The following is a 144,179-nucleotide window of genomic DNA, read 5'->3' as shown; positions in this document are numbered from 1 at the left end:
TGCAAACCCCAAAGGGCATCCGAGAATATTCAAAGATCCCAAATGGAGTCGTAAATGCAGTCTTATGCCTGTCTCGCTTGTGGACAGCAACCTGATGATATCCAATAACTAAATCAATGTAAGAAAATTATTTTGCTCCTTGTAGTGTATCAAAGCTTTCATCTATCCTAGGCAGAGGAAATGCATCTAGCTTGGTCTTTGAGTTCAGCTGCCTGTAATCGACACAGCCTGAGATTGCCATCAGTTTTCCTAACTAGCACTATAGGTGAAGCATAACCAATAAATGCTTTCTTGGATCAGTCCTTTCTTAAGGAGCTTGGTGATATGTTCTCTGATTCTCTATACTGAGTGGGTGGGATATGCCTATAAGGCTGGGCCAACAGTCCATCATCCACCATGTCAATCACATGTTGCATTTTGTCGGTAAAACCGATGTCTTCATCCTTAAGTGCAAAAACATCAGAGTACTTCTTCAACAAATCACTCAGCTCTGCCTGCAGTTCAGGAGTACCACTAATGTGTAGCTTGTTGAGAACCTCTTTGGAGCTGTCCTCCAAGAACTGATTATCATTTGTGTTTACAGTGATCTCTCCAATATCAACTGAAATTCTCTGAAATCTCACCTCACATGACTCATTGGACTTCACACTCTTGACATGATACATAGTAACAAGTCTGGTTCTGGCAAGTAATCAAATATTTTCAGGGGAGAGATACACAACCTGTACAGGAAACAACAGTTTCTCTGAAGACACAAGAGAGGGAACAAAAATCAGACCACCAGGTAAGGGTATGTTCACTGGTTCTAACAGGAAGTCCCATGAACTATAATTTAACATACTTTTTACTCCCTTGACCATTACCATTGTGATTGATGAAGCAGGTGTGTACCATGTCTTTTCCAGCTACTCAGACTATGTTTCGCTTCTTTAAACTGCTGGCACTCTGCATCTGCTGAAATGCCTCCTTCCAATCAGACCTTAACTCTCTACCTAGGGTAGTATCAAACTCTGCATGAACCAGTTGTCTACATCTGCTAATAATGTTCATGCCAATGAGGGTTGGTACAGCAGAAGAGTTTTGTGAGCCTCTGACAAATAGAAAACCACATTCTGGTAGGGTAATTCCAAAAGTTTCAAACTCCAAATCAAGATGACCTAGGTAAGTTATGTCTAAATAATTGGCAGCTGTAATCTTCAGCCAACCTGCTGTGGACAGCATATTTTTGTCCTCCCCAGACAGGTGTTCTCTGAAGAAACTCTCAGAAATAGTACTGACTTGGAGACATGTGGCGCCATGTGGGGATCGGACATGTGGACGGCGAGCTCTGCGCGCTTTACTGGTTTTGATGCCTTTTGTGGCATAGACAGGCGGGGTTCAATGCACTCTGTTCCATGACTGTTCTGGGAGGACAGTGTGTCAGCTCCTCTGGTTCTGGAGACATTGGAGGACACTTGCGTGCTCGGGCTGACGCCCCTGAGCGGGCCACAGGCCTGGGAGTCGGTTTGGTCGGAGGGATGCGGGAGATGCGGCGGGGGATGTTGGGCATGTCGGCGGTGCTGGCGAGGGTCGTTACTGACTTGGGGGATCTTGCTGTGGTGCATCGATCGATCGCTGCCATGGAGAAGATGTTTGCTGGTGTGGTCATGGGAGTGGGGGATGTTGAGAGGCAGATCATTTGTCTGGGGTCATTGGGCAGAGAATTGTCTGCTGGTCCATTGGTGACCGGGGTGGATTTGGAGCGTGTCTGGGAGGGGTTGGAAGGTGTGGAGGGCCGTGGCTGGCGGAGTGGCATCCGTGTCGTGGGAGTCCCGGGGGAAGTGGAGCGACAGAGTGTGGTGGAGTTCCTGGATGGGCTCTTTCCAGGTCTGCTCGACATGGCGGGCCATGAACTGGAGATCGGGCGAGCTCCTGGGGTTCCGGCTCGGTGGTCCGCTGGGGGAGGCAGGCCCCAATCAGTTCTGGCCAAATTTCTGAGATCATCCAATAAAGATTTGTTACATGAGGCGAGGAATAGGGGAGGGCTTTGTTGGAGGAACCACGGCATTTTCTTGTTCCCAGACTTTGTGAACTGGACATGAGAGAAACATGATCGATTCAGGGAATGCAAGAGACTTTTACTTCAATGGAAGTTTGCTTTTGCACTGATATTCCCGGCCAGGTTAAGAATAGATGCTAAGGATGGCCGTAAAACATTCACATGCCCGCAGCAAGCGATGTCCTTCATAAAGTCAATGGAGTAAGTCATTTGCTTACACTCATGTTGCAGCTGAGTGGGCCGGCTCCCTGGGCATCTGCTTGACAGTTTGAGGAACCAGCACGTTTTTTTTTTTTGTTGTTGTTGTTTTTTGTGCTGGTGCTGCCTATTGGCTGGAGTTTATTTTGTGGAGTATTTCTGGCAAAGTCATTGGAGTGAGAGGGTCATTTGCTTGTACTCATGTTGTACCCGAGTGGACGGCTCACTGAACATTCGTTTGACTGTTTGAAGAATCTGCGCGTTCTTTTTGTGCTGGTTCTGCCTAATGGCTGGAGTTTATTTTATAGAATAACACACCTTCAGGACAGTTTTATGGATGAATCTACATGCTCTTTGTGTTTATTCTGCCGATTGGCTGGAGTTTGTTTTATAGATTATCTTTTGCTGTGCAATTCTGTCTCACAAAATGTGTATAGAAACACCGGACTTGAGCAATCCAATGGCAAGTTTGTCGCATACGTGTGCATGGACTGTGTGAGTATGGAGGGATGTACGCCAGTTGGCGCTGTCATGTGCAGGGTTAATGCACACGTTTTTCTTTTTTCTGTTTTTTTTTTTTAAGGGATGATCGGGGTTTGATTGTTGCACTAATGTTGGAATGTGGTCTTTATAATCTTGTCTTTGACGCACAATCTATGTTTTTTTTTTTATATGTCAAAATGTCAAATGTTAATATGAGTGTATTGTCTCTCTCCACATGGAATGTGAATGGCTTGGGGCTCCCCATAAAAAGAAGGAAGGTTATTTCTGTTCTGAAACGTAGGAAATAGGATATAGTGTTTCTTCAAGAAATGCACCTTTCTCCACAGGGAGCTGAAAATTTTGGAAAGATATGGGGTGGGCATTTTTTTATAGTGCTGGCTCGAGTAAGAGCAGGGGAGTCATCACACTGATAAGTAAACATCTACAATTCAAATGTCTCAATCTGAGTAAAGATAAATTAGGAAGAGTCATTATTGTTTTAGCTGAAATTCAGGGACAAAGTCTTATTTTGGCTAATATTTATGCACCTAAAGTCAATGATTAGGTATTTTTTATAGATCTTGAAGGGATGTTGCAAGCCACTGGCATCCCTCATGATATATGTTACGTCCCACTTTGAATGACTAGGGGTATTAGGGAACACAACATTAAAACTATAAAGTTAAAAATAAAATAAAGCAATGAATTAATAAAGGAGTGTTGGATCACCACTACTGGACATGTGTTGAAATGAAATAGAAGGAGACTGAAGAAAGTTAAAGTATTGTATTGAAATAATAAAGGTAAGTTGCCAATATTTAACAAATAAACAATCTTCAGCATTGAGGCGCTCTAACTAAGCTACGCTAGCTATATATACAGAAATACAGTACAGGTGGTAGCACTCGCTCCTTACCTAATGTGTCTACACAATCTCAAACTCTACGTGTTGTATGATGTATGTCATGTGACATACTAACCTATCCACTCCTCACTGGTCTGGTAAACTGCAGAAGGTCAGTTCTTGTGGACGGAGAGACAAAGTAACAAACAAACTAAATTAATATAAGTAAACAAAACATAGCGAGAGAACAATAGAAAAGTTTTAACATTCATTAAAGAACATGAATGAGATAAATCTCAAGTTATTAGCAAAAATATCAAAAGCAATCAAAGAGTGAGCACGAGCGGAATAAACAGCAGAACTCTCTCCTTTCGCTATTTCCGGGTCTTTATACGGTGGTGGCGTGATCTGACTGGTTCTTCGGGTAGTGACGTAAAGTTGAATGATGATGATAGACGTGATAATCAACCAATCGCAAGACCTGAGAGTTTTGACAGCAGAGAGAGAAAGTGGAGAAAAGATACAAACAAAACACTGCTCTCGGGTCGTAACAATATAATATTGGGAGGAGATTTTAATCTTTTGATGGACTCAGTCCTTGATCATAGTGAAGCAAAAGTGTGCAAGCCCCCTAGAACAACACTGATGATTCACAGGATGTGTAAAAATCTTGGTCTTACAGATATTTGGAGACTTTTGAACCCATCCGGTAGGGACTATACCTTTTTTCATCAGTCCATAAATTTACTCTAGAATAGATTTTATAGATATAAGTCCCTCATTTCATCTGTCATTGATTGCTCAGTCGGAATAATTTTAGTCTCAGATCATGCCCTGGTGTGTTTAGAGGTGTTGCCACATATGAAAAAAGGGAAATCATGTAGTTGGCACTTTAATGTATCCCTCTTGCAAAATCCTGAATTCCAACAACTGATAAAGGCTAAAAACAATGTCTATATGGAGACCAACTGGTCCTCAGTATCCTCTGTGGGCGTGGCTTGGGAGGCACTTAAGGCAGTTCTTATGGGCCGGATTATACAGTATCTGAAGTGCCGAATGTCGTCTAATGGCCTCAGAGAATTGACCTGATTGAAATACAGATATAATACTATTTTGTCACAGAAGGTGGAGTTTTGGCTATTCAGGGCAAGACAGTTGTACTTTGAGTCGGGGGACAAAGCAGGAAAACGTTTGGCTAGATATATAAAGCAGAGAGAGTTTTTTTCTACCATCCCCTCAGTGAAATCTGCTAGTGGTGAAATATTTACCTCGGCCACTGATATTAATAATGCTTTTATAGAATTCTATCTTGATCTTTATAGTTCCACATCTTCATCTACTGAAGAGGATATTAGAAACTGTGGAACCATTAGAACTTCCTAAACTGTCGGCTGAAAAGAAAATTCTCTTGATTCTGAGATAACCTTGGAGGAGCTTGGTGAGGTATTTAAGACCTTGCCTACAGGCAAGGCTCCGGGGCCAGACAGCTTTGCACTGAATTTTTTAGATCTTATGCTACAGAACTGGCTCCACTCTTGCTAGAAGTTTATATGGAATCATTAAAGAATGGAACACTTCCGCCAACCATGACACAAGCCCGGATCAGTCTGATTCTTAAAAAGGACAAAGATCTAAGTAAGTGTAAGAGTTATCGTCCAATTTCCCTGATCCAGCTAGACGTTAAAATATTGTCACAAATTTTGGCTAACCGATTAAGTTATGACATTTCTTATACATTTAGATCAGCTGGGGTTTATTCGGGGCCATAGCTCTTCTGATAACATTAGGCGTTTCATCAATATCATGTGGTCAGTGGTGAATGATCAGACTCCGGTCGCTGCCATCTCACTTGATGACAAAAAGGCATTTGATATGGTAGAATGGGATTATCTTTTTAAGATTTAAGGAGACTCCTCCTTTCTCGAGGAGTTGGATGTCCTGCTGTCCTCCTTTCCGGGGGTTGGTAAGCCACTTGTGATTCTTGGTGATTTCAACATACACCAAGACAAGCCCCAAGCCACTGAACTGAATGCTCTTCTGGCCTCATTTGACTTGGAAAGACTAAGCACCACAGCAACTCACAGATCAGGCAACCAGCTGGACCTCATTTTTACATGTAACTGTACCAACTCAAATATTCTTGTTACTCCTTTACATGTCTCTGATCACTACTTTGTTCATTTCAACATGACTCTCCCATCTACATTAAAACAAACTCCACCTTTGGTTTCCTTTCGCCGTAACCTCCGTTCTCTTTCACCCTCTCGCCTTTCCACTGCTGTCTCTACCTCTCTTCCCACACAAAATGTATTTTCCACCCTTGATGTAAACACTGCCACAGACACACTAAGCTCTACTTTAACAACCTGTCTAGACAACATCTGTCCTCTCTCCTCAAGGCCAGCACATACTACACCACCCAGCCCCTTGCTCTTTGACATCCTTTGTGAACATTGGACTAACCTCAGGACAGCTGAGAGGAGATGGCAGAAATCTAAAGATCCAGCAGATCTAGGTAAGTATCAGTCTCTGCCTGCAACTTTTCCAGATAACATTAAATCTGCAAAAACGTCCTACTACCAGAACAAGATCAACAACACTACAGACACTCGCAGCTTGTTTAGAACATTCAACACATTTCTCTGTCCTCCCACTCCACCGCCTGACACATCAGTGACAGCAGATGTCTTCTCCATATTTTTTACTAATAAGGTTACACTCATCAGCAATACATTCTCAGCACCTCACCATATCAAACACCCGTCTTCTGTATGTAACTCCTCTGTCTCTGTGTTCTCTCCTCTGACTGACACTGAGGTCTCTAAACTCCTCCTCTCCAACCACCACACCACCTGTTTCCTTGACCCCATTCCTTCTCACCTTCTCCAGGCCATCTCTCCATCCATCTTACCTGCACTCATTCTCATAATTAACACATCTCTACTTACAGGCACTTTTCCCACTACATTTAAGCAGGCTCGAGTAACCCCGCTGCTGAAGAAACCTGCACTTAACCCCACACAAATAGAACACTACAGACCAGTCTCTCTCATCCCATTCATGGCAAAAAAACACTTGAAAGGGCAGTTTTTAATCAATTCTAATCAAAACAAGCTGCTGGATGACAATCAGTCAGGCTTCAAAAGTGGACACTCTACCGAGACTGCCCTGCTGTCTGTCACTGAGTCACTGAGACAGGCGAAAGCTGAATCCAGATCATCCATCCTGATTCTACTGGACCTTTCTGCAGCCTTCATCAACCATCAGATCTTACTCTCCACCCTCTCTTCGCTGGGCATCACAGGAACTGTGCTTGACTGGTTTAATTCCTATCTCTCAGGCAGGTCCTTCAAGGAAGCCTGGAGTGGTGAGGTGTCCAAGTCACATCAGCTACTTACTGGGGTACCTCAGGGCTCAGTGCTTGGGCCACTTCTCTTCTTAATATACACAACATCACTGGGACCCATCATTCAGGCACATGGTTTCTCTTACCAGTGCTATGCTGATGACACGCAACTCTACTTGTCTTTCCAGCCCAACGACACCACAGTGACTGCTCGAATCTCTGCCTGCCTGGCAGACATCTCGGCCTGGATGAAGGAACACCACCTGCAACTTAACCCAGCCAAGACCGAACTCCTTGTCTTTCCAGCCAACCCTGCTGTTGAACACAACATCACTGTGCAGCTGGGTGCAACTACAGTAACACCTTCCAAACCGGTCAGAAATCTAGGGGTAACTATCGATAACAAACTACATTTCACAGACCACATCTCAAAGACCGCAAGATCATGTAGATTTACACTCCACAATATCAGGAAGATAAGACCCTTCCTCTCTGAACATGCCACGCAACTTCTTGTTCAGTCACTTGTCATAACTAGACTGGACTACTGTAATGCTCTCATTGCAGGACTCCCTGCATGTTCAATTAGACCCCTGCAAATGATCCAGAATGCAGCAGCACGTCTGGTCTTTAATCAACCAAAAATAGCGCATGTTACACCACTCCTTGTCTCTCTTCATTGGCTACCGGTTGATGCACCTATCAAGTTCAAGGCTCTGATACTGGCATACAAAACAGTCACTGGGTCTGCTCCAGCATACCTAAAATCATTTCTGCAGAGCTACGCACCCACTAGAAGCCTGTGGTTGGCTAAGGAACGTCGCCTTGTTGTACCAACACAAAGAGGCACCAAAACACTTTCCCGGACTTTCGACTTCATCATACCACATTGGTGGAATGACTTTCCCAACTCCATCCGTGACGCTGACTCACTTTCTGTCTTCAAAAAACGGCTAAAAACACATCTTTTCCATGAGCACTTAACCAGTCACAAAAAAAAAGAAAAATATTTTCCTTGTTGCACTTTAATCTGTTTTGAATGCTATTCTGATGCTAGTGAAACTTTGTAATATGGCACTTTTCGTACCAATTTAAGATGATTCGCTTATGTGTTCCTCTTTTGTAAGTCACTTTGGATAAAAGCGTCTGCCAAACGAATAAATGTAAATTTTGGAAATGTACAGGTTCAGGAATACTTTTATTGGATGGATTAAGTTACTTTATAGACATCCGGTAGCGGCGGTACAAAAAAATGGATTAATTTCAGATTATTTTCCTCTGGATAGGGGCACCCGGCAGGGTTGCCCTCTTTTCCCCTTATTGTTCTGTCTTGCCCTTGAAGCATTAGCAGCTGTGATAAGAAAGGATGATGATTTTCCAGGGGTGGTGGCGGGAGATGTGGCGCATAAACATTTGCTTTACACAGATGATATTTTATTATTATTCTCCTACCCCACTAGGTCTATGCCTTGCCTCCACAGAATTATTAATTCCTTTTCTAAGTTCTCAGGATACAGAGTAAATTGGTCTAAATCCGAAGCTTTGGCTCTGACAGCGTACTGCCTGGTAACGTCTTTTCAGCTGGGCATCTTCCAGTGGCCCAAACACGGCATTAAGTATTTGGGTATTTTATTCCCAGCAAATTTGTGTGATTTAATTCGAGTTAATTTTGTACCTTTAATAAAAAGGTTTTCGAGTGATGTGGGCAGGTGGGCTTCATTACATTTATCTATGATTGGGAAGGTTAATGTTATTAAAATGAATTGTATTAAAAAATTCAACTACCTGCTACAATCTCTCCCTATAGATGTCCCCCTCTCTTATTTCAAGCATTTTGATAGCATAGCGAAGTCCTTCATTTGGAATGGTAAATGTCCTAGATTACATTTCATAAAACTGCATAGACCGATTGACAAAGTGGGCTAGGCCTACCCAAGATTTTGTTTTATTATTATGCATTCGGTCTCAGACATTTGGCTCATTGGTCGCTTAAACCTGAGAGAGCCCCTCCCTGGTTTTGTATTGAACAAGAAGTTCTTGCCACCTTGGAATTTCACCATTGCAAAGCCTTTCTATCAAACTAACCAGAGAAGTTAAGTTACACCCCATTATCTCGCATTTGCACTTGGTATGACAAAAGTGTCCAGAGTGTTTAATTCTGACATTTATTTAAATGTAGCATCGAGCATATGGCTGAACCCAAAATTATGTATTAATAAGTCCCCTTTCTGCTGGACAGAGTGGATTGAGAGGGAGGTTAATATGTTCGGTGACATATATGAGAGTGGGATGCTGAGATCCTTTGAAAATATGGTTCAACATTTTGGGATTCCCAGGTCTCAGTTCTTTAGGTTTTTACAACTGCGCCACCTGCTATTTTTGGGAGTAACATACACTCCTCTAAAGCAGCAGATACTCTGGGAATGGTGATTACTGTTTTTGGAAAAGGTCATGAGGTATCAGTGTATACTCCCTGCTAATACAGAGTCTGGGGGATGGAGCTTTGGCTTCTCTCAAGACGTTAGGTGAGAAAGATCTAAACTTGATATTGGAGGAGGGAGTGTGGGCTAGGATTTTCAAAAACGTCAAGTCTACATCTAGAGATGCAAGGGTGCGACTTATGCAATTTAAGATTTCACATCGATTCTGTTGGACCCCCTCTAGATTGTATAGGCTTGGTCTGAAAGACACACCCACCTGCTGGCAATGCCAATCAGAAGATGGGGACACAACCCATGTTTTGTTGTGTGTTAAGATCCAAGAAGTTTGGTTGAGGATTCAGAGTTTTTTGTGTGACGTATTATGCACACATGCCCCAGACTTTGTATTAGGCGATGAGGTGGTCATTAATATAGAGGATAAATATATAAATAATTGGGTCCTAGCCAGTGTTATGATTGGCAGACAGATTGTTCTTAGGGGATGGAAGTCGGCTGGAGTGCCCTCATTTCAAGAGTGGTGCACAGGGATGGGGAGGGTGGTGGCATTCGAAGAAATGTCATGTAGAAGGCAAGGCAATTTAGATTAATTTAATAAAAAATGAGGCAGCCACTTGGCCTTCTTTTAGGGCTCTCGGGGAGGGGCTGTGTAAATGTGTGTGATGATAGATATATATATATATCTTTTATATCTTTTTTTTGTGTGTGTGTATATTCAAATGTGACCACAGGGATATTTGTTGAGGGTCAGGGCAAGAGGCCATTAGTCCACAAATCTTTAGATTAGTGAAAGGACATTTTCCCACAACATGCTGGAGTAGTTGGTCACGACAAGTATCAATACTGGCTGAGCCTATGGACTGCCCTAACACTGCCTGGCTCAAAGCAAGCGAGGGTACAAGTTTCCCTGCTGCGTTGATGATGTAGCATTCTCTGTGACAGTCTGTTTGCTTTTCTTCACCTCTTAGCTAAGTGTCCTACACCATTACACCAGAAAGGTTTTGGCTGACCATCATCTGTAAACCTTGGCTGCATCTTAGGCTTACAATGAGCCTCAGGTTCTGACTTAATACACTGCACAGTGAGTTTCTCGACAGCTTGTGTTAGCTCTCCTATAGATTTTCATTGTTCTGCTACAATTTTTAAAACTTCTTCAAGAGTAGCAGGGTTTTCTCAGGTATACCAACAGCAGTGCAGTGAGCTTCTGCAAATTTTGTGACACTAGATTTAGGAACTTCTAGAGACCACATAAGGGCTTAATCTCACACTTCAGTTAGTGCTGACTGTGGCTTGTCTCTCACAAGCTTACAAAGCTCCCTTCTAAGGCCTGTGTCCCTAATCTCCTCAATGAATTGATCTCATATTGCCAAATTCACCTTTGATATTGCATTTGATGACTGCTTCAGGATAGAACTCAAAATTTGGGACAAAGCATGAGAGTAAGCAAAAGCATCCTCGCCTTCCATTTGTTTACGGCTATAGAATGTTTGTAAAATCTGAGACACACTGCGCTTTTCTCAAAAACCTTCTCTCAGGTACACAAAGAGGTCACATGGTCACTTTGGTTCATTCCCCATCCGTAATCTGACCTCTTTTAAGGCTGCACCCTTTAAGATGGTGAGTACGTGCTCTACCTGGTCCTCTGTGGTCTGATTTCTAGCATGTAGTACCCTGTCTATTTTGTTTTTATTTTATTCTGACGGCCATTTTAAAAAAAAATAGTGGTCGATGGGGCTGTATATTTAAAAAAAAAAGTATAAAGAAAATACAAAAAAATGAAACACAGTACAATGAAATACGGTAGAGGCCAGTCCTTGCATGACCACAAAACGTGGTCAGACTCCACACATGCAATCAGTATGCATCCCAAAGAATTCTCAAACGATGAACAACACCGTGAGCTCTCTTGCGTCTCTAACACGAAAGAGTGCCAAAAAGTAGGTGTTGCAAAACTCCAGTTCTTAAAGGAGCCACGTCCAATTAATGACTGGAGTTAAATGTCATGAAATTTATCCACTTGTCTACATAAAATAAAAAATAAGATGCATGAAAGTAAATGATGACTGAGGCTAACATTCTTCTTCACACCTCCTTTTGTGTTTGATAAAAAAAAATGCATACAAGTTTGGAACAACATGAGGGTGAGTAAATTATGACTGAATTGTATTATTGGGTGAACTATCCCTTCAGTTGTTGGGTTTGGGTTAGTGATAGATTTAGGACTTTAGTTTTAGGATATTTATTTGACAGGAACACTTAAAAATTAAACTTCAGTTTTGTCAGATAAACACTATCTTAAAAGTTGATTGAACTATCTAATGAAGAAAAAGTTGAGATTACTTAAAACAATCAATACACTTTTATGTCATTTAAGTCAGAACAACTTTTTTTTAAAACAGTAGACACACACACAATGTCAAGTTTGGTGGTAAAGGTAGTACTTACAGGCTTTTGAGCATGCTCACTTTGATCAGTGATACTCAGTTCTGAGAAGGCCATTTGAGGCAGAATAATATCTTTAAGGATGTAATCCAGTAGTCATAAACATCTGTTAAAATCATGGAAAGGTCTTGAAAATTCATGGGTCAAAATCTGCAGGAACTTTGTAAGGCTAAGCACTGTGAACTTCATATTGTTGCATGTGCTACAGAGCATGCCCACTCCTGAAGCACTATGGCTAGTCAATACCCACAATCCTTTGTACTTGAATTCATTTAAATGTGTTTAGTCAAAGTGTGCCAACTGATGAGGATATGTAAATAATTAGTAAATAATCTGTTTTGAATTAATAGATTTTTAGCTCTATGTGTGTTTTAAATGATGTTTTGCATTTTTTTTTTTTTTTTTTAATTGTTTAAGTCACCATCAGGGTGATCAGTGTTCAATAAGTGTCTTCAGTTATTATTAAGTTAACCATGATTTTAAAAGTTTGATGTACATGTTGCCTGCATCACCTTTTAAGATGGACCAAATATCTGGTACCTGAGAGGTGCTGAAACATAATCTTATGCTGAAACGTTGATCTGCTTAATAAAGAATGTCTTTTCGCATTATTTTAAAGAATATAAAAAAATTATGGACAGCTGTACTTAAAAATGCAAGTATATTGAACTTAATTTATAAAATGTTTGAGTTTGCTGAACTTATTGTATTGAGTTCATGGAACTTAAAATCCTACTTTTTTTTTTTTTTTAAAGTTTACTCAACTTTAAAAAAGATTTACAGTGAATGTTGATCCTGGCACACAAGCTTACCAATCAGACAGTTCTACAAATGAAGTCGCAGCTACATATTAGTGTACAATAATCTTTGATATTTTAGTTTAACTTTGACTAGAGTGATGATCAGCAATGAAAATATCTTTGTTGACGTCTCACAACAAATGACACTTTGCTGATTCTGCGTTCTGTAGCATTTCCTCCTGTACAATCAATGTTTACGGTTCTTGTATATGTGCCTTGAAAACCTTCAAGTGGAAAATGTGTGTCATTGGTCTTGACTCATTGTTTTCCATTCACTCTTATTTAAGGTCTGTTTTGGAAAACATGTAGATCTAGTAAGCACATTCACATTTTCACTTTATGATAAGGTTGTATCTGTTTACATGCATATTGTTTATGTGTTGTGGCTATACTTTTGAAAAAGTGAGTATTTTAACATTCAAAAATTGGCCCCCATTCACTTCCATTGTAAGTGCCTCACTGGAACTTTATTTTTTAATTTTTTAATTTTTAATTTTTTTTTTTAAGAAAAGGAGGAACAAGTCAAAATAAATTGTTGTGGTAATCAACATTATGCCACAAATGCAGTCGATTGAGCTTAACTTGTATTGAACCCAGAATATTCCTTTGATAAATGCTGTATAAAATGATTGTTGTGTGTTAATGTATAGAACTACTGTATAACGTGTTACTTTAAATTCAATAATTTGAATATTTTAATTTAACACATTTTAATACAATTTTCACGTGAAAAAGTTTAGCTACTAATCTGCATTTCTGTTTGTTTGTTTGTTTGTTTGTTTGTTTTGTTTCAAATTCTCTCTCTTTTGGAAATGTTCATGTCTGTTCATTATGTAAATGTGCTTAAGTGTCCCATGTGGGTGGAAGATGGTGGTAAAGTACATGGAAGACAAACAATTAGACAATGAGGTGCTCACAGTCAGTTCTCATTCAACTGTGCTCATTTACATGCCACTTGCTGGAAGTCTCATAACCACACAACCTCTGTAGTACTTCCTCTGTTTGTGGGATTGTATCTAATGTAAATAGCTGTTCTCAGTCAGCTGAAGCTTTTTTATCTTCATATTATTTATTACATTTATTTTCAGCATAAGTGTGTCTAAAATGTCTTTAGATGTCAAGTTGGATTCATAAGAAATATGTTTTCATGTGTGAGGGAATTCAGAACTCTTGAGTGAGTTGCTGCAGGATGATGTAACGTTGATGACACAAATAAATGTGTTTGTAATGTTGATAACACAATTAAACCTTTAAGATTTTTACAGATACAAATGTCATCAAAGTTCTCAGCAAGATACATGAAATTTAACACTAACAAAAATTTAAAGGTGAAGTATGTAATATCTGCACCACTAGTGGCTTGGCCATAACCAGCTATGAGGTCGGTAAATGTTTCATATTCAAAAATACATTTTGATGCTATGTACAACTGAATAAAAAAAATAAGCAGTTGAAAACTCCTTTGAGTGTCTTCATGCATGTATAATTTAGTTTAGACAGTTGGCTGGATTCTTTAGTGTCCGCACGGCACTATGATGCTGCACAGCGCATTTTGCCGGGCAGCGCAGAGTGAAAGTGGGACCGGTCTCACTAATCTGACGAGCCTGCTCTGCGCTTGCATCCTGCTGTCCCGAGGTTAACACAATGCAAGTCGCGTGCGACCAATTTGAATTTGAGACAAAATCCTCTGTTGTAAACCCATATGATATGAGACACTTAAAGGCTCTGTGCTGATGCTAGTTGAAACAAGTTTAAACAGCTCGTCATAATAAACTACAGTGACGAGGTAAACAGGAAAACATTGTTCCATTCACAACGGTAATTACAGGCTTTTCATTCCACAAATCAGCACCCTTATAGAAATATACCTGACAGTTACTGTAGTAACATTAACTGTAGTAATAACTATGGTATTTTGCCAGAAATAGCGTATATATTTATAATAAATGTCAATATTATTAGCCTACAAACATTTTACATATTGTTGCCTATATTAAGGCAATAAAAGTTACTTTTATGGAGGTTGTTTTTATCATTTCTACATGTGTTTAGGATATTGTTTTTTCATTACAAATTCCATAGATTTCTTTTATTATTATTATTATTATTTTGTTATTTTTTTATAAATCATAATTACATCTAACCATTGTAATTATTTATTATTATTATTATTATTATTATTATTATTATTATTACCTGTGATTATCATGATCTTACTAATACCATAATTATACTCTGGATACTATGCACGAACAATGGTAAATTGTCATAAAGGCAACTACAAAGCAGAATTTAACAAAAAAAACAAAAAAAAATCCTGGACACTCATGAATTAAGGATGACGTTATGACTTTTTCTCCTTTTAAATATGTTTAGTTCTAATGAAACTGAAATGAAAAATGTTAATTAAAGGTAGCTACACTCAGTAACTTTTTGCTCATGTCATCTTGAACTTACAGTGATACCTAGTGGTGTGGATGCAGCATCATTCAAAATCAAAAGTTTTCAGTTACAGATGCCATTGTAGAAATTCACTATTCACATTCAACCATGATTAATTTTATCCAAGAGTGAAAGTGTGCAATAACAAGACAGTTCCTGAGATTAGGCGAGTAGTATTCAGCTGGTCAAGTGATTCTAAAATGGCAGCCCCCATGAGGGCGCCCCTGCCCCATGTAGAATAAAACAGCTTTTACAAGGTTACTGATATGACTGAGTCCTCATCTCATGTGAGTGTTCATGATTTCATACATATGTTTCAAAATTACAATTAATTTCTTTAGGAGTAAAACTTTTTTAAAGGGGAAAAAATTACTGAGTGCACCTTTAAATAATTAAGAGTCTGGCAAAAGGAAAAAAAACAGATTGTTTTGGATAATATTAATATGTAATGGAGTTAACATAGCCCTAGATAAATTAGTTGTTAATTAACATTTGCTGATTTTTCTGTTGATAATATCTCACGGCCCCGCCTTCAACGGCTCCGCCCCTCGAGCCTCTCAGGGCCCCACTTTCCATTGACTTACCAGGCCACGCCCCACGCCATGACAATATTCTGGTGCAGCGATAAGACCTCATATGGACCAATAAGGGCCTTCGTACACTGCCCTGAGTCAAAATAGCCCACCACCATTTCTCTTCCATGTTCTGGTGCCGAGTTATTGTGTTCTCTGTGCTTGCTAGGTCATTGCTAGATGGTTGCTAGTGTGTTATGGGCATGGCTTGTATAAGTAAACTTGCCTTGCTGCCCCAAATTAAAAGAAGCCACCCTCATGCCCTTATGATTTCTGTGCTGGAGATATGAGCCCTCTTCTCCGTTTTTAGTCTTAAGTCTATGGGCTTTATTCACCCTTTTTTTACCCGCAGGACGAACAGCATTGCTTTGACTGCATGAAATACTGGCTGAATATATGTGAAACTGCACAATACATTGCAAATAATGAGCAATTGAGAAGGGTGTTAAGATATTCAGTGGGCAGATAGAAATGCTTTTAGCTGTTGGCCTAAATGAGCAATAGAACAGAGGCAGAGCTGTAAATGGGAGGAACACGTAAAGCATATTCAAGTGCAGCAGAGAGGAAGTGGACTTGTGCTCACTACTATCCACACAGTTTAAGTGTACAAACTCGGCCTCCATTATATAAGCTCAGTGGGTATTTCTTTTTTTAATTATATTTATTTGGATGAAATTCTACTCCATGAAGTCTGGACGTCATTCTGCTAATTAACACATTTGGTTTAAGCTAGTGGGTTGATCTTAGAGATCTGAAGAGGCAATGCAACATTGTGTGCATTCTACCGAAAAAAAAAAGGAGAAGGAACTCAGAGTTCGCATCCTTTTGTAGGGGATTTCAGCTCATTTTAATTTTAAGAGGATGTTTGTGAAGGCATGCTTTCTTAAACGAAACTAAAGAAAAGGTATCGTCACAGTAGTAGCATCAACATGGTAGCATAATATACGTATGTTTTAATGTATGCAAATAATTTTGTCTTTAGGTTTGCTGTTTCATTTTGAAATATTTGCATTATGGTAAGGTTGATCCATTACTAACTTTTTGACCACAGTTTGAAAAGGATCAAGCTGAAGATCAAAGCTGCATGGGGTTGGGTGTCAAATGTGTCTAAAAAGGGGGTTCTTAAACTTTCTCGGCCCAGCACCCAAATATGACATTTTGTGTTTACCTGGGACCCATGCTTACAAAACCGTGCAATATGCTGTATTTGCTGTATCCATTACTGCTTTATTTTTGAGTAAAACAGATTCTATACAGAAATAATTATTCTTTCACATACTCCAAACACACACACAAAGAAAGAAATGTTTTTTATTTATTTATTATTCTTTTTTTTTTACTGAAATTAAACATTTGAACATGTATAAAAACATGCACACTCTCAAATTGTAGAAATTAAAGATAAAAATCTGTTAAAACTGATCAAATCTTTTACAACCAGTTTGAACCGGAAAGCATCATTTTACCATGGAAAAATACCATAGTTCCTAAAGTTATTGTTAATAACTTAATAACCATGAAAGACAGTCCCAGCCAGTGCAACAGCGTGGAAGAGTGGACTGAACAGACCACATATGCTCTGAGCAATTTCAGTTACTCTTACTAAGGAAAATATTGCACATTTATTAAAATATGTCAAGGCTTAAAATGTAGCACCCAATTTGGGTCAAAAGCCATAGCTTAAGGTCTAATATGAAAATATATTTTGGTAGAACTCAGCACATAAGTTGAACTGTTTGACTGCTCCCTTACAAAAAATCTTGAGTTCTGGTAAAATTGCCGCAAATTTGCATATAATTTTTTTCACATGCAAATGAGCTTGCAGTTCGGCACAGATGTTTGCCATAAGTTTGAACCTCTTCATTGGTATGGTGAACCTGAAGCAAACCTTTGGCAACAATGAAGTGTTTTCTGCAAAGCTCCTTTGCATGTAAAAATTTGCAGCAACTTTATATTTTTTGTAAGGGAGTGGTGGGTTATTTTTTGTGTCATTTTTTATTTCAGTGTTAAAAATGTGCCTATTATTTTTGAAAGATTATTCTGGGCATTTTTTCTGAATTCATGTTAACTAAATCTAGGTTTTAATTCCCTGCAAAGTCTAATGCAAACAAGTTTGCTCAAGATTGTATCACTCGTTTAGTCAGCTATCTGTCATGATCGCAGAATGTATGTGATTTGGCCTGTATTACAGAGTCAACTTTGTTTGTGCAGTATGAGAGTGAGTAAAACTTTGTTTACTTTCACCTGTAGGGAGCACCCTTATTTGCCACAGTTTTAGGAAGCTGACCAAATTCGCTAGGAGCCAAGTGGTACAGTCTCTGACTTCGTCCTCCTAGATGCCTTTCAAGCTCCTCCAGCGGCCCGCTGGTTGGATGCAGGTGCCCCTCATTCCGGTTGCCCCGCTCAGTCTGTTTTCAGTCACACCACCTTGCGTTTCAACCAGACTGATTCTACACCACGAAGGGGGAAAATTAATCCCGACCCCAGAGATGTAAGCGGCTCGAAGGCCCCATTAGCCAGGGAGCTGTACGCAACACGGAGCCCACCCCCATGTGTCGACAGGACTCCATCCCCACCACGAAGGGGAAGAAGTCGTCCTCATCGCTATAACGATCTGAGTGACTATGCTGTTTCGGATGACTCGGACGACCCACGGTCATACCAACACCAAGGCTTGCGCACTTGCAAGGGACACAGAGCGCTTAGACCCAAGTTGTCGAGATTCAAACATTAATGATTATCTCAGAGAAATTGAGCATTGCCTTGTTGACCTCATGCTTCATCACTTGAAAAACTCAAGCTCATATGGAAGACCACAGTGAGGAGTGTCCATGTGTCCATGGAAAAGTTACCGACTGGTACCAGAGACCGCTACTCAGCTCTGTGTAAAGCAGGAGAATTCACCCATATACAGACGAAGCCTCCGCTACCCTAGGCACTTTCGCCATCACGCAGAAGAGGCATGAGTCTTCACGCGAGTATTACAGATGCCTGAGAACCGCATACTTCCAAGGACGTAACGCACCAGGTCTGGAGGAGGAACAGGCTTTCAAGTCTCTCTTCCTTCACAACCTCCATGAGAGCGTGCGATATGATGTCACGATGCACTGCAGAATGGGCAGCCCTACCATGCAGGAAATCAGAAGGTATGCGCAACTGGCATGGGAGACACGCATGCACCCTGCTCGAGGGCAAGAAGGCGACACCAGAATCCTGGGTATCCAAGCCTCAGAAAATGCCAACCTAGCACTTGAAGGCAACGAGATGCCTCGCGTTAAGGTGAACATTAGAACAGGACCCCAGGGGCACCAACCACCTCGCCAGCAGGGTGAGCAACCTAACCAGGGGGATGGTGACCAGACACACCCTTAAGATCACGCTGGGCCAAAACAGCAAAAGGCTCACCGGCCGAAAGGAAAGGTATGGTTCGAATGGAAACCCAAACAAGAAGGTGAGTGGGAAGACAAGGTTTCAAACCCCCCCAGAGGACAAGGTTTGAGACAGGAAATGGAGGGTATAATCAGGATATGCCTGACGGAGGCAGTAACACAGCTTGACGTGCTCCGTTGTTCACCAGGGCCACCGAACTCCTCAAAGGACCCCCTGTCAGCATGACTAGACTATGTACCCCCTCCCGTTAATGCCAAAGTTTACATTGTAGGTTGGGAAAGGGGAACAGGGGAGGCCAAGTTGCTCTCCAAAACAGTCACTCCTAACACACCACAACCTCCTTTTCTGACCTTCTTGGACGATCTGGACTGTAAGGGCAACACCCGACACATATACACATCTGTGGTGGTAAGGGGGTGCATCAGCTCCCACACACTACTCAACACTGGTTCCGAAATAAATCTGATGGGTTCCAACACCTTCGCAGAGGTGGCTAGAGTAATGCTCTCCCTCGAAAAACCGTTACAGATCAAGACCTGCAATGTAAACATCACAAGCTACATGCAAGATAGGTCATCTATCACAAAACGGGCATGGACACGGGCGTGGGTTCAGGTTAACACACCGAGGCCACTTTGTCCAGAAAACAGCTCACCAGCTTCAGATGGACAAGTCGCCATCATCCAGGAGTCCAGAGGACCCCTACCAATGATCATTCCTCCTCCAGAGCCTGACCCTGGCTCTGATCCTTCTATGCTACCTGCAAGCCCACAGCCGCCATAGGTTGACAGTCAAAACTCATTTCATGACCACGAGTCTTTCCTTTGTTCACTGAAGAACATGAACTTAACCCTGTACAGCCCCCACATACTGGGAGGCATGCACATCAACGGTATAGCGACACCAGAAGCGCTTGTAGCGCTCTGGTCAGGAAAGACCGCTTAGAACCAGGACCTATACGACAACTTGTGTCGACACAGTCCTCCTCCATTCTTCACACGTGAAGTCACCATATCCTTTCGGCAGGGTCACCACAAAGTCTCCTCAAAATGATTGGGGCATGTGCCCTCTCCATATGGATTGGGAAAAGACAGGTCATTCCTTTTGTGAGTGTAGTCACTCAACTCCAAACCTTGTTGGTTCTTTGTGGGGGCGGACCTTCTGGTCAGACAAGGCACTCAGTTGGACACAGTCAACCAGGTTCTGTGGTCCCAAGCCCGGGCCAAAAGGCATTCTCTGACCATTCTGGCCAGACCATTCCCCAGGTGTGCCAGGTTGCTAGCGAGGTAGATATGACTATCCCTGTGTGAATAGTAGATGTTCCCATCTGCCTGGTGATCTCTAAATGACAGAAGATACTTGGCCCACAGGCAGTCTTCCAACCCTTGTCCCACTTCTGGGAACTCAATCTGACCTTCTGCAGCATGCCCCTGCTCGAGTTGAGTCACCGCTCAACCTACTTGTTGTTTCAGAACCTGACACATGTCCAGATTCAGGTGATGGCATGGCGACCGCTAGGGATGTTCTATGGATGCTCCTCGAAACGTTGTCTATTCAGAAATTCAAACTCCCCAGCCAAGTTCAGTGTCTTCCTCCATAAGGCCATGAGTGACACCGCTGCCCGCGGTAACCTCACCTATGTGGACGACATCTTCATAAGGAACCAGACCTTTGAGGAACACTTGACCGAGATCTGACATGTACTTAATGAACTCTCCACTGCCGGAGCCAAGCCTGCACTAACCAAGGGCCAGTGGTGCCACACCAAGATTGAGTGTGTGGGTCTAATGGTGAGCAAAGATGGCATTGAACACCAAGCTGGGAGAGTTCGGGCCATCCATGACATCAAAGCTCCGACAGGTTTGTCAGAACTCAGAAGCTTCCCAGGTGTCTGCAACTACTCCCAACAGTTCACTGAGGACTATGCAGAGATAGTCAGACCCCTTACCGTATGGTCTTTGGAACACTTCTGTAGCTACTTTGGGGGTCAGAAGACAGTCACTGAGACTTGTTACCAACCTGTCACCTTCCTGAACAACCAACGGCTGAGAGAGGGGTGGGTATCCAACAGCCACATTGCCACTTGGATGATGGCACTGCAAGGCTATGACACTGAGGTCAAGTACACCCAGAACCATAAAATGGCCAACACTGTAACTGCAAAGGGCAACTGAGCCCAGAATCCTTACTTGTCACCACTCCGCTGCTCCCATCAAATCATCGTTACTATGATGATAATACCTGCGCAGACTTCCCAAGGGTATACGTGGATGGCTTTTCACCAAGTCATTCTTGGGCAGCAGCCACTATTGTTTGTTTCAACCGCAACATCGATGAACCAAACAACTACCGACTGGGCAACGAGACAAGCCAGTACATGGAGATTACAGCAGAGCTCATCAGGCTCTAGCAAGCCGCCAAGTTGACTGTTGAAGTCGGAACTTTATCGTGTGCTTGGATTCAAGTCTTCATTGTTTACCTTTTGATTGTCAATGTTTTCCGGATGTCAACTTCCTAAGAGAACAATCCTATATTGAGACTGCTATATACTGTCTGGTTATTAGTCCCTCATTCCAGGGTGGTGCCCTGGCAATATTAATTCTTATTAATATTCTATTGATTTTGATAATTGATAGTTATCTTTGATGATTGTTGATTTGAAGGATTAATTGGCTAATGTTGATTCTAATCAATGTTCTATTGATTTTAATAATTATCTTTGATAATTATTAATTATTGCTAATAACCAAACCGAAATGAAGCCCCAACACAGCAATACCACTAGTGATACTTACCTTAGCAAGCAGTACTTTAATTAATGACTTTCTTTTGACTCCCAACCACAAATCCATTACGTTTTATTAAAGTGTCATAAAAAAAGAGAGCTGACATAACTGAATTTTTGGTTCCCTATGTCACTCACTCGACGTTGTGTCGATGTAGTGACACTAGGGGTCACTCTTGGGAGCCAGAGACACCTCTGGTCTTTGATAAAAGGCCAATGAAAATTGGCGAGTGGTATTTGCATGCCACTCCCCTGGACATACGGTATAAAAGGAGCTGGTATGCAACCACTCATTCAGATTTTCTCTTCGGAGCCGAATGGTCATGCTCACTGAGCTGAATTCTACTGTTCATTCACCTCTGCTGGATCTAATGGCGCATTTCAGCGGCTTCTCCCTCCTCTGCACTGGTGCACTGCAGAGAATGCCCCTGGGCACTTCGGCAGAAAGCAAAGAGAGTATATTTTCGGATAGAGCCTTTTCCTCTAAAAGAGTATATTTTCTCTAAAAGAGCGGCACACACGGAACGTCTTTTTAAAGACGTGTCTTTTTAAAGATGCCTTTCCGATTGTGTGTTATTCCTGGTTGCGGTCGTTATCTCAATTTCGGATGGTCATGATCGCTGTCTTTCGTGTCTGGGCGCAACCCACACGGAGGCAGCGTTTGGGGATGGTTCATGTTCTCATTGCGAGAACATGACCATGGCAATGTTGCGGCCACCCCAGCGGCTCCCCACCTCGGTCCTTCTACCTACGTGTATGAGGCCAGTGCGGCTAGCACTGGGGGCGATTTGGGGACCCCAATGGGATCGCCTCCACCGGGTATCCCCCTGGGGACCTTCCATTCCCCAGCACGCTCGTCTGCCCCAGTCGGGCTTCTGGATGAGTCCGCCGGCTCATCTCATGGTGAGTCTGGCTTCTTGTTCGGAGCCCGCGAAGATGATGAGCTCTCCAGTGCAGCGTCGGAGAGCAGGCTTGTCCAGCCGAACGCAGAAGCCTCAGCTGGGCTCACCCCTCGGGGATGATTGCCCAGTCACAGGCTGATGCTGAAATGATGGACATGCTTTCCTGGGCGGCCGCGAGCATCGGGTTAGAGTGGAACCCTCCGCTCTCCCCTGAACCCTCACGGCTTGATGATTGGTTCCTGGGCTCGCGGCGCTGCTCAAAGCAGCCACACCCCGCTCCAGTGCCTTTCTTCCCGGAAGTGGCGGGGCGGCCAGGGGCTATACGGTGATTCCCCCGGTGGATAAGGTGCTCGCGGTGCACCTATGTCTGCAGAGTGCCGCCACCTGGCGTGGACGCCCTAAGCTCCCATCCAAGCCCTGTAGGTTCACATCGTCCCTGATGGCTAAAGCCTACAGCGCTGCTGGACAAGCCGCCTCTGCCCTGCACGCCATGGCCTGCACCAGGTCCACCAAGCCAAGGCGTTGAAAGAACTGCACGAGGGTAGTTCCGCCCCAGATTTGATGCAGGAACTGCGCTCGGTGACCGACCTCGCTCTCCGAGCAACGAAGGTCACGGCACAGTCTCTCGGGTGGACGATGGCCACATTAGTGGTCCAGGAGCGCCACCTTTGGCTCAACCTGGTCGAGATGGGTGAGGCCGACAAGACACGGTTTCTTGCTGCCCCCATTTCCCAGGCTGGCCTATTCGGTGACACCGTCGAGGACTTTGCCCAGCAGTTCTCGGCGGTGAAACAGCAGACGGAGGCTATCCGGCACATCCTGCCCCGGCGCGGCTCAAGATCCCGCACCCTGTCTGCTCATCACCAAGGGCATCCCCCTGCGGTGACTGCACTGGCTCCGCCGCAGCCCGCCCCTTCGGCCCGGCACCAGCGTGGAGCCCACAGCAGGAAGCAGATGCCACCCGTCTCACAGTCGGACTGCTAAGAACCCACGGAGGTCGTCAAAGCGCTATTGAGACAGGCAACCCAGGGACGAAGAAACCCACTCACCTGGAGCTGGTAAGAAGACCACTCCATCCCCCGGTGGAGGGCCGGATGGAAAATCTTTTGTTGCCTTTTTGTTTGATTTCGCCACATGCCCAAGTGGCTGTGGTACCCAACAGTTCAGCAAAAGAGCGGTTTCCTTCCTCCCTGGGTCACATACCCGGTGTGCATGGTCGTCATCACGACTACCGTCCATGGGTTTTTCCTTGCAAGATTGGCGCTCCAGCGGTGGTCTTTCCACTGTGGCACACAGCCGCCCCCGATGTGGCAGTCTCCACGGGTTACGAGGACAGGCCTCTTCCTCCCCCGTCCCAGGCTGTTCTGGGGGTGGTCACAAGGAGCCAGGTAAGTGCTTCGATGTCCCTAGACTCAGCACGGCCACGACGTGGTGTGACACCTCGAGCTCCGCCCCGCCGCAAGGTACGTCCGAAGTTGTCCCCTTGGTCCCCCTTGTGCGGAACTTGGATGCATGGCTTGCGCTTTCCAATCCGTCGCGATGGCTGATCAGGACCATCTGACTCGGCTATGCAATTCAGTTCGCCAGATGCCCGCCCAGGTTCAGCGGTATTCACTTCACCTTGCGCGCGGAGATTGCTACCCTCCTACGGAAGGGTGCGATAGAACCTGTCCCTCCAGCCAAGATGAAGAAGGGGTTTTACAGCCCCTACTTCATCGTACTGAAAAAAGGCGGTGGGTTGCGGCCAATCTTGGACCTGCGAGTACTGAACCGGGCCTTACACAGACTCCCGTTCAAGATGCTGTTGCAAAAACGCATTCTGGCGAGCGTCCGGCATCAAGATTGGTTCGCGGCGGTAGACTGAAGGACACGTACTTCCACGTCTCGATCCTTCCTCGACACAGACCCTTCCTGCGGTTTGCATTCGAGGGTCAGGCGTATCAGTACAAAGTCCTTTCTTTCGGCCTGTCCCTGTCTCCTCACATCTTCACGAAGGTCGCAGAGGTTGCCCTTGCCCCATTAAGGGAGGTGGGCATTCGCATTCTCAACTATCTCGACGACTGGCTAATCCTAGCTCACAGGGACTTGGTGCTCTCACACCACAGCCGACTAGGGCTTTGGGTCAACTGGGAAAAGAGCAAGCTCCTCCCGGTTCAGAGCATCTCTTTTCTCGGTTTGGAGCTGGACTCAGTCTCTTTGACGGCACGCCTTACAAACGAGCGTGCCCAGTCGGTGCTGGCCTGTTTGAAGGTGTTCAGACAGAAAACAGCGGTTCCACTGAAACTTTTTCAGAGGCTCCTGGGGCATATGGCATCCTCGGCGGTAGCCACCCCGCTCGGGTTGATGCATATGAGACCGCTTCAGCACTGGCTTCAGACTTGAGTCCCGAGATGGGCATGGTGCCACGGGACACATCGCATGGTCATCACGCCGGTCTGTCACCATCTTTCCTTGGACCGACCTCTCGTTTCTACGGGCAGGTGTTCCCCTAAAACTGGTCTCCAGGCGCGTCGTGGTCACGATGGACACCTACAAAACAGGCTGGGGTGCTGATTGCAATGGGCATGCAGCCACTGGCCTGTGGATGGGCCCGCGACTACATTAGCATATCAACTGCCTCGAGTTGTTGGCAATTCTGCTCGCCCTGTGGGGGTTTCGGCCGTTGATCCAGGGAAAGCACGTGTTAGTTCGGACAGACAACACGGCAACGGTAGCATATGTCAACCGCCAAGGTGGTCTGCGCTCTCGTTGTATGTCACAACTCGCCCGCCGTCTCCTCCTCTGGAGTCAGCAGCACTTCAAGTCTCTGCGAGCCACTCACATGCTGGGCAACCTCAACACTACAGCGGACATGCTGTCACAGCAGGTTACCCTCAGGGGAGAGTGGAGACTCCACCCTCAGGTGGTCCAGCTGATTTGGAGTCAATTCGGACGGGCACAGGTGGACCTGTTCGCCTCCCAAGAATCCTCCCACTGACCGCTCTGGTACGCCCTCACTGTGGCTTCCCTCAGCATAGATGCGCTGGCACACAGCTGGCCCCCTGGCCTGCACAAATATGCATTTCCCCCAGTGAGCCTACTTGCACAGACCCTGTGCAAGGTCAGGGAGGACGAGGAGCAGGTCGTCCTGGTAGCACCCTACTGGCCCACCCAGACGTGGTTCTCGGACCTCACGCTCCTCGCGACAGCAAATTCCCCTGAGGAAGGACCTTCTTTCTCAGGGACGGGGCACCATCTGGCACCCACGACCAGACCTCTGGAATCTCCATGTCTGGCCCCTGGACGGGACGCGGAAGACCTAAGTGGTCCTGTGGTGGTAGACATGATCACACAGGCTAGGGCCCCCTCTATGAGGCACCTGTATGCCTTTAAGTGGCCTCTGTTCGCTAAGTGGTGTTCTTCCCGACGGGAAGACCCCCAGAGATGCGCATTCGGATCAGTGCTTTCCTTCCTGCAGGAGAGGTTGGAAGGGAGGCTGTCCCCTTCCACCTTGAAGGTGTACGTTGCCGCCATAGCAGCACACCATGACGCAGTTGACGGTAAGTCCTTAGGGAACCACGACCTGATCATCAGGTTCCTAAGAGGCGCCAGGAGGCTGAATCCCTCCAGACCATGCCTCGTTCCCTCATGGGACCTCTCTGTAGTTCTTCAGGGTCTACAGAGAGCCCCCTTTGAGCCTTTGCAGTCAGCCGAGCTTAAGACACTCTCCTTGAAGACTGCCCTCCTGACTGCACTCACTTCCATCAAGAGGGTAGGAGACCTGCAAGCATTCTCTGTCAGCAAAACATGCCTGGAGTTCAGTCCGGGTTACTCTCACGTGATCCTGAGACTCCGACCGGGCTATGTGCCCAAGGTTCCCACGACCCCTTTTAGGGACCAGGTGGTGAACCTGCAAGCGCTGCCCCAGGAGGAAGCAGACCCAGCCCTGTCGTTGCTGTGTCCGGTGCACGCTTTACGCATCTATTTGGATCACGCGCAGAGCTTTAGGATCTCTGAGCAGCTCTTTGTCTGCTTTGGTGCACAGCGGAAAGGAAGTGTTGTCTCCAAGCAGAGGATCGCCTACTGGCTCAATGACGCCATAACTATGGCATATCACGCCCAGGACATGCCGCCCCTGGTAGGGCTACGAGCCCATTCTACCAGGGGTGTAGCGGCTTCCTGGGCCCTGGCCAGGGGTGCCTCTCTAACAGACATTTGCAGAGCAGCAGGCTGGGCAACACCCAACACATTTGCAAGGTTCTACAACCTCCGGGTGGAACCGGTTTCGTCCCAGGTAGTGGCACGCAATACAGGCAGATAAGCCCGGGATAGCTGGCCGGGTGTATCGCTTGCACATAGCGCCTTCCACCTCCTTTTGAGCTGAAGACGTGTGCCATTAATTCCCAATAGTGTTCACAAGCTTTGTTCCCTGGTTGACTTCCTCCGAGCCCTGTGGCAGTCGAGTCTTCGGAGAGACTCACTGCCAGCCCAGTACACGTGCTAACTAAGAGTCCTGTTCTGGGGTAGGTGCTCTGCATGTGGCGGTTCCCTGTAAGGCTAACCCCATGCGATATATATCTTCCGCTAATTCATTTCCCTGTTGGCAAACTGCGTCTTCCTTGGGCAGAACCCCTCTGCCCCAGTCTCCATGTTTGTAGTAACTCCTCCCCCATTGGGTAGGATCTACCTTGAAGACACTCCACATGGTTGGAAAGACCATGTGACTTATTCTTCCACTTAAATACCCCCCCCCTTGGGCGAGGTGTGGTCTTCCCCTTGGGAGGGACACCCCCCCCAACTAGACCTGGCGGCCCAGTCGGATGATCCCCCTTCTTTTTTGGGAGTGGAAAAAGAGAAGGGGAAAAGAGGCCACGACTGGGTTAAACTGTCTCTATCTTTTGGGTAGTCGACTTGTCCCCAAAGGGCCATTTGACACTCATAACTATGTTGGGGGAGGTTACGTATCGACCTGGTGTGCTGGCCATGGGGCACACAGTAGTCTGCCCACCACACACCACCAGTTCACATAACACAGTTCAGCCAGTTTTGGCATTTTGTATAGGGACCCCTAGTGTCACTCCATCAACACAACGTCGAGTGAGTGACAGATAGGGAACGTCATGGTTACTTGTGTAACCTCCGTTCCCTGATGGGAACAGAGAACTACCCGCTGAAATGGCTGGACCTTATATCGGCTCCTCTGCATAAAACCTGAATGAGTGTTTGCATACCAGCTCCTTTTATACCCGTAAGTCCAGGGGAGTGGCATGCAAATACCACTCGCCAATTTTCATTGGCCTTTTATCAAAGACCAGAGGTGTCACAGGGCTCCCAAGAGTGACCCCTAGTGTCACTACATTGACACAACGTCTCACTCCCTCCATCAGGGAATGGAGGTTATACAAGTAACCATGACATTTTCATCACTCTACTCTGTTTTTTGGACAAGCCGTTGTGTTATCTAGTCCATTATCAGACACAGAGAAGAAGTGATAGAATCAACGCTCAGTCTAAACAACAAGCCTCCCCTCACACAGCTGCTTCATGTCTGCAGCCAATGAACGTTTGCTCCAGTCCGGTTATCTACTGTGTTTAGTGTAAAAGTCTGCGCTCATGTCTGTGAGTGTATTTGAAGTTGGGCCAGCCAGGCACCTCTGTTGTGTCTGCATGTATTTTTAACGATCTGCTGTAATGTGAGCTCATGCATGAGGCAGCGCAGTGATTGGATGGAAGCGTTCCTTCTCATGAATAATGTAGAGAAATGCTCTGAATCTACTGATGTACATTTGTACTGTCTTACCAATCATTACTCAGAGTTTTGCATTTACCTCATTTTGTGATGTTGCCTCAACTTTAATTTTTAAACTGGAAGAACGAAATGGCTCAATACAAGGAAAAAATAACAACTTTCCCCTTATTAATTAACATAATAAGTGCTATCATTGTTTTCAATTATGTGCAACATGTACATATCTGTTAACATTAAAAATAATAATAATAATAATAATTGTTCTAGGGTTTCATACATCAAAAAAACTATTTTCTCAATGGGTTCTCACTCCCAAGGCTTCAAATACTGCTTGTGTAAGAGCCCTGCCCATAACTATATAGATTTCAAAAGTGCTTTTAGTGTCTTTTTATAGGAAGTAAGGATTTCCTGTAGTTCAACTGGAAGAGCATGGTGATACTAATGCCAAGATCATGTGTTCAATTCACAGGAAACACACAAACTGATAAAATCATTGCACTGTAAGTAGTTTTGAAACAAAATGTAAGCCCACTGTTTTTAACGAGAGACCATTGGCATCAACAGATTAATGCGTAGTGCATCAGAATGTTTTCATAAAAACTATATTTTGGGGTATAAATTGAACAGTTTTTGATTATTGTTAAACCTTTTATTTACTGTAAACATTCTGCTCTGCTAAAGGGGGTATTTACACTTGGTCACTTTTTTCTGATCAGATAGAAAAGACCAAGTGTAAATGCCATCCCAGATGGATTCGAGACGGATATAATCCGGTCAATCAAACCACCTCTGGCTTTCAGACAAAACTTGGTCATGTGTAAAAGCAGAACTTTTTTGTTTATTTATTTGAAGCAGATTGCTGTTGAATCCGAAACTAAACACAGACAATAAGCGCAGCTGACGCACATGGACATCCAAACTTGCTGCAAATTCGGTATTCATTTATTTTCACATACAAATGAGCTTGCTTTTCGCCACAAATGTTTGCCAGACGTTTGCAGCTTTTTATTGGTATTGGTGAACCTGCAGCAAACCTTTGGTGACAATGAAGAGTTTGTCGCAAACTTATTTGCATTTTAAAATAATGATTGGCGAATTTGCAGCAGTTTGCGACAACTCCAGATTTTTGGGGGGAAAAATACACAGCTCGCACACACAGACACACACGTGCACTAGGTAAAGTCACTTGGAATCAAATAATAACTCTAAATTTTTTACATTTGCTGCCCGGCATTAGCATAATCACTGGAGTGAACTTTGATTTATTTTAATGTAGAGGAGGAAATTGAAGATCGGACTTATATTCCTTTGGTGGAGACATATTTACTGTATGTGGCCAAGTCTAAATGGAATTTGCTTATTCAATCAGATAGCAATCCGATCAGTAAAAAAGCATGAAGTGACCAAGTGTAAATACCCCCAGAGTGATCTGCTTTGTCCTGGTTTTCTTTTTTGTTGGCCAACTAAAACAGAACCCTGAGTGATGCTTCCAGTTTAACAGTAATGACAGGACATATCTTTGATGAAAATTGATATAGGTGAGGTTCATATTTTAGCTGGCCAAAAACACAAAAGTAATGCCACATGAACTTCTTCAGAAAATAACAGATTACCAGCACACATTAACCAGAGAAATGTTGCTGAGTTCAAAATGAAAATTAAACCTAAACGTATCATCTATCCTACTTATCCTACATCTATCTAATTAAATGGTGATCATCAAATAGAGATTTCTTTAGAAATATAAACATATAGAATTACAAGCTTGGACACATTTTAGCCAGCATTTTCTGGTTTTGGCAGACTTATAGAACTTATAGTTTTTATGAATATATGTAGAGGCGTAGATTTGAGCTTGAAGATTTCTTTTAGTCATACTCTACACTGTTCCTGGAGATTTCTAAAGGTCACACACTGTTCACAAGTCATACATGGTTCAAGGATATTTCAAGGAATCATACACTGTTACACTGCAACAAACACTGTCACACGTTTGTTAGACTAGTAGTCTTTCAGACTACGTAATTTCATGTTAAAGGATGTGGAAAGTCCCAAGTCCTCAAATCCCAAGAACAGGACTTCACTCTGGCCAATCAGTTTGTCCGTACAGCAACCAAGAGGAAGTGACAAAGAGTGCACCAGTGTGGGCCCTTAGAGGAAATGACTTGCAGTGTGCATGATCCTAAGATCATAGGCCATCTCTGATTATCAGCTCTCTATCAGTTGTGCCTGAAGCCTAAACAGACTCGTTTAACTTCCGACCATATGCTTAGCATCAACCAGAGAACATGACAAACACCAGCCTTTATGAATGGCTCTTTCGATGAAAAAGAAGCGATCCTTTGCTCATTCACAACAGTTTTGTGCGAAGATGTGCTTTCAAGATCAAAATATCAAGTAAGTATGAGGGTTTCTTTACCTTGCTACCTTTATCTTGCTGGAACACCATCTGTTTGTCTACAACTACATTGATGAAAGAACCAAGTGGATTTTGTCACAAATTATTTTCTGTCAATTTCTTGACTTCTTGAGTATTTCACTAGTCCTTAAAATATAAAAATTGCAACATAAATCAAAGTGAAACTAGTTTCAGATTAACGGAAATATGTGTCCCACAACTTTGGGGGTCAAAATTGTGGGCTAGTGTCGGGATAGTTGCAGGAGTGTGAAAGCAGTTGCTTTTCTGAGGAAAGTGTCAATCTAAAGTCCAGTGTCTGACTGAAAATAACTTCTTTAATCGTTGGCTACAATGTAGCCATATAGGTAGAGTTTGGCTTCTCTGCTTGTGGGGTCAAAAATGTGTGGGGCTGGGTGCATCGTAAGAAAATGTGTGTTTACAGTGTTTACACTATCTTTTCAATGCACAAAGGTGGAATAAATGTTTACCCAGGAATCAAAATTGCAGAAAACAATGTATCACATCCTCGAAAGTTGGTAGATGTTGCTTGTATACTGCTGGTAGACAATAAAATGTGTAATATGATCACATGGGAAATCGAAATGCTGCATATGAATGTTCATTTACCCTGAGATATTACCTCATTCTGCTGAATTACTGACAAAGGGCATCTCCCATCAGACATTTTTGTATCAATTCAAACGTGTTCCCTGTGGTGCTAAGTGAAAGCAATCTCCAAGACATTGGTTCTAGTCCCATGAAAACCAGTAAATAAATGCCTTTGCTTAAACAATGGTGAGCGCGATTCGGAGGTTTAATTTTCGCTCTCAAATTATGTTTTCACTACATTGGCAGTTAGGTTTAGGGTTGGGATTTGGGTTAAGGGATAGAGTTAATAAAATATGCTTTCCTGTTGATTTTATTACATAATTTACTGTACAACTAAAAATACAACTCACCTCGGGTGCCACCCTGTGGACATTTCACCCTGAAAAGGGTCAACGGTACTTCCATCTTAGGTGCCTGGAAGCCGTGGTTTGAATATTGGGAAGCACAGTCCAAGTTTAGCATCAGAAATTTTGACTTCTTGTCGCTGAATTCACAGTGTGATCAGACTGACGTGTGCGAAGATTGTCATGACAACAGCTCAGTTTAATGTCAACATAAAATGGCATTTGCAATGCTAAGCCCTGGCACCCCTCCAACTCTCCTATGAGTGTAGCCTATTTAGTTGGATTTTCAAAATCTAAACACTTTAACTCATGTGACTTTGTGGCAGAATTTAATTTTAGCTCATTTCTGTACAAAAATAATGATTGTTTTCTAAAAAGTTTCCAAACCCTTCTCCTCTGTCTGCCATTGGTCAGAAAACAGACAATCCCACCCCAAACTCACGCTGTGTCGGACTGATTGGAATGTGCAAACAAACAGAGTATTTTTTGAAAGTGCCACAGAGACACAGTTGTCACACTTTTGTAGGGCTTTACTGGTTGTTTAGATCAGTGTTACTATCAGAAATAATTAATAATTATTTCATTAGTTATTAATTAATATTTAAATTAATTAATTGAATCTAACTCATTAAAACCTCATATGGGGCTCCAGTAAATGTAGTGCGCTACGTTTAGGAGCGGGTTTGGTTATTAGCAATAATTAATAATTATCAAATATAATTATTAATTATTAAAATCAATAGAACATTGATGAGAATCAATGTTAGCTTTTTTAATCCTTTAAATCAACAATTATCAAAGATAATCACCAATCATTAACATCTATGATACATTAATTAAAATTAACACTAGCTTATTGATCATTCAAATTCAACAATCATCAAAGATAATTATCAATTATCAAAAATCAATAGAATATTAATAAGGATTAACATTGATGGGGCACCACCCTGGAATCAGGGACTAATAACCAAATAGTATAACAGTCTCAATATTAGATTAGTTTTCTTAGGAAAATTGACATCTGAAGAATATCGATTTTCGGGAGAAAAAACAATGAATGAAGGCTTGAATCCGAGCACTGACATCCCGTCAGCATGACACAGGTGTATGCAAAACAAACCAAAACACTTCTCTTTGTAATATAACAAAGTTTATTTATGCAGTAATATCAATTAATAATTAATACAATGCAGTCAATAAACTTCCGACTTACAACTACAAACTAAACAGTGATATGAATAGATATGGAAACTAAAATAATCCTATAACACATAAGGTGTGTGTGTGAGAGTGTGTGTGAGAGTGTGTGTGTGTGTGTGTGTGTGTGTAAGGAGGGATGCGCACAAAATGGCGGACGTGACTCTCCTGGAGAGTATGTCACGCAAGACTTCCGGGCAGAGAATATGGCCGTGAATGTGGGTGGAGAGAAACCAGTCAATGGCGTCTACCAGTTACCGCGTGTATCCGCTTGTACGATAGCTTAGGGACAAAGCTAAGCTTTATCACGAAGCTATCTACTAGCCAAAAATGTGTCCGAGAATGTTTGTGAGGGATCGTGCGCGCGCGTGTGTGTGTGTGTGGTTAGTACGAGAGAGAGAGAGAATAAAGTGACGGCCCCAAAGCCGATTTCGCGATCGTGGGAGAGGAAGCAGCTGTTAGTTTATCACTCAGAGACGCGGTGGACGGCTCGTAAAACGTCTCACAGTCTTTGATTCTTTAATGGATAAACTCAGTTTGCCGGTCTCACCCGTGATGGCGGAAATGCACAACAGTCCAGTGTGGTTGGACCACAATACAGCAAATCACATTCGTGATAAATAATACCCTGAGTATTAATAATGAGTGGACATGGCGGTCCGTAAACTGTACAAGCAATAACATTGGTACACAAGTATAACACACTATAATATTCTATCTCTGCCCAGACATAAATCTCTTACTTGAATTGCATGAGGATGCAGAATGTGTGTTCATCTGTCCTTTAACTCAGACTTAGTTCCTCGAGGCTCAGGTGATGACGGGAGGCCGTTTCCTCGCTCTGTCGGCGGGCGGTACGGCTGCTGATTCTCGGCGGGCTGGCGGAGAAATCAGCGACGTTGTCTTGATTGAAGAGGGAAGTGAAAATCTTTTTCACTTCTGCAGGCAAACAGATGAAGATGAGGATTGCTCGGCGGTCTTCTTCGGATCTGTTAGAGTGTTCGGTTGAACACAGAGTAATCTCAACTCGTCCAGCGAGATGGAGATTGTATGGCCACAGTTTCAAGTTGGACGTTACTTCCTTGTGCCACAAGGCTGCACCTGAGAGCAGCGATGAGCTGCGTCTACACACGGTGAGCAAAGTTGCTGGAAGCAAATCCCGGAAGCATTTCAGAGGTATTTCTACTCCTGATGATGTCATGGTTGAGGTGCGTTCTGTCGTGTGCCTCATCCAATAGGAGTTGAGAGTTCGATCTTTTAGTGAGCAAGGCTTCATGGGATTTGTAGTCTGTTTTGGACTCCCTTTGTTTGATTTTGGCACAATTTTTATCAGTAAAATTTATGACTTGGTATGTGGGGGCCCGAGTTAGGTTTTACGACTGTGTTAGGCCTGCCTTTGTCTTCTATCTGAATACATGAGGCCCAACACTTTTCAAGGAATAAACAATTGGTGTACTTATAGTTGTCTCTGAATGTTAAGCTGAGATAGGGGAAGATATTTTAACTTTAAAAATATTGCACACTTCAGCTTTAAGAAAACAATCCTTTAGCAAGTGTTTTTCATCCAATGTGATTTACAGGGAGTTGAAGGGACAGCCCCTGCAGAGAAACCAATGGTTAAGTTCTGTACTCAGTGGCACAATATGGATATTACTCATCATCACACCTTTACCTCTAGACTCCCACCTCCTGAAAGAAAAAAAGGTGTTTACATGACCTTTTCAAACAGGATACACTTTTGTATACATTATAATATGGGGGCACATACCACTGAGTGTGAAACTATGATGCACTCACTAACCTGTGTGGGCAGATTTTTGAAAGGAACTTAATCTGTCATTGATGGATGTTGTTACATGTGTACATCATCACATGTTTTATTTAAAGCCTTGCTCAAGCTGCACTTACACGGACATCCGTTTTATAAGTGATATGCACATATTAGGAGACAGGAAATAGAGGAAGAAAGTGATACATACCAAGAATAATAACTGCAACTGCTGCCCACGGCCTCTTCTCTTACCTGTGGTTTATAACAGTTAACATAATAGGGAACTGTCATCTCAGTAAGACTGTGAACCTGAGATTACGAAATACAAAAAAATATGCTTTTATATGTTTTATAAAACGTATGTGTGGTTGATGCTTTTGAGCAACATTGTAGACTGCACACTGAGAGTTAATGTAAGATTTGTATCATGTAGCCAGATGTTTTGACTATCAGCATAAAGTCTAGTCAAATTTGCATCTTATTCTGGCCAAGAACCGTGCACTTGGACCACAAAATGTCACTTGTAAAGGCCCTGGTATACTTTGTTTTTCTGCATTCCAAATCAGATTGCACCTGATCGAACGCGTTGACTTTATATGTATACTCAAGAAAATACAAAGGCGTTTGACGCATGCACACTACGACTGCTTTGTGATACTCTTTTAGTACAGTCAACCGGAGGAGGTTGCACCAACTACTGTGCGATCAGCAACACAGACAACCAAAGTATAGCAACCAATACACCAAGTCAAAACCAGTTTTTGGGGTTTTTTATGTGGCTTTTAGGGGCGGTACATCTGAAATCATTGATGCTACAATAATAGACCAACACAGACACAACTAATTTGAATAACAGCACAGCAGTCTTAGTCCACGAATGGCTGTATGGAAAACACAGACAAATGAGAAATGTATGTAGACATTGTAATCAGAATTTCTGTTCTTCCAAAACTAATATGTAACAATTATTTCTGGAAATCAAGCAGAATATAAAGCTCTGCTTGTGTATATCTACATATAGTTTACCTGCTCAAACAAAACTCTAAGTATCTTTCGTAAATGCTGATGCCACTAACCTGGTAAATTTTGGCAAATCTATTGAAATCTAGTATGAATCTTGAGAAGGGCTCACTGTAGCAGCCTGGTACCTTTTTAAAAACGACTTTGTTTGCAGGTGTGAAAACCTGTGCACCCTAAGTTGTGGAACTTGCATAAAGCCAGCTACTGTAAGTAAATCAGAGCTTGTGATTCTGGCAAGTACTTTTCATTATGTGTGCAATATGGTTAGTGAATGGACTGTGGGCAGTTTGTGGGCATGCGTTGTGTAAGATGTACCTCAGACAACAACACATAAAACCCCTGAGCAATCAACAGACATTGTAGACACTGAACTGAAATTTCTGGAAAACAAAATGCTGAAAAATATACATGACAGCGCACCATGGTTTTAAAAACAGTGCCTAATTAGCAAAGTGCCATTGTCTTTTTACAATAAAAAGAGTCAAATGTCAGATATTTGAAATCACATGATGCTGGAGCAATGGGAGAAAGGTTAGGGAAAACTGTATATGGTAAAAGACAGATTATGGATAAACATATATGGAGACCTGCTTGACTACATATTGACTAAAGCTGGGATAGAGGGTGTGGGGTTCTGATATGTACACCAACATACTGTAATTTGTTAATAAGCTTTGCAATTATCAATTGAACAGTAATTTCATGCAGTGTCTGGTTGGTTGTTATCCAACATCTAATGTGGTTAATCCTTGTGAAGACTAGTTTTAACAGGTGTTTAAATGTGACATTTAGTTGCTTATAATATTTAAAACCTTGTTCTAGTTTTTACAGGGGGCTTCCACCTTGACTCATAATTAGAATTTTAGCAACCCGTTCATATCCCAGGTGGTCACTAGTTGTTATTATGACATCTTTTTTTACTAGCAACCCAGCAAATAAATTAATGTTTTGAAAATGCTTTCCAAATGATGCATAGTGGTTGTGGGAAAATGAAATGTTAATTTTTCACAATGCAAGTAGAGCAATATTTAAAGGTCAGCATAACATTGCTAAATATGTGAAAACGTCCTGAAATCTGAATTTGGCAACTTCTTTATCAGTTTGTACTCTCAGAATATATACAGTATATTCTTATATTCATAAATTGCACTAAGAACATTTTCTTCCAACATTGTGAGAACTTATATTAAATACTGAGAACACCACTGGGATGTTTCATTTACATTTTCGAAAAGTCAAGGCAAACTGGTTTTAGTGAAGCATGGAAATTTGCAAATGAGTTAGAAAGCTGTCAGATGGTTGGTCTGTAATATTATCACCACATAATTTTTTTGACTTTTATCAATTACAGTTGTCTTGTTGCTAAATAAGGCATTTAATTTAATAATTTTAAAGTGACCTGTGATAAAGTGTGATATAGTGTATACACATTATTTCATTTGTTAATCCTTGCTAATATGGATTTGTGCAGTGTGCTACTGTACATTATCTGTTAATGAAAGTAAAAAAGGTGAAGTTATGATAGAGTTAGATTTGATTGTGCAACTTTTAAAAATGGCAGAAGACATGAAAAAAATTAATGTTTACCAATTTATTGAATGGCTATTAGCTAACTCAACAACTGGTCAGTAATAGTGAATGATTGCAGCATTGGACGGTTTTCAAAAAGAAATGATTTTTGACAGGGTTATTTTGTCTGAAAATTGATTTATATTTACAGTTTTATTATCATTTTATTTGTCATCGTAGTAGTTCTCTTAGCCAATGCATAGTTTGAATAGTGACACGTAAAGACAAACTTCCCCAATATGGCATTGCCTCATAGTCTGATCACATATTTATTATTATACCTGCTTACACGTTAAGAGCAGGTCAGACCTTGGCCACCGTTGTCTGTGGATGGAAACATTAAAATGTCACAACCAATAAACTATCTTATGTGGAAATGCTGACACATGACTGTGGCATGATCATTACTGCTTTAGAAACTTTAACCACAGCATTTGCTTTCTAGAGTACACCGAGCAGTACATATTATGAGAAAATGTGGTCAATTTATAAGTGAAAATCTTTTAAATGAGTGGTTCTCGACTGGTGCGTCGTGACCCAACAATCAGATTGGAGGTTGCGAATTTGGCAAGTGCCATTTTTGTGTGAGTATTCATCAGAATAATTATTTCTTTATAGTTGACGTCAAAGGCTGTGCATCTAATACAATTCTACTGTATATTGGAGCAAATTCATGTGGTTATAATGGACAGGTTGCATGAAGTGTCTTCATCGTTGAAAACCATAATGTTAATATATTTCAATGTCTGACCAAGGACATTTTTGTTCACATTTCTATGCTGAACAGTTTTGGTATGCCACGTTGAATGTCCAGTGTAGAATATGGGTCCTGAAACAAAACCAGTTATAAAAGGACTGTTTTAAATTACAGTGGATGGCTGAAATATTTCCTATTCACTTGTTGACTTCCTCCACTTCAAGGCCTCCTACCATTTGTTAGCATCATGCCTTGCAGCATTGGATATTGCCTTATCCAGTTGAACTTCAAACAACAGAATCGGGAAGTGATTTAAGTATGGCTGGCATCTTCCTCACCCCACCATGCATTTACATGGTAGTTCCTATGCAGCATAACCAAACTGTGTCTGATACCGTCTTTGCTTATACTCTCTTGTAGATTTGCGATAAATACAGCATACCGTAGTTTAGATCAACCCATATGTTTGTTTGCAAAAGCAGTGCATTGGTAGGTCACTGTGACTAATGCTGTTGCTTTAAGTCTGTTTATGTAGGGAATGCGTTGCATGTCCAACACGCATAAGTAGTGTGAACAATAACAGTAAATGTCAAATCATGGGTATTCTGTTAAGAAATGTTTTGCCCCTACTTTATGCCTAAAGCTATTATTGCTTTTATAACAATGAAGCAAGTAAATTGGTTGAACAAACACAAAATCTAAACTAGAATATTTACATTATCTGAAAGGAAGGGTGGCTGCTAAGTGGATGCGAAGGTGTTTGGAGTGGTTTATAGTGGGTTGCTATGAGGTTTCTTGAGTGTTCTAGGTGGTTGCTAGGGAATTGCTAGGTAGTTGCTTACTGGTCCATGTCAAAAGAACCAACCTCCAACTCTCTGATATGCAGTTCCCATGTAAAATGTCCACAGAGAGGCAGAGTTAAATGTTTAAGGTTAATGCTCTATCAAGTTTTAAGCAACAAAAACTTCCTCCCATCCCTACCATAAACCTTAAAACTAAACCTAACCAATAGTGTCGTCATAAGCAAATGTGAGATAGAAAACTTAATTTTGTGGTGCTTCTATGATACTGTCGACTAACGTGCTCTTCAGGACTCGTCCTCCTTTCTTTTATATCGCAAGTGCAATGCTCTAACAGTTGAGCTACTGAGCAATTTGTGAGGTTTTGAACAAGCTTGTAAATGTAGCTGATTATGTAAAGCAAACATTGCCTTACAAGTCATGCATTGTAATAAAAGTGTTTAGAAGTCATAAGATAGCACTGTGTAAAGAACAGGGCGAAACATTTTTATGAACTGATAATCTGCAGTTTTACTCAAAATTGTTGTTGTAATGCCTCTAGTGTTCACTTTACCAGTTTCACCAGTCCTATTCAACCCACCCCGAGTGAGATTCGAACCAGCAATCCCCAGCGTGGAAGCTGAACGTGCTAACAAGGAGGCTATAAAGCCATGGTCGCTAATGCGTCTCTTAAGGCCAGGAGAGTGAGGTTTACACACTGCACAGCCATCACGTACCAGCTGGCTACCATTACACTCACCCGTCTAAACCTCACTCCCATCCGGGTCACAGCACCAGTGTCACTGGTCCAACAAGACTTGTCCCAAGCGGGATTTGAACCGGCGATCCCCAGCATGGGAGGCAGACGCACTAGCAAAGAGGCTAAAAAAGCCATATGGCCTCTAGCCTCGGTCGCTAGTGTGTCTCTTAAGGCCAGGGGAGTGAGGTTTACACACTGTACAGCCATCATGGACCAGCTGGCTACCGTTACACCAGGAAACTCCTGCGATACATATAACGAGCCATGTAAAAATAATTTTGCAAAATGTAATTTATTAACATGTTTAGATGTTTATTTTGAAACCATCTGTTGCAATGCTAATCTTTGTTTAAAAGGTTTATCATTAAGCATGATTACATGCAAGTTCTTACACCGATTATGCTTAATAAGCCGACAACATGTGTAGTCATGTAAACACATTTAATGGCATTGCTTTATCGGTGTAATATCAAAAACACTGTAAGAGTAAACCGATCGACACGGGTACATTTTTGTCCATTACACCGATTTCACATTACATGTAAACACCTTAACTGGCTTTCATTCCAGCTTATTCAATGTGCGCATGACTCTTCACGATTTGGCGTCTAAAACAGAGAATAACTCGATTATTTCAAATCTCATGTAAACATGGATTTCTTGCTTTGTCTGTTTTTTTTAAATAAGCTAATTTTTGCGAGTTATCAGCATATTGGTGTGCATGTAAATGGGCTCATTGACAACAGCTGGCAAAAGGAAAGGAAAATAATTGTATTCAGTTGCAGATTGCACACAACAAAATTCAGTCAACAAAGCACACAAACCCAATTTGACTGAACTGAGACCTGACGTCAAACATGGATGGAAAGATTGAGCAACTTAGATTTCTGCTTACAGTGATGTTGATAATCTATAAGGCTTTTTATAAACCTCATTACATCAACCTCAGAAATAAAAAATACAGGAAAGGCAGAACAAGTATGGGAAGACATGTCACTGCTAGAAACTAGCCACAATGCAGATAAAATGCTGCTTCTGGTTCTTTAATTTCCTTGAAGTCAAGTCTGTGTGGAGTACATTTTGCTGACTCAACAACACTGTGCCCCAATATGTCTACTTAACTCCTCAGGATAGCACCCTCTGTGCCACAAGCACGCTCACGGACTATAATTCTTCGGTTGCATATATTTAGATGGGATTTCCTTTGTCAAATTACCATCATAGATGTTGGATGCACTACTGTATGCCATTTTGTTTCACTTTTAGTTCGCAAATGTCTCTTGGGATATGTCTTATCTGCACTCCACCCAGGTTTAGAGTAATACGAAGGTAATCAGATAGACTTTTCCTCTTTTACCATCTAAAATTGCTGACTGGCACTTAGACATCAAGCATTATGTGCCAGAAGGGAAGAGCAAACTCAGCTGAAAACTTGCAGTAGACTCATCCACCCAGGAGGGGCTTCAACTTTCCAGAGGAAATGTGGAGTTTCCTGTCCTGGCTAGATTCAAGGGTTTTCTTGGAGGTTTGGAGATAGCTGTAAATGCTGTGGTGGGGAACAATATGTTCTCAAAGTTGTGGTGATCCCAAGTCTCTTCTACGTCTAGGAGTATGTTTATGGAGAGTAGAACAGTGCAGAACATTAGAAGATGTGTCAGCAATAGGTAAGCTTTCACACCAGGAAAGGAGGAGTGTTGTTTAGAATGGGGCATTCTTGTATGGAATTATGGGTGTGGGTGGGATATTGAGGAAGTCTGTGTGGAGTTGGGTTATTATTATCTTGGATGCAGTATGAAGAAATGCTGTTCATGATTACAAACTACTGTTTGATTATTGTATGTTGTGATATGCCAGAGAATTGACTTTACTAATATGCTGTGTGGAAATGGTGGAGGTACAGAAGGAATTTTGTTCTGGTTCCTGTTATTGCTCTTTGGATCACAGTTTAAAGGTTTTTCTTATTGTTTATTATTCCGTGTTTTGACATTATGTGGTTAAAGGGTTAGTTCACCCAAAAATGAAAATTCTCTCATCATTTACTCACCCACTCATGAAATCCCAGGTATGTATGACTTTCTGTCTTCAGCAGAACACATTTGAAGAAAAATATAAAAATATCTTAACTCAGTAGGTCCTTAAAATGCAAGTGGATGGTGATCCAACTTTTAAAGCTCCAAGAAGAACAGACAATCAGCATAAAAGTAATCCATACGACTCCAGCTGTTAATGTCTTCTAAAGTGACATGACCGCTTTTGGTGTGAAAAAGATCAATAATCAAGTACTTTTTAACTAAAAAGCATAGCTTCCGGTCAGCAGCGGTATGCATGCATGATGTAATCGCGTTGGCATGTTCTTGTGAATACCAAAGCACATGCGACACACCTGGAAGAGCAGCACTGTTTACAACTGAGTAGGAGGAACTTTGTTCAGATGATTCGTTGGTTTTGGTTTAGATTTGTATTTGTATCTGTTTCTTAACTCACAGTGGTGCGTTTGTGTGCTTATCCTGGGTTTCTCAACCGAGAGAAGACGAGAGACCACACAGCGCTCTCGTGAAGTTTACCAGATGCGATAGATTATAGTTAAAAAGTACTTAAATATTGATCTTTTTTCACACCAAAAGCAATCGTATCGCTTTAGAATACAGTAATTTAACCGCTTTTTGGGAGAACTATCCCTTTAATTGCACTTATCAAGGCAGTTCTGAGGTAAAATATCCAATGTGTGGCGCTAAATGCGAGTTAAACGGTCTCTCAAACAGATTAGGATTTTAAGGTTAATGCTCTAGCGAGTTTTAAATGAACAAAACCGACCTCCCTTATAAGTCATGTGCTATAGTAAAATGGTTTTGATGTCATATTGTGTGAGGAACAGGGCAAAAAGTGTTCATGAATTAATAATCATCCCTTTCACTCATGATTTGTGTGAAAGTGAATAAAAGTCATTGATATATTAACACCTCTAGTATTTATTTCACTAGGAAACTGATTTAATATGTACAACGAGCAATGTAAAAATCATTTGGCAAACATTTTGTTATAGTAATGTTATTATATGAGACAAGGTTGGCATTGTTTTTGCTACAGACATGAATGATACCTCACAATGTGGGGCTTGTTGAGGAGAGGTGTGCTATAACTTGTGCTATGGCTAAGCGATCTAGAACTTATACTTACAAAACAAAACAAAAAATATAAAACCATAGATGTGGCTCAGGTCCTGATCCACGTCAAGGAACCAGAATATCCTAAAAATTTGAAGGTGGACTCTTTTGACTTGGGCCAGTAGCCAACCACCCTCAACACCCTATCAATGGAAAAGCAACATGCTAACCACTCAAAAAAATCTTAGCATCCTAGCATCCTGGCGGCAAGTTTTACACATGGAAGCACCACTCTCTTTTTGTTCCTAAATGTGAAATTTAGCACATTAGCACTTTAATTCAAGAAGTACTTGTTTCATATAAGCAGCAAACTGTTTGGTATTTTCACATTAGCCAAAATGAGATATAATAATATATAGTTATATTAATTAAATCTTTCCTCTTGATTATAGAAACATGACTGATTCACCGGTCTCCTGGCCCATTCCCATGAGGGCTATTGGAGCTCAGAATCTGCTCACCATGCCAGGAGGAGTGACCATATCTGGATACCTGCATAAGAAAGGAGGCAGCCAGTTCAGCCTAATGAAATGTGAGTGTTGCATAGTGAGAGAGAAACTTCAAACTTACAGCACATTATCTCAGATAAAGAAAGAGAAGAATTAGCTCTCTTTTCTGGCTTAACATAATACTCCAGTATAAAAACAACTTAAAGGGGCACTCAGTCATTTTTTCCCCATTAAAAAAGTTTTACTCCTAAAGAAATGAATTGTAATTTTGAAACATATGTATAAAATCATGACCACTCACATGAGATGAGGACTCCAGTCAAATCAGTAACCTTATAAAAGCTGTTTTATTCTACATGGGGCAGGGGTGCCCTCATAGGGGCTGCCATTTTAAAATCACACGACCAGCTGAATACTACTCGCCTAATCTCAGGAACTGTCTTGTCATTGGACACTTTCACACTTGTATTAAATTAATCATGGCTGATAAGTGAATAGTGAATTTCTACAATGGCATCTGTCATTGAAAACTATTGATTTTGAATGATGCTGCTTCCACACCACTAGGTGACACTGTAAGTCCAAGATGACATGAGCAAAAAGTTACTGAGTGCACCTTTAAGCTAAAAAATAACATTGTCCAGCAGTTTGTAAAAACAAACAAAAAACACATTTACTGTACAGTAATGCACTTATAATGGAGGCCTATGGGGGTGGGAGGGTGGAGATTGTGGGTGGTTGGATGGTGCCTCGTGCCGCCCCCGGCAAGATGCTCCCTGGGTGGCTGCCCATGTCGCCCATGCCTAAATATGCCCCTGCCGAAAACACAGTGTGATCAGTCTAGTTAAACCATGGGAATTATGTTGATAACACACAATCAGTTCATCCATCTGAAAAAGTTACAATTTTACAGATCAAATAATCAACATTTTTGCTGCTGATGCACAGATGCTGCCAATAGAGCATAAGGCCCCATCCAGACTAATCCATTTTCATTTGAAAACATCATAATTTTCCAAAGTATGAGGTAATGGAGAGTGTTTTTGAAACGCTCTGTTTTAATGGAGGAAAACACACTCTAGTTTAGATAAGAAGTGTAAACGTAGCAAAATCAATGCATCTACAAATGAAAACTTATTAGTGTGGACGTGGCCTAACTAAGCTGTATTTTGCCCACAATATTCAAATGATAAACAAAAAGTACTACCATACTACCAATCTATGATTGGGGTTGTTTTATGTGGCTTGCAGAGATAAATGTTGACTGTCTTCTAATCCGACAGGGCCTCTTCGGTTCATTATAATCCACAAAGGCTGCATCTACTATTTCAAGAGCAGTACTTCTGCTGCGCCACAAGGTGCATTCTCACTCAGTGGCTATAACAGGTTGGTTATAAAACTGCATTTTCCAAGTCACCAAACTGTTGGTCACACTGTATATATCAGTTTCCTTTGCTGCTTCGACTGCATTTGCTCACGTTGTTTTAATGTGTCTGTGGTCATTTATATAGGTGGAATGTTTGAGTACACCACCTCTCTTCAACGTTTATGTTAAGTTCACCAGTGGCCATCTCTGCACGATCCTTGGCCACTTCCTGTCCACAGACAGTTGTGCATTCTTCAATGCGGCCTTTTTAGCTTGAGTTTCGATTCTGCAAAGAATTCGCTATTTCCTGTAAAGAGATGGTTCACTCAAAAAGAAAAGTTCCGTCATCATTTACAAACCTCATGTTGTTCTAAACCCACATGACTTTCTATAGGGAGAATGTTAGGGGCTGACAGTATCCGTCACCGTTCACTTTTGTAGGGCTTTACTGGTTGTTTAGATCAGTGTTACTATCAGAAATAATTAATAATTATTTCTTTAGTTATTAATTAATATTTAAATTAAATAATAGAATCTAACTCATTAAAACCTCATATGGGGCTCCAGTAAATGTAGTGCGCTACGTTTAGGAGCGGGTTTGGTTATTAGCAATAATTAATAATTATCAAAGATAATTATTAATTATTAAAATCAATAGAACATTGATTTGAATCAATGTTAGCTTTTTTTTTAATCCTTTAAATCAACAATTATCAAAGATAATCGCTAATTGTTAACATCGATGAAACATTGATTAAAATTAACAATAGCTTATTGATCATTCAAATTCAACAATCATCAAAGATAATTATCAATTATCAAAAATCAATAGAATATTAATAAGGATTAATATCGCTGGGGCACCACCCTGGAATCAGGGACTAATAACCAGATAGTATAACAGTCTCAATATTAGATTGTTCTCTTAGGAAAATCGACATCGATTTTTGAAGAAAAAAACAATGAAGGCTTGAATCCGAGCACTGACATCCCATCAGTATTTGACACAGGTGTATGCAAAACAAACCAAAACACTTCTCTTTAAAATATAACAGTTTATTTATGCAGTAATATCAATTAATAATTAATACAATGCAGTCAATAAACTTCCGACTTACAACTACAAGCTAAACAGTGACATGATTAGATATGGTAACCAAAATAATCTTATAACACATGAGGAAGGTGTATGTGTGTGTGTGCAAGGAGGGACGTGCACAAAATGGCGGACATGACTCTCGTGGAGAGTATGTCACGCGAGATTTCTGGCCAGAGAAAATGGCCGCGAATGTGGGTGGAGAGAAACCGGTCAATGGCGTCTGCCAGTTTACCGTGTGTATCCGCTTGTACGATAGCTTAGGGACAAAGCTGAGCTTTATCACGAAGTTATCTACTAGCCAAAAATGTGTGCGAGAATGTTTGTGAGGGGTCGCGTGTGTGGTTAGTACGAGAGAGAGAGAATTAAGTGACGGCACCAAAGCCGGTTTTTCAATCATGGGAGAGAAAACAGCTGTTAGTTTATCACTCAGAGACACGGTGGACGGCTCGTAAACCATCCCGCGGTCTTTGATTCTTTAATGGATAAACTCAGTGTGCCGGTCTCACCCGCGATGGCGGAAATACACAACAGTCCAATGTGGTTGGACTACAACACAGCAGATCTCATTCGTGATAACCGTACATTAAAGTAATCCCTTGAGTATTATTAGCAGCAATGAGCAGACACGGCAGTCCGTAAACTGTACAAGCGATAACCTTGATACACAAGAATAACACACTATCTCTGCCCAGACGGAAACCTCTTACTTGAATCGCATGAGGATGCAGTTAGAATGTGTGTTCATCCGTCATTTGACTCCGACTCGGTTCCTCGAGGCTCGGGTGATGACAGGAGGCCGTTTCCTCGCTCTGTCGGCGGGCGGTATGGCTGCTGATTCTCGGTGGGCTGGCGGAGAAATCAGCGACGTCGACTTGATTGAAGATGGAAGAGAAATCTTTTCTCTCTTCAACTCTGCAGGCAAACGGATGAAGATGCGGATTGCTCGGCGGTCTCCTTCGGATCTGTTAGAGTGTTCGGTGGAACACAGAGTAATCTCAACTCATCCTGCGAGATGGAGATTGTATGGCCACAGTTTAAAGTCGGACTTTACTTCCTTGTGCCACGAGGCTACACCCGAGAGCAGCGATAATCTGCGTCTACGCACGGCGAGCAAAGTTGCTGGAAGCAAATCCCGGAAGCATCTCAGAGTTATTTCTACTCCCGATGACGTCATGGTTGAGGGGCGTTCTGTTGTGTGCCTCATCCAATAGGATTTGAGAGTTCGATCCTTTAGTGAGCAAGGCTTCATGGGATTTGTAGTCTGTTTTGGACTCCCTTTGTTTGATTTTAGCGCGTTTTTATCAGTAAGATTTATGACGGAGTGTGTGGTCAGGCTTTTACGACTGTTAGGCCTGCCTTTGTCTTCTATCTGAATACATGAGGCCCAACACTTTCATTTTATGAAAAAAAAAAAAAAGCAGTTTTAGTGACTGATGACTTAGTCTGTCATTCCAGACATATTCTTTTGTGTTCCAGTGACAAAAGATTTGGAATAACATGAGAGTGAGTAAATTTTGGGGGGAACTATCCCTTTAAATATTCTGTTTAATGTGCTGCAGTATATTCCATAAAGTTAAAGCTATGGAAATTGTTAAGGGGCCTGGTGTAGTTCTCCGAGTTCCCTCCTGAGCAGGACCAATGTGCCATGGACAGAACGTGTAATTATTGTGTCATTTTCCTGCTGTGGTTGGGTATAAATAGCCCTCCAATTTAATACAGCAGAGCACAGAGACTATTCTTAGATTAGACAGACCTATACTGAGCAAATTACCCTTATTGAGACACTAGAGATACGGTTCATTTCTCTTAAAGAGATAGATCACCCAGAAATGAAAATTCTGTCATCATTTATTCCCCCAATATCATTCTTATAACTTTTTTCCATACAATGAAAGCAAATGCAATACAAATGACAAAAAAGCTCCATAAAAATACCATAAAAGTAGTCGATATGATATATGCATTTTATTCCAAGTCTACTGAAGGCATGTTATACTTTGTTTAGGGAACAGAGTTCCATAGAATGAAATTTAAGTTGTTATTAACTAAAAATCTTCCCCTCCACCGTAGCTGTCAAATGAGATTTACGATTGCACATATTCAAATTTGGAGTATCAACAGGTTTGATGTCAATTGCTGGGTTTCCATCCATGTATTTGTATGTGAATTTTGGAATATTAGGCAAAAAATGCTGAATGGAAAGAACAAGATGCAAATTAAATTTCCAAAATGTGCATAAGAAACTTATACGCTCTCTTGAGGTGGATAGATTTTTAATTAATAAGAAGACATGCACATAAACAACGATGGAAACACATTTACCGAATATATTACTATAATGTTTATTTAATTATGTAGGTGCGCATCAAAAAAGTAATGTGACTTTGCCTCAACAAGCCATGTGAATACACATACCAAGTGAAATTTTGCTCAGTTTGTTCTGAAATGCTGGACACTAAGCTTGTCATCAAAACAATTGCCCACTACCTCCTAGAACTGTCTGACATGCTTTCACTCCCATACATAAGGCAACCAAGTACCTCATTACATTTAATAAAAGAGCTGTTTCTGGAGCATTGCAGTCCCTGGTCACTGCCATCTCATTAAATGGAAAACATCAGTGTGAACATTCTTTAGAACATCTCCTTTTGTATTCCGTAGAAGAAAGAAAGCTAAACGGGTCTGAAATTACTTAAGGTTGAGTAAATGATGACAGAATTTTTACTTCGTAGTTTGTTTGTTTTTTAAGGACACTTTTCAAATAAGTACATTTATTTATTTATTTATTTGAGTAGGCTATCTTAACCACCCCAAGATCAGGGACTAAATTATAGCTATTAAAATGCTCAGTGTAAAAAAGTGTACTGTGTGTTCTTATAGGAACAGTTTCCACATACACATTTATTTATTTATTTGTTTGTTTGTTTATTTTATAAATGATTGTATTAATTGCCACCCATTCAGCTGACCAAAATGGTTTTATTTATTGTTAGAGTCTTACGGGCAGCAGAGGAGACCACATCTGGCAATGTTTTCCCTTTCAAGATTGTCCACTTCAGTAAGAGACACAGAACGTGGTATTTCTCAGCGGCGAGTGAGGATGAGAGAAAGGTGACATCTCGCTATAGGCAAATTTTAACAACTTTTTGATGACTGTGTTTTTATGAAAAATACAAATAAATTGCATTAACACATGAGAGTAAAATTTGAACCTGTTTTGTTTGATCTCTGACAGAAATGGATGCGAAACTTAAGAAAAGAAATAGACCATTATAATGGTAAAAGAAAATCTGACATTCCAAGGTAACACAACATCTGCCATTCTGTCAACTCACATAAAATGAATTGTTCAGTTTGTGATGTCAGCATGTTCAGCCATACTGAAAAAAAAACCCCACACATTTTCTTTTACTTTCATCTGTGCCTTTGTTTGCCACTAAAATGATCTACTTTAATACAATGTACTTTATGTAGGCCTGCATTAGTACATAATGTACTTAAACACAATATGGGTTTTACCTCTCTTCCATTTTTATCTTCTTTTTCTCTGGAATTTCACACATGACAGCTGTCACCACTTCCTTTTTCTTATAATAACTATTTTGTTAATGAAATTCTGCATCTGCCATTTTTAACTATGTGTCACTTTTCTCATGAATTGCCTGTGTATTTTATAGTAATGACTTAGATGACTACATTCCAATTGAAGAAACTCTGGAAATCAATGAAAGTGATAATGAAGATGAACCAGGTATGAAATGAGAGACAGGGATTTGAAAAGAAAAGTCTCCAACTGTGGGTTTAGACAGACAGCGTTCTCGTGTAACAATGTAACAAATTGTATAAAAATGTCTATATGCATACAGTATGTGTTTGTATAAAAGTATAACAAATATTATTTGATTTCAAAATATTTCATTTAACATTGTAACAAATTGCAATTTTAACCATTTTAACAATAGTATTTTTTTTAACAGTAATGTATTATATCACAGATTGTCTATTAAAATGTGCTTATGTAAAAGTATAACATGTTTTAAGTATATTTAATAATTTTATATAGATATTCCATATAAAAATTATAAATGGAATTCTTTAACGTTTAACTTAAAAATATTTAAATTAATTGAATTTAATAATGTAAAAATATGTTTATAGAAAAGTATAAAAATACTTTATAATTATATGACAAATTGTCTATTAAAATATGTTTATGTAAAATGTATTATATACAATTTTATTTAAACATTTATTACATGTTAAAAATTATAAATGAAATTCTTTAACTTTTAATTTAAAAAAAATTTATAATTTAATTTAGTTTAAAATTGTAACTAATTATATATGTCAATAAAATGTGTTAAAGTATAAAATTATTTATTTAACAATAATTGATTATTTACAAATTGTCTATTAAAATGTGCTTATGTAAAAGTTTTACATGTATTATATACAATTTTGTATTTATATTACATATAAAAATATAAATGAATTTCTTTAACTTTTAACGTTAATAATACAAATTTAAAATATTTAGTCTTTCATTTCATTTTCATTTCCATTTCAATTGTAACAAATATGTCTATAAAATGTTTATAGTAAAGTATAAAAAGTATTTTAACAATAATCAGTTATGTACAAATTGTCTATTAAAATGTGCTTATATATACTTTAGATACTGTCTATAAATACAGAAAGTATGTGAGCGTGCATGTGCGTGTGCGTGTGTGTGATAATTTAGTAAAAATAATTTAATTTAATTTAGATTATGAGGTGCAAGATGAAGACAGTAATGAAGAGGACGTAGAACACAATGGATCCTCAGAGTTACCTGGTAACTGCTTTTTTCTTTGCCATCTCTTTAATTAGATTTGTGATTGCTACATTTTGGTACAGTGTTTTCGCTGTATTCAGATTCTCCTCAATGAAGACCCACAGAGAGGAACGAATATTTTTCTTTGATGTTTTTTCCAGGTAGACTGCCAGTTCCACCTCCACCTTACCCACCACCCCCTGTCCCTGACCTGCCTAGATACAGCCGCCACATCAAGGGCCCGCTACCTCCACTTCCTCCTCCATTCAAAAAACCTTCTTCCTGCTCAACCAAAAACAATGGTCCTCCACCACTACCACCTGCCCCACATCTAAAGAAACCAGATATGCACCAGCCAACCAAAGGCCCCATGAGTCCAATGCCCCCTCCACCTCCACTGACCAGCACAAAACCTTCATTGGGCACCTTTTCCACAATGCCCATTTGCGAGAAGAAGCCCAATACATCTGTCATGGGGAATAATTTACTCATCATAGAGAACTTGCAGAAAGTGCTCTTGAATGCTGAAAATAAGCCACCCATTCCCAGTCACCACCTGGGGGGCAGGTCCACCCCAGATCACAGGACAGTTTCACCACACCTGTCAACTGCTTTGAGTCACGAACCTTCTGGCCAGATACTGAAGCCACCAGTACCAACCAAACCCAGAAGACCCTCACTCCAGTAAGTGTCTACATTCCCCTGTCATCAGGAACTTCCATGTCTGGTTTGAGTTTTATTCAGTCTAAAAGTAATGCAGATAACTATAACCAGGGGGAAATGTAATTGCTGAAAAGTTGCTCTTTTTTAGATAGGAGACTTCACAGATTTGCGACAAACTGAACACAGTTTGAGACATGCTGAGATCTCTTCTGAAACTTTAGAGTAGACACATGTAAGATTATTAGATGTTTTTAGGAGAAAAATCTGAGAAGCAGGAGACTCCATTTAGTCACATGGAGCAAAAGTCTCCATTTGCTCTCCATTTAAAGGTGTACTCACTCCTTTTCCCTCATTAAAAAGTTTTACTTCTAAAGAAATTAAAAATAATTTTGAAACATACGTATGTATAAAATCATGATGAAGACTCCAGTCATATTAGTAACTTATAAAAGCTATTTTATTCTACATGGAGAGGGTCCCCTCATGGGGGCTGCCATGTTATGATGACATGACCAGCTGAATACTGCTCGCTTAATCTCAGTAACCGCCCTGTAATTGTACACTTTCACTCAGGGATTAAATTAATTATGGCTCACTGTGAATCAAGGGCGTAGCCAGGAAATTACTTTTGGGTTGGCCTCAATAAAAATGGATGGGCCAAGTTTTCGCCCAGTTTTTTCACCCAAAACAACAGAGAAGCGGCACATTCAAACAGTTCATTAACACTTTCAGAAATCAGAATTTATGCATATTTTAGAAATATATATTTGTCAAAGATATATAAATGTCAAAGAATAATCTCTAATATTCAGGTGGGCCTGGGTCTAATTTGGGTAGGCCCAGGCCCAGCCCGGCCCACCCTTGGCTATGCCACTGCTGTGAATAGTGAATTGTGTATGTGCAATGGCATCAGTAACTGAAAACTATTGTGTTTGAATGATGCTGCATCTACACCACTAGGTGTCAGTGGAGGTCAAAAATGACATGCATTAAAAAATTACTGAGTGTCCCTTTAAAGAGATCTCATTTGTGATTTTTATACCAATTAGGAATTGAGGCAGTTGTGTTGCTCAAAAGTTGTGATATTCAATACATGTCCATTTGTATAAAGACAATTGGTTTTTCCATTTGTATTCTATGAGAGAAAACAATCCTGAACTTATCATGATCTTTGATTAAAATGCTCTGGATGAATTAGACTATAAAACCCACATTGCAAAAAAATATTTTCTTTATCAGACTTGTTTCCCAGTAAAACATCGAAACATCCTTTAAAATAAATAAATAAATAAATAAATATATAATAATAATAATAATAATAATAATAATAATAAAATACATGAATTTAAGAAGCGAAATTACACAAGATACAGTATTAAGTCTTGTTTTCAAATAAATTTTACAAAATTTGTTAATGCTTAAAACAAAAACAAACAAAAAAATAACTATTTGTTAATGGGTTAAGCAAATAAATTTGTTTTCCCTTTGAATTAAAACATTATAAAATGTAACATTTAACAAATTACCAAATAATATCAAATAAATTCTTAATATATAACAAATTGTCTATTAAAATATGTTTTTATAAAAGTATAAAAAATAACAATAAATCATATATTGTCTATTTAAATGTGTTTTGTATAAAAAATTATTAAAATAAAGAATAGAATAAAATATATTGTTTTTAGATTTATCTGAAAGCAAGACTTAATATCTTGTGTAATTTTGCTTCTCAATTCAATATATCTTGTTTTAGGGATGTTTAGATATTTTTACTGGAAAACATGGAAAAATATTACTAAAAATATGTATTATTATTATTATTTTTATTATTATTGTCATTATTATTATTACTTATGTATGTTATCATTTATTTTACTGTGTGTTTGTGAAAGAATAATAAATAAAATACATATAAATTAAAATGTATTATATATATATATATATATATTCCTGTTGCTTTTTATATGATTTTACCTCAGAACTCTTGCATATGTTAACTGTTGAGTAACAATAAGACTGTGGGAAATTATTTATACAAAATATCAATGCATTTCTTCTAAGAAGAGCATCACCAGATGGACAGAGTTTTCGCTCCTCTGTAGAAGAAAACCCTTTGAAGAAACGAGCGCAGGGGAGAAATAGCGAAGACTCAGATGATGACTATGAAAATGTAAGTTTACCTCATTTAAAAAGTGTCTGTCATTGCAATAGATACCAAAATATCAAATCCAAAGGCATTCATTTGAAAAACATTTCACAAACAGAAGTTAGATTTTAAATTATTAAAATAGATTTATGTTCAAAATGAAACCAAAATGTGGACACCATCATTGGAACATGTCCACAGTTAATGTGAACTGCACCTGTTCTAAGAAAAGCTCTAGCATCATTTGTTATCTGATATAATGACATTCAGATATGTTTAAGTGATGCTGACGCTGGTGGATGGTACATGTGCAGTTGGTCACCCTAACTTAGTTCTTTGAGAAGATGTTCACTTTCCATGAACTTTAAACTGTTGGTTGCAATGCTGCTGCAGTGGAGCACAACCATGGGTCGCTTGCATAAACATAGCCATTAATTTAAGACTGTGTCTAACAATTAGTTTGACTAGCTAAAGATGCCATAGAAAGCCTGTTGCATAAAAGCTCACAGTTATCTTTAGTAAGAGAGTCTAATTTGCACTGTGGGAAAAGTAAGACAATGAACAGCTTTTAAAAAATAAATGGCCAACAGTGGACGCTCAATACAGTTTCCATTCGCTGAATATATTTGCTTATTAGAGGACTACAGTGCTTCAAAATTGATTCCAATGAAAACATTTAGTGATTTTAACCCAAATAATAAAAAACACATGACATTTTGTTACCATCGTTGAAGTCAAAGTCTTCTACAAAGTTTCAACTCATGCCCCTTTCAGTCCTCAACTGAAGCCCCCACTGACTCAGCTAACAGTTATTTTCCATGGCAATATAGAATGTAAACAAAAGTTAGCCTAGGGGTGTGCTGTCTTACATTTCGGTCTTAAATTAGACTGATCTAAGTTTTTATGCAACTGACTGAAAAAAATGAAGACCGACATTTTAAACGACTAACTTGTAAGACTAGTCTAAAACAGTTTTATGCAACCGGCCCATGTTATGAGTCACTTCCTCATTGACACACTGGACCAAAATAGACTGTGTGGGATTGACATTTCTCAAACTAGCTAATGTTTTGCCATTACTACAGACATCATGATAAGTCATATTTAACTGCAAGGCAGGTCACCGGACATTAAAGCTAATTTTGTCATAATGTCATGCTGTCTACGATCTCAAGAATGCACGCAAACTGTAAGAGGATTACAAAAATAACAGGTTTCCCTTTTTTCATTTGTTTTCCATATCAGGTTCAATTGCCTCCCTCTGTCTTTGTGGACATGACAGAGACCAGTAGTGTTGAAAGGTAAATGTTCTAGATTTTGTTACTAGAATATGTTGTGAAATGCATTGTTTGTGAAGGGATTATTAGGGATAATATTTACAATAAAGAAAGTGAAGGTGTTAGCATGAGCATGTGGCATGATAAAGTTATTTTTTCTTTGTAGTACTCTTCTCAAGTGGAAAAGAGTTGTAATTACACTACATAATGTTTTGTATCAGTAGACTCTCCTCTCTAAGTGGTTCTCAACTGGTTTTGCATCAGGGCCCAGATTTTACATTGGACATCAAGTGGCAACCCAACACAATACCAAAATTCTGTAATGTCAAACATTGACATTTATTCAGATTACTATAGCTGCATAGGCCCAACAATATGCACAATAATTCACATGACATTTCCCATTCAGGCTGAATGGGAAAATGTACTTTTTTTGGTGTTTTAATACATTGTGGTCAACATTCTTTATCCTTGTTGCAGTATTTAATGTACAGTGAGTCTTATTTTCTTTTACCTTGCATGGTTTTGTTCATGGTTTTTGAGGATGAGGCCATGTCACGCAACCTGTCCATGTTGGCATCTGCCTAATTTGGCCCGCTTCTTCCAACTGATAGATTAATTTACACCAAACAACTGTAGAGTTTGACTGGACTCACAGCCTTTGACGTCAACAACAAAATATATCGGAAGTGTTTTCTCCCTTTTTTTAAAACTCAATAAACGTATTTATTTTGCCCAATTATATGGTTAGTTGCACGTTATTATTTGCATTTAGCATTGTTTTTCACCCTATCAGAAAAGACCTGCATCCCAATTTTGATTCAGATTAATTTATTAACCATTCTTCCACTCTCTGATCACAGATTATTTAAGGAGACATACTTCCCTCAGAATGGTCTCTACTGCATCCGAAAATCAGGAACTGGGAAGACATCCCAGGTACAGCCAAAACATCTTGACATATTAAGGGTGGATGCATAGTGGAACACTGTCATTTCTCCAAGTAGGATAGATTAACATCCTTTGATGTCCCTGGAGCAAAACTCTTGTGGACCATTCATAACCCTAAAATTAGATTGTTTACATTAGGAATTGTCAAATGTGGTGGGTGTGAACAGTATGTGTGTTTTGCATATAATCGCATTTCTCGTCTTTGACGCAGGTGCTGGTTGTTTGGGACACGGGTATAAACAAAGCCAGAAACTACAGGCTCTTTGAGGAGGTCAGTATAAGCCTATTTTGCTGGGACATACATTAAATGCACAACCTCTAAGACAAGTATCACTTTTACTATTGATCATACTTAGGGTTGGGAACCGAGTACCGTTTCTTGTTCACAACCACTTTAAAAATGGTAAAATACCGGAGCAGTATGATTTTCACGACTTGCGATTTTGTAATTTGTTCTAGAACATGCAATTTTCTGCCTATGTGGAGGATTGAACACCGCATTAAAATACACTGACAGTGTTTCCTGCAGTGCAGTTCAGCTGTAGTGCGGCCCCTTTACTGAATCTACGGCGCAAAACACAGTGCGTCCAGTCTGATTCTTGAACAAATGACTCTTACTGTATGATACGGTTCTGTTGAATCTACAGTGCAAAACATACAACCTGACCAGTGTAATCCAATTCGTGAATGAATGACTCTTATAATCTGGTTCTTTTGAATCTACAGTGCGACCATTGTAGTCTTATTCCCGAACAAATACTCTAAGAGCTAGTTCTTTTGAATCTACAGTGCAAAACATACAGCCTGACCAGTGTAATACGATTCCTGAATGAATGACTCTTATGATCTGGTACTTTTAAATCTACAGTGTGAACAGTGAAGTCAGATTCCCCAAACAATGACTCTCATGAGCCGGTTCTTTTGAATCTACAGCGCGAAAAATACAGTACGACCAGTGTAGTCAGATTCCCTAATGAATGACTCTAATGAGCCGGTTCTGATAAATCTATAGAGCGAAAAATACAGCGCAACCAGTGGAGTCTGATTCTCCAATGAATAAGCAGTAAATGTAGAAATAATTATTTCCAATATTTATTCCTCAAAAGTAAAAAATGAATCATGTTAATGGAATCACTACAGAAGTGGAATAGTTAAGAGGAATCAGAACTACGACGTTACAAACCTTATGATTCCCATACCTACTCATACTTAGTATCTGGAGAATCAAGTCACAAATTACTTACTTTTAGGCCTAGCTGTCATTACATATTAAGATGGGATATGAGAAAGTATTTTAATATTAAAAAGAATTACACAATTCATCTTTAAGTTTCTGTCCTGTCTTAGCATGCAATGAGGGAATGTTACAATGTTGACCAAGATGTCAGCACAGATCTTATCCTTTCTAATGTTTGTTTGTTTGTTTGTTTGTTTTTTGCCCTTTCTTTTTCACATGTAGGAGCAGAGGGTTTACCTGGAGACAGATATCACTTTCCCTTCTTTAGCCGCACTGGTAGAGCACTACTATATTCACCCACTGCCCAGCAGCACCAACTCTCTGCCCAACTACTCCCTGTGCTTAAATGTGCCTTATGGATACAACACACCCAGGTGACATCGGCCCCCTTACCTGTGCTGAAACCATGCACAAACTAAGCTTCGGTGCTTTGACCTACTTCAGACTGCTGCAGACAGCTCTCTCTGCTGGTCATAAAGACTTAACACATGCGAGTGGACCATGAATAAACTCAATGTATCACATGAGGACGAGTCACTGGTTTGTTACAACTACATACATATGGAAATCAGAGTGAGGTCATAACACATTGATTGAAAGTCTTATGAATATTCAGGAGCCTTCATGTTTTAGTTTGAGTTCAAACTACTTTTACTGCATTGAGTCAGTACACAGATGTGTACATACTGCAGACTGGGTGAATCTCATAAAACGTGTCAAGAACATGTCCAGGTCATATTTTACGACAAAATCAGAAGTAAGAAATATTCAATTAGATCGTTTTTTTTTTTCATGCAAAACATTTGGAGTGAAATATGACTCCAACATGATTCTGAGATATTCACCTGACTATATGGGAACTTGTTGTTGCATAACAGAGTTTGTCACAGGATTCAAAAGTACAGTATGTGATGGTTTTGTCAGTCATCTTTATAACATGTGATCTAAATAATAGGATCCACAGAACGCTACATCACTGAAAAATTGATTTTCTAATTGCATTGTTAATATTCTTATGGTTAAGGATTATTGTTTTTATTACCAACATAAAAAAGCCTCATGAATGTGACTGCAATATTTCAATCCTGTATATTGCTGATATTGTATAGAGTGTATTATATTGTATATTATACATAATTTAATAACTAGATGTCATGTCACTTTTCTACTTTCAACACTGTGCATGCCTGCGAGAGAAATTACAATCTTTCATAGCACATTGAAAATAAAATAAACTATTGTATAGCACTTAATAAGACTTCTGGTCATTTGTTATGAACATTTATTTCATTAATAAGAGTTTTTGGTTTTTTAGTGGTGCTTGCTAAGACTTGTTGAGAAGATGTGTGCTCTAGAGACCAGAATATTACAGATACTTGCAGTGGACTCTTTGACTTATAACCACTGAGCAAACACCCAAAAAACAGTAGCAACCACCAGCAATGCCTTAGCAACCACCCAGCACACCAAAGCATTGCACTATTTGCTTCTGCCAGGCCTTACAGCAATGGACAAAACAGCAGAAGATGCACACTGCTTGAAAATGAAGACAGAATTAAAAATAGCTCCACATTACATTTAACAACAAACTGCACAATACTATGCATCAAAGATTTCATAAATGCCTCTTTTACAGGTTATATGACTTATGTGACTGTTTTAAATATATGTAATTCTTTATTAATTCTAGCCTTTACATCCAGCAAGTAATTTTGGATTCAGCCGCAGCCTCTTTGCAACATAATACAGACTGTGACTGTATTAAAGTAAGGCTGTTAAAAAAATCATAATAATGGAAGATGATTCAAATTTAGTGTTAGATTTCTTCTGAAGCATGGGGACACTGAGCTGTGATTTCCTCTGGATAAGGATCAATATGCATGAAGAGTCTCAGAGTAAGTACTGATCTAGGAACAGATCCCCTTTGTTCATGTAATCCTATTTTAGTAGAAAAAAAAAACCCGGATCTTCGATCACAGTGACAATATCCACTAGAATAAATGACCAAGAATATTTTATAAGTCCATTTAAGAATGAAACAACCCAGTAGATTAACATCTCCAAATTATCTGTCAAATGTCTGTCTCAAAAGAACACAGTATTATGCAAAAAGATAATATTTATTAGACCAAATTAAAATTAAATATTGCAGGATGTGTGACAAATACTGATGCTTATGCACGAGCACTGTGTGTCACTAATGTAGATGCCAAACTAGCCACTATAGTATCTGCATTGCGAGGTGGCTGATGAGCACATTGTTTTCAATAAGAAACCTTTGGTGTCAACTGACTGACGTGAAGGGCATCATAATTTTATTGTTATTACAAATCCCACACTCATTTAAACAATTGAAACATCTTTGTTTCAAGAAGCGCTATGACAGGTTTGACGTCAGTTATGTCATCTGCCATTGGCTCTTTCAAATCTTGTTACCACATGTTCAAGTTCGGATGTATCTTTTGAAAGAGATGTGACTGCCTTTATGAAAGGGAAATATTTTCAGCAATTAAAACCTTTCTGTTCCTCACACAAACCTGTCGTATGATTTGGAATACCTTTATAGGCTTCTCTGTGTGTGTGTGTGTGTGTGTTTGTGTGTGTTTTTTGTTTTTTTAAAGGTGCAGTATGTAAGATTCAGAAACCCTTGTTATTAATGACACCTGTGGCCGTTAAGTGAACTGCAGCCAGCTACCTGTTGCTCATGCTCGTGCTCGTGCACACACTCCATTGGGACGCGAGCATCGACCAAAATAATGACGTAACGTACAAAGAGACTGAACGTGATTCACCGATATCATGCTGACAGATGAGGTAGCATAATTAAAATTACACAGTTATGATTGTTTTACTACAAACTTTGAGACTGTATATTATATATTTGACTCTCCAGTGCTGGAACAGGGCTAAAACAAAATGTGGATATAGGTCTGACCATGCGAGACTGTAGTTTGAAGTAATCACTTTTCTTTGCATGATACATTGACTGCATTTATATGATAGCCTATGTCGGCGTTAGCTAGCTAGCCAGCTTTATCAATAGCTGTTAGCTAAATTTGGTGGATGATGACAGTAGCTGTTTATAAAATAGACAGTACATTATAAATATGTTGACACAATTCAGTATTGTGATTCCATCACAAATGTCATTTTGATATATTGATGCGCTATTGTTTTATAATAATATGAATGTATATATTTCCTGTATAACCAAGTTACGTTACACTAATGAATGGGTCTTTTGCATTATCTTGAACATTGTCTAGCATTCATTTCATGTGTTATTGTAGTTTACCTTGCTGAATAATTACAGATTAACATTATATCAGTTACTGTGAATCAGCATACCTGACTTATAGTATAAAGAGAAGATCGTTGAAATTATTTGAAAGTTAGGAAGCAAGGTAGCTTGCAATTCATCAGTGTTTGCAGGCAAGATCAAGTTAGCTAAAATTACACAGATCAATCCTTATGGCACTATATTTCACATGCTTTGCAGTTATGTAAGCTTACCTGTCCAATAAGAAGAATGGCAATTCAGGGTCGGTTTTGATCCCCAAAACCGAACGAAGGTCCCTCCAGGAATCAAATGCCCTGCCGATGTTCACTCTAGTTTTCACTCGACAACGATCACGTTCCCGCTTAGCCAGACTGGATTCAGTAGATAAATGTTTTTTTTTTTTTTTTATGTTTGCTTACTCTGAGTTTATGTAAGAGTCGGTGTTGTGCTGGGAGCCGGACGTTTGCTGGATACCATCTCTAAGATAACGTTACCTAGTGTTGCAGTTTGTTGTTGCTGTTGAATAGTGGAAGAGAAGCACTGAAGCAAGGCTCTTGGAAGCGCACATAAAACTCACATCCTTTGGATTTTCCCAGCAAAAGCGACCCACTCCCTTCACATGAAAATCAGTCTACAGGCTTTAATAGGCAACCTAGGAAGTCCGGGAAGGGTTCATTTTTTAAGTTGCGTTACAAGCCGTTCACACATTGGCAAAAAAATGGCGAATATTACATGAAAATTGTTACATATTGCACCTTTAATTTATATATATATATATATATATATATATATATATATATATATATATATATATATATACATTATTGTAACTGTACATCTATTATATTGTTGAGAAGTGGTTAGGATTAGGTGTAGGAGTTAGGAAATGTAAAATATTGATATGAAAGTATAATTTAACTAGACTAATATATTTATAAATATATAATACGTACTGCGGTTAAACGTGATAATATACAAAGACTCCTTTATAAACTGCCTTGGGCTTACATGCCATATTGGTAAAAACACACTAGAGGCTAGCGATGGTAAGTCCGATTCGTTTCTGCGAACCGGTTCTTACGGACGGTTCATTTCAATGAACTGGTTCAAAAAACCGATTTACCAGTTCATTTACATCATCACGTAATGGCATCACTATATATAATGCTAATACGCCGGTTTCGTAGAGGCTGCTTTTGGCGCCTAAATAGAGACGCAACAAACGATATGTTATAAACTCTGCTTATTTCTTATCATCTGCTCATTTTTTTCTCTTGCATCTGCCTCTTGGTGTGTAGAAGACCGGCTAAACAACAGCTGATCGAATTTAAAATCAAACAAAAACAGACTGCCAATGCTACTTTCACATTACATACCTTTTTTACAAAACCCTGAACTCCTACAGTGGCCGTCACGGCAGAGTCCTCCACCTTGGCCACCTTGACCTCACTGCCCAACTCCCCAACCATCTTGACCTCGCTCAAATTATACAGGTTAGTGCACAGTAGGGATGTCAGATGGGATGAGCCCTAAATGTTTTACCATCTGATTTAGTTCTGTGGGAACAAGACACCGTTCACTGTCCTTATCAGCTGCTGGTACATAAGAAAAGCTGCTGGTGATGTCACAATTGCATTATTGTCGTATGGTGTACTGGCACGTACCGGTCCACTTCTATCACTGGTCAAAATTTCAGTCTTGGCGAGGTGTTAATGTGAACAAAGTTGGTTTGTATAATGCGCAGGAAAAACACAGGATGCATTAGATTCTGCAGTGTAAATGCAGCATTACAGACCTGCCACTGTCTGAGATGTTTTTACTAAGACAATGATATTCTCAAGAAAAAGAGAAAATGACACTCTGCCCTTGGCTGGATAACTTTAGAATCTTTAAGTGTTATATATTATTTACTTGAATTTACTGGAATACTTAATACTGTTGTTAGACACCTGCAAGACTTTAAGAACTATTTATTTTTGGCTTGTATATGTTTCTTTGTTCATATTTTATTAATTACTGTTTGTCTTGAATAATTGCTTGAGAACTTGAAGCAACGTTTACTTAAGAAATACTTGAAGGCCAGTGCCATTGAAAAAGAGTTGCGACACTGCCATAGACTTCTGTTGTAATCGGAGAATGCGTAAGTGACGTGTGTCGTGGGGCAACAGATAGTTCCAAACACTGAATAGTTCCAGCACTGAACCCATTCATTTCAGTGTTTCTCAAGCACACTTGCTGGTTAAGATGATGAAATGACTGCATTTGTTTGATTGTTTTTTTTTTTTTTTTTTTTTTTTTTTACATTTTAACGCATTAGCTGACCTCTCATGAATCTAGTCAATAGTGGTATTTTATGTAGCCAGCTTTAGTTAATGTTTATCGTAGATAATAGCCACTTAGATTCTAATTGCAGTTAGCTAACGTGAGCAGCACTTCACTAGCTTCCATAACGTGGTGTCAGTTGGCCTACATTTACCTCAAAATAATTGCAGTGTTTGGCATTCGTTTACATACAGAGTTTATCTTTGGTGATTAGATTTGTTACATTTAGCAACATTTAGTAGCAACACTTAGTAAACTGTACCTTATTAGTTCACCTAATTTCAATGAATGGTAGCTAGCTCAACTAGATAACATGGCTAGCTTGTATCTAGCAAGGTTGTTCCTTGGTTAATTCAGTCATTACACACATCATTTTTTAGACAGAGCATCAGTGACGGATAATAAGATCAGCTGCATAAGTGTTGATGATCATAGTAAAAAGAAAGTATAACTGCAGCTAGCTAATTACTTCACACATTTTTCTGTTGAAGAGCTGACATGTGAACCCATGGGAGACTGACTCTGATGACCGAGCAAGCCAGTTATCTACAAATGATCCAAATAGCAATAAGGTATGTAATTGTCAGAAACAGCTCTCTGTATCCTCCAAAATAATCATAGAGTTGAATCAACGCCTCTAAACAACAAAAATGGAACATTATAACCTTCATGAAGGTAAGATTTATTGCAGGACTGTTAGACTTTATTAGTTTTAGCTCGATGTACCTAATAATCTTGCAGCTGTATATATGCTTATAGGCTTCATAGAAATACCAAAATTGTATATTGTAAGAGCAGTGGAGTGCAAATACCATACCCCACCAACAATAATCCAGACAAGTTATCTTCGACATTTTTGCAAATATGTAAATAGTGTACAATTAATTTGAGCTACAGAGGCATTTACACATTTTTGCTTTCAGCTACTGGTCTTCACTTTGTGTGTGTGTGTGTGTGTGTGTGTGTGTGTGTGTGTGTGTGTGTGTGTGTGTGTGTGTGTCATTTGTTTGTTTTCAACAGGACGGCTTATACCTACTGAAGCTGAAGCCACGCTAGGTGGTGGTACCTTTGTAGAAGCAAAGGTCAGACCAAGCTCCTCCATGGCAACAAATATGGTGTTTAATGGGGGCCTGCTTGTTGTAGGCCTAGATGTTGCTTGGCTTTGCTAGTTCTTCTTTGCCTTTTTCATCTGGCTTTTACTTCCAAGATGCCCATCGTCGGATAGCACTTTTTTTCTTTCAGCCCAGATGTACTTTGCTGCAATTCTCAACCTCAGCCTGATGTATCTGTTGTTGTTGTTTTGTTTTTTTTGTACATCATGGCATGAGGGAAGCCTACTGTCCCAAAGCCTAGCCTCTCTCTCCAGCAAATCCATGGCATTTGGGAGCTCCTTGAAGGTGGCACTGGTTCTGGTTCTGAACAGCTCCTCAATTTGCCGGATTACATCGAAGGCCTCTTGCGACAGCCAACAAAGCACACCTGTCTTGAATTCCTTCCGCTTCAGTAAAATATTGTGCTCACCTTCAGGACTGTCATCATTGTGTATAATTGCACTTTGGCATTCATCACAAATGTTGGAATTTCCGATTACTTTATTCACAATGTAGCCCGTAAGATGGTAGAGAGCACAGGTCTTGTTGAATTGATAGAATTGTAGATGTTGCCATCATAATTCCTGCTTGCACAGGCTTCCAGCTACCCATTCATCCAATCTTAAGCCCATGGAAGAGTTGGATAATGTCCTGAAGGAACTTGATGGCCTTTTGTTACTCCTCCATCTTGTGCCTGCTCAATGCCATTACTGGGTGGTGAAAGGACATGATGTCAAACCAATGGTCCACCTGCTCCAGAAACCAAGCTGTTGTCTGGTAAGTGGGTGGGTCGTTGTTCCTGGTCCACCATGTATTTCAGACCTGCACTTGTTGCCTTGCTGAAGACATTCATCACAGGGCCCACCTTCATCTTGTCTAAATGCCTGGGCTGAAGGGTTTTATGCGATACATTTGGAGCAATTTTCAATGCCATCCCCTCTTGAAATTCCCCCAAATCTTTAAATGGACCAACTGAAACTTCTTTGGAAGAGAGGTTCTTCTTCTGTACCATATCTGGTGAAATCGTAAACATCTGTCCATGAACCAGGGCACTCTTCAAGTTCTTCACTAGATGTGGGACGTCTGGCATGAAGTATAGCCTCCTGTCTGGTCTTGCTGGATGTGGGACAGATGTTTCGTTGTGGTCCACTCCAAAGGCCTTCCATATTGCCCGATTAGGGCTGCCCAAGTCTAGGGTGACGTTAACCACACGAAGCCCTATGGAAGCTGCTTTGTCAATAATATCGAGGATGATTGACTTGTACTTTGCCCCATTAGTGGAATTGCCACTGTAGTAACTTATGTGCTCCCTGTTATCATAAAAACACACGCATGTGTTGCCGCCCCTGTGTGGCCAGGTAATGTCACATCCCCATAAAGCTTCGCTGTTCCCAGGTGTAGCTCCACGTTCGGTGTGATTGCCATCTCATCCAGAGTCAGCACACACTCCATCTCTGTCAGGCCATCTACCTTCTGCTTCAGCATGTTAAACACCTCCCCTAAAACTCCTGGCTACATCTTTTATATGCTGCAGTCTTCTTTGCAGGGTTCTGATGTCAGGGAGAGGAATCTCCATGTCCTGAAGCAGCCTGTAGCCTGTTGAGCCTGTGGCAAAACTGACTTTTATGACCTTTTTAACTGTTGTTTTGCCATCTCATGCCCCTCTTTCTCTTCCTACCAATTGCCCTTATTTGAACTTTAGAACAAATTGCAGCAAATTTCTTTTCCATGACTAAAATATTTTTTCCTTAGGACAGCATTCATTTTTCTCTGTCATTTTAGGGCTCCCTCTACCCTTCTTGTCTGATCTTTTTGTATTTCTAACTCCTCCCTCAGGTCTTTCGCACTGGCTCCTGGCTCACTTGACCCCTGCACACTGGTTCCTGGCTCACTGCCTCCTGGTATGTCCCTCTCAATCTCCTCACAGTCTTCACCTTCCTTGTCCTCTCTTCCCTCACTATTCCTCCTCTCAGTTTCTTCTCTTCCCTCACTTCCTCCCTTCCTCCCTCTATCACTGAAATGATGACATGGCATTGTTAGTGTTACAGGGAGGGTGAATAAGCTAGTCATTGAAATTAGAAATATATAAATAATGACTTCACATTATTCATACTGAAGTTCATTTTAGGACAGTATGTGTGGTCACTGGCCACTGCATGAACATGCACTGGAGGTTCTGTGGTACTTCTCACTGCAGGACCCTTCCTCCTCTTTGGCTCAGGGTGATGCACAAAAATGGTTGGAACAGCATCAGCCCTCAATTTCAGCTGGTCTTTTTTTGTTCTTGTCAATTGGCTTATGAGTTTAATTTCTACACAAATTCCAGATGTTACCCCATAATTGTCAATCACAATTTCATGACAGTAAAACATGTACATGACAGTAAAACACACTGAACATTGATCCACAAGTGAAATGCCCAAATGTGCTGTATAAACATAACTTACCATACACAGTTTTCTGACCATCATCTCTTGTGATGGTCAGGTTGTTTCTGTTGACTTGGGCCGACCATTTTTTTCTCCTGTCGCTATCGTTTGGGAAGCCACACATCCGGATCCCTTTCTCAGACCGATTGGTGCATCCAAATGCCGCACAGCCAACCATGGTAAGACATAGATCTATAAAAGTTTTATTTTTTTACATTATATTTATTGTTTTTTGGCATCAAAAGAACATAGTCATACATACAATAACATTTATAAACACTGCCCTCCCCAACCCCACCCTCAACACTGAACATTCAAGGGGAATAAATAAATAAAAAGAAATAAAATAATAACAATAATACATTATAGTAAGAGGTAAAGTATCTTTTATAGGCACTGTCGTTTTATCTATTTCACTCATTATTGTCAGCTTAATGGAGTATTTTCACAGTGTGGTTTTAGTAATTTAGTACTTAATAAAAGATCTGAATACATCTTCCAGTGACAGTGGTGTCTGCTTCTGGCAGTGAAATGCCCTCACCCAAAAATTCAAGTAACTGTAGCATTACTTGTGGTGTAGAGTTTGAATGTTTTTGCTATCATTGTATGTATAAGAATTTGACTCTGTGGTTCTTGCATGTGTGTCTGGAGATGTTTTGAGCAGTCACCATCCAGTGAAGTTTATTGAGCGCTCATGGCTTGGTGTCCAGATCTCCTTTTCTTCCTACTGTTGCAGTGAAAGAAAGAATGCAATGGCTATTTTGAACACTTTTATGCCTTTCCTGGCCTGCTTTCTGCCATCTTTCTCTCCCTGTAGGAAGTCGAATGAGTTTCTATGAAGACTGCCCATTCAAGGAAAAATGTAATATTTACTGAAAATTGCTGCAAATATAGCCGCTGATGCTGTCTGTCCTGCTTAAACCCATTCAAACACGTTGACAGCACAGATTTGTTTGGAACTATTGAGAGCTACATGAACCATGTGACCGTGTGGCAGCGAGTTCAAATAGTGTCGCAACTTTCTTTTTTAATTGTAGTCCTGAGATCACAGTTCAATGTTTTGATTAAAAATCTACCTTCATAGTTGATCCTTGCCTTAATGTATCCCAGTAGGTTTTTTTTGTGTCATCTTGTTTACCCAATAGCTATTATAAAAATATCATGATATTGTTGATGATTTTGTTGATGATACAACTAGACCCAGTCTCCAAATCTAATAAACCATGCATCGATAGAACTGTAATATAGACATATGACTTAGCAGCATGAGCTTTTAAATAAATCACAGTAAATACATATGTTGTCATGGAACGTGATGTTAGTGCAAAGGAGTGGCTAAGACATGCAGTTGAAATGGCTCAACAGGGTTCGATGAGGTCAGAGCTGTAGACTATGGTAGCAGGCTGGTGGACGAACATGTATGAAGCAGCCTGTTGCCAAAGGAGCTCCACTGTGTAATAACGCCTTGTAGAAGTGTTGGAATGTGTTGTTCTTGATGGCAGAGTAGGTAAATTGTTCAGCAGGGCTCTTTATTGTCTTCACTATCCCACTCCACGACTGCATAGTCATCTGAAAATGTCTGCTGCTGACTTGTGTTTAATGTTGGAGATTGCGGAGGGTGAGCAAAAATGGGCGAGTACAGTCCCTGGTGGAACTATTACTCACAATCTGCATGGAAACACATTTTGTAGCTGCCTATACCATGGCATGTAGGTCAATCTATAATCCAAGACACCAAGGGAGTGTTCACCTTATTTCCCCTTAATTTATTCCTCAATAAAAGCTGCTGAATGATGTTGAAGAAATTAAAAGAAGTCTCACAGACCACTTAATTTTCTCGATCAGTGAGAGTAAAAATGTTGGGGTGTTTCTTTGGTTATGGGCACTTTTGGTCCTGCGGACTTTTAGAACTACTCAAACACTTAAAATTGTTGTTGTTCTTCATCTGGAATGCTCGTTTAGTCATTTTAAAATTGCTTCTAATAGAAACCGGAACTGGAAAACAGTCCAGCGGCAATTTAGAATCATCGTTGCTCAACCCAGTGGTAAGCCAGGAAAACTGTGCAACTTGATCACACCGGACGTCAGCACGTTGTTTCGGAGAGTTACGGTACTCTAGGATCAGCCACATTATGCAGACTCATTGACAAACACCATCTCCAATCAGACATTTTTGCATTGGCTCCAATGCGTTTATCGTCCCCTGTGGCTTGACTGCAAGTGTATGCATCAGCAGTGTGGCAGACCTGGGTTCAGTAAAATTTTTCCTTCTTAACATACATTTTTTACTCCACTGATGGTTAGGTTAAGTGTTTGGGATGCATTCATCTTTACTGTGTTACAGCCTGTACAGCTGAAAACAACTCACTACACAACTCACTTTCTGCACCCCTCCATGGACGTTACACCCAGAAAATGGAGCTCATACGTGCTCATTCAACCAACAACACTTATTGCTTTGGCCACTGGGGGCAGTGTTTCACATTTCGGTAAGCACAGACTGATTTTAGCTAAATAAGTCAACCTACTGTTTCAATTTCACTGTGAGATCAGGCTGAACTGATAGCAGCTCAGACTAAATTGTTTACTGTAAATCCTCTAGTTGACAATTTTCTAAATTCACAGATATACAAATGTCACAGACCTGTATTATAATTTGATACATTGTTTACCAATATATGCATAAACATCAACAATACATATCAACATTAATTAGAGGAACAACAATCATTTTTTAAATAAAATGGCAGACTCTTTTGTCTTAAGGATAATTTTTTACAGCTAGCATTTTATGAATCCTAAATATGCACAATGAAATCACATTTGAACACTTTTTGCATAATTTGACAAAATTACTGCTTGATTGGAAATAAATGAACACAATAAAATTATTATGTTCAACTGTGATATTTACCTCGCTTTTTCTTTTATATACACACACACAGACCATGTCTCTCAAATGTTTTACTGTATCTCAAGCATGCTCTTCACTGACACAGCTGTATCCTCAGTAACCAAATACACTTACTTTTTTAATAAGTACTTTATTAGAGGCAAAACTGAAAGTGACAAGTCAAACATAGGGAATAAGCTGAAATCTTTTATTTTTAATATATAGTATATAAACCCTTGAGACATAAAAGTCCCCATATGAAGAACTTATGTTCTGATCTGACAATCAGACAAGCCCTATAATAGTTTTTATCAAATGGGACATCAGAGTTGTAGTTTGCATGTTCTATTGTGGGCTCTGACACCAAGTAGGCTGTCACTAAAAGTGCTGGCAACCTTTCTAGGTTCAGACTCAGGTTACATTTACATTTATTCATTTAGCAGAAGCGGCTGAAGCATTACACTGTGCTGTTCCAGAAACACAAAGGAGCATTCTGAAGAAAATGTAAGTGGTGCTTTGCCATCCAAAACTCTTTGCCCCAGTGGTGTTTTGGATGGTTGCTAGTGCGTAACTATGTGGTTGCTAAGGTGATCTGGGTAATTTCTTACTGGCCCAAGGCAAAAGAGCCCAACCCTGATATTCTTTTCTGTAAATAATACTTTGAAGAACTCAATGTAAGTCTATATTTTGTTACCCTTCATCAAAAGTCTTTGAAAGTCTGATTACTTTGAAATGTATTACAAACCTCACTTCAACAAGCTGTACAATTTTAAGGATCATTCATGTTCATAGATAAATTGGTGTGGGATGAGTTATGTGGCATAGTATAATTCTTAGGTTCAGAGGGAAATATAGGCAATAGTAATTAGCAAGCACTGCTTATAATAGTACAGAATGTTTATTTTCTTCAAATGGTTCTTCCCCATTCTCTAAATGATCTATAATAAACAGTTATATTGGAACTATATTGGAATAGAGCTTGTATGCTTGGCATAGGTCCAGCTCAATTTTTTGAAGGACATAAAATACATTTAGTGGCTTATTCACTTTATGTCTTGTATTTGCCATATATAGGTATGGCGTCTTTTTAACTTTTTTTTTTTATTTATTTTTTTAGGCCTAGCACCCCGTTACATATTGTATAAAAGGCCTATGATAACATGCCATATTAATGTATAATATGTTATGTATGTAGTATAATAATTGTTGTGACATTACGGAATCAAACACTTCGGTAACAATTTACATTACATTAAGGTTCCATGTGTTAACATTAGTTAACTACATTATTTAACAAACTATCAGTGCACAATACTTTTACAGCACTTATTTGCTTATTCATGTTGGTTAATAAATGTTAATTTCAACATATACTAATACATTTTAAAATAAAAAGTTTTATAAGTTAACATTAATTACGAACTAGCATGAACTCACAATTGTATTTTTTATAAACAAATATTAACCAAGATTAATAAATAGTTCACCCAAAAATTAAAATTCACTCATCGTTTACTCACCATCATGAAATCCCAGGTGTGTATGACTTTATTTCTTCACCAGAACACATCTGAAGAAAATTAGAAAAATATCTTAGCTCAGTAGGTCCTTAAAATGCAAGTGGATGGTGATTTCTCTTTTGAAGCTCCAAAAATCACAGACAGTCAGCATAAACCTCACCGATACGACTCCAGCAGTTAAGTTAATGTCTTCTAAAGTGACACGATCACTTTTGGTGCAAAAAAGATAAATATTTAAGTACTTTTTAACTCCAAATCATGCTTCCGGTGAGCAGCGGTACGCGTGTGACGTAATCGGATTGGCATTTGAAACACGCGAGAACTGACGCATGTGCATCATAGCTGGAAGAGCAGCGCTGTTTACAAGTGGGATGGAGGAACGCTGTGCAGTATTTTGGTTGGTTTTGGTTTAGATCTGTATTTATCTGTTTCTTTACTCACAATGGTGCGTTTGTGTGCTCATCCTGGATGTTTCAACCGAGAGGAGAACGTGAGATTAGGTCTGTATCATGGCAACAGTAATACGTCACACGAGACACCATGTGAACTCCACCCTCTCCTCAAGCTGATACTGAAATGTTGGATTATTGTTAAAAAGTACTTAAATACTGCTATTTTTTTATTTATTTTTTGCACCAGAAGACATTACTTTAACCGCTGGAGTCGTATCGTTGACATTTATGCTGACCGTCAAAAGAGAAATCACCATCCATTTGCATTTTAAGGACCTACTGAGCTGAGACATTTTTCTATTTTTCTTCAGATGTGTTCTGGTGAAGAAAGAAAGTCATACTGTGCCTGGGATATCATGAGGGTTAGTAAATAATGATAGAATGTACATTTTTGGGTGAATAATCCCTTAAACTTTGAAGTTAACTTAATATTGTGTTTTTGTTAACACAATTATCAGGGATTTTTTTTAAAATTAAGACCAAGAAAGGAAAAGTCATGGAAATTAAAAACAAAACACTCTAAAATACTATATAAATTGGTCTTTGTTAGAGTAATCTCTATGAAAAAAAAAAATTAAAATTAAAAAATAAAATCTTATTTTTTAAATATTTATTTATTTATGAAATCATTAGTTCTCCTGTAACCATGGAAAAGTCATTAAAATGCTTTGGGAACCCTGAATAGTTTCCATTACCCATTTCACTATTCAAAACCAAAGCATGGTTATGATTAATATTACATTTTTTTTTTTTTTTTAAGTAAAATTCTACTCTTAGTCACTGTTTTTTTGTTTGTTTGTTTGTTTTATCATAAGTGGGGTATAAGAGTTGTTCTAGGTAGTTTGACTCATATCAAAGACATCCCTCAATATATAGACTACTACTAATATAGACTACCGTTATAAAAGTTCCCAAACTCAACGACAGCACGATTACTGATTTGTTTACTATATATAGGCTCCTCATGTTTTCTGCAGCCTATAAGCAAAGAGAGTGCGCCAATACGTGCAAGATAGCTTTGGTGGTGGCTGTGGTAAAGAAAGGGTTAACAATGTGTAAATGACATGTTGAAGGAGAAAAGAAAACGCCTGTGTTCGGTAGTTGCGCGGTTATTTGCTGCAGGTTCACGTTATCATTAAATTAGGACATGGATTGCGCTTCTGCGACCGGTTTGCTTGCATGGCGAGACTGACCGGGGAACTGCCTAAATGAGATAAAAGCCAGTGTATCACGCTGCTTTCCGTTTGTCCCACGAAGACATATCGGCTGTGCTACAATATCAGGGACGAGGCCACAGACAGACGGCACAGCGTTCAGCTCTAGCGCGAAATGGTCACGTCTATGCTGGGGCTTCTCATTCTGCCAGTATGTCTTCAGTTGTGTGGATTTTCCCGCGGTGAGTGTTTAGAAGGATGGTGGTTGCCATGGGAAGATCCTATGGAACAATACCTTGTTCGTACAGCGTTTGTGGTTACAATGTTGCAGTTTTATTCCCAGAGGGCATTTAAATTCTTCGCAATAAATTGAGCTGCTTAGTTCATAAAATCCTTTGTGGTTGGCCAAAATATGAATTAAAATGTGGGCAAAATTTTTGTTCATTTCTTTCAGTAGAAATTGTATTTGATTGGATGGCTCACTGGTCGCTCATTTAAAATGCGTCTAAATGTATATAGGCCTGTGCAAATGGTATTGCAACAATACGCTCTACATCAAAATGTATGTTTATTTTTTTCTGATCGGTTTAAAAAAAAAAAAAAAAAAAAAACAACGTATGATTTCCGCCCAGGTTTTAGCCTACATATAATCAAAAGCGTTTTGAAAGCGTATATGAACATATGCACGCCGACGCCTGCGTGTATTTGATGGTCTAATAATATAGGCCGAATAAATTAAGACATGGCCTTTCCATTATTCATTCGGAATGCTTATTTAATGTCTTAGTCAGTGGAATACACGCTGCTTCACTTCGTAACGAAACGTGGCGTCTTTGGTTGCGTTGCGGTAACTGACAATAAACAGGTGAATCCGGTTAAAGCGCGTTTGAAACGCGTTTCAGCCTCTATACTGATGCGTTGGCCCACTTATTAGCTCAACGTTATACGCTTAGAGGTAGATCCTACATTTTAAAAGTTGCTTTTATCATTAGGTGTTATTTTCTGAGGCGAACAACACTGTAACTTACAAATAATGCATTTTAGGACCCGTTACAACGCGTTCTGGCGCGCAGAAACAGCTGGACGGAGCGTAACGGAACAGAATGTATGAGCCTCGAAACGCGTTTTTGAAGTTAAACTGAAAGTTGAACTGAAAACCCAGCGTAACAGCCAAAGGGGCTGTTCACACGCGCTGTTTTTCAGTTGTTTTCCTTTATAAACGCGCAATGCGTGTGTGTGTGTGTGTGTGCGTGTGTTTGTTTGTGTTTATAGGATAATCAGGGCTCCATACTGAAAAAAATGACTTGGAAGCCATTGGCAACTAAACTGAAACATTAAGGAGCCAAATGGCTATTTTTAGTCACCAAATCACATAATTGCTCGATTTAGATTGCTGTTCAGAAACCAGATAGAAAGCCAGAAAAGGAAGACAGCTGATAACCCATTAATTGGAGGTTTAATAAACAGAATATATTGTTGAGAAGATAGGTTTGCATTCCCTTTTGTCTCGGATGTTCACACCCCTTTCATAATTTATACAAATTTTTTTTATTTAGTACTGCCCTTCAGAATCTACATTACATATATTTACATATAGTCCACATATAGTAGTGTGTTGCCTTCTTGAGCATCAATGAATGTTTGCACCTTGTGTGAGAGTTGTGTACAAGTCCCTCAATTGTCCCAAGTGTCAAAAGCTCGATCTCATTATATATACAGTACCGGTCAAAAGTTTTGAAACACTTGACTGAAATGTTTCTCATGATCTTAAAAATGACTTGGAACAAATAATAAAGAAAAGCAGCCAATAAGTGCCCAGCATATAGATAGGAACTCCTTCAATACTGTTTAAAAAGCATCCCAGGGTGATACCTCAAAAAGTTGGTTGAGAAAATGTCAAGAGTACATGTCTGCAAATTCTAGGCAGAGGGTGACTACTTTGTAGTATACTAAAATATAACACAGTTTTGATTTATTTTGGATTTTGTTTAGTCACAACATAATTCCGATAGTTCCATTTATGTTATTCCATAGTTTTGATGACTTTATTATTATTCTAAAATGTGAAAAAATAATTATAATAATGAATGTTTCAAAACTTTTGACTGTGTGTGTGTGTGTATGTGTGTGTGTGTGTGTGTGTGTGTGTGTGTGTGTATATATATATATATATATATATATATATATATTACCTTAGCCTTTCTTTACGGATACCGAATGGCCCAGACACAGAGACTACAAGAGTGCAAATTGAAAGAAATTCCAGATGCAGTTTATTGTGCTACTCCAATCCCAATCAATAATTACCAGAAGAAAAACGTGGTATACAATACAGGACGTTTAATTATAAAGACTGAAATGCACTTGGGACTCTTATTTTGAAATGTCTGCACTCCCAGATGTGAATCTGACTCGAACTGATAATCTGAGTTCCTGAGTTCACCCTCAGTTCTTTTTGGGTGATTCATGAAAAAGACCCGGTTCAAAAGAGTCATTTGTTCACGACTCTCTCGCGCTGGGTTTGTTGTTGCGTGCAATGTTGCGACTAGCGAGCTCATCACAACAGAACAGGTGAAAAGCGGCATGAGACACACTGGTGGTGCACGCTCTAAAGATGGATTCAATAACTTAAGATGATATCTGACGAAACTGCATATGAACACACAACCCGACTGTCGCCAATAGCGACTAGATGTTAAATTGTCGCAATCAATTATTTTTGGTTGCATTTGCGACCATTTTAGTTGCAGTCTGGAGCCCTGCTAATATGGGGGGGTGGGTGTGTGTGTGTGTGTGTGTGTATATCACATCACCTATCAGCCACAACATTAAAACCACCTGTCTAATATTGTGTAGGTCCCCCTTGTGCCACCAAAACAGTGCCAACCCGCATCTCAGAATAGCATTCTGTGATGCTATTCTTCTCACCACAATTGTACAGGGCAGTTATCTGAGTTATTGTAGACTTTGTTAGTTCAAACCAGTCTGGTCGATCTCTGTTGACCTCTCTCATCAAGGCATTTCTGTCCACAGAACTGCCGCTCACTGGATGTTTTTTGTTTTTGGTACCATTCCGAGTATATTCTAGAGACCGTTGTGTGTAAAATCCCAGGAGATCAGCAGTTACTGAAATACTCAAACCAGCCCATCTGGCACCAAAAATAATGCCACTGTCCAAATCACTGAGATCACATTTTTTCCCCATTCTGATGGTTGATGTGAGCATTAACTGAAGCTCCTGACCCATATCTGCATGATTTTATGCACTGCTGCCACATGATTGGCTGATTAGATAATCGCATAAATGATTGTTGGTGCCAGACGGCCTGGTTGGTGTGTAAACACCATGGGACCACGCAGCTATCATACCGCTCAGGAAGGAGACGCATTCTGTCTCCTAGAGATGAACGTAGTTTGGTGTGAAGTGTAAATCAATCTCAGAAAAACAGCAAAGGACCTTGTGAAGATGCTGGAGGAAACAGGTAGACAAGTATCTGTATACACATATTATATCTATCGACATAACCTGAAAGGCTGCTCAGCAAGGAAGAAGCCACTGCTCCAAAACTGACATTAAAAAAGCCAGACTACAGTTTGCAAGTCTTTTCAGACATAATGACCATCATTAATTGCAAGCCGAAGAACACCATCCCAACCGTGAAGCATGGGGTTGGCAGCTTCATGTTGTGGGGGTGCTTTGCTGCAGGAGGGGCTGGTGCACTTCACAAAATAGATGGCATCATGAGAAAGGAAAATTGTGTGGATATATTGTAGCAACATCTCAAGACATTAACCAGGAAGTTAAAGCTCAGTCGCAAATGGGTCTTCCAAAATGGACAATGACCTCAAACATACCTCAAGTTGTGGCAAAATGGCTTAAGGACAACAAAGTCAAAGTATTGGAGTGGCCATCACAAAGCCCTGACCTCAATCCGATTCGTGGTCCGAACAGAAAAAGCGTGTGCGAGCAAGGAGGCCTACAAACCAACTACTAACAAAGTGTATGTAGACTTCTGACCCATTGGGGATGTGATGAAAGAAATAAAAGCTGAAATAAATAATTCTCCCTACTATTATTCTGACATTTCACATTCTTAAAATAGTGATCCTAACTGACCTAAGACAGGGAATGTTTTCTACAATTAAATGTCAGGAATTGTGAAAAACTGAGTTTAAATGTATTTGGCTAAGGTGTATGTAAACTTCTGACGTGTGTGTGTGTGTGTGTGTGTGTATATGTGTGTGTGTGTTTATATATATATATATATATATATATATATATATAAAACCTTGTTTATATAAGGACTGTTTTTGTGATCTGGGCCTTAGCCAGCTACCAGGTTGAGGTATTTGGAGAGGGGATAAAATCTTTCCGTGGCAGGGAGAGGTCCCACTCCACCTGTCACCGCTACAGGCAGCTCTCGCTAGACCTGCCACCGGCTATCATTCATGCGGTCACAGTCATAAGCGTCTCTCGCACGATCCATCACCATTAATATATACAGGTGCATCTCAATAAATTAGAATGTCGTGGAAAAGTTCATTTATTTCAGTAATTCAACTCAAATTGTGAAACTCGTGTATTAAATTCAGTGCACACAGACTGAAGTAGTTTAAGTCTTTGGTTCTTTTAATTGTGATGATTTTGGCTCACATTTAACAAAAACCCACCAATTCACTATCTCAAAAAATTAGAATATGGTGACATGCCAATCAGCTAATCAACTCAAAACACCTGCAAAGGTTTCCTGAGCCTTCAAAATGGTCTCTCAGTTTGGTTCACTAGGCTACACAATCATGGGGAAGACTGCTGATCTGACAGTTGTCCAGAAGACAATCATTGACACCCTTCACAAGGAGGGTAAGCCACAAACATTCATTGCCAAAGAAGCTGGCTGTTCACAGAGTGCTGTATCCAAGCATGTTAACAGAAAGTTGAGGGGAAGGAAAAAGTGTGGAAGAAAAAGATGCACAACCAACCGAGAGAACCGCAGCCTTATGATTGTCAAGCAAAATCGATTCAAGAATTTGGGTGAACTTCACAAGGAATGGACTGAGGCTGGGGTCAAGGCATCAAGAGCCACCACACACAGACGTGTCAAGGAATTTGGCTACAGTTGTCGTATTCCTCTTGTTAAGCCACTCCTGAACCACAGACAACATCAGAGGTGTCTTACCTGGGCTAAGGAGAAGAAGAACTGGACTGTTGCCCAGTGTTCCAAAGTCCTCTTTTCAGATGAGAGCAAATTTTGGATTTCATTTGGAAACCAAGGTCCTAGAGTCTGGAGGAAGGGTGGAGAAGCTCATAGCCCAAGTTGCTGGAAGTCCAGTGTTAAGTTTCCACAGTCTGTGATGATTTGGGGTGCAATGTCATCTGCTGGTGTTGGTCCATTGTGTTTTTTGAAAACCAAAGTCACTGCACCCGTTTACCAAGAAATTTTGGAGCACTTCAGGCTTCCTTCTGCTGACCAGCTTTTTAAAGATGCTGATTTCATTTTCCAGCAGGATTTGGCACCTGCCCACACTGCCAAAAGCACCAAAAGTTGGTTAAATGACCATGGTGTTGGTGTGCTTGACTGGCCAGCAAACTCACCAGACCTGAACCCCATAGAGAATCTATGGGGTGTTGTCAAGAGGAAAATGAGAAACAAGAGACCAAAAAATGCAGATGAGCTGAAGGCCACTGTCAAAGAAACCTGGGCTTCCATACCACCTCAGCAGTGCCACAAACTGATCACCTCCATGCCACGCCGAATTGAGGCAGTAATTAAAGCAAAAGGAGCCCCTACCAAGTATTGAGTACATATACAGTAAATGAACATACTTTCCAGAAGGCCAACAATTCACTAAAAATGTTTTTTTTTTTTATTGGTCTTATGATGTATTCTAATTTTTTGAGATAGTGAATTGGTGGGTTTTTGTTAAATGTGAGCCAAAATCATCACAAATTAAAAGAACCAAAGACTTAAACTACTTCAGTCTGTGTGCATTGAATTTATTTAATACACGAGTTTCACAATTTGAGTTGAATTACTGAAATAAATGAACTTTTCCACGACATTCTAATTTATTGAGATGCACCTGTATTCATAAACATTTGGATATGCACTGATCAGCCACAACATTAAAACCACTGACATGTGAAGTGAATAACAATGATTATCTTGTTACAGTGGCACCTGTCAAGGGGTGGGATATATTAGGCAGCAAGTGATCAGTCAGTTCTTGAATTTCATGTGTTGGAAGCATGAAAAATGGGCAAGCATAAGGATCTGAGTGACTTTGACAATGGCCAAATTGGAATGGCAATATGACTGGGTCAGATCATCTCCAAAACGTCAGGTCTTGTGGGGAGTTCCTGGTATGCAGTGGTTAGTACCTACCAAAAGTGGTCCAAGGAAGGATAATCGGTGAACAAGCTCATTGATGCGCATGGGGAGCGAAGGCTAGCCTGTCTTGTCTGATCTTACAGAAGAGGTACTGTAGCACAAATTGCTGAAAATTGCTGGCCTTGATTGAAAGGTGTCAGAACACACAGTGCATCGCAGTTTGCTCTGAATGGGGCTGCGTAGCTGCAGACCGGTCACAGTGCCCATGCTGACCCCTGTCCACCGCCCAAAAGCACATACAATGGGCACGTGAGCATCAGAACTGGTCCATGGAGCAATGGAAGAATGTGGCCTGCTCTGATAAATCACGTTTTCTTTTAGATCATGTGGACGGCCGGGTGCGTGTGTCGTTTACCTGGGGAAGAGATGGCAACAGGATGCACTATGGGAAGAAGGTAGGCCGGCGGAGGCAGTGTGATGCTCTGGGCAATGTTCTGCTGGAAAACCTTGGGCCCTGGCATTCATGTGAATGTTACTTTAACACATACCACCTACCTAAATATTGTTGCAGACTACGTACACCCCTTCATGGCAATAGTATTCCCTGATGGAAGTGGCTTCTTTCAGCAGGATAATGCATCCTGCCACACTGCAAAAGTTGTTCAGGAATGGTTTGAGGAACATGGAGTTCAAGATGTTGACTTGGCCTCAATTCCCAATCAGATCTGTCAGATTGAGTATCTATGGGATGTGCTGGACCAACAAGTCCTATCCATGGAGACCCCACCTCGCAACTTACAGGACTTAAAAGGATCTGCTGCTAACATCTTGGTGCCAGATACCACAGGACACCTTCAGAGGTCTTGTGGAGTCCATGCCTCGACGGGTCAGAGCTGTTTTGGCAGCAAGAGGGGGACCTACACAATATTAGGCAGGTGGTTTTAATGTTGTGGCTGATTGGTGTGTATATATGTATGGACAGTTTCATAATACTTCCAAATGTGCATTTTTATACTGTTTATACACTATATACAGTATATATGCACTTTACATGCACTTCTCTTGCCTCTACAATCCATATGTTTTATGCCTGCCCTGTATCACTGCAATATTTGCAGATGTGCAACTTGCACAACAGCACAACTAAGAGTAAGATGTGGGTACCACTTTCCCATATGTCTAGCTCACTGTAAATTACCCCTAATTGTACATGTTCTGTATTTATTGATTGTGTATATTGTTTTTCTTTGAAGAGTTCTATTGTTATTTGTACTAATACATGGGTCAGTTGGTCATGTATGTCATCTGTGCCAAGTGTTGGTCTTGTAAGATATGTCATATATTTGTAACTTTTGGTTCCGGAGACACTGCGTTACATTTCATCCCCTGCCAGGAGAGAAATAACCAGTCTCTCTTGCGGTCACAAGAATCCTTGCAAACTCAACCAATCTCTGCATTATTTGCGGTAGCTTGCAATTTATTATTATTTCCGCAGATTTTCTGCAAAAAAAAAAAACGTAAATCTGAGGGAATCCCATCGCTTTTTCAAACATGAACTTGCAAAACAAATGCTTGTAATGCCTGAAGCAGTCGCAACATCTAAGTGCACAAGTTGCCATTGTATCATCTCCATAGTAACAGTGTTAGCATCTCCGCCTCGTCTCCACATTTTGCGTTCACTATCAAAATCATTGTCTAAACTTTCGTGGGACCGCAGACAGCACACATAGGCTACATCACAGCTAGCATTTAATCTTTAGCATGAGTGCTGTGAATGAGACACAAACCCTGCATTTATACACAAACCCTAACATTTGCTTAAAATCCCCACTAGTTGTATAGTAAAATGTGATTAGAATTTGAAGAGCTTAATACAGTAGGATATGAATCTGAAAATGGCAATATATGCTGTACACTTTTATATTCTGAAAATGTTCAATAATGTTTTTTTACTGATATAAAAAGGTCACATATTGGAATAATGTCCAGATTTTGTTCTTATGGAAAGATATTGGTACTTTTAGTCACCAAAGTGGCATTCAGCTGATCACAATGTATAGTCAGGACATTAATAACGTGAAAAATTACTATTACAATTTGAAAAAAAAAATTTCAGAACTTCTTAAAACTAGAGTTCTTATCAAAAAATCCTCCATGTGCAACAGTGACACCTTTGCAGTTCCTTGGCATTCTAGCTGTCAGTTTGTCCAGATACTCGGGTAACATTTCACCCCACGCTTCCTGTAGCACTTGTCATAGATGTGGCTGTCTTGTCGGGCACTTCTCACGCACCTTAGTCTAGCTGATCCCACAAAAGCTCAATGGGGTTAAGATCCATAACACTCTTCAAATTATCTGTTGTCCAATGTCTGTTTCTTTTCCCACTCTAACATTTTCTTTTTGTTGTTTTTTAGTTTCAAAAGTGACTTTCTTTGCAATTCTTCCCATAAGGCCTGCACCCCTGAGTCTTCTCTTTACTGTTGTACATGAAACTGGTGTTGAGTGGATATAATTAAATTAAGCTGTCAGCTGAAGACACTGATGTACTTATCCTCTTGTTTAGTTGTACATCTGTCCTTCCACATCTCTTTCTGTCCTTGTTAGAGCCAGTTGTCCTTTGTCTTTGAAGACTGCAGTTTACACCTTTGTATGAAATCTTCAGTTTTTTGGCAGTGTCAAGCATTGTATAGCCTTCATTCCGCAAAACAATGATTGACTGACGAGTTTCTAGAAGAAAGCTGTTTCTTTTTTTTTTGTTGCCATTTTTGACCTAATATTGACCTTAAGACATGCTGGTCTATTGCATACTGTGGCAACTCAAAAACAAAGACAATGTTAAGCTTCATTTAATGAACCAAATAGCTTTCAACTGTGTTTGATATAATGGCAAGTGATTTTCTAGTAGCAAATTATCAATTTATCATTATTACTCAAGGATAAGGTGTTGGAGTGATGGCTGCTTAAAATGGGGCCTGTCCAGATTTGATAAAATGATTTTTTTCAAATTGTTATGGTGCTGTTATTTGCATCAGTAATGTCCTGACTATACTTTGATCAGCTGAATGCCACTTTGGTAAATTTAAAGTACCAATTTCAAACAACAAAATCTGTACATTATTCCAAACTTTTGGCTGCCAGTGTACATACAGTATATGAAACACATATTTCAAAATGACAAATTAACACTTTCATATGTAATTTTTTTTTTTAAACACTTGTGGTATTTAAATTGTACATGAATGCTCAAATATGTGAACTCTAATCGTATTTGTTTGTATGACCATGTATCAGATTTCAATTTCAGACAATGTAATAATTGCAACAGGCCTAATGAATCCTCATTTGTGTTTTTAGTTTACAGGTTTATTGCATATCTATTTTGAACTTGAAGCTGCATTGTCTGAGGCAGAAAAATTTAATACAAAAATAATTTCACCTAAATGTATGGTAGCTTATTTTTGTAATATTTGTTTTTCTTGCTAACTGCATATTCAGTTTTTGTGCAATAAAATATTTACATGTAATTGCATTTACAATGTAGTCAACACAATTACAGAGGTATATAATGAAGATTTGTGATTTTTCACTGCAAAACAACCCAAAAAAAATTCAGGGAAAAGTGCCACAAAATCCTGGTGGGACTGAATAACAATAAAATGACTGGCACTTGAACCTAAAGATACAAGCTGAGGCTCCTGAAGAGTAAATTATTAGTGGGGCAGAGAGAAAAGCCTATTTTTACACTTCAGCCCCACCCATTCCAGTGAAAAAGCTGTGTGTCCAAATCGAGAGGAAGACGCAAAGAGCAGTGACGCATTGTGAGGGAGACGCAACTAACAGTGACGCGTTGTGAGGGAGATGCAACTAACAGTGACGCATTGTGAGGGAGACGCAACTAACAGTGACTCAGCGAGAGGGAGACCCAACTAACTGTTACGCATCGAGAGGGAGATGCAAGGACAGGTGCCGCAAGGACAGGCGACTCATCGAGAGGGAGACGCAAGGACTGTCAAGTCGAGTGGGAGCTGCCTGTGGTGGTGGCAGGTCTCTGTGGTGGCTCTCCCTGCCACGGAAAGATGTTAGCCCTGCTGAGCATTTGGGTGGGGTGGGTGTGGCTTAGTGGTTAAATATCTGGTAACTGAATGGTTGCAGGTTCAAACCACAATGGAACTGATCCAGGATCTATCACCATTGTGCCCTTGAGCAAGGTAATAAACCTTAGATTATTCCAGGGGAGCTTTTATTGTAATTTAGATAAAAGCATCTGCTAAATGACTAATTAATAGTAATTAGTAGCATCCTGCTAAGGAGAAAGTGGCATTTTTATGTGGCATTAATAGTTATTGCAAATGCGTTCTCAAAAGAAAATGTACTGCTGATATAGAGTTTTGTTTTGAGGTCAGGTTGATCCATACCGTCCAGCAGTTCTTCGGATCGCAAGGTCCTGCTGCATCTCTCAACAATGTAAACGGAGAAGATATTCTGATGAATCAGAACTTTGGGAGCCCTGTGACGTGTTGGACTCACAAATATGAAAGAGTAAGGCTTTAGGGCCTTTGACAAGCTGTGAAACTGATGGTTTTGGCCAAAGCATCCACAGTTAATGTGTTCTGGCTGTTATAAACAGTATGCTACTGTTTCAAATTATGATTCTAATCTAATTTAGTGTCATATAGTATTATACAACTCTAAGAATAATAAAAGACTGGTCAAGTGTTCTAGTGCTTTTAGTGCAAGACTATGTACTCTATTGTCTTTGTGATTATAGAGTGGTCTGCATATCTTTTGGTGTGCCGCAAGAGCCTGAAATGGTTTGCCTTTTGAGTGAACTTGGTGAATATTGATGTTTTCTGTCTACTATTGTCCCTTTTCTCATATAACAATCTTGGGTTAGCCTAATGGTTGCCAAATTCCATGGTTAATCTGTCCTTTTTTATTAGATAAATGTATTTGTCTGGACTGCATTTTTGGGATGCATCAGTGCAATTTGATTGACATTGTTCTGAATAGTACGATATTAGTATCGTAGTATGCATACTGTGCAAAGGATGCCCACTTTCTGCATGCATGGTATGTCTGAATGATCCATTACATTTGGCAAAATGTGCAATATTTGTGCAATGTGTAGTATACTTCAAAGTGTGAAAGCAGAGCATAATGCACGCAATACTGTATATTATAATGCAATGCGCTCAACTTGACCTTCCAATATCCAGTTTAATAAATGAACTGGAAGTAATATCTGCCATGGTTTTGAACATCTTCCTTGACTCATCGTTAATTGATTGTACTGCCAAATTTGGAGACATTTTTACACAACATTTGCAGAAATGCAAAATTATGGTTATATTTCCATGATAACTGGACACCACTCGCTGAATTAAAGAAGCGATGTTATAGCATTATGTGACATGTAGCTACTATTTTAAATGTTCATTGCATATGTGTACTGTTTCACATACTAGTAAAAATAAATATTAGGCAGCATACAGTACTGTGCAGTACATAAACACACCTCAGAAATCCTACGCATGGAGTTACACAACTGTTTGAATATTCTCAAAATGCAGTCATGGTCGAGAAGCACAGCTGTCCATGAATACAGCTGTCCATGAACAGGCTTACAGTACAACAGACAGCCTCAATTGTATTCTAAAACTCTTAAGGCATATAGATATTGAACCCCATAGTTAATTTAAAGACATCTACCCTGCTCTGTGCTTTGTTTCTTTGTCAAGTCGGTTGGCTGGCTGAGTGGTATAACTTTAATTAGCATGGATAATGCTCATCTCTCAGCTGAGGACTAAACTTCTGTTGCTCTGATTAGACTGAACAGCAGGCAGGCTGCTGAGCGACTGACTTTGGGTAATGTGTCGCATGTCAAAGGTGAAGAGGGTACCATGAAGTGACCGCATTGTTTCAAAAGGACTGGCTGCATGATCTCTGATTCACAAGAAATGCAGGGCACCTTGTTCTCCAAGGGAGTTGAATTAGCTATTGTTAGAAATGTTCAGATGTTCTTATTAGGAATGAAAATACTGTTACTAGGGCTGTCAGTGGATATATATTTTTTTTTTAATCAAATGAAAAATGTTTCGGAAGGAAATTGGTCATTTAATTCACTAGTGGCATTCAACTGATCATAGTCAGGACATTACTGATGTAAAAAAACAGCACCACCACTATTTGAAAAAATCATTTTTGATCAAATCTAGACAGGCCCCATTTCCAGCAGCCATCACTCCAACACCTTATCCTTGAGTAATCATGCAAATTGCTAATTTGGTGCTAGAAACTCACTTGCCATTATATCAAACACAGTTGAAAGCTATTTGGTTCATTAAATGAAGCTTAACATTTGTCTTTGTTTTTTAGTTGCCACAGTATGCAATAGACTGGCATGTCTTAAGGTCAATATTAGGACAAAAATGGCAAAAAAGAAACGGCTTTCTCAAGAAACTCGTCAGTCAATCATTTTTTTGAGGAATGAAGGCTATGCAATGCTTGAAATTGCCAAAAAAACTGAAGATTTCATACAAAGGTGTACATTGCAGTCTTCAAAGACAAGGGACAACTGGCTCTAACAAGGACAAAGAGATGTGGAAGGCCAGATGTACAACTAAAAAAAGAGGATAGGTACATCGGAGTCTCTAGTTTGAGAAATAGATGCCTCATGTTCAAAATCTGTACATTATTCCAAACGTTTGGATGCCAGTGTATATTGTAAATACAATAATTCAGATAATTAAAATGCATTATATTATTGTGGCAGACGAGTAAAGTATAAGACAAAAAGTGGCTTTGGAAATCAATATATTATTTATTTCCATATTATTGAACATTAGCCTATCATTGGTCTCAAGGGCGTAGATTCCATGGGGGATGGGGGACCCCCCAATAATCAAAACAAGCAAGTAACCCCTCCCCTCCATTTATTTATACCATGATCGATGGATATTGGTCAAAATTATTTAAGTGTTTCACATATACAACTTGCCATCTAAACTCAAGATGTAAACTCGATGTTTTAATAAATGGTTAATAAAGTCCTGAAACAATGTTATACTGCTTAAATAGTAGATATTGGGATAAAAAAAAAAAAAGGGAGACCAGACTTATAGCTCTTTTTGAAGGAAAATGTTTTTTCTTAATATAATATGAATATTATAGTTTTTCTCTACTCTAAATATTTAATAAGCTTGAAAATGTTCATGTGTAGAGTAACTTGATCAATAATGAGGTCACATTTGTCAGTAAATCCGTTATTTCTAAATGAGGAAAACACATGGAAATTCATTGGTCAGAAAGGGTAGGAACACTGCTGTAATAAACCAGCTGAAAATGAATGTGATCACAAACTAAGGGTTGAATAAAAATAAACTGGACAAATCACTTTAATTTCAGGTCTGCTTGAATCAAATCTGAATTAATGCAGCATATCTGGTTAACTAATCAGTGATTTAAAAACACTGGATGAATTAACTTTTACCTGTAATATCTTCCTTTTATATTTCCCTTTTGTCATTATTGCCGTGATTGAGGAAACTAACTGGGCTGCCCTGTCACACACAGACCCAGTTAAACGCGAAAAGCATGCGTACGTGCGTATTCCCGCCGCCTGACCGCCTTCCAATGGCCGTATATTTCACGCCGCTAATGTAGAGCACGGCTCAAAGTGTAGATGAAGTTATTTGGCAGCTGCTTTTAGTGGTGGGTCACAGTATATTGTGCTCTGGGAGACCAAGTATCCGCAAGCCCAAAAACATGACTATATCCTATAAACAAGCCCCCCCCCCCCCCCCCAAAAGAAACGCAACCTGTGACTTCCCATATTTATGAGCGGTGCATCAATTTAATGCGTTAATAATAATAAAAATTAAAACAAATCGCACTGAATTAACAAGTTAAATCGACAGCCCTTTGCATTACTATTGTCATCAGTAACCATGTCACCCTGTAGCTCAAGACAGGTTGCCCACTGAAGCTAAGCAGGGTCGAGCCTGGTCAGTACTTGGATGGGAGACCTCCTGAGGAAAACTAAGGTTGCTACTGGAAGAGGTATTATGGAGGCCAGCAGGGGGTGCTCACCCTGCAGTCTGTAGGTCCAAATGGCCCCGTATAGTGACGGAGACACTATACTGTAAAAAAGCACCATCCTTTGAATGAGATGTTAAACTTAGGTCCTTACTCTCTATGTTCCTTATAAATCCCAGCGTACTTCTCGTAAAGAGTAGGGGTGTAACCCTGGTGTCCAGGCCAAATTACCCCAATTGGCCCTTCTCAAGCATGGCCTCCTAATAATCCCCATCCATTAATTGGCTCTATAACTCTACTCTCTCCTCTCCACCAATAGCTGGTGTGTGGTGAGCATACTGGCACACTATGGCTGCTGTTGCATCATCCAGGTGGATGCTACACACTGGTGGTGGTTGTGGAGAGTCCCCTGTTCACTGTGTAATGCGCTTTGAGTATAGTCAGAAAAAATGCTATATAAATGTAACATTCATTCATTCATATTGTTTGTACCCATTCCATTTATCCTTTGCAGGTAATAGTGTTGGGTAAGATATTCAAAAAGTACTTTTACAGAAGAGTTTGAATTCTTGCTCAACAAATTCAAAATGTCTGTATTTCCTTTTTGTTCATAGTTGCACAAGTCATACACTCAGCACCACAGGTTTTTCCCCCTTACAATGACTAAGGCGCCATATGCTCTTCAGCTGTTGCAGAAACAAAGATGTACATTTCAACATAATTCATGTTTTAAATTCTAAAAAATATACTAATTTAAAAATGTGTAACCTATGTAGGCCTACTCAATAGTAAAGTAACTGTAATTTTAACTGTAATCTGATTACTATATATTAAAAAGGAATTTATTCCTCTACTTTTCTTTACTAAAAAGTAACTACAGTAGATTACAGTAACAAATTAAACTTCTTAATCAGATTACACCTAACACTGGTTATAAACTGTGTAATTTGTCAACATTTAAAAGATGCAGCTTCAATCTGAAGTAACTGTAATTTCCTCATTGAAAATTCAATATATGCCCATCTTTAAATTTTGGAAAAACATATTTCTGTCAGTATGACAGTGTAATGATCTGTAGCTAGTGAGTTTGTCTAACTTTAAAATTATGTTTTTATTTTCATAGTTCTATTCTGTCACTGAATGATGGGTATTTTGTCAGTTCCAAAGTACCAAAGAGAACGTTATTTCTTTGTAATGGGTACTTAGATTAATCTCTGATAGAGATTATGTACTTTCTAACTGGATTATTTGAAATCTCAAAAGGGATAGTTCATTATTTACTCACCCTCATGCCATCCCAGATGTGTATGACCTTCTGCTGCAGAACACAAAGATATTTTGAAGAATATCTCCGCTCTGTTAGTCCATACAATGCAAGTAAATGGGTGCCAACATTTTTAAGCTCCAAAAAGCACATAAAGGCAGTATAAAAGTAATCCATACGACTCCAGTGGTTAAATCCATATCTTCAGAAGCGATATGATAGGTGTGGGTGAGAAAGTTAAATATTGAAGTCATTTTTTACAGTCACTCTCCACTTTTATTTATACATTTTTCTTTTGTTTTTGGTTATTTGCATTCTTTGTGCATATAGGCAGGGAGAAGAATTTATGGGAAATACGGTTTCTCACCCACACCCATCATATCGCTTTAGAAGATATGGATTTAACCACTAGAGTCTTATGGATTACTTTTTATGTTTTGGAGCTTGAAAAATTCTTCTAAAAATCTTCATTTGTGATCTGTAGAAGTCATACACATCTGGGATGTCATGAGGGGGGAGTAAATGAGAGAAATTTCATTTTTGGGTGAACTATTCCTTTAAGCATATTACCAGAGACCTTTCAAAAAAAAAAAAAAAAGTTAGGTTGTCAAGTGTTGGGCAGATACAATAGTTAAAAGTGTCTAATTTCTGTGCCACTAATAACACCAAATAGAATTGCAAGATTATTGACAATTTTTAAACAAAATACTTTTTTTACCCAGAACATTCCTATCAGCCATTATTTGATGCTGTGTCGAGCTGTTCAGGATGCTCCAACAAACAGTGGTTTGAATCTGGGGTTGAACCATCTCTTTGGACAACTAATGGAGACAAGTGGAATAGAGTTGAAATTCGAAAACCTAAAAAAAAGAAAAATGCCACAATTAAAAGGACCAAAAAGCAATATTGTGACACTGAACGATTGTGAGACTGATTGTTACTCTATTTGTACCTCACAGGTGCCTGGACAGAATGTGAGGTGTCTCAATTCCAGTGTGGGAATGGTCGATGTATTCCATCTGTGTGGCAGTGTGACGGAGACCAGGACTGCTCGGACGGGAGCGACGAAACGTCCTGCGGTGAGATTGTTTTCAGGAAGTTTGTGTGCAATGGTGTGTATGTGCTCAATGCGGTTGTTTAAAGAGCACCTATTATGTTTTTTCAAATATTACCTTTCATGTAGTGTGTTATATAGCTGTATGTGTATGTAAAAAAAAGTCTGCAAAGTTTCAAAAATCAAAGTGCACGACAAATGGAGTTATTGGCTCCCAATAGAAGGAACCAATTCTGAACACCCGTACTTACCTACGTAATTTGGTAACAAAAAAACCCACCTCTGGTCTTCATTGGCTGCTTGCGAACAGCTTTGACCCGCCCTCACACACTACACTAAGCGGTAGACCAATCACAACAGACTGGGACATCTGACCAATCAAAGCAGAGTAGGCTCTCTGAAAGGAGGAGTTTAGAATGAATCCTTTAGAAAGGATCATTGAACGAGTCATTTTTGACACTGGGGAAAAAAAGGTAATGCTGCAATTTTAAATTGAGCATATTTAAAAAGTGTTTTTTGACCTTGGATGCATGTGAATCTATTGTATGAGAACTTTAAAACAAAATTAGGCATTTAAAAACGTTTAAAAACCATAATAGGTGCTCTTTAAAGACAGTTCACCCCAAAATGAAAATTACTCGCCCTCCCATGTCCTTAAGAACCCATTTTGTTTTCAGTAAAACAGAATTTTCAAAAATATTCTGGATGTTCTTTGTCATAAAATAGTGAATGGCGACTGGGTGTGTGAAGCTCCAACATGACAAAAACAACTAACAAAAATCAGCTTATTAAAAAAAAAAAAAAAGACAAATGTAAGAAAACTACGTTTAAATAACATCATTGGACTTTTCTCTGCTTTTGATGTCAAAGTGTGGCATTCACCCAACATTTGCACACATTGGATAAGCCAGCAAGAATGCCAGTAGGACGTGACGCCTTGCGAGGCTTTGCTAGTTTTATTACTTTTTATGATATAAACTGGTGAGATTCTATACACTCTGTTCCATAACAGTCTGATTGAATTCAAAATCCTGGGGCTCTGGAGACATTAAAAGACACTTACGTGCTCAAGCTGACACCCCTGAAAAGGCCACGGGTCCAGGAATCGGAGAAGTGCGGGAAATGTGGCGAGAGATGTTGAACATGTCGGCAATGCTGACAAAGGTTGTTGCTGAATTGGAGGATCTTGCTGTGATACGTCAATTGATCACTGCCATGGAGGCGAAATTCACTGATATGGTTACAAGAGTGGGGGATGTCAAGAGGCGGCTCAATTATCTGGAGTCATCGGAGAGGGAATTATCTGCTAATCCGCTAGCAACCAAGGTGGATTTGGATTGTGTCTAGAAGAAGTTGGAGGAGAAATTCCTAGATGGGCTCTTTCCGAGTCTGCTCAACATAGCAGACCATAAGCTGGAAATCGAGCGAGCTCACAGGGATCTGGCTCAGAGATCCGCGGAGGGAGACAGGACCCGATCGATTCTGGACACATTTCTGAGATCACCCGATAAAGATCTTGTTACGCGAGGAGTAAAGGAAGGCTTTCTTGGAAGAACAACAGCATTTTCTTGTTCCCAGACTCGATGAGAGAAACGTGATCGATTCAAGGAATGCAAGAAACTTTTACATCAACAGAAGGTTGCTTTTGCACTGATATTCCCGGCCAAATTGAGAATAGATGATAAGGATGGCCGTAAAACATTTACATGCCCACAGCAAGTGATGTCCTTCATAAAGTCAATGGAGTGAGTCAGTCACCTTGTGGTACTCACGTTGCAGCCGAGTGGACCGGCTCACTGAACATTCACTTGATTGTTTAAAAATTCTGCGTGCCCTTTTTGTGCTGGTTCCGCCTAGCGGCTGGAGTTTATTTTGTAAAGCAACACACCTTCAGGACGGTTTTATGGATGAAGCTACACGCTCTTTGTGTTTATTCTGCCTATTGGCTGGATTTTGTTTTATAGATTATCTTTTGCTGTGTAATTCTGTCTCACATAATTTGTATAGAAATGCTGGACTTGAGCAATCTGATGGCACGGCTGTCACGGTGGTTCTCGTAGGTGTGCATGGACTGAGTTTGGAGGGATGGACGCCAGTTCCTGCTGTCGTGCGTGGGGTTAATGTGCACGTTTTTCTTTTTTCTGTTTCTGTTCTAGGGGATGTTCAGGGTTTGACTGTTGCACTAATGTTGGAATGTTGTCTTTATAATCCTGTTTTTGGCACAATTTTTTCTTACATGTCAATTTAAAATGTTAATGAGTGGATTGTCTCTCTCCATGTGGAATGTGAATGGGTTGGGGCACCCCATAAAAGAAGGAAGGTTATTTCTCTTCTTAAGTGTAAGAAATATGATAGCGTTTCTTCAAGAAACGCACCTTTCCCCGCAGGAAGCTGAAAAATTTGGAAAGATATGGGGTGGGCATTTTTTTTATTTATTTTTTTTATAGTGCTGGCTTGAGTAAGAGCAGAGGAGACATTACACTGATAAGTAAACATCTATAATTCAAATGTCTCAAACAGAGTAAAGATAAATTAGGAAGAGTCATTATTGTTTTAGCTGAAATTCAGGGACAAAGTCTTATTTTGGTGAATATTTATGCACCTAACGTTGATGATCAGGGCTTTTTTTAGATCTTGAAGGGATGTTGCAAGCTGCTGGCACCCTTCATGATATAATATTGGGAGGAGACTTCAATCTTTTGATGGACTCGGTCCTTGATCATAGTGAAGCAAAAGTGTGCAAGCCACCTAGTGCAACATTGATGCTTCACAGGATGTATAAAATCTTGGTCTTACAGATATTTGGAGACTTTTGAACCCATCTGGTGGGGACTATACATTTTTTTTCATCAGTCCACAAGATTTACTCAGGTTTTTTTTATTTTTTTTTTTATATACAAGTCCCTCATTTCATCTGTTGTTGATTGCTCAATTGGAAACATTTTAGTCTCAGATCATGCCCTGCTGTGTTTAGAGGTGTTGCCACATACGGAGAAAAATAAATCATATAGTTGGCGCTTTAATGTATACCTTTTGCAAAATCCTGAATTCCAACAAATGCTAAAGGCTGAAATCAGTGTCTATATGGAGACCAACTGGCCCTCAGTATCCTCTGTGGGGATGGCTTGGGAGGCACTTAAGGTGTTCTTAGGGGCCGGATTATACAGTACCAATAAATCCAAAGCACAAGAACTTGTGGAACTAGAAGGGAATATTAAAAGTACCAAGGCAAAGCTGAAGCGACAAATGTAGTCTAATGGCCTCCAGAGAATTGACCCGACTGAAATACAGATACAATACTATTTTGACGAGGGAGGAGGAGTTTTAGCTATTCAGGGAAGGATAGTCGTACTTTGAGTCGGGGGACAAAGCGGGGAAGTTTCTGGCTAGATATAAAACAGTGAATTTTTTTTCTACCATTCCCTCAGTGAAATCTACTAGTGGTGAAATATTTACCTTGGCCAATGACAGAATTCTTTAAAAGCATTATTAATCAGTTTCTTGAAATTTATAGTTCCACATCTTCATCTACTGAAGAGTTACTGTCCAATTTCCCTGATCCAGATAGACGTTAAAATATTGTCAAATTCTGGCTAACCGATTAAGCAAAGTTATGACATCTCTTATATAGATCAGGTGGGGTTTATTCTGGGCCGTAGCTCTTCTGATAACATTAGGCATTTCCTCAACATCAAGTGGTCAGTGGCGAATGATCAGACTCCGGTCACTGCCATCTCACTTGTCCTTCATTTGGTATGGTAAATGTCCCAGATTACACTTCATTAAGTTACAAAGGCTGATTGACAAAGGTGGGCTAGACCTACCCAAGATTTTGTTTTATTATGCATTCGGTCTCTGACATTTGGCTCATTGGTCACTTCCACCTGAGAGCCCCTCCCTAGTTTTGTATTGAACAAGAAGTTCTTACCCCTATTTCACCATTGCAAAGCCTATCAGAATTAACCGGAGTAGTTATGTTACACCATCTCACATTTGCATGCGGTATGGACAAAAGTGTCCAGAATGTTTAATTAAGACATTTATTTAAATGTTGCCTTGAGCATATGGCTGAACCCAAAATTATGTATTGGTAAGTCCCCTTTCTTCTGGACACAGTGGATAATGAGGGAGGTTAATACGCTCTGTGACCTATATGAGAGTGGAGTGTTGAGAGCCTTTGAAAATATGGTTCAGCATTTTGGGATTCCCATGTCTCAATTCTTTAGATATTTACAACTGCGCCACCTGCTCTGCACTATTTTTGGGAGCAGCATACACCCCCTAAAGCGGCAGACACACTGGGAGTGGTGATTACTGCCTTTGGAAAAGGTCAAGAGGCACCAGTGTATTACTCCCTGCTAATTCAGAGTCTAGGGGATGGAGCTTCAACTTTCAAGAGATTATGGGAGAAAGATTTAAACTTGGTATTGGAGGAAGGAGTGTGGGCTAAGATTAAAAAAAAAAGTCAAGTCTACATCTAGAGATGCAAGGGTGCGCCTTATGCAATTTAAGATTGTACATCGATTCTGTTGGACCTCCTCTAGATTGTATAGGCTTGGTCTTAAAGACACGTCCACCTGCTGGTGATGCCAATCAGAAGATGGGGACACAACCTATGTTTTTGGTGGTGTGTTAAGATCCAAGAATTTTGGTTGAGGGTTCAGAGATTTGTGTGTGATGTATTGGGAACTCAAATTTCATTTTGCCCCAGACTCTGCATTTTAGGTGATGGGGTGGTCATTAATGTTGGGGATAAATACATAAAAAATTGGGTCCTAGCCAGTGTTGTGATTGGCAGACAAATTATTCATAGGGGACGGAGGTCAGATGGAGCGCCCTCGTTTTGAGTGGCACACAGATATGGGCAGGGTGGCGGCATTTGAGGGAATGTCATATAGAAGGCTAGGTAGCATGGATGTATTTGATGATAAAAATGGGGCAACTATTTTGCATTTTTGGAGGGGTCTCGATGAGGGGCAGTGGAGGGAGATTTGTAGTTTTAAATGTGTGTGTGTGTGTGTGTGTATATATATATATATATATATATATATCATTTCTTGTTTCCTCTTGTCTGTTTAATTTTTATTTTTTATTTGTGTATGTGTGTATACTTTTCATTTAGTGTTAGACCACTGGATGTTTGTAGTGTGTGTGTGTGTGGGGGAGGGGGATATATAATTTGAATGTGTATGTTCTGTTACTTCAATCCTGTTTTGTGAATCAGTAAAATGTTAATATCAAAAAGAATGCCAGTAAGGGTGTTTACATAAAATGTGAAATCAGAGTAATGGGCAACAATCTGGACTCAAGATGGCGCCGAGTATGGCTGCTGCGTTGCGAGCTCCGACACAACATAGCAATGTTTTGTTTTTGTTCACAATTCTTATGTTTATTTAGTCTTGGATGTTGTCTGCCTTATTGTCTACGACAGACAAACACTTTTGGACATTGGTTCAGCGATCTCACACCGAAAACCGGACTTCACATTCCTCAATGCCGACCCGCTGTTTACAAACACGTAAGCGGAGCCCTTTGTCTGGGCAGCACGGCCGCGGAAACGCAGGAGGAAAAGGGGAAACAGAGCCGGCGTTCTCATCAGAGTAAGACGCCGAGCAAATCGACCCCCGCTACCCACTATTCTACTGGCAAATGTTCAGTCTCTGGATAACAAGCTCTGCGAGCTGAAAGCGTAGATCTCTTTCCAACGAGAGACGAGGGACTGCTGCATTATCTGCCTAACAGAAACTTGGATGTCTGCGGAGATTCCAGACTCAGCCATTGAACCCGCGGGGTTCTCCGTGCACCGAGCGGACAGAGCGAAAGACCTCTCAGGTAAAACTAGAGGAGGTGGTGTATGTTTTATGATCAACAAATCCTGGTGTGATCAGAGGAACGTACATTCTATCAATTCTTTCTGCTCTCCTGATCTGGAATTTCTTATGCTTCTGTGTCGACCATTCTGGCTACCGAGGGAATTCACAGCGGTCATTATCACTGCTGTGTACATCACCCCACAAGCCGACACAGACCGGGCACTCAAGGAACTGTGTGGGAGAATAAATGAGCAGGAAACCGCGCACCTTGAGGCCGCGTTCATTGAGACCGGGGACTTTAATAAAGCCAGTTTAAAATCAGTCGCACCAAAATATCACCAGCACATTAGTTTCAACACACGAGGGGACCGGGTTTTGGACCATTGCTACTCTCCGTTCCGGGATGGCTACAAATCCCTCCCCCGCCCATCATTTGGCAAATCGGACCACTCTTCCATTCTGCTTCTGCCCGCTTACAGGCAGAAATTGAAACAGGAAGCACCCACCCTCAGAACGATCCAGTGCTGGTCGGACCAATCAGACTCTACGCTACAGGACTGTTTTGATCACACGGACTGGGAGATGTTCCGGTCCGCCTCTGATGATGACATCGAGCTTTACGCTGATAGTGTAATGTGTTTCATCAGAACGTGCGTAGAGGAAGTGATTCCGACCAGGACAATTTGGATCTATCCGAATCGGAAACCATGGATCAATAGCGATGTTCGCGCGGCACTTAATGTGCGGACCTCCGCTTTTAATTCCGGGAACGCGGAGGAGCATAAACAAGCCAGTTATGCCCTCCGAAAATCAGAAAATCAGAACCGCAAAACACCAGTACAGGAGCAAGATTGAAGGACAGTTTAACACCACCAACTCTAGAAGCATGTGGCAGGGAATTAACATCATCACGGACTTTAAAGGGAATAAAAACTCCGCCATGAACACCGCTGCCTCTCTACCGGATGAGCTAAATACATTTTGTGCTCGTTTCGAGGGAAATAACACCACCCTCGCGGAGAGAGCTCTCGCGGCTGAAGCTACAGAGGTTAGTTCACTCTCAGTCTCTGTAGCGGATGTAACCCGATCCTTCCGACGGGTGAATATCCGCAAAGCCGCGGGCCCAGACGGCATTCCGGGCCGCGTCATCGGAGCGTGCGCGAACCAGCTGGCTGGTGTTTTTATGGATATTTTCAACCTTTCTCTCTCTTTGTCTGTAGTCCCCACATGCTTTAAAACATCCACCATTGTGCCTGTACCAAAACAATCAAAAATAACTTGTTTAAATGACTGGCGTCCTGTTGCTCTGACCCCCATCATCAGCAAATGTTTTGAGACTAATTAGAGATTACATCTGCTCTGTACTGCCACTCAATCTTGACCTGCTGCAGTTTGCTTACCGCAACAACCGCTCCACTGATGATGCCATTGCATCTACAATACACACTGCTCTCTCCCACCTGGAAAAAAAGAACACTTATGTGAGAATGCTGTTTGTAGACTACAGCTCAGCATTCAACACCATAGTGCCCTCCAAGCTAGATGAGAAACTCCGGGCTCTGGGCTTAAACAGCTCGCTGTGCAGCTGGATCCTGGACTTCCTGTCAAGCAGACGCCAGGTGGTTAGAATAGGCAGTAACATCTCATCACTAACCCTCAACACTGGAGCCCCGCAGAGCTGTGTTCTCAGCCCACTACTGTATTCCTTGTACACACATAACTGTGTGGCAACACATAGCTCCAATGCCATCATTGAGTTTGCTGATGACACGACAGTGGTAGGTCTGATCACTGACAATGATGAAACTGCCTACAGAGAGGAGGTGCACACCCTGACACACTGGTGTCAGGAGCACAACCTCTCCCTCAACGTCAGTAAGACAAAGGAGCTTGTGGTGGACTTCAGAAGAAAAGACAGAGAACACAGTCCCATCACCATCAATGGAGCACCAGTGGAGAGAGTCAGCAGCTTCAAGTTCCTGGGTGTCCACATCACTGAGGAACTCGCATGGTCCGTCCACACTGAAGCCGTCGTGAAGAAGGCTCATCAGTGCCTCTTCTTCCTGAGACGGCTGAGGAAGTTTGGAATGAACCGCCACATCCTCACACGGTTCTACACCTGCACTGTGGAGAGCATCCTGACTGGCTGTATCTCCGCCTGGTACGGCAATAGCACCGCCCACAACTGCAAAGCACTGCAAAGGGTGGTGCGAACTGCCAGACACATCATCGGAGGTGAGCTTCCCTCCCTCCAGGAAATATATACAAGGCGGTGTGTGAAAAAAGCTCGGAGGATCATCAGAGACTCCAGCCACCCGAGCCATGGGCTGTTCTCACTGCTACCATCAGGTAGGCGGTATCGCAGCATCAGGACCCGCACCAGCCGACTCCATGATAGCTTCTTCCGCCAAGCAATCAGACTTCTGAACTCGATCTCCCACGATCAAAATACATCAGCACTGCACTTTATTACCCTTACTCTTATATCTCACACCGGACTGTCATAAATTATATTATTATTATTATATTATGTTCTCTCAACAACTGACTATCAACCGACAGCCTGAATGTCAATACAGTACAATACTGTACAATATATACATATATATATATATATATATATATATATATACATATATATATATATATATATATATATATATATATATATATATAATCTCTTTTTATATATTTTAATTTTTATTGAATAATGTGTATCTATATAGTAAAAAAAAAAAAGAAAAAAAAGCGTATTGTATACTGTACAGTGTATGTTATTATTTGTATATTGTTGAGTGTAATTATGTGTATAACAGATGTTTAAATTGTGTTGGGTTAATTTGATGTTGTAAATTGGTATATGTCTCATCACTGTCACGACTGCTATGTTGATCGGAACTGCACCCAAGAATGTGTATATGGCTGTGTGACAAAGTGATTTGATTTGAAATCTACCTGTTGATCGGTTTGTTCATAATCTGTGTAAGAACTTGTATGTATACATGCTTAGTAATCATGTTTTCCTTAACTGAAGCTCTAAAATCAAGTAAAAACTTGTATGCTGTACCAAAAATGTTATGTTGACACCATTGCACCATTGATGCCAAAAGCTATTGGTTCTCAGTCTTTTGTGACCAAACATAATTGATGTCAAACCTCAATGCGTTTAACGGCACATATTTGATTTGAGAGCTGCAATGGGAGAGCAAGATTTTCAGTAAATTGCTTAAAGGAATAGTTCACCCAAAAATGATTGTTCTGTCATCATTTACTCCCCCTCATGCCATCCCAGATGTGTATAACTTTCTTTTCATCTGCCGAACACAGAGTTTTAGAAGAATATCTCAGCTCATTTGGTCCTCACAATGCAAGTGAATGGTGACCAGAGCTCAGAAGGTCTAAAAATCACAAAGACAGCATAAAAGTAATCCATACGACTTCATAAATCCATGCCTTCAGAAGTAATGTGATAGGTGTGGGTGAGAAACCGATCAATATTTAAGTCCTTTTTACTATAAATCTCCACCTTTGTCCAGCCCCAACGAGTAGGTGGCTGAATGTAAAAGTGAAAATGTAGATTCACCTTCTTCAATCACCTTCTTTCGTGAACACGCATGCGCATTAGTTATAAAAGCTGGGAAAAGTGTGTCTTTTAATGTTATCGGAGATAAAGAATCACAATTTATGATTCTATTATTATCAAATTTTATTGCTGATTTTTGAAATCTGTCCTTTGATTGTAATCTTGACATTCAAGTACATGGGAGCTACACTGGCATGACTGGAAATAGCTTCTCGCGAGCATTCCAAAGATGGCCGACAGTGGACTGACTTGCTAGAAAGACTGTTTAGACCCTCCTGACTGTTTCCTAGCATCGTTTTCCAAATTATGCGTAATGGAGAGCGTTTCCAAAACACTTTTTGTTGGAGGAAATCATTGTTTTAGAGTGAATGAAAGGTGCAAATTTACTGCAAGCAGTAGCTTCCCAAGAGCGTTCCAAAGATGGCCGACAGTGGACTGACTTGCTGTTTAGACCAGGGGTCGGCAAACGTTTTGACATGGAGTGCCATTTTTTTTATTTTCCTGGTCAATGGTTGTGCAGACACCCCCCATTTAATTGTTTATTTTTTCATTACAAATATTATATGCATAACAGTGAGTGAAAATTGTGCAAAACTCAATGATAATGATATAATTCCTGTACACAAACCTCTCATCAGGAAAATAAAGCCATCTGTGAGAATCTTGGCCTGAGGGGGCTTCCACCCAACTTCAGGACCTTTTTGAGCAAACTCATTGGGATTTATTTGCACAACAAAACATAGAAGACTACACATTTACTGTCCTGTCCTACCTACAGTTTTGCATTGATAATGTCACTGTTGAGAAACACCTTAGATGTTATCTGAACAACAAACCATGGATGACACGAGACATTAAGCTCCGGCTGAGAGGCTGTGACTTAGCCTTCAGGTCTGGTAATGATGAACTGTATAGTACAGCCAGGTACAACCTGAAGGGAGGCAAAAGCAGCCTACAGGCAGAACATTGAAGGACACTTCAGTAATGGAGACCCACGACAAGTATGGCAAGGTATCCAGCACCTCACAAACTATAAAGGCAGTAAAGACCCAATCACCACCAGCAACAGTGACTCGCTAGTGGAGGAATTAAACCACTTCTTTGCCCGATTTGAAGTCATGATGGATGAGACCGGGTCTGCACTGTGACCATCTACTGACAGTCTGGCACCTTCTGTCACCACAGCTGATGTCTGGAAAGTGCTCCATAGCGTCAATCCCAGGAAGGCCAACGGCCTGGATGGTATTCCGGGGAAGGCACTCGGAGATTGTGCGGATCAGCTGGTGGAGGTATTTTGCAACATCTTTAACCTCTCCTTGTCAACGTGCACTGTCCCCAATTGCCTCAAGTCTGCCACCATCATGCCTGTCCCAAAGACGACAGCTATCAGCAGCCTTAATGATTACAGACCTGTGGCTCTCACCTCCACTGTGATGAAGTGTTTTGAGAGGCTAGTTCTAAGACACATTAAATTGACACTTTCTCCTGCTCTGGATCAACACCAGTTTGCATATAGAGACAACAGGTCAACAGATGATGCCATCAACACAGCTCTTCACACTGCGATGAATCATTTGGAGCACCCGGGAACATCTGTGAGGATGCTGTTTGTGGACTTTAATTCTGCATTTAATTCAATCATCCCCAGCAGAATGGTAACCAAACTGCTCAAACTGGGTGTCAGTAACTTAAATGCATATGGATTAAGGATTTTGTAACAAACCAAACACAGACTGTCAGGCTGGGGACCCATTACCTCCCTCCACTCAGCACTGGAGCTCCACAAGGTTGAGTGCCGAGTCCTCTCCTCTACTCGCACTACATCCACGACTGTACACCAACCCATAGCACAAATACAATAAGTTTGCAGACGACACCACTATGGTGGGACTAATATTAAATGGGGATGAGTCTGCCTACAGGGAGGAGGTTGCTGAACTTTCAGAATGGTGCATCAATAACAACCTGGCTTTTAACACCTCCAAGACAAATGAGCTTGTTATTGATTTCAGAAAACAGGAGGAGGAACCTGCCCCTCTGTACATCGGGGGAGAAATTGTGGAGAGGGTGACCACCTTTAAATTTCTCGGCACACAAATCTCCCAGGACCTCGCATGGACTGTAAACACAACATCTCTGGTGAAGAAGGCACAGCAGCGGCTGTACTTCCTGAGGACACTGAGGAAACCCAATCTGTCCCAGCAGTTGCTTGTGAACTTTTACCACTGCTCTGTCGAAAGCATACCAATTTACGGCATCTTGGTGTGGTATACTGGTTGCACTGTGGCCGAGAATAAAGCTCTGCAGGGAGTCATCTTGGCACAGAAAATCACCGGCTCACAGTTGCCTTCACTTGAGGACATTTACAAAACCAGATGTTTATGTTGGGCCAGAAACATAATAAAGGACTCTTCTCACCCCAGCAACCACCTCTTCACTCTGCTGCTATCTGGAAGGCGCTATCGGTCTCTTAAGACACGCACCTCCAGACTCCTGAACAGTTTTTATCCGAGTGCCATCAAGTAATTGAACTAACTAATAAGGAGACTATACATTGTAAAAGTTACAGGGTTGTGCAATAATACTACTGCTTTTTATAGATTGACTATTTATATTTTTGTATATTTTTATGCCCTTTTGTCTTTATTTGTTGTATGTTTTCATGTGTGTACCACTGAGCAGCACTAAATGTTGTTGTACAATGACAGTAAAGGTATTCTAATCGTGATCCTGCATGTGAATTTTAACAGAGCATCTTAAGTGCTTTAATGAAAGAAAACCTGTCTTTTTATACAAAATGAGTTAACACAGTTTATGTCACAAAACTGCTTCTTTGATTTGCTGATCACGAAATTGTGTAAATTAAATATTTTTTGTCATTGTAATAAATGTAATCACTAGCACGCAAGCAAGAGGGGAGCAGGCCTCTCGTTTGACATTTTTCAAACCTGCATTCCAATCTACTTGATGCAATCCTTCATGATCACACTGTGTTTTCATCAGCTGAATGGGAGACTAAACACTAAAGTGTGATGAGACTCGTGCTGCATGTGCAAGCCATTTGCACATCACAAGCTGATCAACTATTTACCCTTTTCAGTGAATCGCACCTGCAAAATCCTAAAACTTTATTTCCAGGTTTAATTTATATTTTGAAAAGACTTGAAAAGATTTGAGTGACCATGGTTTAAGGAGGGTGTACCTGTATGCTGGATTGGAAATCTCAAGGGTTAATAGTGGTGTTTTCCTTATTACATCACGTGTTGTTCTGAAACAAAAAAAACACGAATATAGGCTGTCATCTGCGCAGCCTGACCGAAGCAAAGCGGGCACATGATTAACCGAAAGTGAAGCGCTGCCGGCTCGTGATGTGTGAATAACTTGCACACGCTGCATGAGTCTGTTGGGTATACTGTAGTCTCGTCACATTTAAACTTTTTGTTTTGCCTCCCATTCAGCTCATGAAAACACGCTTCGTGATCATAAGGAAGTATTCCATCAAGATGTAGATTGGAATGCAGGTGCAGAACTTCATATAAATAAAATATACTCCCCTCTCTGTTGCTGGCACGCCAGTGATTACCCCTCCGCATGCCATAGGTTGCCGACCCCTGGTTTAGATCATGACTGTGCGTTAAGCTTCAAAAACATCAGTTAGGATTTTCTTTTTTTTTTTCTTTTTTTTTTTTAAAGGCACATTTTGTTCCAGTCAAATGCAGTAACCATAAAACTTCTTGATATTTATGACTCAAAAATAAAATTACAAAAAATTTGAATTTATAGTCAAGTAATATCATAAATGTTATATTTTAAGTTGAAGTATTTATTCATGTGTATTGAAGGTGCAAGGAAAGTATTTTAATTTCTTTTTCTTGATGGTTACACAACATTTTTAGGTCATTAAATACTTTTTTTTTTTTTTTTTTGGTTTCCAGATATTTATGGAAGCATTTCTACAAACTTGACGTGTTCTCGGTTTTTATCACCTCTGACAACCTTTTTTGTCAATGACCCACCTACTGTATAGACTTATTTTTACGTCTCTGATACCACAGTGCGTTTATGCGTACATTAGTTAAAATACTCTAACTGTCTTGGGTCTTTTTAAACTCAAAATCAGCTATACGATAATGGGAAGATCAAAAAAATTTTATGTTGCATATTAAATGGGTAAGAAACATGAATGTCCAAATGAATGAATAACCAGATCTTTTATGTAGAATTTGAATATGAAAACAACAATATAAACAATCCATGACAATGCAAACAAAATAACACGAAATTAAATAAGACAAAATGCAAAGCAGTGAATGAGTGTATAAAATCTAATCTGTAGAACCCAGTATGAAACAGTTCAGCATTAGCAGTTGGTGGAGAGTGATTCAGTGAGTGTAATAGTCTTATCTGAGGTAGGTTGAAGTCTTGTAATGAAGTAGTCTTCCAAGTAGTAGATATCTTGTAGGGAACTTGAAGGCAATTTGCATATAGCTTGACAATAAGTCTTTACATATCATGCAAAGTCCTTCTACAAAACATACAAACAACCCATACTAAAACAATCCAAATACAATTCAATATGTGAGAAACAAACACTTCAAACCATAAACTCAGAACTTAGAAATATGAACAACAACAAAAAAAAAAAAAAACATACATTTCTTGAACAATGAAGGATTAAAAAAAAAAAAAAAATTCCTTACTTTCAGTTGAGCTTAAAACAGGCATTTCTCAACAAGGACTCAGGATTGTATGAGCACAGCTAGCAAGCCATGCTTCCATATAGCCACATGCTGTACTACCTTCTACAATAGCACCACTATTTATACAATGATTGAGGCATTCTAGCACCCCTGGTGGTGTGGGATAAAATTACATGCTAGCATCACAGCACAGTAATAGGCTTGTGACCGTTATATATATCCCCCCCCCCAATCTTCATTGGAAGACTTGTCTGTGGAAATGCTTTAAGTTTTGAACATGAGAAGTATCAACAAAGTCAGGGTTGTCACGAAATTAAATGGCATAGTTCACTGGACCCAAGCACTTACAAATTTTGGCAGGACCTTTCCATCTGGGAGACAGTTTAGCCATGAAACCATCGTCAGCCTTTCACAGGGTGAGTACAAACCCAGACATTATCTCCTTCTCAGAAGATCATCTGTTTTCTTATCAAGTCATAGTATAATTTCTGCTTTGCTTTAGCTTGTTCCACATTCTCTTTAACAAGCTGGATCATGTTTTCTTGTCTCTCTACAATGTCATATGTGGGACTGCTAGAAGTAGGTGGTTTAGGTAAGGCATATTTGAGAAACTCTTCTCACAGACAGTTAGATATGACTAGTTGTAGCTTCGGTCCTTTCCGACCATCTGGTCACTACGTAACTGGAAACCATTTTCAAGAACATAATGCACTCTGGAAGGATCAGGATTGGTTTGAGAAGTAGTCTTATTGCAGAACTCTTGAATCTCTGGATCGTTTTGTTGTGCTGTGGCAATATCAGACTTACAATAGGTAAGTTGAATGGTCTGCCCTCCAAATAAGGTCTCCATTTTTCAATGGCCCACACAACAGCGAGACGTTCTTTTTCTGACACTAAATACACTTCTTAAGATTCAGAGTGAGACCTGCTTGATGTAGACAGATGAAAACTTGGTTCAGGTGTTGTAAGTGTTCCTGCTCATCTTTTGAGTACACAACAATGTCGTCAATGTAAACGAAGCAACATTTACCTTTGATGTCTTGGAGTACATATTCCAAGAATCTTTGAAACTATGCAGCAGCATTCTTGAGACCGAAGGGAAGACAGAAATTCTAATTGGCCAGCAGAAGTTACAAGTGCAGTCTTTGGTATACTTTCAGGCTCCATTTCAACTTGCCAGTATATGCTCTTCTAGGGAACTGAATATCAAAGCTCCAAGCAAAGACTCTAATATATCTTGGATCTGGGGCATGGGGTAGCCATCAAAGTGTGTTTTTGTATTTAGACCACGATAGTCTACGCTCAGTCTTGAACCTCCTTTTTTAGGCACAATGACAACTGGTGAAGCCCATGGAGAAACTGAAGGACGAATACTGTTTTTGTTCAGCAGCTCTTGAATTTCTTTGTCAAACTCTTGTTTGTCTACTGACACTCTGTATACTCTTTTTCTGACAGGTCTGTGGTGATGATAGTGTCTAACTATTTTGGAAATGTCCAATTTCTGGAGTACAGACAGTCGGCCAATCTCTCATCAGATTCTCCAGTTGTGTTTTGAACTGATCTGTGCTGTCTGTTTTTAGGGTTAGTTGGTGGATGGATTGTAAGATTTTCTCTGGTACTTCTGGAGTAGATATGGCAAGGTAGAAGGGTAATAAAGGTCTGGAAGAAGATTTGGGAGACAAGAGTGGGAACATCTGATCGTGACCATCATCATCCCTGGATGGTAAGCTATATTGTGCATTCTTAAAATCCAAGACAATTCCTGAAGAAATCAAGAAATCCATACCCAGAATGATTGGAACAGTCAAATCTGAGTCTCAAAACATTCAGTGTCAACTTTGTATGTTTTTTACCTTGAATTTCACACTCCCAGTCAGATCTTCCTATTGCAGCTTGTATTTGCCCATTAGCCAACAGAAAAGTTTGTCCGTTACTTGATTTCCATTGCTCTCGTTGTTTAATCTGCTTCCAGCAGGACTCTTGGATCAAGGAAAGTGTGCTTCCTCTACTCACAATTGGCTTGGAAATACCTGTTATGGAGCAATATGGGCAATGTAATCATTTAAAGATCTTGTCTCATTGGTTGCTGGACAGACTGCATTACTCGGGTGTTAGCATGAGGTGGTTTAGGAACTGTATCTCTGCTAGGATGTGATTTCTTCTTTTGAGACTGAGTTGGTATTGTTCCAGTACCTTTTAGCTTCCCAATAATCGCTTTAAATTTGTGTGCCAATCCTCACCAGCTCACCAACATTTTGCACTGTTCCTCAAAGTAGACTGGCTAGTCGAGAGTTACAGATTACAATTTCTCAAAATTGCTTGCAGGATTTCTTTCTCTGGCATATCCTTTTTCCATCTTAGACAAAGGGCCCTATAGTGGAAAGCAAAGTCTCTAATGCTCTCTTGTGCACCTTGTTTCCTTTCTATCAGTCTTCAGTTTCATCCTTATAATCTTCACTCAAGAATGAATGTAAGAAGACTTCTTTAAACTGTCTTCATGTTTGGACATTTCTCTTCTCAACTACCCACCAGTCTTTTGAAGTATTCTCCAAAATGGAGGTAAGAGAAGCTAGTATTTCATAGTCAGAAAACGGTCAAATGGCTAGATACACTTCACATCGTTCAATGAATGCAACCGGATCATCATCTTCACTGGTACTAAAATTTGGAAACTCTAGTTTTACAGGTGGTTGGGATGGAATCGCTGTGGTATTTACAGAGGTAGGCAGAGGAGCTTGGCTTTGCTGAACATTGTAAGTTTTGTTTTGGACTTTGTACTGATGGAGGAATTAGTGAGCTTTGAAGTGAATGTATTGGGGTTGACATGAGGGGGATGATGGATTTGAACTTGTCAATCTGGATAACTTTTCGCTTTAAACAATCTACCATTGACTTGCCCAAGTCTTGAATGCTGAGTTCAAGTCTCGGTAGGTCAATCTTTCTTCCAATTTCCTACACTTATTCTCCACTTCTGTCTGAGACTGTCACTCACCCTTCTTAGCACAGTCTTCTAATCGTGTTTTCAGTGTTGTGATTTGCTCTGCTAGCTGCTCCACAAATTCCATAACAGAAGAATATAGGTTGTGTTCTGGTCTTTCATCAGGTTCAGGTGGTGGTGGAAAAGGAATGTCATCAAGATTTTCAGCCACACCTTCAGTCTCCTCAACTCCTTCATTTTCCTCTTCAGAATCAATATATAGTTTGCTTAATGTGTTGAGTTCTTGAATGGTTTCTCTTCTGGTTACAAAAGGTTCAATGGTAAAGTCAAGAATGGGTTCGCACTCATCCTCTGTCCTAATATGTTGGCTTGCCATATCTCAAACTGTTCAATAAACAATAAATGCAAAGGGTCCCTGTTTGGGCGCCAATCTATAACTGTCTCAGGTAATTTTAAACTCAAAATCAGATATACAATAAAGAAGGGAGGATTTAAAACATTTTATGTTGCATATTAAAAAGGTAAGAAACATGAATGCCCAAATGAATGAATTACCAGATCTTTTATGTAGAATTTGAATATGAAAATAAAAAACAATAAACAATCCATGACCATGCAAACAAAATAACATACATGAAAGTAAATAAGACAAAATGCGAAGCAGTGAATGTGTATAAAAATATGTAGAACCCAGTATGAAATGGTTCAGTGTTAGCAGTGGGTGGAAAGTGATTCAGTGAGTGTAATAGGCTTATCTGGGGTTGGCTGAAGTCTTGTAATGAAGTAGTGTTCCAAGTAGTAGATATCCACAAACAAATGTTAATCCTCTCAATCCAGATTACGCCAAGACTCAAAACCAAAGTTCATGACAATATGGAATTTCAGATATGAGAGTAGTAATAGAGGGGAACATGAAGGCAATTTGCATATAGCTTGACAATCCCTTGACAATAAAGGCTTAAACAAATCACGAAAAGTCCTTCTACAAAACTTACAAACAACCCATCCTAAATAAAAAATCCAAATACAATTCAATATGTGAGAAACAAACACTTCAAACCATAAACTCAGCAAAACTTTTGATTGTTAGAAATATCAACACACAAAACATAAATTTCTTGAACAATGAAAGATAAAACCATTCCTTACTTTCAGCTGAGCTTAATACAGGGATTTCTCAAAGACACATGATTGTGATTGAGCACAGCTAGCAAGCCGTGTTTCCATCGCAACATGCTGTACTACCTTCTTGCTGTTGTACGGCGGTTTGCAAACCCATTGGTGCATTACTGCCACCTATCTCCCATTGGGACCATCGACACTCTATTTACAAATAAAATACCTACACCACCCTATCTACCTTCACACCTAATTTCCCAACACTGTCGGGGCTGCAGCTTCAGCTGGCGCTGCGTGTTCAGCTCCTCCAGCTTCCACATGCAGTCCCTTAAAAAAATAAAAATCCTTTAAGCTTATATTCGATTAACTAGCCCAGAACTTTCCAGATATTTCATCACTATAGATCTTTTATTTACTACCTTCTACTGCAGCACCACTGATTATACAATGATTAAGGCACTCTAGCACCCCTAGTGGTGTGGAAAATTACATGCTGGCATCACAGCCCAGTAACAGGCTTGTGACTGTTATAACTCAAATGTTGCAAAAAAAAAAAAAAAAAAAAAAAAAAAAATTTGAAGCAATGGGAGTTTTCATGATTAGTTAATCGTGGCTGTCATAATTGAAATCTTGATTATTTATTAGTTTTTATTGTGCAGCCCTACTGTATTCTCTTTACCTCTTTTACTGTATTCCAGCAGTGCTTGTAAACAATTTCGAGAATGCAGAATAAACATCAGTTTGCACTACTCTGTCTCTGATTGCCATTCTGACCACAGGAGGCCTGCTCCTCTGAGTTTGCACTTGTGCTGTGAGTGGACATGAAGAAACTGCGAATGCATCTCAGATGGGAGGAAGCTGCTCTTAACTTCACATTTTAGGAATCAAAGGACCCCCATCTTATCCAGTGCTGAATAAAGCTAAATTTAGAGGCTTGGAGGCCAGTGCTGCTATTTTGACTAACTCGTTTAAATATTTCAGTGTGTTGACAGGCCACATGTGGACTCCATAGAGATTTGGAGAGGTTATTGCTTTTTTTCCTTTTAAGATCGTTGTCAAGATATGGGCAAAATTAGATGGCCTCTAGGGCAATGACTGATGTTATAGTACTGCAGCATTCAAGCTTTTATGGATTTCTGACCCATTCCACAGCAAAAACGATGCAATTTGCCAAAGCAAAGTGGTGTTAGTTAAACTTAAGGAATACTCCTTTTGTCTTTCACAGAAGAAAGGCCACATTTACATTTACCAATTTCCATTTAAAAACTCAGTTTTCAGTTTCCTAACATCATTGTTTTCCAAAGTATGTGGTAATGGAGAACATTTTTGAAACACTTCATTTTCGTTGGAGGAAAACACTGTTTTCGAGAGAATGAGAGGCGCAAATTTACAGATATCAAAGTGTTTTAAAACAAAAATATATAATTGTAGATGTGGCCTAAGTCTTAGGGTTTTGTAACAAGATGAGGGTGATTTAAATGATGACAATTCTCATTTAGGGGTGAGCTATTACTTTTAGGCTATGTCCACACATAAACACATGTCAGTTTGAAAATGTATGAATTTTGCCACATTTATGCCTCTCATCCACACTAGAGTGGTGTTTTCCTCCACCAAATACATAATTTCCAATATTCTCTTCATTACTGCATTTGTAAAATAGTGACATTAAGAAACTGAAAATGTTGTTAAAGGGATAGTTTACCCAAAAATGAAAATTCCCATATTATTAACTCACCCTCCTCCCATCGCAGATGTGACTTTCTTTTGCAGAACACAAATGCAGTTTTTTTGTTTGTTTTTGTTTCGTTTTTTAATGTCTCAGCTCTGTAGGTCCTCACTATTCAAGTGAATGGTGGCCAGCACTTTGAATCTCCAAAAATCCAAGTTCAATCAAAGTTGCCATGAAAGTAATCCATAAGACTCCAGTGGTTAAATCCATGTATTCTGAAGTGATATGATAGGTGTGGGTGAGAAACAGATAAATATTTAAGACCTTTTTTTTACTATAAATCTCTACTTTTAGTTTTTTTTTTTGGTTTTTTTTTTGGCCATTCGCATTCTTCGTGCATATCATCACCTACTGGTTGGGGCTGGTCAAAAGTGGAGGAAAAAAAAGGACTTAAATATTGATCACTTATCTCACTTATCATAGCACTTCTGAAGATATGGATTTAACCCCTGAAACAGGCCCGGATCTAGAAATGTAAAATTAGGGGAGCAATAACCTACGATGGAGGGGCGTTGAGCTTTTGGGGGTCCGGCTCTGCCTTGGAGTCACATGGACTACTTTTATTCTGCCTTTGTGATTTTTGAAGACTCAAAGTTCTGGCCACCATTCACCTGTATTATGAGAACCAACAGAGCTGAGATATTCTTAAAAATATATAGATGAAAGAAAGTTATACACACCTGGGATGGCATGAGGAAATGATGAAAGAAGTTCACCCAAAATGAATATATCTCTTTAAACGGATGAGTGTGCATGTGGCTTTTACTTTAAGAATATATAAATACTGCCTAAAATGGCTTCACATTGCATTGCATTGTTTGCTTCCTGAGTGATCAAAGTATGTGCCAAGTCTAAAATTTAAGATTTAAGCTCCCTTCAATCCATTTATAAATTCTTGCTTGCATGGATACCTAGCAGTCATTGGAAAGCATCTCAAGCGCTCTTGAAAACATATTTCTGTCTTTTGCTTGTCTTTGCTCCCCCTTTAGTATATGATTGCTCTCAAGCGCATTTTTTTTTTCCTGTATTGATGCATACGATTCCTATTAAAGCAGGAACTTGGAGTGGGACAATTCCAAAAAAGTTGGGACAGTATGGCAAATGCTAATAAAACAAAAAGGAGTAATTTGTCAATTGTAAATTCACTATGTGGTATATTGAAAGCACAATAACAACACATTATTTGATGCTTTCACATCAGATGATCATCACATCAGATGATTGCAACACCCTCCAAAAAAATTGGGACAGTGGAGTGTTTACCAGTGTAACATCATTTCTTCTAATAACACATATAAAGCATTTGGGCACTGAAGACACAAGTTAAAGTTTAGCAAGCAGAATTTTACCCCCATTCATCCATTTTGTAGGTCTTCAGCTGCGCAATTGTTCAGGGCCTTCTTTGCCATTTTTTGCGCTTCATAATGCACCACACATTGTCAATTGGAGACAGGTCAGGACTGCAGGCAGGCCAATCTAGCACCCACACTCTCTGCTCACACAGCCATGCACTTGTAATCCAGGCTCTCTCAAAGGCAGTTTCATGTAAACAAACAACATACAGTCAGTTAATTCTAAGGAACATTAGTATTTTTTTTTATTTATTTATTTTTATACTGACAATAGGTCAATGGTATATAAGGTGCCAATTTTCAGTAAATAAAAGGAAAAGGAACATTAGGCCAGCCTGCAGGGTCAGCTGGCATGGCACTTACTGGCTCTACAATACCAGGGTCTGCTCTTGTGCCTGCTTTAGCTAGCTATACATTACCAGGGTCTGCGCTGATGCTGCTGGTCTTTCTGATGAACTTGAAGGCAGATAAAAAAAAGATACTTCATTTAAAATGGCCTAACACAGTTGTCATTGACATGACATAGCCTATTCAGCAGAGCTTGCATGAAACAGGTATGTGATTATTACATTCTTTCTTACAAATCTCACGTCACCTTTTGATTTTGCTTGCTTTGAGTACTCCTGACACAAATCAAGAAATTACTTTAAATTTGTGGCATTTCTGCCGCTTGTGTCCTGGAGCCCACATCACCCCCCCCCCATGCCACCCACCCCCATGCCACCCCTTACTCGACTCTTGCACCCCCTCTGGCAAAAAATCATGAACACGCCCCTGTTTCTGCCATAAAACAGTGGTCTGATATCAAACCTGGAGAACTGGAGTTTGAGCTTTCTAATGATAATGTAAAGATTGAATAAGAATTTGAAATATGATAAAAGTACATCCCTTGTTCTTGCTTGATCATTTTCAACTCTGACATGTAGTAACCATAGCCATTCCTAAGTACTATTTTACACATCTCATTTTACATGTTGCCTGTAGTCCTGACCTGTCTCCAATTGAGAATGTGTGGCGCATTATGACGTGCAAAATATGTCAAAGAAGGCCCGTACTATTGCACAGTTGCAGACCTGCATAATGGATGAATGGGGGAAAATCTGCTTGCTAAACTCAACAGACTTGTGTCTTCATTGCCCAAACGCTTAAGTTTTATTAGAAGAAATGATGTTACACAGTGATAAACAAACAACAGTGTTTTGATTTCCTGGGGTCTGTAAGATCTTTTTGAAAGTAGGCTGACTCACTGATTATGCTATGGTTATGTTTCAGTGAGGAAGACCTGTGCAGAAGTGGATTTTGTCTGTCACAGTGGCCAGTGCATCCCCAAGAGATGGCAATGCGATGGGGAACCAGACTGTGAGGATGGCACGGATGAAAGCATCGAAATGTGTCGTAAGTCATATTAATATAGTGATATTAATTCTCAAGCAGTAATATTTATTCAGCCGTACCTTTTTTAAAATTATTGTTTTGATGCCATTTTGGCTTTGTGTATGGATCGTGGACTTTGGCCATTCTGTCAGACTGGATCATAAATCTCTAGTTACAGTCAAGGCTAGTACAACATTCTGTTTATTTTACACTTGAGTGCTAGAAGCATTAGTTAATGTAGAGTATTTATCTTCCCTGTGTGTTATATTTAGATCCTTGGATATCTTTTCATTCCTTGCATTTTTTTGCATGTCTTTGCTCTTTTGCAGAAAATCGCAAGATTAGTTGGATGTTCAAGGGGATGAGGCACTTATTTTCCCGATGACATATCATCAGGACTTTAAAAAAATCCTGCCCATTAAAAACATTTTTGCTATACACTGATCAGCCACAACATTAAAACCACCTGCCTAATATTGTGTAGGTCCCCCTCATGCCACCAAAATAGCACCAATACGCATCATGTCACGGTCCAAATCATTGAGTTCAAATTTTTTCCCCATTCTGATGGTTGATGTGAACATAAACTGAAGCTCCCAACCTGTATCTGCATGATTTTATGCAGATAATCGCATGGATGATTGTTGGTGCCTGACAGGCTGGTTTGACTATAACTCCGCTACTAAATGACTGTAACTCCGATAACCGCTCTGTACAATTTTGGTGTGAAGAATAGCATCTCAGAATGCTATAATGAGATGTGAGTTGGCGCTGTTTTGGCGGCATGAGGGGGACCTACACAATATTAGGCAGGTGTTTTTAATGTTGTGGCTGATCGGTATATATAAATTACAGTGGCTGCACATTCTAAACAGTTCAGTACAGAAGTGTTGGTGCAGGTGTAAGTGCAGTTATGCATGGCAAGACTCCATATCAAGTTTTGTTTGAGCAACTGTTGGAAAGTTATTTGGCAGAAAATGGAAACATTGTGTGAGCATTTGTGAGCATATGCACATGATTGGCTTTATAGGTGTGTGTGATCTTTCAAGGTCCATAATTACATTTATGTTCAGTATTTTTGTCTAGGCATTAATTGAGCTGGTAATATGAACAACTTTGTTTTAAGTTTTGGCCTGTGAAATATCAAGGTTACACATACAGCACCATTCCTCCTTTGATATTAAGTTTCCCTGTTGCGTTTATGTGCTGTCAATGTCCTCTAATCATTGCAGGTCTTGGAGCATTGCCAAAAGGATAAAGGTTTTAGCTTGATTGTTCTCTTGAGTCTAAAGGTTGTTTCGTTTCGACATAGTGGTTTTACACCCATGTTACATGCTGCAGAACAGTGTTTGTCTAACACTAAGCCTAGCAAGTACTTAGAATGGATTAGCTGGCATTCCTTGAATGATTCCTCACTGTTTTGCAAAATATTGAGTGTGAATGCTTATTTTGTGGAATCCAATTACGTGCTGATGCTGAGCTAGTAAATGTTTGTTACAATTAAGACTTCAATCCAATATCTCAGTATGATTGGCCACAGCCCGCAGTCCATTCACCTACCGTCTGGTGCATATTGCACACAACATTGGAAAACACTTGCGGAAATCACAAGCCCCAATCCCAAAATAATGTTACATTCGGTAGTCAAATTTGACTTTACAAGGTACTGTGAGTGCTTTGAAGTAGGAATAAATCACTGGGTTTACCAAAGTTCGCCAGGTTAATGGCATCAAATCTTTGAAAAATACTGCATTCAGAGTTTTGTTTGAGGTACCTAGTAGCAAGTAATAATAGGTGTGGGTGAGAAATAGATCAATATTTATGTCCTTTTTTACCATGACTCACCACTTTCACTTACTACTACTGTTTTTTGGCAATTTGCATTCTTCGTGCATATCGCCACCTACTGTTTGGGGCTGGTCAAAGGTGGAGATCAAAAGAGGAAAGAAGGACGTTGATATTAATGTTTCTCAACCACACTTATCAGAGTGCTTTAGAAGCATTTAAGACTTTATTCCAAAATAAGTTTAAATGCTCCATAGAGTGTACTTGTAAATATTTCTGTACATTTGTTTACCTACGAACTAAAACATGCTTGTTCTTTTAGCACTATTCTCTTCTGGAAATACTGGAGAGATTCGTTGCAATTTATTCCTCTGAATTTTGCAAATTCTACACATGTAATTTGATTTTGATGTCCTCTACATTGTTAAAATATGTGCACACAGAATCAGCCTTGTGTATCTTAAGACTTTCTGATAGACTTTCACCCATTGGTTTATTGATATATGCTCATTTCTTGTAATGTTTGTACTGTTTGTCTACTCTCTACAAAATGCATGCTTGACATTTCACAATTGCTTGACATTTTCTGCCTCAAGAATTTAATTGTTATACATGCACACTGCACAGATATAAATGAAAGTTCTGTTTCAGTGGATATTAATTTCAGAAATATGTGGGTCAGATGTCCTGATATTGGAAATGTATCTGATTTAGAACCAAATTTTAGACATTACTCAAATCTAAAATAACAAATCATCCTGTTCATCTTGTCCAGAATAAGCTGCAAAGTGGTCCAGACTTTGTGTGGATACACTATACAATACATACTTTTGTTTATTTTCTTTAAATTTTGTCTAGAGTTTTTAAGTTAAACAGTTGAGTCACATGATCCTGACTGCTTTTTCCCTAGATACGAGAACCTGTCGAGTAAATGAATTCAGTTGTGGCGTTGGCTCCACGCAGTGCATTCCGGTCTTCTGGAAGTGTGATGGGGAGAATGACTGCGATAACGGCGAGGACGAAATTAATTGTGGTGAGTCACCAGACATACAGTTGAAGTCAGAAGTTTACATACACCTTAACCAAATACATTTAAACTCATTTTTTTCACAATTCCTGACATTTAATCATAGAAAAAATTCCCTGCCTTAGGATCACTATTTTAATTTAAAAATGTGAAATGTCAGAATCATAATAGAGAGAGTGATTCATTTCAGCTTTTATTTCTTTCATCACATCCCCAGTGTGTCAGAAGTTTACATACACTTTGTTAGTATTTGGTAGCACTGCCTTTAAATAGTTTAACTTTGGTCAAACATTTTGGATAGCCTTCCACAAGCTTCTCACAATACATTGCTGGAATTCTGAACCAAGTTTGTAGGTCTCCTTGCTCGCACATGCTTTTTCAGTTCTGCCCACAAATTTTCTATCAGATTGAGGTCAGGGCTTTGTGATGGCCACTCCAATACCTTGACTTTGTTGTCCTTATTATTATTTATTTATTTATTTAGTTTGATCCCCTTTTCTCCCCAATTTGGTTGGTAGTCAGCGTCAATACTCGCTGAGCCACCCAGTCCCCCAGTTGACTTTGTTGTCCTTAAGCCATTTTGCCACAATGCCGATTACCTTGATTTTTAGTTGTATGTAAATACCTTCACTGTCATTCTTACCAGCTTATCCAGTGTGTGCGCAATGTTGCGCGCATAAATGTTTGCATTTTCACTTCAATAGCATAAAGTAATTTCTAGTCTCATGGCTTTGAGAAAAATATCAGTGTGACGAGGAGGAGGGCGTGGCCGGGTCATGAGGAGGCACGTCCGGCCCTGAGTTGTCCAATCAGCGGGAGAGAGATAAGGGAGGATCCGGGGACACCAGAGAGAGAGAGAGAGAGAGAGAGAGAGAGAGAGAGAGAGAGATGCACGTGGCCGCTGCGTGTGTGTGTGTGCATCAGTGTTTATCTAGAGTTGAAAGTCTTTGTGTTGTGTTGAATTGAAGTCTTTGTGAATGTTAATCCGGTTCCCGCCTCCTCCTTTCCCTTGAGCAAGAGAGGTTGTCTGCTACACTGGTGCTGAAACCCAGGACTGGAGGAGGACCATGCTGTCTTGGAGACCTTGCTGCTGGATCAGGAAAGCGACGCCAAGGATACATGATCTGGTGGTACTGGAGCGGTTCGTCAGCGGGCTACCGATGTGTTCTGCCAGGAGGCAGAGGTGGGAACCGGCTGAGTAGTCATCGTAAACTTTAATGATACAAATGAACTTAACCATAACATAATACATAAAGACACGCACACACACAACAGCCGCATGCGTCTCTCTCGTTGGCATCCCCGGTCCTCCCTTATCTCTCTCACCACAACTCAGCGCCGGGTGTGCGTCCTGACCACGCCCTCCTCCTCGTCACCACAATCAGATTTTTCCTGCAGAGTGAACAAAGCCTATGAGCAAAAGTTGATTTAATAGAGCTCAACCAATGTTTGTTTAATGACCAGTACATTAATTAATAACAGTATTAATGTTAAGAGTTCCATTAACAATGCAGTGTATTTCCAGGGTACATAACTGTACATGCTGATACAACATATACCTTGAATATACTGTAAGCCACTTCTATGTTGGGTGAGATTGCTTAGAGACCCACCAAATGGTACTATTAGTCGGTAGAACCAGTTTTAAGAAAATATTAGGTAGAAAAGTGTGAACAATTTTGAAAATGATTAATGTGTATAACCGATATCTATACTTAAGTTTAACATAACATCTCCAAGTCTCTTGAGCTGTAGGGCAAGCAATAAAAAGTGTTCCTCTCAAAACCTACAGTTTTTGGAACAATATGGAAAGTAGGCACTTAAAGTAACACAAAGTCACACTAGTTCTTGAAAGAGAAATTTAACTTATGGAGATCTCAGTTAAATCTATTACTTGCCTATATCCACAATACCATCTGGGAAGGTTTTTTTTAACCCATTTCTCCAGTCTCATTACACATTCTACCATGGTATTTCATTAGGAAACATTACATGTGCCCCTCTGGAGTTCACCTGTGCCAGTGACCGCTGTGTGTCTCGTAATTTTGTCTGCAATGGAGAGGATGACTGCGGGGACGGCAGTGACGAGCAGAACTGCACCCCGTCCTCCTGCGGGCCAAGCGAAGTCCCGTGTGGGAACGTTACATGTATTCCTAGAAGCTGGTTATGTGATGACGATGTGGACTGCCAGGACCAATCGGACGAGTCACCTGAGCGGTGTGGCCGCAACCCGACACCACCGGCAAAGTGTTCATCCAGTGAGATGCAGTGTGGCTCTGGAGAATGCATCCACAGGAAGTGGCGCTGTGATGGGGACCCAGACTGCAAGGATGGTAGCGACGAGAAAAACTGCTGTGAGTAATCCCTGTTTTTTTATTTGTTAGCCAGGTGTGTCAACTGGTAGAGATTTTGCTATTCATTTTAATTGAAGTTTTGGTCTCTAGTTTTACTAATAGGTCTGTTTGTTCATGCCACATCCAGCTGTCCGTACCTGTAGGCCTGACCAGTTTAAGTGTGATGATGGCAGCTGTATCCATGGCAGCCGGCAGTGCAATGGCTTTCGAGATTGTGCGGATGGCACGGATGAAGTCAGCTGCAAAAACGGTGAGTCCACTGAACCGTAAATCCAATTTCTTGGGATGTTCAACCTGGAGGTTTTATAACAGATTGTTTTGGAAGTCTGGTTCACGGTTGACCTCATTGGAGAAAAGTGCAGAGTTGTAGCAAAGAATCAGGCCAAATACGGACCCACTGCACATTTGTTAATGTAAGTTATTGCTCAAAGAATATCAAGTTTTATTGAGCTGAGGATAATTTGTTACTACTACAGTGTTACCAACTGCTTTTGCTTTAGGACTCAGATTTTACACTGGCCATCAAGTGGCGACAAAGCACGGTACCTCAACTGTTTATTGTGCAAAAGTAAGCAAAATTGCTCTTAAAATCAAACATGACAGTTATTAAAGGTATAGTTCACCCAAAAATGAAAATTCTCTCTTCATTTACTCATGCAATCTCAGATATGTATCACTTTCTTTCTTCACCAGAACACAATTGAAGAAAAATAGAAAAATATCTCAGCTCAGTAGGTCTTTAAAATGCAAGTGGACGGTGAGCAGATGTTTGAAGCTCCAATAAGAACAGAAAATCAGTATAAACGTCATCTATACGACTTCAGCGGTTAATGTCTTCTAAAATGACACGATTGCTTTTGGTGCAAAAAATATCAATATTTAAGGATTTTTTAATTATAAATCATCGCTTCAGGTCAGCAGTGGTATGCGCGTGTGACGTAATCGCGCTGGCTTGTTCACGAGAGAACTGACACACGTGCAACACACTTTGAAGAGCAGCGCTGTTTACAACTGAGTAGGAGGAACGCTGCACAGAAGCTTCGTTGATTTTGGTTTAGATATGTCTTCGTATCTGTTTCTTTACCCACAATGGTGCATTTGTGTGCTTATCCTGGATGTCTCAACCGAGAGAAGAATGTGAGATTACGTCCATAACATGCCAACATGAATTCGTCACACGAGAGACTGTGCGAACTCGGCGCTCTCGTGAATGCAAATACAGCTGCTGACAGGAATTGATGATTTAGAGTTAAAAAGTACTTAAATATTGACCTTTTTCACACCAATAGTGATCGTATTGCTTTAGAAGACTGGAGTCATATGGATGATGTTTATGCTGACTGTCTGTGATTTTTGGAGCTTCAAATGTCTGATCATCATCCACTTGCATTTTAAGGACCTACTGAGCTGAGATATATTTCCATTTTTCTTCAAATGTGTTCTGCTGAAGAAATAAAGTCAAACACATCTGGGATGGCATGAGGGTGAGTAAATGAGAGAATTTTCATTTTTGGATGAACTATCCCTTTAATGTTATCATGAAATGCATGGGCCCAATTGGGCTCTTCAGTCATGACATCAGTTTGTAGGCCAACTCAGACAGGTAATTCGCAAACGGTTCCCTCAGTAATTTTCAATGGGTTTTTAGAATAGCATTTTTCAATTTATTAGTAATATAAGGTGTATGGTTTCAATCAGAACAGACCTGCGATTTATTTTTGGGTCCCAACCCTCTGTTTGAGAACCCCTGCTCTACAGTGTCATTACACTGTTTGTAGACTTCATTTTTGCATGTTTGATCTAATTCATGAAAATAAACTGTTGTCATTGTCTCTTTCCACAGTGACTCTGTGTAACGGTCCTGACATGTTCAAGTGTCGCAGTGGCGAGTGTATTGAGATAAGTAAAGTGTGTAATAAGGTGCGTGACTGTCCTGACTGGAGCGATGAACCCATCAAAGAGTGCAGTGAGTAGAATGTTCTTCTACCGTTATGAGGTTTCTGACATTGTTTTTATTCATGAGATGCCTAACATTATGACATTCTTCAGAAGATACTGTATCTACTGTTTGTATTTTAAGAATTTTCAATCAAAGTGTTTGTATTTTTGTATTATTCAACAATTTTATGTTGGTAAATGAAATATGAGTATACAGAATTCACTCTAGTATTTGAACATTTCCAGGGCTGTTCAAAATTTTTGGAACCAATACACTTCTGTAAATCTGCTTTGTGTGCGCAGTTATTGCTGATCCCAGTAATCACAAAATTGCCAAGTATTGGTTGATTAATTGACCTGGCTGATATATCAAACTGTCTTTAGTGCAGAAAACTTCAATACATCTTGTATGTGTTTTGGGGGGAATTATGTAGTTTATTTTAGAAGGTGAACTGGGTAATTCTGAACACTCCCATCATCTGCCATTGGTCGAATAGATAGTCCCACCCCAAACTCACACCAATGGTTGAGTCCAAGGACTTAAAATCTAAATGTTTATCATTGCGGTTCATTCCGAACAGAAATGTTTTCATTCTGGGTCCGGCGTTCCGCAGCCTCCTTACCAAATGGTAACTGGTTAGAATGAAACAAAAGAATGGTTAATAACGGTTAATTTTAAGTGAGAGTAAGGGTGGGTGATATATCAGTTGCGCTGCTGCCAGATCTTGCAAGAGAAACAAGTGACCTGGTTTGGAAAAACAAGCCAAAAAATGAGGGACTTTCCTCACCTAAAATGAGCAAGTTATTGATTAAATTTTTCCACATGTGGGGGAAATAGCAGCATAGAAATCATAACAAGCATAGTATACATACAGTGTATATAAAATAACGTCTTTTCAAAAAATATATTCTTAAAGGGGTCATGACATGCCTTTTTATTATTTTAATATGTTCCTTGAGGTTCACTTATAATATTAGTAAATAATATTATTAGTCATTTATTTCTAAAACATGATGATTTTTCACCCTCATTTTGCACCTCTGTCAGTAATGCTCGGTTTTGGTGCTGCTTCTCCTTAAAGACTTGACAGTAAACGCCCACTGTTATGATTGGCTCTCTACTCTTGACTGACCTGCTTTCTCCATGCTTGCTATCTCATTGGTCACTGCTACTGAGCGGGCTACGGGGGTGATAAGGTAAAATAGGCGTTGATGTGTTGAGGCGGTCCGATGCAAATGTCTACCACAGTGTGACATCATAATGTGGAGGAAGTAGAGAATGAGTCGTTTTGGCAGCTTGGTTTCAACAAATGTAATTAAAATAAAATATAAGATCAATACAATGCTACAACTTGGATAAGTACACAAGCATCTTTTCTGGACTAACAGATCCTGGTGCGGAAATGGATAGTGCAGGTTTATGGGAGTACAGTGTTTAGAGCCATTTAAGGTGTAGTGTGCTGAGGATTAAGCTGGTATGGTTAACTGCAGTCTCAGCCATCATGGGTTGCAGCTGTACAGTTTACAGAGCAATGGTCTTTAGAGTTGTTGTGCGGTCTGACATTTTGCATGAATAAATTGTTTCAAGCTGGCCGATTTGATCTAAATGCTAGGAGTGTGAAGAGCCTTTGATTAATGGCATAAGGTCTGGTCCACATTGCAGCTTATTCTGGCCAAGAACTGGCTACTTGGAGAGGAAGAGGCATGTAAAGAGGCAAACCAGTGTGCACAATTAGATTTTCAACTTTTAATCTAGTCTTCTATGAGGTCACACAAGCTATATAGAGTGCTACAATGTTATTTATTACATATTTGCCCAGCATGAAATCAAAATTGACTGACATGTGTACCATGTTTTTAAACGTGGTTTAAGGACATAGTTGCGTTGGAGAAGCACTAGACTATTGATCGCTATAAATCACAGCATGCCATATCCTGCGAGTGTGCTGCATTGGTATTCCAATTGTGTATTGCAGCTGTCCATCATTTGTTTTATAGACCTGAATGAATGCCTGCTCAACAACGGAGGCTGCTCCCACATCTGCAACGACCTGACGATCGGCCATGAGTGCGCCTGCACGCCAGGACTCCAGCTCATCGATCGCAAGACCTGCGGTGGTATGAGTAGTTGCATATGCTTTTCGAATGCATTGATACTCAGTGGATGCTGAAAATAATGATGTCAGTTTCTAGGCCAACACAGAAGGCCATTTCACCATGGGTTTCCTCTTGAATTTCCAGTGGGTTTTCAGAATAGTCATATTTGATGTTTTAAATAAAATCTTATCTGTGGTTAATATTACTTGAGATGTAAACGCACATCCTTGTGGTAGTTGTGGTCCTTATGTCGCAAACTGCATTAAAAAAAAATCACATTTGGGGTATGACTGTAATTTTATGTTGAAGAAAATCACCAAAGACAACATTTCACTCCACTGTTCAAAATCCACTGTTCTAAAAACCCATTGAAAATTCTATGCTAAATGCTAATTCTCTTGTAGGTTTTAGGACTTAAAACTGAACAGCTCTGTTGTGCTTTATTTTAAAAGTGTACAAAAGGTATTCTTGTAAGAAAATGAAAGAATACATTTAAGTGCAATATAATGTGATTTGTGATTAAATTTTCTCCTCACAGACATCAATGAATGCCTCAACCCTGGTATCTGTAGTCAAATCTGTATCAATCTTAAAGGAGGCTACAAGTGTGAATGTCACAATGGCTATCAGATGGACCCCACCACTGGAGTGTGCAAGGCTGTTGGTAAGTGAACATGATGCTCAAAATTTATAGTAATTTTAACTTCATTCAGGGTCACTTGAATTCCAAGTCTGAGTTCTGAAACTTAACTCATGAGATGACACATTAGGAAGTAAACATGAGGTTTCCCATCTAAAAAGTAAGGAATAATTGACAACAGTCTGTTGAATTGTTAATTTAATACATAGCCAGGATGGTAATGCAATTTATTTTCAATAATTCACAGTCCAAAGTCAATTATTCTCATGTATAAAACGATTTCCTTACGTCACAGATTAAGTATCATGTCTAGAAACAGCCCAAGCCAACATTACTTGTTTGAAAGTGTGTGTAACTAGATTGAAATAGTGTGTGGAAATGAGTTGTTGTAATGCGGTCGACAAATCTGGAGTTACTTGATCACTAACCATCAGAATCAAAAAGTCAAGAATGTTGTGGTTCAAGGCTTTTTATTTGGTAGCACTGGAGTTTGCTGTAGAAGTTGATGCTGAAAGCATAGGCGTCATGTACGGGTGGGACATGTTCCTACCATTTCTTTCCTTTGCCAATTTTGTTTGTCCCGACCACTTTTTAAAATGGCTTTCGTGGAGAAGAAACATCTCCAGTTCTTGAGCAGGAGTTTTCATGTTGTTCTTGTGTTATAAGCGGCGATCCAGCAACAAAGTTTGTTATTTCTAATGTTATAATGAAATTTTTCAACTGACTAAAATAAATCTCAGTACTGACATTGTTAGATGTACGGGTCAAGTTATGAAATTAACTATGTGAACTTTATTGGAACACTGGAATTGGTCCTCAAGAATAGGGGCCACTGCATGATGTCAACCTCATCCTCCACCCCAAACTGTCCCTGCCACTTTTTAAAACAAAGTAGCTGAAAGAGTTTGATTAACAGGAATTAAGGGGGCCGTTCACACAGTAAGCTTTCTTGATTTCATCTGCATTGTTAATTGTATGCAAACATGAACTAAAACGATGTCTTTGACGATTGTGTTGGGTCTTGTTGTGATTTGAAGACGTGAAGTTAAAAACTGTTAAATTTTTAAAAAACGCCTCTTGAGACACCTGCATTTTGTTCAATTCCATTGCTTTCTGGATGGCTTTTTTTGTGAACACTAGCATGCATCCTTGGCCTTTATCAGCCTTTATCATTCCCTCTTTTTGCTTTCCCAGGTAAAGAGCCCTGTCTTATCTTTACAAATCGGAGAGACATCCGTAAACTAGGGCTGGAGCGGCGTGAATATACTCAGATTGTGGAGCAGCTGCGAAACACTGTGGCCCTGGATGCTGACTTCACTCAACAGAGGATATTCTGGGCTGACTTGGGACAGAAGGCCATTTTCAGGTAACCACCAACTCTCAACTGCCTCTGCTCTAGTTTTAAGTAAGTCAGTGCATTCAGACCAAGTTGTGTGGGAAGGAATGTAAATGCATATATGCAGAAATGTCAGCAATGTCCTATTCTTTCTCAACCGTTTGGATAACCTACAAACCCATATTTGCCTGCCATGCCTGGTGACTTGCTGTCTTTTTCCACAGCACAGTATTGGATAAGCAGGAAGATGTGGCGAGTCATACCAGGGTGATTGACAATGTTCAGATGCCTGTTGGGATTGCAGTGGACTGGATTTACAAAAACATCTACTGGTCAGACCTGGGCAGTAAGAGTATTGCGGTGGCCAACTTCAATGGGACCAAGAGGAAGGTGCTGTTTGATAATGGTCTGAAGGAACCAGCCTCAATTGCTGTAGATCCTCTCTCAGGGTAATTTGATTAAAATTGCCAGTGCCAGTGTTATGCAATATTTTGTCCCCCCATGATATCCTGTCGCCCTTGAACTCAGAAACAATCACATTTGCTGAAAGAAGTTGTTTGGGGTATTTTATTCAGTGCCTGATAGGAAATCCTACAATAATGCTTGAAGACCTTAATCATGAAAATACATTAATTAATGTTGTGTAAGCTGCCATATGACATCACAAAAAGCAACAAATAGTCAGATTAAAAAATATTGTGTACAGTTGGCATGCTAACCAGTTAGCCTGAAAAGCTAATATCCATCCATCATGCAAACTCTATAATAATAAATGATCCTGCTAGATATTATATTCAGTACAAATACTTCACGTAATTATATCAAAAAAATTGGTAGTATGGTAATACTGTATTATACTGACTGTATTTACCTGATCAGTGGAAATTAGTAACTGACATTTCTGATCAGGCATTACAGACAACTACCCAAGGGGGATAGGATTTAATTTGGGGACAGAATATTGGATAACACCTGCCCTATTTACAACTTTTTAGATTTTCTCAGTTTTGGTCATTTTAAATATTCTGGATATTTTATATTCTGGGTAATAGTTTTAGCTAATGGCATCCTCATCCTTTCCATGATAGGTTCCTGTATTGGTCAGACTGGGGCGAGCCAGCTAAAATCGAGAAGTCTGGGATGAACGGGGTTGACAGACAGGTCCTGGTTGAGACGGACATTCAGTGGCCCAATGGAATCACTCTTGGTGTGTAAAGCTTAAACAACCAAAATACTTGATCACTTTAAAAATTAAAAGATAATCAAGGCACTGTTTAATTGCCATGCTAGTGGAAACCTTTGGATAACCTCAAGGCATCCTTTCAAAAAGGGCAGTTCTCTATTTTTGATGTGCAATGTTCTGCCCGTGGGACAATTACGTTTAATATATACAATGTAACAACAATGTAGTTGCTAATCAGTGTAAAGCCCGCTATACATTGTAGGATTTTTACAGTCCTTTAAGATTGTTGCTTGTCAGACTGTACAATATGAACGCATTGATATTGTCATGGCACACTGTGCAACATTATGTCAGACTGTACAATACACATCGTAGCCGACTGTGGTCCCAATCGTCCCAATCAGTGAATGTGACTCAGTGAACGTGACTCACGTTATGGGAGCGTTACGGAATAGAAGCAAAACTGCGAGATTTGCCCACCCCGGAGGAGCTTTTTTTTGTTTTTTCTGAAAGTCAGGACATCAGCATTTCCGTTGCTCCAATACCACTCCATCACGAGCATAGGCTAACATATAAAAAGAAAGATGGATTTTGTCAAATAGGCCTTTAATAAGACAGCCTGATCACAAATACAAAAAATTATAGATGAAGAGAATGAACACGAGTGCGGGAGGTAGCCTACAGTAATAATTAGCTACCACAAACAAATATTCATTGTGGAAATAAAAATAAAATGTTCGTCATGCACTGAATATCAATGCATTCGAAAAGCATATGCAACTACTCATACCACCGCAGGTCTTGCGATCGATGAGCTGGAGTCCTGGCGTGCAGGCGCACTCATGGCCGATCGTCAGGTTTCCCGAAAAATGACAAACTTCTCCGTTTACATTGGGGAAAACAAAAAAGGTGGGTTATAGTACGTCTTTCTCCACGCAAAATTTTTAAAATTCATAGACTGATAATACAGGTGCATCTCAATAAATTAGAATGTCGTGGAAAAGTTCATTTATTTCAGTAATTCAACTCAAATTGTGAAACTCATGTATTAAATAAATTCAATGCACACAGACTGAAGTAGTTTAAGTCTTTGGTTCTTTTAATTGTGATGATTTTGGCTCACATTTATCAAAAACCCACCAATTCACTATCTCAAAAAATTAGAATACATCATAAGACCAATAAAAAAAACATTTTTAGTGAATTGTTGGCTTTCTGGAAAGTATGTTCATTTACTGTATATGTACTCAATACTTGGTAGGGGCTCCTTTTGCTTTAATTACTGCCTCAATTCGGCGTGGCATGGAGGTGATCAGTTTGTGGCACTGCTGAGGTGGTATGGAAGCCCAGGTTTCTTTGACAGTGGCCTTCAGTTCATCTGCATTTTTTGGTCTCTTGTTTCTCATTTTCCTCTTGACAATACCCCATAGATTCTCTATGGGGTTCAGGTCTGGTGAGTTTGCTGGCCAGTCAAGCACACCAACACCATGGTCATTTAACCAACTTTTGGTGCTTTTGGCAGTGTGGGCAGGTGCCAAATCCTGCTGGAAAATGAAATCAGCATCTTTAAAAAGCTGGTCAGCAGAAGGAAGCATGAAGTGCTCCAAAATTTCTTGGTAAACGGGTGCAGTGACTTTGGTTTTCAAAAAACACAATGGACCAACACCAGCAGATGACATTGCACCCCAAATCATCACAGACTGTGGAAACTTAACAGTGGACTTCAAGCAACTTGGGCTATGAGCTTCTCCACCCTTCCTCCAGACTCTAGGACCTTGGTTTCCAAATGAAATACGAAACTTGCTCTCATCTGAAAAGAGGACTTTGGAACACTGGGCAACAGTCCAGTTCTTCTTCTCCTTAGCCCAGGTAAGACGCCTCTGACATTGTCTGTGGTTCAGGAGTGGCTTAACAAGAGGAATACAACAACTGTAGCCAAATTCCTTGACACGTCTGTGTGTGGTGGCTCTTGATGCCTTGACCCCAGCCTCAGTCCATTCCTTGTGAAGTTCACCCAAATTCTTGAATCGATTTTGCTTGACAATCATAAGGCTGCGGTTCTCTCAGTTGGTTGTGCATCTTTTTCTTCCACACATTTTCCTTCCACTCAACTTTCTGTTAACATGCTTGGATACAGCACTCTGCGAACAGCCAGCTTCTTTGGCAATTAATGTTTGTGGCTTACCCTCCTTGTGAAGGGTGTCAATGATTGTCTTCTGGACAACTGTCAGATCAGCAGTCTTCCCCATGATTGTGTAGCCTAGTGAACCAAACTGAGAGACCATTTTGAAGGCTCAGGAAACCTTTGCAGGTGTTTTGAGTTGATTAGCTGATTGGCATGTCACCATATTCTAATTTGTTGAGATAGTGAATTGGTGGGTTTTTGTTAAATGTGAGCCAAAATCATCACAATTAAAAGAACCAAAGACTTAAACTACTTCAGTCTGTGTGCATTGAATTTATTTAATACACGAGTTTCACAATTTGAGTTGAATTACTGAAATAAATGAACTTTTCCACGACATTCTAATTTATTGAGATGCACCTGTATATCACGCTTGCAAATTCCCTATGGAAAATGCACAAACATGACATAGATTTCTATAATTGTATCCAACTGTATCTGCTAATTTGGATTAAAACGTCCCATAAATACTTACCAATATAAATTGTTCAAATTGTCTTTTGTTTTTTTATAAAATGTGAAAGTGGTGTAAATCTTAACTAAAGAAGTTTACAGACATTTAATGTACATTTATTAAAAGTAAAATAGTAATTAAAATAAAGTTGTAAAGAAAATGCATGATAAAGGTAAAGAAAAAAACATGTTAAGAAAATGAAATCATTTATTTTCGTTTTGTAAGCTCTGTATTTATTTAATTCAGGGAATCATGCTTTCATATTGCTGAAGTGTTACACTTTTCTAGAAGCATTTTCTGATTATTTATTTATTAAAACTTTTTATATAAAATGAAAAGAAGAAAAAACATAGAAAGAGCTTGTGTAGAGTAATAACTGGGCACAAATGTTGTTATGGTGGTCAAACGTGGAGCAGGTTTCTTTCCAAGTGAATTGGGGTGCGAGAGAGGAGTAGAATATCTCATCTGGCCGTCGTAATAGCAGTCACACTATATAGCTGCGATGCTAAATTTCTGACACTGCCAGAACTTCTTCGGAGGCTAAAGATCATCTCAAAGGCTATTAATCAGCCGTTGGTGAACATGTCACACTGAACGTTGTAAGATTGCAGATTTTGCCCTACGACGACAAAAATCCTTTAGGATTGCTGAAATTTGTCTCAGACGGCAGAATCGTGGACAAAATCGTACAGTGTGCTCCGTGCTTAACTAATAATGGAATCTCCATTGTTTACATCAGAAATCTTTTGAGAATAATCATGCGCATATATATATATATATAAAATAGCAAAATAGCCAAAGAAATATTGGAAATATGCCCAGACAAAAAAACTTGCAGGAGCCTAATTTTTTGTGCTGTTACCCTATAATTTGAAACATAACTAATTGAGACTTGTGGTTTTGATACCACTAGTTTTTTGGGTTGCTCTGGCGTATTTTTAATATACACTCAGAGACCCCTTTATTAGGTACACTCATACACCAACTTATTCATGCGATTTATCTAATTATCTAATCAGCCAATCATGTGGCAGCAATGCATAAAGTCATGCAGATACGGGTCAGGAGCTTCAGTTAATGTTCACATAAAACATCAGAATGGGGAAAAAATGTGATCTCTGCGATTTTGACCATGGCATGATTGTTGGTGCCACATCAGGTTCCACTTCTGTCAGCCAAGAACAGAAAACTGAGGCTGCAGTGGGCCTACCATCTGTGTACCTCAGCAGAAATCGATATTCATCAGACCAGGCTGTTTTTCCAGTCTTTAACTGTCCAGTTCTGGTGAGCCTGTGCCCACTGCAGCCTCAGCTTTCTATTCTTGGCTGACAGAAGTGGAAGCCCATCCACCTCAGTGTTTGACGTGTTGTTCATTCTGAGATGCTATTCTGCTCACTACAATTGTACAGAGGGGTTATGAGTTACCGTAGCCTTTCTGTCAGCTCAAACCAGTCTGGCCATTCTCCGCTGACCTCTCTCATCAACAAGGCTTTTCTGTCTGCAGAACTGCTGCTCACACAATTGGCTGATTAGATAATCGCATGAATAAGTAGGTGTACAGGTGTACCTAATAAAATGGTCACTGAGTGTATATATATATATATATATTTTATACAAGTACTGTGCGCCAAAAACTTTAGTTCCAATTAATTGTACTTTGGCATTTCTAACCTTTTGCTTTTTTAAATTGTATTATTTTTGGAACTTTTAAGACTCTGGTAAGTCGTTCCTCCATGCTTTGAGGCACTTGAAATGTGAAATGTATTGCTTATTCCTTGACTACACTATATGATATTTGAGGCACTGAAAAGGGTACCTAGAGGTTCTCCAGAGGGTTTCTAAGGTGTGGCACCTGAGGAACCCTAGCATATTTTAATTTTTACTGTCTGGTTGATTTTTGCCTACATAGTTATTTTCTGACAAAACTTGAATCAAAATTCTTCTTGTACTGCAAATTCAATTGTGAAAGCAAACAAACCCTTTTTAACCTATTTTTACCCTAATCTTGACTCTTTTCTTGTAGATCTGATCAAAGGGAGGCTGTACTGGGTGGACTCCAAGCTGCACATGCTCTGTAGTGTAGATCTGAATGGGGACAACCGCAGGAAAGTGTTGCAGTCTCCAGATTACCTGGCCCACCCTTTTGCCCTGACTGTTTTTGAGGTATACAAACCAAAAATGGATCAATTACATCTGATTCTAATTAACTTGAATGGACCGGTCACATCCTGACCACAGTGTAGATTTATTTGATAAACCTGTATTTAATGTTCTAAGGTATCTCGAAGATATTGTCATCTTGTCTTCACCCACTTTCACCATTGCTTTTTTTCTTTCTTTTTCACACTATTTTTACCCCATAGGATCGAGTGTTCTGGACAGATGGTGAGAATGAGGCCATCTACGGTGCAAACAAGTTCACAGGATCTGATGTTACTATGCTGGCCAGCAACCTCAATGAACCCCAGGACATCATTGTCTACCATGAGCTCATTCAGCTGTCTGGTGTGTACCTGCATCTATACAGAACAACAACAAACTACACATCACTGAGACAGCGATTATCAACATTTCTTGATGGTTTCAGTGTTTTAATTAGTTTCGGCATCATTAGCAACTTCTTCATTGACCCAAATTACTCCCTTGTTTGAAAGGACCAAAAACCTTGAAGTCTTTCAGCTCTGCTTTGATGTTGGAGAGTTACAGTTGAAGTCAGAAGTTTACATACACCTTAGCCAAATACATTTAAACTCAGTTTTCCACAAATCCTGATATTTAATCGTAGAAAACATTGCCTGTCTTAGGCCAGTTAGGATCACTACTTTATTTTAAGAATGTGAAATGTCAGGATAATAGTAGAGAGAATTATTTATTTCAGCTTTTATTTTTTTTCATCACATTCCCAGTGGGTAAGAAGTTTACATACACTTTGTTAGTATTTGGTAGCATTGCCTTTAAATTCTTTAACTTGGGTCAAATGTTTTAAGTAGCCTTCCACAAGCTTCTCACAATAAATTGCTGGAATTTTGGCTCATTCCTCCAGACAGAACTGGTGTAACCGAGTCAGGTTTTTAGGCCTCCTTGTATGCACATGCTTTTTCAGTTCTGCCCAAAAAGTTTCTATCGGATTGAGGTCAGGGCTTTGTGATGGCCACTCCAATACCTTGACCTTGTTGTCCTTAAGAAATTTTGCCACAACTTTGGAGGTATGCTTGGGGTCATTGTCCATTTGGAAAACCCATTTGCGACCGAGCTTTAACTTCCTGGCTGATGTCTTGAGACGTTGCTTTAATATATCCACATCATTTTCCTTCCTCATGATGCCATCTATTTTGTGAAGTGCACCAGTAAAGCAGTAAAGCACCCCCACAACATGATGCTGCCACCCCCATGCTTCACGGTTGGGATGGTGTTCTTCGGCTTGTAAGCCTCACCCTTTTTCCTCCAAACATAACGATGGTAATTATGGTCATTTTGTTTCATAAGCTCAGAGGACATTTCTCCAAAAAGAAAGATCTTTGTCCCCATATGCACTTGCAAACTGTAGTCTGGCTTTTTTATGGCGGATTGGAGCAGTTGCTTCTTCCTTGCTGAGCAGCCTTTCAGGTTATGTTGATATAAGACTCATTTTACTGTGGATATATGTTGATACTTGTCTACCTGTTCACAAAGTCCTTTGCTGTTGTTATGGGATTGATTTGCACTTTTCGCACCAAACTACGTTCATCTCTAGGAGACAGAATGCATCTCCTTCCTGAGCGGTTTAATGGCTGTGTGGTCCCATGGTGTTTATACTTGCATACTGTTGTTTGTACAGATGAAAGTGGTACCTTCAGGCATTTGGAAATTGCTCCTATCGATGAACCAGACTTGTGGAGGTCCACAATTGATCTTTCTGAGGTCTTGGTTGATTTCTTTTGATTTTCACATGATGTCAAGCAAAGAGGCACTGAGTTTGAAGGTAGGCCTTAAAATACTTCCACAGGTACACCAATTCGGTACACCTCCTATTATAAGCTAATTGACTAATTGTCTAAAGGCTTGACATCATTTTCTGGAATTTTCCAAGCTGCTTAAAGGCACAGTTAACTTAAGTGTATGTAAACTTCTGACCCACTGGAATTGTGATATACAGGTGCATCTCAATAAATTAGAATGTCATGGAAAAGTTCATTTATTTCAGTAATTCAACTCAAATTGTGAAACTCTTGAATTAAATAAATTCAATGCACACAGACTGAAGTAGTTTAAGTCTTTGGTTCTTTTAATTGTGATGATTTTGGCTCACATTTAACAAAAACCCACCAATTCACTATCTCAACAAATTAGAATATGGTGACATGCCAATCAGCTAATCAACTCAAAACACCTGCAAAGGTTTCCTGAGCCTTCAAAATGGTCTCTCAGTTTGGTTCACTAGGCTACACAATCATGGGGAAGACTGCTGATCTGACAGTTGTCCAGAAGACAATCATTGACACCCTTCACAAGGAGGGTAAGCCACAAACATTCATTACCAAAGAAGCTGGCTGTTCACAAAGTGCTGTATCCAAGCATGTTAACAGAAAGTTGAGTGGAAGGAAAAAGTGTGGAAGAAAAAGATGCACAACCAACCGAGAGAACCTCAGCCTTATGAGGATTGTCAAGCAAAATCGATTCAAGAATTTGGGTGAACTTCACAAGGAATGGACTGAGGCTGGGGTCAAGGCATCAAGAGCCACCACACACAGACGTGTCAAGGAATTTGGCTACAATTGTCGTATTCCTCTTGTTAAGCCACTCCTGAACCACAGACAACGTCAGAGGCGTCTTACCTGCGCTAAGGAGAAGAAGAACTGGACTGTTGCCCAGTGGTCCAAAGTCCTCTTTTCAGATGAGAGCAAGTTTTGTATTTCATTTGGAAACCAAGGTCCTAGAGTCTGGAGGAAGGGTGGAGAAGCTCATAGCCCAAGTTGCTTGAAGTCCAGTGTTAAGTTTCCACAGTCTGTGATGATTTGGGGTGCAATGTCATCTGCTGGTGTTGGTCCATTGTGTTTTTTGAAAACCAAAGTCACTGCACCCATTTACCAAGAAATTTTGGAGCACTTTATGCTTCCTTCTGCTGTCCAGCTTTTTAAAGATGCTGATTTCATTTTCCAGCAGGATTTGGCACCTGCCCACACTGCCAAAAGCACCAAAAGTTGGTTAAATGACCATGGTGTTGGTGTGCTTGACTGGCCAGCAAACTCACCAGACCTGAACCCCATAGAGAATCTATGGGGTATTGTCAAGAGGAAAATGAGAAACAAGAGACCAAAAAATGCAGATGAGCTGAAGGCCACTGTCAAAGAAACCTGGGCTTCCATACCACCTCGGCAGTGCCACAAACTGATCACCTCCATGCCACGCCGAATTGAGGCAGTAATTAAAGCAAAAGGAGCCCCTACCAAGTATTGAGTACATATACAGTAAATGAACATACTTTCCAGAAGGCCAACAATTCACTAAAAATGTTTTTTTTATTGGTCTTATGATGTATTCTAATTTGTTGAGATAGTGAATTGGTGGGTTTTTGTTAAATGTGAGCCAAAATCATCCAAATTAAAAGAACCAAAGACTTAAACTACTTCAGTCTGTGTGCATTGAATTTATTTAATACACGAGTTTCACAATTTGAGTTGAATTACTGAAATAAATGAACTTTTCCACGACATTCTAATTTGAGATGCACCTGTAGTCAATTAAAAGTGAAACAATCTGTCTGTAAACAATTGTTGGAAAAATTACTCATGTCATGCACAAAGTAGATGTCCTAAACGACTTGCCAAAACTATAGTTTGCTAATATTAAATCTGTAGAGTGGTTAAATTCATTTTAATGACTTCAATCTAAGTGTATGTAAACTTCTGACTTCAACTGTACATGGGGATGTTGGCAGTAACCAAAGTGTTTGTTGCATTCTCAACACAGGGACGAATTGGTGTGACGAGAAGTCAAAAAATGGAGGCTGCTCCTTCATGTGTCTGCCAGCTCCACAAATCAACAAACACTCCCCCAAATACACTTGCGTTTGTCCGCAAGGCCAAACACTCGCCTTGGATGGCTTGTGCTGTAGACCAGGCAAGTAACTGGCACTGTTTAACACAAACAACTGATGTATTGTTGTCACAAGCTTTTTTTTTTTCTTCCAAAATGCACATTTTATTTCTATTCAGTTACCCTTTTTTTCAAGTGTTTATTGGCTTCCCCTTCCATTTTTTTTGTTAGTCTGAAATCTCCTCTTCAGATTTCATAGAAGAGGAGGGAGATTTTCTACTTTTCTTTAGAAGTGCACCACGGGTTGAAAAACCAAATAAAATGAAATAAAGTTTGCTTCAATGCAGCGTATTAAGTAAAAATTAAAATGAAAACTTTGACAGAACTCTGCTCAACTTATATTAAATACTGAACATTTAAAAAAAGTTCACACTTCTAGGATGTTAAACACTGAAAATTATAGGAATTTAAGACCTGCAATAATTATAAATTAATGAAGATTTACAACTTTTATAATGTGAGAATGAGGATCCTCTGTGTCAGTTCCATTCTGTAAACACCTCAAAACTGCAAGCGACACACTTGGTGGTTTCGAAATGTCTGATAGAAAAAAAAAACGTTTTAGATCACTAATAAAAGGTAGATTTAAGAGGAATAAAATCACATTATGTCAGGGCAATAATTCGACAGTTGTTTTTTTTATTTTTTATTTTATTCGGTGAAACAGAACAAGACCTCGCCAACCTCCTCCAAATACCCTTTTTGTTATGGGGGTTCCAGGAGTGTTTTTTTTTTTTCAATTGGAAACAGTCTCTCCTTTTTGATGAATGCTTCAAAGTTATCCATGGCTTGGAGTAGATCCCTGTTATTGCTAAATAGTTTTTTACTCTGATTAAGTAGAAATCAGCAAATATATTTTATCAAAGTGGTCATTATAACAGCGTCTTCAACTTTAATCATTGGCATCTCACAATCCCAACATGGACGACTCGTTCTTCTGTCATTTTTTTGGTACTGTTCTGACAGCAGCCATTAGAAATGCAACACAAAAATGATTGCTATTGAAAAGCATGTGCCATACAGTAGTCCAAAGCTTTAAGAATAGGCTGTTTTCTGGAAATAGGACATTGTTGTGCTCTTTTATAACAGAGGCACCTACTACTACCCCTCAAGATGGAGGGAGGGTGACCCTTCACCCCAGTCACCCTCAATGTAAAGCAGTCACTAGGATGTTAAGTGCATGTGCGTTGAGATCCATACATTTGATTTGCTTCCTGCCACAATGATAGTTTGCTTCATAATTGAAGTCTGTAGAAATGGCATGTTTACAAATTCAGTAAGCATTAGAGGTAGGCTTTTGGGTATGTGATAACTAATTTAACATGATTACTGTCAAACTGGGGGAAGTTTGCCTTCCTAATAGTCTGCCAGCTAGTCTATGGGCACTAATCATGGCAGTAATGATTTTATGTAGTGGCTTGATAAACTTGTGAAAAAGCAAATATTTTTCTGTATTTTTTGTATAAAATTGTATGAAAGTTTCTGGCATCTGGAGTTCGTTTGTTTGCATTTTGATAATGTATAGTTATGGGGAAAATGAAAATGGGAAATGGAAAAGGAACCTCTATTGTTTATACTAAGAATCATTTTGTTTGAAAGTGTCTGGGGCAGCGAAGGTTGCCTCTGAACCTGTTCATTCTGGTAAGGCCAGTTGCCGCCACCTACTAACCAGCTAACATCGACAATCTATCATGGGAGTAAAATTGCTACTGTAGTCTTTACCTCTGCATTGAGAACGTTATTCTGAACTATCAAGAATCCTAAACAACATCGACAGTAGTGCTAATGGCTGTGTCAGAACCAAGAGTGTGATTGTTTCCGTTGATCCTTTTGCTGCTTTTGTCTGCTCCCATCTTCATACGATTGTTCAATTAATTTACCAATACAGTCACCATTTACAGCGACCTTTTGTTGGCAAGTGTCTCAGAGCTATTTAGTATCATAGAAATATTCTTCTGCTTAGTTGATTTCTTGTTCTTTGACATGATATTGTAGTTCATGTTTGGAGTGGTTGCATTAGGTACAGTAACTTTATTTGTTTTTAAAAACCAGTAGAAGGAAACATCAGTACCTCTATACATGAAGTGAATTCATCAGCCAAAGGATCTGCAGCGGCCTGGGCAATTTTACCTGTGTGTAAGTAGATCATTTCTTCTACTGATATTGAAAGACTGATGTACTACCCCTCATATATTGATATGATATGACTAGGGGCAGAGCTTGCCTTTGCAGTTCAGTATGTGGGTACTTTACATGCAAAATTATTTGTGAAGGAAATGATGCCACAACTGTGGGACAGTCTGAACTTTTAAAAAATATAAACACAAAAAGTATTGAAATTTATTTCACTCTTTTTAGATTCTCTTTGTTTTAAACATGTAATTTTGTATTTTTATTATGGATTTTCATAGTTTATAATTGAATGTCTGGGTCTGGGACAAAGCTAAAATTGTAAAATGTGTACATAAAAGGCATTTGAAAGTACCATGGTGAGAAGTTTTTTAATAGTAAAAAGAAAAGTTTATATATCTGTTCATTTGAATAAAAATCCAACCCTGGTACATAAGTGCCCAAATTTGAAGAAACGCCCATATTCCAAAGCCTTTTTTGCTTAGTTGAACATTGGTCTGTGATACCCACAGCATCACTGAAGCTCTGCTTAAGGCTATGACTTGTGCATATCTCTGTATCTGTTTAAGATTGTGAATTCATGTACAGCTGAACACAACCATAATATCAAACAAAGCATTGTAGAGTGTAACAGGGTTGAAATGGGGAAGGAGGAGGTGGGAACCGGCTGAACAATCAAAGTAAAATTTTAATAGGAACTTAAAAATACACAAAAACATAAATGCACACATGGCAGCTGCATGTGGCTCTCTCTCTCCTGAACTGCAGCATTCCACTGCACTTATCCCTCTCCTCAGTTGATTAGCCCAGTTGTCACACTCATCCCTCCTTTGCCTCAGGCCAGGGAACCCCCGGCATGACGTACATCCCCCCCACTCCTGCCCTTCTGGATCTGCCTGCCGGCAGGCTTTTCCCCACCTCTCTAGGGCTGGGGACGGGGACGAGGTGAGGGGAAAAGCAAAACAAAAACAAAAAGAGGAGAGGGAAAGGGAAAGGGCAAGGCGGAGCGACAGTGAGAGAGAGAGAGGAGAGAGAGAAAAAAACTTGCCTGCCGGTTCCCAGACATGCCGTCGCCTGGTCCTCGATCACTCCTCCACCCTCTGGCGGATGACAGTGCTCCTCCCCGGGTGGACTGGAGCCAGTCCTCCGATCCCTGGCGGATGGAACACCCCTCCACGTTTTGATGACCGGTAGGGAACTCGTCCACCCCTGGTAGCTGCTCCACCGCTCCAGGCGGCCGGCAGCGAGCCACTCCTCCCCTCGCGGATGGCGGACGTTCCTCTGCGTCCAGGCAGCCGGCAGCAACTCCTCGGTCCCCTGGTGGATGGCTGCGGCTGCTCCTTTGGGTGGATGGCAGTGGCGAGGACTCCACGACAGAGCATCCCTCCTCCTTCCCCGGCTTCAGCACCAATGTAACAGGGTTGAAATGGGAAAGGAGGAGGTGGGAACCGGCTGAACAATCAAAGTAATATTTTAATAGGAACTTAAACAAAAAGACACAAAAACATAAACGCACACATGGCAGCTGCATGTAGCTCTCTCTCTCCCGAACTGCCGCATTCTGCTGCACTTATCCCTCTCCTCGGCTGATTAGCCCAATTGGGGGCCGGGCGTGCATAGTCACGGCCCAGCCCCACCCTCCTCCTCGTCACATAGAGTTACTAAAATGATCCCTTTATTTACTTGCAGTGTTGTTGGCCATGGCTGCTGCGGGTGGTTATTTGATGTGGCGGAACTGGCAAACCAAAAACAAGAAGAGCATGAACTTTGATAATCCAGTGTACCTGAAGACCACTGAGGAAGACCTCAATATCGATATCAGTAGACATTCTGCCTCTGTTGGCCACACGTACCCTGCTGTGAGTAATGCAGAATCATTATCTGTGGTTAATGACTTCATTGGCTGTCATCTACCTCATTGCAACAAAATATTCACAATATCTAATTATTTTGAGCTGTCTCCTCTGAATCAATGCAGGATGGGAAAGAGTGGCAATGACTTAATCCAGAAATGATTGTCTGGCTGTGGAAAATGGCTCTTTAAAATACACTATATCATTCAAAAAATTTAAAATCACAAAGACATTGTTTTTGAAAGAAGTTGACTGTTTTAGAATAGTGGGCTATGTCTTTTCTACACAGCAGATAATCAAAAATCCCATAGACTTACAATGACAGAATGTTCAAATGGGCCAACTCAAATGGGAAATGCTCGCCAATTCAAACAGTAACTGTCAAAATTCAAATGTAAAAAAACACACAAAAGGCCTTTGATCTGCTTTGTTACTCTCAATCAATCCCTTCACAATGCATTTTTTCAGTTATTTAAGTAATGAGTGCACTTGCATTCCTAAAGTTCAATTGTAATTTAAAAAAGGCCAAAAATAAACTTTTCTCTAGAAACTAGGACTGGCAATTTAACACGTTAATTTAGTGTGATTTATTACATACAAAATAAAGCGTTAAAAAATGTACGCAATTAATAATGCCCCTTGTATGTAACTTCTGTAATAAAAGTACGGACAGGCATGGCGCTCTGCTCCTATTGAAATGAATTGAAAATGGCCACTCAGCTTTGCTCATCACGCACCAGTGGATACGTCTAGTTAGGAGGAAGCACAACAGGTGGGTGAAGCACAACAGAAAACAGGACTCTTGAGATGTGATTTTCAAAGTTTCCTCTACTTTCAACTTGACACAGTGTCCTAAAAATGAATACTGAATACCAGTGAGATGCTCCAGATGCATCCGTCTGGGGCACGAACATGTACATAGAGCGACAATTAAAAATAGTGCAGACAGAACGCAAGAATGCGTATTGTGAGGACTGGACACATTGTTGAATTCATTGCGAAACAAATTGAACAAGCTTACAGGTGACAGCAATGATATGAGAATAAAACCAACACTATATTGAGTTCTTAAAGTCACTTTTTGTATCATCTAATTAATGCTTTATTCATCTGCCACAATAATGTAATTTATTTCAAAACGTATTATAGGCCCTACATATTATATTTATAAAGATTTGAATTATTATGCATTATTTTTATGAATTATCTTTATTTGGGGGCCTTTCTCAACAAATAATTGTGCATGTGATTAATTGCGATTCATTTTGATTAATTAATCTGCATTCTGTGTCATTAATTTGATTAAAAAATGTAATCAATTGACAGCCCTACTAGAAACCCATCAGTATATTCATCTTTTGAGAGTTGAAGGTTATTCCATGCATGAAATTGTACTACTTTAATGAACAAAGACTTCAATTTGAATCTGCAGGACAGATAGAGAAGGTGATGCACAAAATATGCACAAAAATAAGAGGACAAGAGTCTCTAGTTTAAGAGAGACTCCTCACAGTTTCTAAACTGGCAGCATCATTGAACAGTACATGCCAACACCAGTTTCACCTGCAGCAGTAGAGAGAAGACTGTGGAATGCTATTCTTTCAGGCAAAAAAATAAAATAAAAAAAGAGATTTGCACTGTCATAAATGAAAAGGGTAGAATTTAAAGTTTGGAGAGTAAATGGTTAGAAAAGAGTATTGTGGATGGATAATAGTAAAACTGTGGTGTTGAGCAGTTGTGAGAACAGTTGATCTTAAGGTCTGTAAGAAGTAAACTACAAGCCAATCACATCTATAGGAGGTGCTACAAAAAACATGATGAAAGTTCAGCTGAATACCTTAATAGTTAAACTGTTATATTGCAACTTTATAAATTTCTTTACTGTAATTCTCAATACCTTTAATGCATCCTTGGTGAATAAATTCTTACATGACTGTCACTTTTTAAAAGCTTTATAAAAATGTTAGACTTTTAACAGGCTATGGAAACTACCATCCCTTCATTTTGCTGCCCTTTTTTTTTTCTTGCAGATTTCAGTGGTAAATACAGAAGATGACTTGTCATAACCAGAGCCCTCTTCAATGCTCCAGTATATATACCAGACACGTGGCAACACAATGGCAACTGCTGCCGTTTCTCACAACCAGAAGCCTTCTGAAGTGCATTTCCAAGTTGTTGGGGTTTTCTTTTTTCTCATAAAGAGGATCTCATTCGTGGTACGAGAAGGGAGTTGCATCCTGCTCGAACTTGAGTGTGCATAAAGCATCAAAAAATTCTGAGGGCATGGTGTTTTACCTCCACGTACACCATAATGATCCCAAAATGATTCAGCAGCCTTACTTCCTACTTACCAGGATGTTCATGGCAAAACTGGAAACCACAATCCAGATTTAAAGGTAACATGTGTGTGTGGATGTCTGAAATATTGAAATGAAATGCATATTTTAGGCCATCACGTCTGTAAGATGCAAGTTTTTGTTTTGTTTTCCTTATGAACATTATTTCCCAGAAACTCCTTATGAAGGCATATTGTGTCTTTCTGGGTTAAAAGGCTCTGTTACAAAATTAGTAAAACACTGTATATATCCCTCTTGAAAACATAATCAGGACTCCTCAAGCACTTTGATAATGTTCTTCTGTAAATAAGATTGTATACATTTGACTCAGACAATTTTGCTATTGTTGGGCACTGTACCAGGGTAGAAGAAAATGTATTTAAAAAAAAGAAGTTTGTTAAAACTATTTTGTATGTTTGTGTGCTGTTCCTGTGACCTTTTATAGCAGTGTACAGGGGAACAAAATGCTCTGTATTGTGAAAAGGAAACATTTGCAAACAAGTCAAATAAAATTAAAGTTTAAATTAAGTTTCTTTATTCCTCGATGAAATTAAACATTGAACCACAAGTTCATTTGAATGAAGGAAACACCATATGCATACCTTTTTTGGACAGGGAGAGAAAGGACAGAGCTGAATCCAGACTCTGGGTTGCCCTCAGTGCACAGACACGACAGGTCATGTTGGAATAACAGTATTACGAGTTATGAGCACATGAACCCCACCACAAGGTCATCTTACTCAGTGGGAAAATGAAAACTTGGATTTTAGAATCTGACTTTCCAAGTTGGGGGCATTGTCACTAGCTCTAGTGCTAAAAAAAAAAAAAAAAAAAGCTTCCTTCCTTTGATGGAAAGTGATAAAAAAAAATAAAAAAAATAAAAAATAAAAATTTTTTTTAATCAACTCTAATTTTATTCCAACCAAAATTATTTCCCACCATCACATAGTAATTATGATTTCCAAACTCCTAAGTAGGTACTTCCCAGGAGGACTTCCAAGGCAGGATGTGCTACAGCCAATGAAGCATGCTGGAGCAAGTGCACTACCTGCCAGGTCACATCTCTGACCAATTATAATTTTCTTTGTTGATTTGTTTGTTCAATGAGTTTGGGTTCATTTTTACTGTGCACCACATAGGACATGATGTGTTGAAGTCCTCCCTGGAAGATCATATTTGCGAGTTTGGTGTACCAACCCTGTCTCAAACCAGCTAAATGAGAAATGGAAGCATAAGGGGTAGTTCTAACAGGAAGACTCTTTAGTAAGCGTTACTTCATTCACTCAGGCATCTCTTCCAAGCATAACACCACTTCATCTTTATAAGTTCTGTCTGTCTTTTATTGCTTATGGCAGGATCTAGCGGTTCAAGCGAGTATTTGTTGATAACATTCTCAATTACAAATTATGATCAATACCAATCATGATTACTTGCATGCCTCGAACTCGGGAAGTCGGGGCTTACAGAAAATCCTGAGTTGTAATTAGGATTTTATGGTTGCGTTCGTATGTGCTCAGCTTGTTATACAAGCATTCCAACTTGAATGTAGCAATAAATACATGTCACAAAATCTATAGGCACAAATCTTTATGCTAGAGTATTGTCCACTTAATAGCAATTGATGTAATTAAATGTTACATGTACAAACAACTATCACCAGCTGGAGTCTCTGTAAACATGCAACTGAATTCATTGAGCAACTTTAGCAACAATTTTCAGTGATATCCAACAAAAAAAAAAATTGTTAGAATGTGGTCCAACATCCATGCCTTGGTAAAATGGTTCCCAGTCATATTCCAGAGCTCGGTTCAGAGTAGTGTTTTTCAAAAGACACTGTGTGTAGAGAAAACTGTTGTTGAACTTTTTCTTGCCAAATGGTATAATATCCACAGATTCTTTTAAAGATTTGTGAGTTTAAGGCAAATGAAAGACATAAAGTAAGGGAGAGAAACTCTGCTAAAGGATAATAATATTTAAACCTTTAAGCACTTAGATCCACTCTGTCAGCAACATTAGTCAGTGTTGCTTCCCGCAGCTGCTCAAGGGTCTAACTCGGAGGTATTAGAGGCAGGTTACCCTCAGTAACCTGTGCATATGCCTGGCCAAGAGGACACTGATAACATGATCAAGCTGAAGGGCAGGAAGCAAAGCCTTTTCCCCAACTACAAACTTGGTGTCACGGTTCCTGCTCCGAAGGATCCAGAAGATTCTGAGCTTCCATTTGGCCAACCCAACTGGGTAAAGCCATGGAATTCAATGCAGGAACTGAGTCGGGACAATTATGATATATATGCAGAGTATAAAGATGATGAGGAGGATAAACTATTCTCTACCCCTAGTAAGTGGTCTCCAACTAAGAATTACATGCTCAACATAAATGTGGGAGGCAACAGGGTAGCGGCAAAATATCCAAGGACCAGAATCGGCTGCCTTGCATCCTTCACTGACCACAGCAGGAAACTTGACCTCTGTGATAATTATACAGTCCAGAACAATGAGTTTTTCTTTGATAGGGACCCAGACATCTTCCACAACATCTTCAACTTCTACAGGACTGGAGTTCTGTGGATAAAATATGAACTGTGTCCACGCAATTTCTTGGAAGAGATCAACTACTGGGATGTTCAGATCAAGAACACCCATCGGTGCTGCCATATTTTGTTTAAGGAACGGCAAGATGAACTCAACAAGCAGCTGAAGTTGCAAAGAGAACTGGAGGCAGAAGTGGAAACTGAGGAACATGAAGATCTATTCCAAGATATGGCTTTTGGTCACACTAGATTCCTCATTTGGAACTTGATGGAGAAGCCTTTCTCATCCATCACAGTCAAGCTCATGGCAGTAGCATCCAGTGCCTTTATGCTGGTATCACTTGTGGCAATGACTCTCACTACGGTAGAGGAAATGCAGTATATGACTACAACTGGCTAGTTGAGTGGAAAGACCTACTGTGAGTACGTGGAGACTTTCTGCATTGCGTTTTTTACCATGGAGTATCTGATCCAGCTCGTGTCCACACGTGTCCATCAAACGGTTTGGAAAGAGCATGCTAAATGGAGTGGACTTGATCGCAATCCATCCATTATACCTTCAGATGTTCCTAGAGTGTTTAGAGAATGAAGATTATGGGAAACACTGTAGTGATATTGAGACTGTAGGACGAGTGGGTAAATTGGGGCAGGTCCTGCGTATCATGCGTCTCATGAGGATTTTTCGTATCCTGAAGTTAGCACGTCACTCAACTGGACTCTGAGCCTTTGGCTTTACACTCCGACAATGTTACCAGCAAGTGGGCTGCATTTTCCTCTTCATTGCAATGGGAATTCTCACCTTCTCTGCCATGGTGTATACCGTAGAGCATGATGTACATCAAACAAACTTCACCAGCATTCCACAGGCATGGTGGTGGGCAACTGAAATTACATCTTTTTTTTTCAAGTCCCTGTGTGGTACAATGTACAATCTCAGCATAGGCAAAATTGCAGAAGAGGGTCGACCCAAACTTTTATGAATACTTTGTGCAGAACACTTAAGCACAGTACTCTGCACAGTATCTTTCCAAAGATCACAGAATGATAGAGCAGCATATTGTGGAAGAGCTAAATTTATCTTTACAAAAAAGTATTGTGTTGATACCCTGGTAGAGCAATGGTATTACATGGCAATACCAAGTTACTGATGACTGCCATATTTATTTACCATGGAATGGACATGGTACTCCAAGCCATTTCGAAGAACCCCATGGAATAACCATGGTCATACTGTGGTACTTTTATGTTAGTGAGCCAGACTGACGTGGTGTTCCACAAACATCTATCCTCTTTCTGTTATAATGCAATTAAATACCTCCTCGCAACTGTGTTAAATACAAATGGAATGTCAGTATCTGTTAAAAGGGTCAACTTGTTCCTTCCCCTTTCTTTGCATAATCCCATCCTGCTCTTGTTACCTCCAATTTTAGTTTTTTACCAGTGTGACATACAGTTTAGAGGGGTAATGGGAATTTGTGACTGATTTGTACCATCTCAAAAAAGTTTTCAGTTGTACATTTACTCAAGGGCGCACTCAAGTATTGCTCATACATTTATTCACATGTGAGCATCTCTACTGTGGACTATGGCGACATGTTTCCAGAGACTCATCTGGGCAGGATTTTAGCATTTGCCTGCATCTCTTTTGGAATTATTCTTAATGGCATGCCGATCTCCGTCCTGTTCAATAAGTTCTCAGACTACTACTAAAAGCTAAAAGCATATGAATACACCTACAATATCAAGAATCATGGGAAAGTGAGGTTTGTAAAAAGGGCTGCCAAGAAGTTTGCAGAATGCTTTTAGGGTACCATGCTGCAATCTCCTATCAGTATCCTCCTATGGACTGATGTACTGTACTCCCATACAGTAATGTACTATACACTGTGTAATATCCTCACACTACACTTTTTTTAACTTGTCTGTACATAATTAACTTTGTTATGCTGCTGGAATACTTTCCTACTGAGAATATTTTTGTAACAGACACTATGTCTGTGGTTTTAAGATGTATCAGTGCATTTAAGGCAGCTCTAAATGGTATGTAATACTTGAAACCTGACTTTGTCATGAAGCTCTTGTAAGATTGTTAGAAATGCTTGGTTTAAGTTAATAAATACTATTCTGGGTATAATAATTTGAGTGTTAAAATATAACTTGGTGCTGCAATGACATTATTTGATATCAATACATGGTTCGTGATGCAATAATATTGCAATATTTCTTTCATAGTAAATAACTTTTTTTTTTTTTCCCTAAAATTATATATTGCTGTCTTTCAGTTGTTTCTCTTTCATCTGCATTAGTGTTTTGTGCAATTATAGTTTTAGCTCATAAGATTGGATTTTGGACTTATATTTTTTGTGTTCTTTGACCCAATGCTACAGTACATTTTGCCTTGTCAGATTTGCACTGAATCGTGATCAATCTCCATTTTTACTGTGAAAAAAGTATTGAAAAAAGGATTAAAATATTGATTCTTGGTGTGAGAATATTTATACAGCATCCTGAGCTAAAATATTGCAATACATTTTAAATATTGTGATTTCCCCCCACCGCTGAAAAATTATGCCATATCAAAATAACATATGGGCAGAGAGAGGCCAGGAAGAAAAGTGGTGAATGAGTTCCACCTGTGTGCCACACCGCCCCTCACTGGAACCCAAGACCGGTGTGGCACACAGGTGGAACTCATTCACCACTTATCTTCCCGGCCTCGCTCTGCCCTGCCCACCACAGTTTCAATCAGGAAAAGCCGATTTATGATTTATATCAACTACTTTCCTCTAGAAGCATCCAGAGCTGGGCAGACTGCAAAGAGGTCTACTGTAAGGTTAAATGCTCTGTATTGGCAAGATGTTTGCAGTTCAACCTTATATTCCTTGAAAGGAATTTAGAATTGACATCCTCATAACAATGATTTTTAAAAACATGTTTGTGTCTTTCAATTACAAAAACCTGTTAACTTAAGACTGGCCATTGTAACATCTATAAGAATTAAGACAACTAGCATTTAATTAAATGTGAAAAATATGCCATGCAAGAATTGATAATCCTTCAAAGATTAATCCTTGGGGATGATTCAAAAGCCTGAGTTCC

General features: G+C 39.8%; 2 protein-coding genes and 1 pseudogene across 6 annotated transcripts; all 3 read left to right on the top strand.

The window, feature by feature from the left end:
• The first annotated feature begins 30,589 nt into the window (after nt 1-30,589).
• LOC127432346 (SH3 domain-binding protein 2-like) lies at nt 30,590-57,979 on the top strand. 3 transcript variants are annotated; one of them, XM_051683296.1, is made up of 13 exons: nt 30,590-30,805; nt 43,112-43,251; nt 44,452-44,554; nt 48,627-48,744; nt 48,869-48,936; nt 49,311-49,384; nt 50,399-50,467; nt 50,608-51,130; nt 53,177-53,282; nt 54,504-54,559; nt 55,399-55,474; nt 55,698-55,757; nt 56,946-57,979. In XM_051683296.1, the coding sequence occupies exons 1-13, from the start codon at nt 30,720-30,722 to the stop codon at nt 57,099-57,101; spliced, it is 1,635 nt and encodes a 544-aa protein (XP_051539256.1). In that variant the 5' UTR covers nt 30,590-30,719; the 3' UTR covers nt 57,102-57,979. The 3 variants fall into 3 exon arrangements, with proteins under 3 accessions (XP_051539256.1, XP_051539255.1, XP_051539257.1); XM_051683295.1 differs by having other exon boundaries at nt 53,174-53,282; XM_051683297.1 differs by lacking the exon at nt 30,590-30,805 and adding an exon at nt 41,084-41,219 and having other exon boundaries at nt 53,174-53,282.
• A 13,792-nt stretch (nt 57,980-71,771) lies between these two features.
• Nucleotides 71,772-139,256, top strand: LOC127432337 (very low-density lipoprotein receptor-like). Of its 3 annotated transcripts, XM_051683264.1 has the most exons (19): nt 71,772-72,106; nt 88,451-88,570; nt 111,055-111,177; nt 113,852-113,974; nt 115,951-116,322; nt 116,450-116,572; nt 118,166-118,288; nt 120,259-120,378; nt 120,896-121,021; nt 122,192-122,363; nt 122,558-122,782; nt 123,422-123,540; nt 128,179-128,318; nt 128,519-128,660; nt 132,105-132,254; nt 133,320-133,406; nt 134,286-134,366; nt 136,050-136,219; nt 138,244-139,256. In XM_051683264.1, exons 1-19 carry the CDS (start codon nt 72,040-72,042, stop codon nt 138,277-138,279), a joined length of 2,619 nt encoding a protein of 872 aa, XP_051539224.1. In that variant the 5' UTR covers nt 71,772-72,039; the 3' UTR covers nt 138,280-139,256. The 3 variants fall into 3 exon arrangements, with proteins under 3 accessions (XP_051539224.1, XP_051539221.1, XP_051539222.1); XM_051683261.1 differs by lacking the exon at nt 133,320-133,406 and having other exon boundaries at nt 134,283-134,366; nt 138,244-139,255; XM_051683262.1 differs by lacking the exon at nt 133,320-133,406 and having other exon boundaries at nt 138,244-139,254.
• A 1,414-nt stretch (nt 139,257-140,670) lies between these two features.
• Nucleotides 140,671-143,562, top strand: LOC127432676 (potassium voltage-gated channel subfamily V member 2-like; annotated as a pseudogene).
• Nucleotides 143,563-144,179: the final 617 nt, after the last annotated feature.

Source organism: Myxocyprinus asiaticus, chromosome 42, assembly GCF_019703515.2.
Source record: "Myxocyprinus asiaticus isolate MX2 ecotype Aquarium Trade chromosome 42, UBuf_Myxa_2, whole genome shotgun sequence".
Lineage (NCBI taxonomy): Eukaryota > Metazoa > Chordata > Actinopteri > Cypriniformes > Catostomidae > Myxocyprinus > Myxocyprinus asiaticus.
Note: the sequence above shows the minus strand (reverse complement) of the source record. Positions and strands in the feature narration are given on the sequence as shown.

What these genes read in the sequence shown, in the direction of transcription:
- LOC127432337 (XM_051683264.1), top strand. Translation starts at nt 72,040, where the DNA reads ATGGTCACGTCTATGCTGGGGCTTCTCATTCTGCCAGTATGTCTTCAG. An exon ending in TGAAGTCAGCTGCAAAAACG is followed by an intron (nt 116,573 to 118,165) that starts GTGAGTCCACTG and finishes CTCTTTCCACAG; the next exon opens with TGACTCTGTGTAACGGTCCT. An exon ending in GCCCAATGGAATCACTCTTG is followed by an intron (nt 123,541 to 128,178) that starts GTGTGTAAAGCT and finishes CTTTTCTTGTAG; the next exon opens with ATCTGATCAAAGGGAGGCTG.
- LOC127432346 (XM_051683295.1), top strand. Translation starts at nt 30,720, where the DNA reads ATGGCTCTTTCGATGAAAAAGAAGCGATCCTTTGCTCATTCACAACAG. An exon ending in CCCAGAAGACCCTCACTCCA is followed by an intron (nt 51,131 to 53,173) that starts GTAAGTGTCTAC and finishes ATTTCTTCTAAG; the next exon opens with AAGAGCATCACCAGATGGAC. An exon ending in GAGACCAGTAGTGTTGAAAG is followed by an intron (nt 54,560 to 55,398) that starts GTAAATGTTCTA and finishes CTCTGATCACAG; the next exon opens with ATTATTTAAGGAGACATACT.